This window comes from Podarcis erhardii, assembly GCF_964252035.2.
Source record: "Podarcis erhardii genome assembly, chromosome: 2".
In the NCBI taxonomy this organism is placed as follows: domain Eukaryota; kingdom Metazoa; phylum Chordata; class Lepidosauria; order Squamata; family Lacertidae; genus Podarcis; species Podarcis erhardii.
Genome location: NC_138498.1, coordinates 68,520,875 through 68,653,419, shown reverse-complemented (window position 1 = coordinate 68,653,419; position 132,545 = coordinate 68,520,875). Strand labels below are relative to the sequence as shown.

Genomic DNA, 132,545 nt, shown 5'->3' with positions numbered 1-132,545 from the left:
TGTTAGCTGTGTGTGCTTGGGCTTCACAATCTGCTTGTTTCTGAAGTCCTAGGTAACCAGGTAAACTAGGAATTTGGATGAGCCACAGGTGGGCTTCCATGCATGACTGGCAGACTGTTTTGGCAAGGTGGGCATAGGTGAAGAAGAAGATAAAGGTTAACTCCAAAGGTGCCTGAAATTCACTGCTCTCCATTTTTAAGAGAACCACCAGCATTATCAGATCCTTAGAGATGTTGTTTCCAGCGACCTCTTTTTTCCAGCCTGACTCCAGAAACCTCAGGCATAGCTTGCCCCTCTCCCCACTGGCCAAGAGGTTGGGGGTGGGGAGAAGATCTATTCTTTCTGCATTGCTGGCTTACTCACAAAGGTAGCATAGATAAATTAAATTTCTTCCTACATAATAAGCTGATAGGAATGATTTTTTCAATATTATTTTAAAGGTTTCTCCTCACAAAAACAAATGTGATCTATACTCTTCCTTGTCCCTGTAAATTTAGCTTCATTCCAAGGTGACTCTTGGAAGAACAAAGGTTTAACTGGTATTTGACAAATACATAATCTCATTTTATTTATACAGTTCATTAATGAAACATTTTGTAGACTTTGGCACCAGAGAGCTGGCATATGGACCGGTTGGTTCAGGTGTGCTTCCTTTGCGTGTTCCCATCATTGTATATGCTGTGTAATTCCTTTGTATTTCAGGCTCAGCTGCCTCTGTATCCTTAGAGCTATGTGCTTTTCAATTGGAGGAAAACATGACAGCTTCCAGAATCAATCACCATGCAGCAAATTCTTTCCCACACACGTTCACAAGCACACCCCTATGGTCAGCCACGTTTTTCCCCCAGCCTCCACCCAGTTCCATAAAGTCAACACTTTCTTACCCTCCCTCCTGCTCCTTCACATAAGAGCTTCTGCCAATATTGTTATGAGTTTGGAGTGTTAAGCTGGTTGCCAGACTCCTCGAATCCCTGAATCTAGCAAGTGCTAAAAACTAATCAAGCTAGCTTTTAATGAGCCATTAAAAGGGATCAAGGGGTTTGGTGGGAAATGGCAGGTGGGTGGGGCCTCTCCCTCAACTCACAAATAGTGAGAAGGAGAAAAGCTGGGGTTGAGAGTTTTGGGGGACTGTGAAACCAAGAAACCAAGCAGTTTTGCAATTACAGTGGATATAGAACTCTCGCCAACAAATTCGTTTTGAAACAAAACGAAAACAAAAAACAACCCCCTGGACTTCTTGCAGTATAGAAAATGATGAAAAATACATGAGAAAGTGTGAAATAACCAGTGCATTTTTTCTAGAAATGTAGTTAATTAAGAGTGCTGGGAACTGTATCTCTTTGAGGGATTAACTATGCTTTCCCAGGATTCCTTGGGGGAAGCCATGTATGGTACCATAGGAGCCAACTCCTAGGGGCTGATAAAATATTGGAGGGGCCAGGGCCCCCCCAATATTTCATTCAAGTTGACACCCCTTTATGGTGCAGATGTGACTTGTGCAGGATGAACGCTCAGCAAAAAAAAAGTCTCCTGGAAGTAACCTATCAATTGTTTTTCTTGAGAAACTGTTACAAGCTGTCTGGCCATTGTATGGGCCAGCCATTTGCTAACAAGCTGGGCACATCTGCCGTGTTAATAACAATCTCCTGGGGCAGTGCATATATGGACACTTTTAAAAACACCTACATCAAAATCTGAAGGTTTCCTAAGCCAATAGCAACATGAGGGAGAAGATTTGGTGTGCAAAACAAACCAATGCATATACGCATGTGTGCATGCATGTGACTAAAGTGTTTGAAACACTTGTGGTCAGTGGAGTACTCACAAGGATTCATCTGGAACCCAAATTCTCAACCTGATCAAGGCAAAAACACTGGGCTTTAGGCAGGATTCATCCAAGGGCTTGTGCTTGCAGAATGTGGCCTCCCGGTCCTCCTGCACACCCTCTGCACCTGTGAAACTTGCCAGGGGGTAGGTTGGGGGGCCTGCAAAGTGTGCAGGGGGAAAGAGAAGGGATCATTTTGTCTGTTAGGTTCACTAACAGGAAAACTTAAGAATGTGTGTGTGTGTGTGTGTGCACATATATATCAAAAGTAATCACCTTGATCCAGCAACAGCACCCACCATCTTTAGGATTTGCCCTCCAGATGAAGCTTCTTTGTGCACAAGAAAGAAAGAAAGAAAGAAAGAAAGAAAGAAAGAAAGAAAGAAAGAAGACAAACAGGTGCAATCTTGCAGATCTGGGATCCCACATGTAACACCACCTGATTGACCAAAGTTTCAGAAGCTATGCATACTTTTGCCATGTGCATCTTTTGTCAAGAATGTTGCAGCTCATGGTGCAATGATGACATTGCTGTTGCAAGTCACAAGAAAAGAGGTACAAACAAAATGGTTTTACAAATGATGAGACCCTTTTGACCACAGGGCAATACGAAAGAACAGCTTTCCCAACATCTTAGTACGGGGGGGGGGGGGGAGGAAGAGCCTTATTGGTTCAGCATGTAAGATATAAAATAGATATGGTAAAGGTTGTCCTAGGAAGCAATCCAAGCACATTATATACATCAAACAGACTTATTCTATCCAGTTTTGAAACCACAGGTGTGGAAAGCATGCACCGAGAAAGCAAGATCTAGTACAGTACATGGTAGCTGGAAGTGGGGCCTGTGGGTATGATCTCAATAGTTCCTCCATGCCTCCTTTTTTGATCCCATTTCAACATCTACACACAGCTACTTCATTTGTGGCATTGAAAATAAACACTTCTCAAGGAACCAAGTACCAAGTATCCAGCTCACTTTTTAAAGTGGAACAGTTGTGTGTGTTTTTTAATTTTAAAAAGTTCCAACAAACAAAAAGCAGAGTTGTTGATTGGCATGAAGAATGGGGCTCTATTTACTTCTGAAGCAGTGAAATTATATCATTCATCTCTGGAAACCAAAGCAATGGATTGTTATAAAGTGAACTAAGAATGTTATTGTATTTTAGCTCATTTTTATTCAATTTATTTCTGTGTTTAATATTTTACCTTTGCTATGTCTTATGGTTTAGAAAGTAAACTACCAAGCTGGTTACCAAATGTCTCTTGCATAAACCTGGATTGCGCACTGAAAGGAAAGTATGAAAGTTGGTACAGGACACCACAGTCCTTTGTAATAATACATTTCCAAATGTAAAAAATTCTTGAAACTGGGAGATTTCATCATCAAGGCCACTGATACTTCTTTATATGCACGGGAGAGAGGTTAGATCTCACATGAGAAGCCTCTGCTGCTTGGAAGAGAACTAAGAGGTCAACAGATCCAAACCCACCAGCACAACCATGAAGCCAGGCAGCTTTTTCCTCCTCACTTTGATGGTCTTCTTTTTGTACTCAGGTGAGTCATATTTCATATTGTAAAGGTTCCCCTTCTGGAGAGATTTGCATTTTGAGGCTCCCATTATATGTTCCATCTCAGAAAGAAACATAATGATGCATGGTTGTTTTTGAGGTTGCTTCCTCGTGCTACAACTACTACTACTACTACTACTACTAATTTATTTATACCCCACCCATCTGGCTGGGCTTCCCCAGCCACTCTGGGTGGCTTCCAACAAAATATTATAATACAGTAATGCATCAAACATTAAAAGCTTCCCTAAACAGGGCTGCCTTCAGATGTCTTCTAAAAGTCTGGTAGTTGTTCTCTTTGTCATCTGGTGGGAGGGTGTTCCACAGGGCAGGTGCCACTACCAAGAAGGCCTTCTGCCTGGTTCCCTGTAACTTGGCTTCTCACAGGGAGGGAACCACCAGAAGGCCCTCGGCGCTCGACCTCAGTTTCCGGGTAGAATGATGGGGGTGGAGCCGCTCCTTCAGATATACTGGACCAAGGCCGTTTAAGGCTTTAAAGGTCAGCACCAACACTTTGAATTGTGCTCAGAAACGTACTAGGAGCCAATGTAGGTCTTTCAAGACCGGTGTTATGTGGTCTCGGTGGCGGCTCCCAGTCACCAGTCTAGCTGCCGCATTCTGGATTAGTTGTAGTTTCCGGGTCACCTTCAAAGGTAGCCCCACATAGAGCACATTGCAGTAGTCCAAGCGAGAGATAATCAGAGCATGCACCACCTTGGCGAGACAGTCCGCGGGCAGATAGGGTCTCAACCTGCGTACCAGATGGAGCTGGTAGACAGCTGCCCTGGACACAGAATTGATTTCAGGAAAGGTGCCTGAAATCCCTAAACACAGTATTCTCAGTCATACAAACAAATAATAAATAAATATGGATTGACTTTATAATGTTTATGTGCTTGGTGTTTTGGTTCTAGGTGCTGCCTCTGAAGCAATAAATGAACGAGTGAGTACTAGTTATCTATTTTTATGCTATTTCTCTTTAGTTATTTAGAGTTAAGCTTTGTGATACTGCAGTCCTCATGGATTTTTATTTTATTTTGATAAAGAGTTTAAAAATACAGGTAATGCGCATACATAACACAAAGCAGTCACTAAAAGAATAAAGACACATTGCATTGGTCACAGCTTTTAAAACAAAGGAAGTGTTTAAGCGACTTGTGTTCTACTCTGTTATAATTTTTGCAGGTGGAGCTCAAGGCTGTTAACAAATAATTGAATAATAATTGGAGTTAAAGTGTATTAGCTAAAACAGGCTTCCTCAGCCTCGGCCCTCCAGATGTTTAGAGACTACAATTCCCATCATCCCTGACCACTGGTCCTGCTAGCTAGGGATCATGTGAGTTGTAGGCCAAAAACATCTGGAGGGCCAAGGTGGAGGAAGTCTGAGCTAAAACATGAAATAAAATGCAAAGAAACTTACAAATGTCACATTGGTCACTATGGAATTCCCCTTGCAGTCTAAATGTCAAGGAGGGAATAATTCAACAGTGTCATTTACCGGTACTTTTTCTGCAGGAATATTGTCGTGGGTATCCCAAAGGAGCATGCACCAAGGAGTTTAATCCCCACTGTGGCTCTGATGGCATCACCTATGACAACAAGTGTATTTTCTGCAATGCATATATGTGAGTATACATTTCACTTATAAAGTACAAATTGAAAAGAGTAAGCACAGCTACTTTGTAGGCAGCTCAAAATTTGTAAAATATTTGAAGGAAATGCTACAATTAATAAATCTCTGGTGTGGCAATAATACAGTTATTGCAAAGGTAATAATGACCTAATACAGGTGTTGCCCTAATTGTGGATTTTGGAAGTGTCAACTCAATTGGAAAAAAAATGACATAAAAGGACATTTTTAAAAGGAGAATATTTCACAAAGTGGTGCTGCAGCAAATATATACAGCAATAATTAACTTGCCTTATTTAGCTATCATGGTGCCAGGTGGGGGTGGTATTTCAGGTTCACATTTTAATGCAAAATTACCTAATTTACATTTCACAAACCAATACGCAAACAGAAACAAAGCTATCCTTTAAAATTAACGTCTGTAAATTTTGTGATGCAGGTTTCCAGCTTAAGAAAACTGCAAAAATGTGTAAATTGGAAAAACAATACAAAGTTTTGAGGGGGCAGGAGTTTGCACAAAAATGCTCTCAATTTTTATGAATGTCACAGATTGATTCAGTAACATGAGGCACTAGATTTAAGACTTCAGAAATAAGAAAATGAGAGAAACCCAAACTGACATATTGGTCCATCTCTACTCATCATTGTATTATTTCTGTTTACGGAGTAATGATGAAGCATGCATCTTTTGGATTATCTCACTGAGTTCCTGGTTTTGTCTTTCCTTCATCAGCGCAAGTGGAAGAGTACTGAGACTGAAGCACCTTGGAAAATGCTAAAGACTAAGGAACATCTATTGAGGGAAATGTCCCTTTCTCTTCATGCCGCACTCATACCATCACCACAAAGAAATATATTCTTCCTTCTGCTTATACTTTGCATTGCCAGCTAGGGAATATCTTGCAAGACCTTAATTTGATTAATCAGTAAATAAGCTAAGCAGCATTATAAGTCTTGTACTGTTCCCTTGGGACATCTCTCAGTATATTTATTTATGTTCTGTTTGTTTAGCCTATTATCTAATTTTTTTTTTTAAAAAAAAAATATAGCCCCCCCCCCCCCACTTTTCAGCACCACACAGAAAGGTAATATATTTATGGAATTTCGGGGACAATATAATATTTGGAAGTTTGTTAATAATTACACGCACACACACAAAGAGTAAAGCTAAATGCTCAGCTGAATTTACTCAACATGAACTATAACACTTCAGAGTGTTAGATTGCCTGTCGATGTGATTTATGCTCATGCAAGCATGCATGCATGCACATGCGTGCGTGCGCGCACGCACACACACACACAAACAAACACTACCTCCCTGCTGGTACACACACACACACACACACACACACACACACACACACTACCTCCCAGCTCATTAGGGAGACATCTAGGGTAGACCCCTTCTCCCTAGTATTCATTGACCACCGATTCATTAGGGCGAAAGGTGCCAACTTTAGCCTCCTTTCCCCTGCTGGATGGTTGTAAATAAGAAGCCCCTGTCTGGCTTCTTATTTACAACCATCCAGCAGATGGTTCCACTTGTGATTGGCTCCAGATCCATCAATTGTTGGTTTCCCTGTTTTCTGCCCCATCAGTTCCAATGGGAACCAGTTCCCACTGCTGGCATGCTGCTACACACCTATGAGCAAGAAGCATTCTTCATGGGAAGACACTGATGCTGATAGGCTTCCCCTTTGAATAGGGGTTGGACTCAATCACATATAAAGTTGGGACAGTAGTGTGTGCTCTTCTACCCTGTTCTGATTGGTGGATAACCCTCCAGGTGGACCTCACCCTGATTCAACTTGGAACTGGGAGGGGTGAGAGTAAATGTGTGCCCCTGTGCTACTTGCAGGAACAACATTTTTAGAACAGTCTTTCCATGTGCACCAGGGGGACTATCCATCTTTTATTGCTAATATTACTGCCTATCATTGTGTAGCCAAAATGGCAGCACACATATGCAACCAGCAGATTTGGGGGCATCCTGAGTTTTTCGGATGTACAGAACATCTGAGGTGAAGGGGAACCCCGTAAGGTGAAGACAAATGGCCCAAGCATCCCAGTGAGCAATGGAGGCTGGTCTGTTCAGGAAAGCAGGGCACGGCCTCACCAACCTCAGTCTGCACTCACAGCCCCCATCTTTCCACCTTCTTACTTACAGTCAGCCTAGGGTTGTTATTATTATTATTTATTCAACTTATACAGCGCCCTATACCCAGAGGTCTCAGGGTGGTTCACAACAAGACCACAACATATAAAATCAAACCAAAAGCAATAACCCAATTAACAACCCCCCCAAAAAAAACCACAGTCTGAAAGGGTGTTGGATGTCAATAAGCTCAAACAAAGGCCTGTTTAAAAAGGAACATTTTTGCCTGGCGCCTAAAGGTGTCTAAATGAAGGGGCCAGGCGAACTTCCCTGGAGAGAGCATTCCATGGATGGGGAGCCACCGCAGAGAAGACAGCTGCTCACGCCGCCATGAGCCTCCGCGGGGTGACTTCTTGTCACCCCTGCAGGCACGGAACCGGGGTGTACCGCCCTCACCCCCACCCTGTTGCGACGCCACTGGTCTGAAATGCACACACTTCAGCTTAACCACAAGTTACTTTTCAAATCAGGTGGAAGCCTATTTCAAGAGAAAGAGCCTTATGTCTCAAGATATTACAGGATACATATGAATTGGACTAATGTCATGCATACTCAGCTTCACGCACCAGTCATGAAACATACTGGAGCCATAGTGAACAGTAATGTGTACACAGCCTCAATTTCCTGGACAGAGAGAGACTTTCTGAGGTCTCTCTAAGAGCTGTATGGAATTGGGAATATAGAACTTCCTGTTACGTTGGTCTCAAGTTTTCCAGGCCAAATTGCCCACCCCAGTGCTATTTCTACCTCATGCTAGGCCTCATCCTACTATCCCAAATGCATCATCGTCTTGTTTCTCTGAAGAAACAGTCTCCCCAAAAGTATTTGTTCTATGTCTGTTGTCCACATTTGTTGTTCACATTTGCCTGGCAGTAACTCCTGAATTATTGTTCTCAACATCCATGTCCGTGTGTTATCTCTTTCTCTCCCTCTCTGCTTTCCCCCACTTGCTCAAATCTCCTGACATGTATGCTACTGTGAGTGACACTTTCTAAGAAAGAATAGAATATTACACTGGACAAAAATGCTTTTCTTCCTGAGGTTAAAGCCCTAAACCCTACACAGACCCTCAAATATACATGAGCCGGGTATTGAAAGAGAGAACAACCAAAATAGTAATACATTCCATAGCGCAAAACGAGACATTATAGGAGAGATCAGAACAATACATCGTTGCAGGTTAGAAATCTTTAATGGCAAATCAGACCTTATTTTGCAACATTTGCTATTAGAGTATAAGGCAAAGAGGTCTCTTGGAAATCTGTCAAGTTCTCAGCACGTTCCAAAATGTTGGAGCAACAGAGCCCCTTTGCTCTTCCTGGAAAGAAAAGGGTAACATATATTGAAATTATTATTGTGGATAACTAGAATCATAAAACAAAGTTATATAAGGTTTTGGGGTTTTTTTTAAGAACAGCTCTTAGTTTGAGAAATGCAATGACTTGCATTCCATCTTATCCCCTAGAACTGCTTCCCACTATGCAAAAAAGGAACATTTTGGTTCCTAATGTAAGCCACATTCACCACAGAAAATCAATCAGAATTCTGACTAGTAAAATCATCCCATTTAAATAAACACAACAGACATTGCAACTGGAACTGTCAATATGAGCAGCGTTTTTTTGGAATACCTTACTTCAGCAACATCTGCACTATGCAGAAGTGTACTTTGTTAAAGGTCCTGAGAAAACCCGAATTCCCTTCAGAGAGCTACAATTCCCAGTGAATTCCTTATTCCATGGAACTCTGTGAATTGTAGTTCTGTAAGGGGAATAGAGTTTCCTAACAACTCTCAGCTGCAAACAGCAGACTACACTTCCCAGGATTCCTTAGGAGAAACCACAGTTTAAAGTGGTATGGGTGATGTCATAGTTGCTTGACAGGAAAAAACTTCAAAGTATAGTCCTGATGGAAGCATGATTATGAGACCATATTTGTAACCCTTTCAACTGACAAAAGTGAATCAAGGAATCTGGATATGTGACTATATCCCAGCTCTGGAGAATTCTTGGCATTGTTGTTACCGTTGTTGTTACCTCGCACATCTGAGTTGGTTACCCCAGCCCCTCTGGGCAGCTTCCAACAAAATGCAAAAACACAGTAAGGATATATGTAGGATGGCTTACTTCTCATCCTACCAAAACATTCCCAGTGTCATCATAAGTAGATATGGAACAGCTTAGAGGTTTTGAATACAGTCATACCTTGGGTTACAGCCACTTCAGGTTGCCTTTTTTTGGGTTACAGACCGCTGAAACTCAGAAGTACCAGAACGGGTTACTTCCGGGTTTTGGCGGTTGCGCATGCACAGAAGCTCCAAATCACAACTCACGCGTGCGCAGACGCGGGTTGCGAATGCTGCGGGTTGCGAACGTGCATCCCACATGGATCACATTCACAACCTGAGTGGCACTGTATATCTTTCTCTTCTATCATGTTATCATCACTTTAGTTATTTTTCTATAAAAAAATAACTATTATTTCTATACGTACAGGGCATGAATGCAGAAATCACACTGGTTGCTATAGTCCTTTCCATTGGAACCACAGTGAGGCATATAATTCAATGGGCACATGAGATCATTTGGGCTAAAGTTCTTACAATAGTCCTGCAAAAAGAAAGGGATTCTTAATCTGTCACCTGTTAAATAAAACTAAGTTCCACTTTACAAAAGAAGTAGTGATATACCAATCAAACTTTTACATTTGCTCACCAGTTCAACATAACTTCTTTTTTAAAGTGCAATTTGTATTCAATTTTGTAAATTTGCAACAAAGAAACAAAAACAAAAAAAATGAAGAAATAGGAAACACAACAGTCATAATTTCATATGCATTATATTATCTCAAATAAATATTTTGGTTCAAATGAAGCATGTGCTTTGTTATTTCAGTATTCAATAAACTTTGCCCAATTCTGTCTAAACATACTAAGTTTATGCCTTCTTTCACTCTTGATACCTTATAAAAAATTCCACAACTGCAAAAATGAAGGTTTTTTTGCTTCCAATTCTGTTAAGAGAGGGATTGATACCTGCCACTCCCAATATCTAGAATAACACAGTCATGCTGCTTACCTGAATCTGAATACATTGACCTCCATACTTCACAGCCACATTCTTGTTGGATTCCCTGGGTAAGAAAGAGAGAAAAGTTGACAAATTCTTTCCTGTAGTTCACATTATTAAAACAAACTATGTTTAGCTCTTCAGAACTGCTACAGACAAAGCTTGACTGAGCTGGCTCTACAATTTGTATCCTTGAGCTCCCTGCTACACAAAGTTATTGGGACTCCTATGATTCCGCTAACCAGAAATAAAATAGACTTGAAATAAAAATAGACTCTGTAGGTACATAAGGAACCAGTTTCACTTTATCTACAGCATGCAGGACTGGTTTCACATCCCTGATCAGTGCTGATGCTTATTGGATTGCATTGCACCAATCATCATTTATCATTCTCTAGATAACCAATCATTGGACAGTGAGGTTGGTCTCATATAAGCCACTATGGAAGCTTGGAAAGAAGGTAGGGTGGCAAAGGACCAAATACAATAAGTATAATGAGATATCATTATAAAGAATGATAGTCATTATCCGTTGCCTGGGGGAAAATGTTCAGTATCCACATTACTTACTGGTTTTGACGACAAAGATCACATTTACTGACATAAGTGTTGTCATCTGTTCCGCAGACTGGTTTAGCCATTTTGTTGCAGAGCATGAGTCCTTTCGCTTTCATGAATTCACTGCAATCCATCTATAAAATAAACATGTAGCATTTTATTGTACCCAGCAATCTTCCATATAATTACCTCTGACATTCATTTTTCCAGTTTTGTTTTGTTTTTTTAAATTCTAAACATGAAAAAAGAAGCTATTTAGCTGTATTTTCTTCTCTGTATAAAGGCGGCTTGTGGTTGTCCCTAGAATCATAGGGGCAGGGGTTTTTTGGGGGGGGCAGGGGAAATCCAGGGCTAGAGCATCCTCAACCTGTCTGGCTTCTTCTTGAAGGCCTCCAGCCTTCCAGCCTTCTCAGTAATTCATTCATTGTTGCGCTGCCATTACCATCAAGTAGTTTCTTCCAATTTCCCACTAAAACCACCTACCTATCTTCCTGTAACTTGAGCACATTCAGTCTAGTGCTGCCCTAGTTCTCTGGGGCAGCAAATTGTAAATGAGGCTTGATCCCATTATTCCCAGAAGCTAATAGCCATTTATTCTCAGGCCCATTTCACGGTGCTGGTTTTAACCTATGAAGACTTATATAGCTCACGGCCCTAATATGGTACACATTATGGAACACCTTTCCCCATATTAGCCTGCCCATGCCCTGAGGTCAGCATCAAGACTCTTCTCTATGTGCCCCTCTGGCAGTTATCAGGAAGAGGGTGGCAACAGGGGTAAAACTAGGCTTTATTTCTCCCAAGTCAAAGACCCAGTTTGGCAAAAAAAAAAAAAAAAAAAAAAAAAACCCAACCCCCCCCCCAAAAAAAACCCATGCACATTTTGCACACCCACAGGCTGGGAGCCTCAGTGCTGCTCCTCTGGGGGCTTCACCCAGGGCAAAAAAAAATGGCTCCCCACACAAACACCGTAGCTATGGCTCTGGGTGGCAACAAGGGAGGCTCATGTTGCGCAAGTACATTTCCTTTCCTCAACGTGTTTGGAGTGTTGTTTTTCTTTGCAGACGTGTGTGTGTGTGTGTGTGTGTGTGTGTGTGTGTGTGTCTGTTTCTGTCTTTGGTGGTTAAGGACTGGAGGGGTTGTCTTTATAATCTGATTACCTTGTACAGTGGCACCTCAGTTTTTGAATGTCTCCAGTGACGAACGTTTTGGTTTTCGAATGCTGAAAACCTGGAAGTAAATGCTTCCGTTTCTGAACATGCCTCAGAAGTCGAACAAATTGCACTGCGGTACCATGTATTTTTCTCAATTTCCTCTATTAAATTTGGAGACCGCTCTCAGTTTTTGAACATTTCAAAACTCGAACTGTCTTCAGGAATGGATAACATTCGAAAAAGAGGTACCACTGTACCAGGAGTTGCTTTTAATTATTTTGTTTTGATATGTATTATATTTTGCAGTTATCTATAGATTATTTTGAGATGAAAAGTGATTCATAAGCTTAAGACATTTCAATTCCCTCCAAATCACACGACAATTTTGTCCGTTTGGTTCTGCAGGTTCAATTTCTCACCACAAAACTCTTTATACCTACCTTTGGACATTCTCCAACATGCTTCTTACCAACAAGTTTGTTTTTTTCCCTGAATAAGAGAAGAATTTAGGGAACGTTAGCAATCAATTTCCTGTATTCTGGGCTAATAATACTAATAATAAACATTGGTTGGCTCTAATAGACCTTGCAAGTCACAGGCAAATGCCCCATTGAGCTAGTTCTGCTATGTACCCTGCTGACAGTCAAAGCGATGAAGTAAAATATATGTGGCATATGGATGGATAAATCCAGTGCTTTCTTCTTCAGTTCCTCATCTTCCCAGTCTTATGCTTAATTCACCCCATTTCCACATCTGTTTGAGTTTTTAAAAAACTAACTAAATAAAAAATCTTATGGAATTCCTTTTTGCGTGCATTTTATCCCAATACATTTTTGTATGCCATGTTGTCCAATGTGCATTTGTATATGTTATTTTTAGCAATATTCATATTTTTATGTACATTATTTTTAATATACAGATTTTTGTACATATGTTTTGAACAATATCTGTGTTTTGGGTCACATATTTTTTGGGGATGTACAAATTAGCTGGAAGTACATTAAAATATGAAGTGAATTGCAGAGAGTAGAGAGTAAGTTTAATGTCATGTTGTAAGCACACTGGATTTACACAGAGATCAGTGAGGACTGAAGCCTAGCTTGTTACCTTGGCCCAGAAATAATATCTCAGTCTCTGGCTAACCATAGGGGAATAGTGGTAAAATGGGAATGGTCCCATGTAAGACATGTCCCCATCTTGGAAGTAGGGTGGGATGGGAAAGGGACAGATAAAACAAATTGGATGAGACATCATTATAGCTAATGATAGCCACGGTCTGTTGCCCAGCAAAGAATCTTCTGCATCTGCGCTACTTACTGGTTATGGCGACACAGTTCACATTCATTGGCATAAGTGTTGCCATCTGTACCACAGATTGGAAAATACATCCTGTTGCAGCTTATTGGTCCATTACCAGTTGCCTGGAGGTGTTGGCTGCAATCCAACTATAAAAAGAAAACAACAACAAACATTATATGTCTACACAACGGTCTTCCTTTATATAACTTTTCAATGCTTTCATCCTTTAAAGTTTATAACGGATACATAGGAGAAAAGAGGGTACCTTATGAATCTACTTTTCCTATTTACATTCCCCATTATTCACAAGGAAGAAGCATGCAGAAGACTGAACCAAGGAAAAATTGTTGAATAAATTTCTCAAGTATGGACTTGCCTAGGGCATCATTGTACAAAAGGCACCCTATAAAAACTGAAACTTGGAATATATAGAATAGCCAGACAATTCTGTGGTGGAATCTAGACACATGTTTAAAAAAACGCAGTGAAAATGCTTTTTTAAAAAATGTTTTGAAAAATATATTGAATTAGCCATAACTCTCCATCACCATCTAGTAACACATTTGCATAATGCACTTTACAACACACTTAAAACCTTTTGTTGGCAGCTGTATAGCCGAGTCCTGTGTGTAAATAAAATGTCTTCCCTGTTCCAAAAGCAGTGTGAATGGGGGAGAGCAATGGATTGGTCTTGCTAGTGGATTTGAAGGACCTGGACCTTCCTCCTGCCCCTCCCCAACCCCAGCAATCACAAAAATGAAGCATTATTCAAAGAGAAGGTCTCGCATCCCACTGAAATGAGTGGTCATATCGCTGCTAATAACTGTGCTCTTCCACAGCTCTCCTTCACTATAATGGCACTGGAGAACTGCTCTGTGTGTGTGTTTATGTGTCTGCTTTGTTGTTGACAAGGAGCAGTGAGAACACCATCATTTCCCACTTACACTTGAGGAACACAATTCAAATTCTTCTCCATCTGCCAACTTGCAATTACAGTTTTATCTGTATTACACAACCAACTGCAGAAGCTGTAAGGATAATACGGCATTACTCACCGTGTTTGCCTGAATGTCTTCGTCCCCGAAGACTCCTGAAAGGAGACCAAAAACACATGGATGCCATATCTGAGCTCTCAAAAATTCAGAAGGAAATCTCTAAGGAGATTAAGAGCTGCACAATGGCTTCAAAAGATTATAAACAGATGGGAGAATGATCAGCAGTTGGTATACTGAGCGCCAGCCATTTCATATGATTATAAATGTGTGCCTCTAATCAGGTCTATATTATTTTTCCTGTTCTGGGGATGGGTAGATTTGTCCATGTTGCTTCTATTAAGAAGTGTGAATTAAGTAGGTGCACTTCAAAATGCAAACCAAACCTTTCTTCCATCCTTACTTATGGCTATACCTAGGGGATCACATGACAGGCTCCCAGTACTTTTTATGGATTTGTAAGTAAGGGAATTTCAGTGGGACAGCTTAGCTTTCTTCTACCCTTTCATGGCAGGCTGCACCTGCCAAAATTCCCTCTTAAACTAAATATTTTCTTCCATATCAGGCCAGTCATCTGAGCAATATAGAAGACTTTTTCAGAATGTCAGCGGTAATACTCTCTGTCTGTCTGTCTGTCTGTCTCTCTCTCTCTCTCACTCTTTCTGCGTGACTCACCTGTGAAGCACCAAAGTGCCAGAGCAACAACCACAAATGCACCCATTCTTCACTGAGCACTGAATGCACCAATGTTCAGATGAGAAGATTGTCTTGTAGAGCAACTTTACCAGCAGGATATCAGATGAACACGTGCAAGTACCTCTATATATATGCACAGGAGTTTACTTTAGATTTTTTCATTGTGAAAGACTTGGCACTTTAAGGACAGTTTCATAACATAAGGAGTTGACATTCTGGGGGGATTCTTTCCACACCCAAAGGATCAGGACAGGATGAAGGCAGAAGCTAGAATGGTCTTCTCACCTAATTTACTGTTCATATTTGCTTTTCCTGCCACCAAGATAAGATGTACAGTTCCTTTATTTACTTTATCTTTTAAGAGAAAAGCAACTGGAGAGAGGCATTTGTTCTGAAGCCATTCATAAGTCTTTTCCCAATGAAATGAAATCTTCTGGGAGCAGGGAGAATTCACTGTTAGAAAAATGGTTTCTGAGGTAAATTTTTCTCTTTATCAGTGCAATGAGCACAACAGTGATAAGAACATATTGTCTGATCCTATTACAATCTTGGTTGCCAGGGCTGCTGATGCAAAGTATTACAGCTGACTAGAGGTTTTTATAAGGAGAAAGAAGAAAATTGTAATCGATGGTTAAAAGAACCAGGCTTTTGGTAAGAACTCATTGCTCAGTTTCACTGGAAGGTGGGTTGAAACACAGAAAAAAGTTTTTTGGATTTGGAGGTAATGGGAAAGGAGAGGAAATCCCGCAAACAGAAGTACTTGAGCTAATGGGACCACTTTGTTGGATACAACTCAGTCTCAATGATGGGCCATAGCTCCCTCATAGCAGAGGACTTGTTTTGAATGCCAGAAGTCCCCATTTCAATTCATGACATCTCCAAATCAAGACTCTAGATTTAAACACACAAGAGGCATTGCCACACAAAGAGCACAGTACTGAGCTAGATGGACCAGCAGTCTGACTGGATAAGGGAGCTTCTTAGCAAACGCAAGTAAGTGCTGCTTTTGTGAGGGAAAGACATTTTTCAAGGACTCAAAATGCATAGTAACACAGGAAGCTGCCTTACGCTCAGGGCCGGCCCACCCATGAGGCGAGCTGAGGTAGCTGCCTTGGGTGCAGGAAGCCTAAACAGTGGTGCTGCTAGTGGTGAAATGATGGCAATATGTCACAGATATCTCATGAGATCTCATGGAGCGCATTGTGAAATGTCCACAGCAGTTTTGGGACCACAGTAAGGGAGGCTTTGGTGAGGATGGCACTGCGGCGGCAGGGCAGGGTGACACCTTCCCACTTTGCCTCAGGTAGCAAAACCAGTCCACAGAGGGTCCATAGCCTGTCAACTTTCTCCTCCTTAGGCTCAGTGTCGCCCTTTTAGAACTCAGCAGGAAGGATCAGTGGACCAGACTTAGTTGGCTTTGGCTGTCATTGGCTCTTCCTCTGCCTACTGCTGGTCTTCCACCAAACACCTTTGCCCCTTCTCCTCTGCAAGGCTACACCACTGCAGCAAAACTAACAGTTGCTCTTTCACACGTTGCTATCCTGAAAAAGCAAACATGCAGTTTAGGCATGTGGTTTCACTCATTTTTCTCTGGGTCTATCTGCCATTTCATCAGTAGGACTTCAGTGAGTAGAAGTACCTGCCAGAGACATATAAAATACACTTAACCAACCATATTGACCAAAGCTCATTTTCTCATGTGAAGGAGTAGGAGAAAGGATAAGGAAGTGTTGGAACTACGGAAGTGAGTGGCGGCTGGAAAGAAGGTGTCTGACAATAGTGGTTTGTTTGAGAATATGTGGGAGAAAGGATTTGATATTTATGCTGATTGATTCTGGAAGCTGTTGTGTTTTATTTCAACAAAAAAGTAATGTAGCTCTAAGGATGCAGAGGCAGCCCAACCTGAAATACAAGGGAATTACACAGCATATACAATGATGGAAAAAAGGAGAGGAAACGTATCTGAACTAACCTGTCAGAGTGACAATTCTCTGGTGCCAAACAAAACAATATGATGCAAAGATCCTTACAAATGTCACATTTGTTACTTTTGAATTCCCTTTGCAGTCTAAATGTCAAGGAGGGAATAATTCAACAGTGTCATTTACTTTTTCTGCAGGAATATTGTCGTGGGTATCCCAAAGGAGCATGCACCAAGGAGCTTAATCCCCACTGTGGCTCTGATGGCATCACCTATGACAACAAGTGTCTTTTCTGCAATGCATATATGTGAGTATACATTTCACTTATAAAGTACAAATTGAAAAGGGTGAGCACAGCTACTCTGTAGGCAGCTCAAAATTAGTAAAATATTTGAAGGAAATGCTACAATGAATCCGTCTTCCATTTTCACAAATATTAACGGTAGCCATATTGGCCCATAAGAAAAATAAATAAATCCCTGGTGGGGCAATAATACAGTTATTGCAAAGGTAATAATGACCTAATACAGGTGTTGCCCTAATGTGAATTTTGGAATTGCTAAGTCTCAACTCAACTTAAAAAATAAATAAATCTGACATAAAATGACATTTTAAAAAGGAGAATATTTTACAAAGTCGTGCTGCAGCAAAGATATACAGCAATAATTAACTTACCTTATTCACCTATCATGGTGCCGGGTGGGGGTGGAATTTCAGGTTAGTTCACATTTTAATGCAAAATTACCTAATTCATACTTCACAAACCAATACCCAAACAAAGCTATCTTTCAAATTTCACGTCTTTAACTTTTGTGATGCAGTTTTGCATCACAAAATTAGAAGGATAGTAAGTATCCATAAGGATAGTAATTAGAAGGATAGTAAGTATCCATAATCTCTCTAGAGGGGGTTCTGGGACACTGCAAAAATGGCTGCAAGTGGAAAAATACTTATTGAGCTGAACAGGACTTTTTATCTCCTGGGAAAGCTTCAAGAACAGAGTGATATTTTGGCTACAGGGGTCATGGCACTGAATGAAACAGTAAATAACTTTACTGAAAATGGAAGGGACTTGACTCAAGTCATTGTTCCTGAACCAAAAGCCCTTGTAGCGGAAACAAAAGTCTTTGCAGCTGAGCAGGAAAAGAAACTTGATAAATCTGAGAAAGCGGAACAAGAGATACATGATGATCTGGAGGGAAAGGAAGGAGGAGTTACAATGCTGCAGAAGGCTAAGGAAGGCCAGAGGCCTGACAAGAAGGACATAAAGGAAAATAAGAACTGGATGATGAAGACTTGGCCTGAATTGGAAAATGAAGAACGGAGAGACCTACCTAGATGGAGACCTGAAGACCTATGGATTATAAATTTGATTAAGATGGAAGTTGGAGTTTTTGGGACACTTAGATTCAAAAGGATTAAGAAACAAGATTTGAACTCCACTTTCGAATATAGAGGTCTGGTTAGAAGAAAAATGGACATTATCGAGACAGGGTTTCTCCGAGATTTGAGGTTTTACATAAAGGACTACCAAAAAAACTGGCAAAGAGGAACTGAGAGAGAATTGAGAGCCTCTGACGTAAGGTCTCCAGGCTGAGAATAGATAGAATGATATATATTGGGGATTGAAACCGGGAAAGGGGGGGGGGGAGTTTGGGAATCCAAAGGGTGTATAAGAATATTTTGATTTCTTCTTTTTTCTATTTTGTTTTGTTATGAGGATAAAATGGGGAAACTGTGGAAGAGAACAGGGGTCGATCTTAGAAAAAGATTTTAAAGTATAAAGACTGAGGCGTATAAGGTAAAATTGGTCATATAATAAGGAACTAAATATAACAATGAACTAAATATAATAAGGTTAAAAATTGGGGATAAGAACCTGTTGAATCAAACATATGGAATTGGAATACAAGAAGGGGAGGTGTGGGGAAGTCATGGAAGTATGTCATTGAAAATAAGGTTTAATTGAAATTATACTTGTTTTTGTTTGTGTATGTGTGTATGTTTGTAATGTTGTTTGTGTTTATGTGTATTATTGGAAACTTTAATAAATATCATTTAAAAATAAAAAAAACTGTGCAAAAATGTTTATATTAGAAAAACAATACAATCAAAGTTGGGGGGGAGTCTGCAAAAAAAAAAGGTGTTTTTTTTAAATGAAAATGACAGATTGATTAAGTAATATGAGGCACTAGATTTAAGAGTGCAGAAATAAGAAAATAAGAGAAACCCAAACTGACATATTGGTCCATCTCTACTCATCTTTGTATTATTTCTGTTTACAGAGTAATGGTGAAGCATGCATCTTTTGAATTATCTCACTGAGTTCCTGGTTTTGTTTTTCCTTCATCAGCGCAAGTGGAAGAGTACTGAGACTGAGACACCTTGGGGAATGTGCTAAAGACTAAGGAACATCTATTGAGGGAAATGTCCCTTTCTCTTCATACCTCACTCATACCATGACCACAAAGAAATATATTCTTCCTTCTGCTTATACTTTGCATTGCCAGCTAGGGAATATCCGGCAAGATCTTCATTTGATTAATCAATAAATAAACTAAGCAGCATTATCAGTCTTGTATTGTTCCCTTGGGACAAACATCTCTCAGTATATTTATTTATGTTCTGTTTGTTTAGCCTATTATCTAATTTTTTAAAAAATAGCCCCCCACTTTTCAGCACCACGCAGAAAGGTAATATATTTATGGAATTTGGGGGACAACATAATATTTGGAAGTTTGTTAATAATTACACACCGAGAGAAAGAGTAAAGCTAAACACTCAGCAGAATTTACTCAAGATAAATTTACTTCAGACTGTTAGATTGCCTGTCAATATGATTTGCACTCATGCATACATGCACACACACACACACACACACACACACACACACACAACATCCCTGCTTGTAGAAAGGCAGCTTATTAGGGAGACATCTAAGGTAGACCCCTTCTAGTATGCATTGACGACGGATTCATTAGGGCAAATGGAGCCAACTTCAGCCTTCTTCGCCCTGACTGGCTTCTTACTTACAACCACCCAGCAGATGTGCTTGGCTCCAAATCCATCAATTGTTGGTTTCCCTGTTTTCTGCTCTACCAGTCCCAATGGGCACCAGTTCCTAATGCTGGCCTGCTACCTATGAGCAGGAAGCATTCTTCATGAGAAGACACTGATGATGGTAGGCTTTCCCCTTTGAATATAAAGTTGGGACAGTATAGTGTGTTTGTGTCTAATTTTAAGAGACCACACAGATAGAACCCATTTACACACACACACACACACACACACACACACACACACATTTGTTTAGCACACAAAATATTCCCCCTCATGTTACTATTGGATTAGGAAACCTTCAGATTTTGATGTAGGTGTTTAAAAACTATCCACATCAGCACAGCCCCAGGAGATTGCTATCAACATGGCAGATGTACCCAGCTTGTTAGCCAACAGACTTAGGGGAAAGGCTGGCTTATAAAGCGAAGCTCCCACTCTCTTCTGGTTGGTGGTTAACCCACCAGGTGGACCTCCCCTCTCCCCCTCTCCCTCCCTTCATGAGCTGCAAGCACTCCTGAGTCATCTTGGAACTGGGAGGGGTGAGATAAAATGTGTCCCCCTGAGCTACCTGCAGGAACAACATTTTTGGAACACTTCCCATGTGCACCAGGGGGACTATCCAACTTTATTGCTAAATTTACTGCCTATTATTGTGTAGCCAAAATGGCAACACACATACACAACCAGCAGATTTGGGGGCATCCTGAGGTTTTCAGAAGTACAGAACATCTGAGGTGAAGGGGAACCCCCTAAGGTGAAGACAAATGGCCCAAGCATCCCAGTGAGCAATGGAGGCTGGTCTATTGGGAAAGCAGGGCACGGCCTTGCCAACCTCAGTCTGCTCTCACAGCCCCCATCTTCCCACCTTCTTGCTTACAGTCAGCCCAGGTGTCAGGAGGTTGTGTAGGTGCCAGGCCCTGTGACTGGTAGGGTCTCACAGGACTGGGGCCTTCTTGAGTTTGGCCTGGAAGGGCAAGGCACGGATGCACAGGTGAGGCTTGACAGAAGACTCGTAGCACCTGGTGGCAAGGGCCAGGAGGGGTATATAAGACCAGCAGTTTCCTCTGGCTCTTTGCCACAGCAACACGCTTCCCACCTAGCTGTGCTTCGGCTTCCTGACTCCTGGTATCCTGACTCTTGGAGCCTTGGCTTCCTGACTCCTGGTTTCCTGACCCTCAGACTCTTGGCTTCCTTTCTCTTGGCCTCCGAACCCCTGGACTGCTGACCCTGGACTGCTGATTCCTGCTTCCCGACCTCTACCCCGGTCCCGACGTACCAAGACAGGTCACTGATTGCCTGTAACCCGGACCATAACACCAGGATAGTTATTATTATTATTTATTCAACTTATACACCACCCTATATCTGGAGGTCACAGGGCGGTTTACAACAAGACCACAACATATAAAATCAAACTAAAAGCAATAACCCAATAACCCCCCCCCACAAGTACCACATTCGAAAAGGGTGTTGGATGTCAATAAGATCAACCAAAGGCTTGGTTAAAAAGGAATGTTTTTCCCCATTGCCTAAAGGTGAGATGTGGACACCAATGGAAGCACCTCATGCATTGCTTTTATATGGGACTGGAATGCCCAGAGAGAACTTATGGGAAAGAGTAGAAGAAAGAGATAAGGCTGTTGATCTTCACACACACACACACACACACACACACACACACACACACACATATGGGGGAAGGGAGTGGAGACGGGGAACAGAAAATATGCATTTTATAACTTTTAGGCTAGGTATTAGTTAGTGGCTTGCAATGCAGTGAGGTTGTTTCCGCCTGTTGCATTTCAAGTCATAATTTTATGTTGCTGTACACACCAGAGAGGGGGAGGGGATACACATTAGTTGTTTGGTTTCCTCACAACAGAAACTCTCCCCTAAACTCCTATTCAGTGAAGCTGTCACCTGGACATGCAATGTATGTCTGAAATGCACACATTTCAGCTTAACCACAGCTTGCTTTTCAAATCAGGTGGAAGCCTATTTCAAGGGAAAGAGCCGTATGTCTCAAGATATTACAGGATACATATGGATTGGACTAATGTCATGCATACTCAGGTTCACGCACCAGTCATGAAACATACTGGAGCCATAGTAAACAGTAATGTGTACACAGCCTCAATTTCCTGGACAGAGAGAGACTTTCTGAGGTCTCTCTAAGAGCTGTATGGAATTGGGAATATAGAACTTCCTGTTACGTTGGCCTCATGTTTTCCAGGCCAAATTGCCCACCCCAGTGCTATGTCTACCTCAAGCTAGGCCTCATCCTACTATCTCAAATACATCATCTTCTTGTTTCTCTGAAGAAACAGTCTCCCAAAAAGTATTTGTTGTAAGTCTGTTGTCCAACATGCCTTCACATTTGCCTGGCAGTAACTCCTGACAGTAACTCCTGAGGAGTAACTCCTGAGTAACTCCTGAGGAGGAATTAAAGAACCTTTTAATGAGGGTGAAAGAGGAGAGTGCAAAATATGGTCTGAAGCTCAACATCAAAAAAACGAAGATCATGGCCATTGGTCCCATCACCTCCTGGCAAATAGAAGGGGAAGAAATGGAGGCAGTGAGAGATTTTACTTTTTTGGGCTCCATGATAACTGCAGATGGAGACAGCAGTCATGAAATTAAAAGACGCCTGCTCCTTGGCAGAAAGGTGATGGCAAACCTAGACAGCATCTTAAAAAGCAGAGACATCACCAGTTCAGGCATGTGGTTTCACTCATTGTTCTCTGGGTCTACCTGCCATTTCATCAATAGGACTACTTTAGTGAGTAGAAGCACTTGCCAGAGGCCTGATAAAAAAAATACACTGAATTTAATATTTATGCTGATTGATTCTGGAAGCTGTTATGTTTTCTTTCACCAAAAAAAGTACAGTAACTCTAAGGATACAGAAGCAGCCCAACCTGAAATACAAGGGAATTACACAGCATATACACTGATGGAAAAATGGATAGGAAACATATCTGAACTAACCTGTCAGAGTGCCAATTCCCCAGTGCCAAACAAAACTGTTCATTTCTGAACTCTATAAATAAAATAAGATTATTTATTTGTCATATCATAGTTAAACCTTTGTTCTTCCAAGAATCACACTGGAATGAAGGTACATTGCACAAAGCTTTATTTACAAGTATAAGTATAGATCACTTTTTTCTTTTCTTTTATGGTGAGGAGAAATGAATGAAAAAAATCATTCCTACATACTTATTACATAGGAAGAAATTTAATTTCTCATTGCCTGAATCAGAAGGTACAGGGATCAGAAGATATGGAACTGGATGTGAATTATTGAATATACAATAAGTAAATAATGATGGACTATTGTTGTAACACATGACTGCAGTGGAGAGGCTCTTGTGTGAACAAAGGCGAAAGGATTTATTCAACCCTTTTCTTTTACAAAGTCTTAAAAATTGATTTTTATTCCTTAAATCGTGTCATTCTTTGGAACTGAATTTTTAGAAGATGCTGTTTTTCAGCATACAACTGTCATTTGCCAATGCATTGTAAAAGGCTGAAAAGTCACATGGATGGGTTGATAGGAAATGATATTTTCAAAATATCAAGCTACTGTGCATTCTGAGGAACTTGAAGTGAATATTAATCTGTGTCTGGATTAACATGTATACTGCATAGGTATTTGGGGGGTGAGTGGGTGCTGCTGTGTATCTTCCTTATGCTTGTCTCCTTTAATACTATAATGAAGAAGGAGAAGAGTTAGTCTGAATGTTCTTTCAACGATTCCCACTTCTCAACCCTGTGAATGCATAGTTTGGTCAGATGTTCACACAAACATGATCCAGTATGACATTATGGTTCTCAGCTCAGCTGCTGCCTTTGTGAATGGGTCTGCAAGACAGAAAGATTGTATCCTTTTGTCCTCCCCTTGGCCAGGTGGGAGCAGGGCAAGCTATGCCTGAGCTTTTTTTGGAGTCAAGCTGACAGGAAGAGGAGGCTGAGGGCATCTTCTGGTGCTGGGGGTTCTCCTAAAAAATTCCCTACAAGTGGAGAGCATTGAATTTGGGAAACCTTTAGAGTTAACCTGTATTTTCTTTACCTATACTCACTTTGCCAACACAATCTGCCAGCCCTGCATGGAAGCCCACCAGTGGCTCATTAAAATCCCTAGTTTAGCTGCTTGGCTGGGACTTCAGAAACAAGCAGCCAGTGAAGCCCAAACCCACACAGTTAACAGGTAGTGTTCAGCTTGGTCAGGATCCCATGTGCCTGTGCCTGTTGCTCTGTCCCAGCTTCTGCCACCTTAGCAGTTTGAAAGCATGCCAGGTCAAGTAGATAAATATGTACTGTTGTGGTGGGAAAGTAAACAGCATTTCTCTGTGCTCTGGCTTCCATCATGGTATTCCGTTGTACCAGAAGCAGTTTAGTCCTGCTGGCCACATGACCTGGAAAGCTGTCTGTGGACAAACGCCAGCTCCCTCAACCTGAAGCAAAATGAGCTCCGCACACCATAGTCACCTTTGACTGGACTTAACTGTCTAGGAGTCCTTTACCTTTTTACCTTTACCTTTTTATATGTCTGTGCCACACTCACTAAGGCCTAAAATGTTTCACATTGCCTGCATGTGTTGAAAAGGCTAGAATTGGGAGGTCCAGTATGTAACAGAAAAGATTAATCCTATGATGGGATCACTGTGATCACCATGGGGAAAATTGGATTATATGGTACGTTTGGGGGTGAGAAGAGTCTGAGCCTGTAGCCTATCCAATGATTTCCTCCCCTCATTTTCAGGGGCTTTCAGGTGTCCTAGTTGAATAAATTCCACGGGTCCTTTCCTTAATTCATGTTGTTGACTTGATGGGGTTGCAAATCACCTTTCTTCATGAAGCTCAATATAATCAATTGTTATTGATCATAAGAACGGGATCATCTTGGGTAATCACTTCTGAACTCAGTGGTGGACTTTGGTCTTTAAAATTTCAGGCCAAAATTTGGCACCCCCACCCCCACCTCTCGCCTTCCATTCTGCTCAATTCAGTACAATATAGTTATGAACCTCTGCAGCTCCCTCTAGTCTCAGCATCCAGTGCAGTGGAACCACCTACACTGTCCAAAATCCGCCTCTAAATTAGGATGAAAAATCACGGACAATGGGAAATGGATTCAGAAGATATGGAGCTGAATGAAAATACAATACGTAAATAACTATGGAATATTGTTTTAACATATGACCACAGCGGAGAGGTTCTTGTGTGAACAAGGACAAAAGGATTTATTTTTCAACATGGCGGAATCGTCGATGACATTTATTGAAATTAATAATTGGAGAACCCCTTTTGAACTTTTTATGTGGAAGAGAAAATGAATGAATTTGAGATGTCTGGGTCTGAAGATGGGGAAAATGTAACTTGGCAGAAGGAGGAGCAGATGGATGTCACACGGGACTAAATACTTTGAATGTTCTCTTTAAATGTAACTAACAGAGAATCGGATGTCATTTTTTTACTTCTCTTTCTTTTTGTCATTCTTTTTTCCTTCCTTCTTTCACGCTTTTATTTTTAACTTTCTTTCTTCTCTTTCTTCTCTCTCTCCCCCCCCCCCATTTCCCCTTTATTCTTTTTATTTGATGTTCTCTACTCTAAGTCACTATTGGAATTATACACACATGAAGGTGATGGATGGTTGGTGAAGGCAGGGAAGGGTAGAGTTTTACTGTTCAGTCTACCAATGCTTGCAATCCCATTGAAATAACTGATATTTCAAATATTGTATTAACAGTGTGAAGTCCCATTGATTGCTCTCTCTTTTCCCCCCAGTTGATTAACAAGAGAGGGTTTTTTGCACCATTGAGCAGGTTAGAAATAAAACTTCTGATATACTGAAAGATGCTTATCTGAGAAGAAACAAAGAACCAGAGAGAACACCACAAATACACCTACGTATTATCTACATGGCAGAGGTAGGTATTCAACTGTAAATACAGCTCCAGACAGGCAAGCAGTTCTAATAGGGCTGTTGGGTATTTACAGTGGTACCTCGGGTTAAGTACTTAATTCGTTCTGGAGGTCCGTTCTTAACCTGAAACTGTTCTTAACCTGAGGTACCACTTTAGCTAATGGGCCCTCCCGCTGCTGCCGCACGATTTCTGTTCTCATCCTGAAGCAAAGTTCTTAACCCGAGGTACTATTTCTGGGTTAGCGGAGTCTGTAACCTGAAGCGTCTGTAACCTGAAGCGTCTGTAACCCGAGGTACCACTGTATATGTGGATGTGCAGATCCGTATCACAGGTCCTAATCTAAACATTCCTGTTGTTGCAAAGTAACCCACAGGTTGAAATTCTCTGTCAGCAAGAATGAAAAGGCATGAAAAAGAGAGAAAAACACTTGAGCTGCACCAATGGTTTTGCTGACCAGCTTCTGGTGTCAGTCTTTCTTCTAGGTCTTGGAAGCGACAACTCTGCAAGCAAAACCCCCAAGTGAGGATGAGGGAGACATTCCATTCAGTTGGCATGTAATGGCAAGCGGACCTGTTTGACGCTTTCCACAGCAAGATGTGAACCAAAAAAAAGCCATCTTTTGAAATTCACACTTCTCTGAATTTTTCAGCTCGGTTCTCCTGCCAAGTAATGTGTATTAAAAAAAATCGTATTTTAGAGTAAAGTACACATATAAATTCACATATTCATGAAAGTAACAGTAAAAATGCATTATAGCTGGAGCAACAGCATGCAAAAAATGGGCCTTTGGGGAGAAATTCACACTAAAATGCTGGTGAAATTTTGTGCAGATTTCTTTATTTCTTTATTTCTTTATTTGCAAACTGTCAGGGGTTCAGGAGCAGAGACACAGGAGAAGGAGCAAATGGAGAGTGAGGAGGAGGAATACGAGGGGGGTGTAGGCAGTGACAGTGGTCAGAGAGATTCCACGAGTCTCTCCAGCGAATCGGAAGATTCACAGAGAGGAGCGCCGATGGCCAGGGCAAGGGGGAAACCCCAGAAGGAAGGGGCCAGCGGGGACTCCCTGAGCAGCAGTTGGAAATCAGGACCAGCGTCCCCACCAGAGCGTAGTGGGGGGGAGGAGTCCCAGGCATCGGGACCAGTCTTCCCACCACCAGAGGGAGGAGATGAGTCAGGATTGGCCACGCCTCCATCGGAGAGCGGGGAAACGGTCAGGAGGAAAGTCACCGGCTGGGCGCGCGCGCCATGTTCAAATGTACAGGCGAGCGGCACAGCAGGTAGCCCGGATAGGGAGCCAGGTCCTAAAGCCCGCCGGAAGGAAGGGCAAGACTCAGGGGGGTCAGCGTCAGAAGAGTCCAGGAGGGAGGAAACCCCAGGGGGCAGAAGGACCCAGAGGAGGAAGGAACAGCGCAGGAGGTGGAGCCGGGCTAGGATCTTAAACTGGTGCGGAAGGGGCAGTGACTCAGAGGGGACTTCGCCTATCTAGAGTCTAGACGTAGGGTTGCACGCTCTGGCTTTAAAATGGAAATTATACTTCAATAAAGACTTTTGTACATAATAGCAGCCTGGCGTTGGTCCTCTGTGAGCTGGGACCTAGAGGCAGCCCTGACTTATGGGAAATGTGGGAAACTGATCTTAAGAGTGGAAAAACGAAGGTGAGGGCGCTGATGCCCCCTGCCAAATCCCTCTGCCTGCTGGATGAAGTGACCATCCCTGCACACCAGTCATCCTGCATGTATTGGTACATATATGCACCCTCTGCAAAATAACCATGCCTAGTACTAAGGGGATATTGGGGGGGAAAAACTGCTCCTGCTTTTTAAATGCATTTATTTTTCTAATTAAAATAAGTAACTTCAATGGAGCTCCAATGAGAATCAGAAATGGGCAGTGTGGTATTAGGTGCAGATTGCCCACTGTAGAAGCAACAGAAGCATTGACATAATTTTGATGCCATTTATTCTGACACCATCAACCGTGGTATTCTCCTGGTCCAGCTCCAGGCAGTGGAGGGCCTTGGAGTCCCAAATTTTGAGCCCCCGCCTACCTTTCACCTTCCATTCTATATCCTAGTTGCAGCGACTCCTGAGGCACCCCAGAGACTCCCTGCCCAGTGCGACCAAACTGGTCACGCTCCTCTAAGTCTGCCTCTGCTCCAGGCAATGGGAATTGGGGGCACTGTATTACAGTGGTCCTGATCCTATCTTCAGGACCAAGTCCTGAGAATAGCTTTGGGACACTGTTTGGGGGGCCATCTTGTGGCTACATTATGGAGTGCTTATTTCCAATGCTATTTAATATCTACATGATTCCATTGGGCGAGGTCAATAGGAGTTTCGGAGTGAGGTGCCATCAGTATGCTGACGACACTCAGTTCTACTTTGCCACAACATCTGAATCCAGAGAGGCTGTACAGTACCTGGGCCATTGCCTGGAAGCAGTGGTGAAATGGATGAATAAAATCAAGCTGAGCTTGAAACCTGGCAAGATGGATGCACTGTGGGTAAGTAGTCCCTGTGTCCAAGAAATTGGTCCATTGCCTATCCTGGATGAGGAACCAGGCAGAGTTCAAGGTGTTCCCATTAGCATATTAAGCCCTTAACAACTTGGGACCAGTTTACCTACAAGATCGCATAACCCCCAGAGTCAGCCCACCCAGATTGGAGAAATGAAACAGACATCACCCCCTACTGGCACCTCGCTTGCCCGACCACTGCCAGGCAACTTCATGATTGCAATGGTGGATTTGTCAGCCTCTTAGTGCTCTTCCAAGCAGTTCGATCTAACCTCTCTCCCATGCATATAAGGAAGTCTTTGTGACCTTGATGACGAACTCTCCCAGTTTCAAGAAATATTTGCATATGGAAATGGAATATTACAGAGGACTGCAGTGTCCTGTACTAATTTCAACAGTTTCCTTTTAGTGCACAATTCAATAAACATTTGGCAACCATCCAGTTAGCAAATAGTACATGGAACAGCTTATTGTCTCAAACATAAGTCATAGAAAAGATAACAGATATTTTCAAAGTGAATCAATAAAAATGAATTAAAAGACAGTAACATTCTCAGTTAACTTTATTGCAATGTATCACGTGAGTTTCTAGAGAAGGGTGATATCATTTCATTGCTGCTGAAGTAAATAGAGCTCCATATCTGCTGGACCCACTGCCAGCATCCAGAAGTGGCATACTGGGTGGGCCAGAGCTGTGGGGCTGCCTTCCTGCCACTGCAGCCACTGGAACTTACCTGAAGTAAGCATTATTATGTTCTGATGCAAAGATCGGACAAAATACCTGACACTTTGAAAAAGAAGGCAATGCAACCAGCACTCTCCAAAACCACCGAACTGTTGAGTCCCATTTACAATTGTGAGAGAGCCGAGAAATGTGACATTGGTCCTTAAAAGTATCAAGGATTTGCCTTACCACTGCGATCTCAGTAGAATGAATATGGCACTTCAAGGAGAATCTCCAAGGAAAAATGGGAAAGATATTGTTAGGGCAATACTCTGGGCATCGGAAGTGTGGTTTAATCAGAACATAAGAATACCCCTGCTGGATCATGGCCATGTCTCTTCTGTCCCAGGATCCTGTTCTCACAGCTGACAACCAGATACCTATGGGATGCCTGCAAGCAGGACCTGAGGGCAAAAACACTGGACCCACCTGCTGTTTTCCCAGTAACTTGTATTCAGAAGAAAATGGCCTCAAACAATGGAAATCCAAGATGCTCACGCCATACATTCATGGCTTGTTTTCTCCATTCATGGCTTGTTTTCTCACCAAATCTTGTTTTCTCCATGCTTGTTTTCCACTTCTGTGGTCTTAAACAATTAAAGATAATAAGTGAGTTTGACGTATATAATGTGTTTGTATTGCTTTCTGGGACAACAATACCTCTTTTATTTTATGGCTTACACGCTGAACGAGTAAGGCTCCTTTGTTTTTCTTTGTACTATGATCAAAAGAATCCCAGAACTTCTAAAACTGTTTTGTTTGTACCTCATTTCTTGTGACCTGCAACAGCAATGTCATCATCACACCAGAAGGCCGTATTTCTTAAGGAACCGGTTGCCAAATGTTTATTGCATGCACGTGGAATGTGCATTGAAAGGGAAACCATTAAAATTGGTACAAGACATTGCAGTCCTCTGCAATCACATTTGCATGTGTAAATATTTCTCAAAAATTGGGAGATTTCATCATCAAGGCTGCAGAAACTTCCATAAATACATGGAAGAGATACGAGACCTCATCCATAACCAGTGGAATCTGAAAAGCGTCTACTGCTTGAAAAAGCACTAAGAGGCCAACAGATCCAAACCCTCCAGCAAAATCATGAAGCCAAGCAGCTTTCTCCTCCTCACTCTGATGGTCTTCTTTTTGTACTCAGGTGAGTAATATTTCATATTGCAAAAGTTCTCTTTCTCGGAGAGGTGTGGGGACCAAAGAATCCATGGACTATTCGTGTCTTCAGATGAGTGTAGGAAGGCTCCACCTGTGTTGACTAAATCCAGTTAAAATCTCCTTGCAAACCATTCTGTTTGCTGGTTTAAACCTTACGGAAGGAGGGGACATTGTTGTTAAGCATAGGGACCCTGGGGGCAAGGGCACACATCTCCCCAAAACACATACACACTGGAGCCTTCCCACATTCTTTTGGGCACTGAAACATGTCTGTTCTCAAGGTTCCTCATATATGAAATGATACATGCCAGAAAGAACCAGTATGAATGTCTTGCTATGTTAAATTTACTCTATCTAATAAAGATGCTGTACATCAGGGCTCTACATTGCACACAGCGCCCACCACTATTCACACAATAGGAGCCTTTTTGAAAGCTGAGGCTCGAAACACTAATTCCCCTTGAAGCTACCATGTACCCTCCTATCTTCATGGTCTCCACATGGCTCTTGTGACATAAAAAGTGGACCTAGCCATGATTCTAAACATGCAAAGCACCACAGCCAGGCATTCAAGGGAAATCAACAGAACTGTGTCCCAGTTAGTTATGGACTAAACCAGTATATACAGTTATTTTTATTTAGTGTAGTTAATGGACTGAACCATTTCCCATTGATTTGATTGTCTTCCTATCCATGCTCAGTGGCATTTGAAGGAAATTGCATATTGCCAAGGCACTTTTTAGGATAACATAGGATGTACAAGAGACAATGCACCCCACTTTTCAGTTCCTAGAAATAAATGTTATCAAATGGACTATTATACAGCATATGGATTTGCAAAATAATTTTCACATTTTCTGTGTTTTGCATCTAGATGTTGTTGTTAAAGCATCATTTGAAAAGGTAAGTGGGAAATCATTTATTCTTATGATAGAACATGGAAGTAGCATGAAGTTAAGATAAGTGAATTTATACTTCTTTTGGAATTTTAAAATATTCTCTCTCTGTGTCTCTGTGTGTGCGTGTGTGTCAATTTTTAAAATAGAATTTAAAATACAGGGAACAAAAACACATCGACACAAATATAACATACAAGAGCTGGGTTTTTCCCAGGATTTCACATCTCTAATCCCACCCCTTAAAAATAAAATAAAAAAGTTGGTGGTATTATTATTAGTTCCAGTTGCTACCCACAATTTATAAGAGAGTCTCAGCTTGTGTTCAGTAGTAGCCTTGTGGGGTTATTCAGTTATTACTAAGCAGACCGCCCAACCTTGCAGGCATATTATTTGGCCACTGTCTTAAGAATCCAGGCACTCAGTGTGTGTGTTTTTAAAGTATTTTTTTTTGCAAAAACAACCGTTAAATGTGTCTAGCATGAAACCCCTAGAGCTGCTCACTCGCAATTTGGCAAGATTAATCTTCTCTGAGGGGACTACCATGTCTGAAAATTTTGTTTCACAGTATGAAAAATTTGTACCTGTTCTATCCCTGCAATATTTTAAACTTTAATATGTCTTGCATGAAATCCCTGGCAGTGACGATCTATAATTTGACAGGTGTAAGTGCCCACAATGGGTAGCCCAAAGGTTAAGCGGGGAGGACCTTTAAAACTGTTGTGTCCTTCGTCTTCAGAAATATTGCAAAGGGTATCCAAACCAAATATGCACCATGGAGTACCAGGCCCACTGCGGTTCTGATGGCAAGACCTATGGCAACAAGTGTTTCTTCTGCAATGCATATATGTAAGTATATCATGGAATCATAGAGTTGGAAGGGACCCTGAGAGTCATGTAGTCCAACCTCATGCAGTGCAGGAATCTTCCCCCCCCCTGACACCTTTGTTGGAAGTTTAAAAGTACATGATTATATTTGCAATAAGCATGGTGAGATGTAAATAATAATAATAAAAAAACGGAAAAGAAAAAGAGAATCAGCACCCATGTAGAAGGAAAGTCAAGCAGGGGGACACCCCTCCCCTGGGAAGTGCAGGAATCATTTTGCAGAATGTCAGGTTCTAAGCCATGGCTAATGAGGCCCAAAGGAACATGGTGAGCAGAGCTAATCTGTAGGTAGCCCTGAATTTGAAAATGGAGTGGATTGGGAGGGCTATTCACATGCACCACCCTCCTGACACTCTTGTTGCTCCTGCTAAGAGTGAGGGGGGCAGGGGGAATATGCCCAGAAGGGCTCTATCGCCATCCCACCAGGCCAGACCCAACGCAAAAGGTAGTAGGGATGGCCCAGAAGAAAAATAACCAAAAAAGCCATCAGGGAATTAGGGGATAAAGGTAAAGGGACCCCTGGCCATTAGGTCCAGTTGTGACCGACTCTGGGGTTGCAGCGTTCATTTTGCTTTATTGGCCGAGGGAGCCGGCGTACAGCTTCTGGGTCATGTGGCCAGCATGACAAAGCCGCTTTTGGTGAACCAGAGCAGTGCACGGAAACGCCGTTTACTTTCCCGCTGGAGCGGTACCTATTTACCTACTTGCACTGTGACGTGCTTTTGAACTGCTAGGTTGGCAGAAGCTGGGACTGAGCAACGGGAGCTCACCCCGTCGCGGGGATTTGAACCGCCGACCTTCTGATCGGCAAGTCCTAGGCTCTGTGGTTTAACCCACAGCACCACCCACGTCTCACAATTAGGGGATAGTAAGAACATTATTATGAAGGCCTACTTTACAAAGGCCTACACTAGGTGTTTCCTTAATGTGGATCTTGAAATTGCACTAGGTAAAAGTCTGAACATTTGCTCCTAGAGAAGTTTGACACAGATGTACAATGAAGGCGGGAGAAGGGGGATCTTCTACAAATGGTAGACCAGAAAAGAATATTGCTCTATATTGGCTAGGCTGACAGGAAGCTGTTTTCCAGGGTCTCAGACAGGATTCCTCCTCAGCCCTTTCCCATCCCAAAGACAAAGAGCAATGATGGCATAAGCTTTCCCACCTATATAGTATTTCTCTTTAAGGAGTTATAATGAAAGCTTCATATTATGAATTCTCATATTTATTTACTTCTTTTTTCTAATCAGTGAAAGTGGAAGAAAGCTGGAACTGAAATACTATGGAGAATGCAAAAAAGCTTAAGATGCACAAGACTATGAAACATCTACAAAAGAAGACCCATTTCTCTTTAAGCTTCACTCATCGCATCACCACAAAAAAATAAATCCATTCTTCTCTTTGCTTATCCTCTGTGAGCAAGTGAATACCTCGCAACATCTTAATTCGGTTTATCAATAAATAAGCTCAGCAACATTATCAAACGCTCCATACATTTATTTGTGTATTATCTATTCTTAAAAATATTATATGATTTGGGCAAGAGATTGGTCTTGAAGTTTGTTACTAATAACGCACAATCAGGGAACTGAGTCAAACAATCAGGAGAATCTTCTCCCTTTCGACTATTACATTTTTGAGTCCTGGCAATTGAGTTCTGCAGAGTAACCCCCCCCCCAAAAAAAACACACCTGTACACAGCCAGGTGATTAGTTAGACACTGAGACTAGGACCCACCCCCTGTCATAATACCTTTCTTTTCTTTTCTATTGATATTTAGTAGAAGAAAATAAAAGAGAGAGAGAGAAATAAGAGAAAAGTACACAGTGAAAATCAGTTGCCATCATATGAATTGATATAGGCCATTCAAGTGGGTACCCAGCTACATCATTGTGCCAGCGCAAGAATTAATGTTAATACAATGGGATTTCTCTCCTCCTTGTTTTCCCCACCTGGGTGTCTCACTATGTCACCTACGTTGCTCTGGTGGATTTGGGAAATCCCTAGGGCAGGTTAGGCTATGCAGAGGAGGAAGAGGATGAGAGAGAAGGGGAGCCGGTTCTGCTGCACAAGGGGAACGTAAGAAGCAGCTGTTGGATCAGGCCAATGGCCCACCAGATCCATCATCCTTTTCTGCATATGCCCAGTTGCCAAGTTCATTCAGGACTTCTCTGAGAGGCAGCAGCCATCTTGTTTTAGTGAGAGAGAAAAACAGAAGAGCTCCTCACTTTCACAGGTATTGTTCCACAAGGAAACCTCAACAGAGCAGAAAAAATAGTGTCCGCCCATCAGCCTTTTCCACTGGAAGGCAACTCAACTGCTCATCAGAATATCTGCTTATGGCAGGGAATGGCAGGAAGTACCCACATGTTGTGCAAACATATGATAAAGTGTCAGGCTTCAATCCTATTCGCTCTTCCTTGAAAGAGAATCCTTACTTCATAAGGCTTAATGCGTAGGATCAGGAGAAGTGCCTCTGAGGGACAAAGTGGGACATAGCTCTGCCAAGATTTGGAACCCTCAATACTCTCCAAACCCAAGGTCCAGATTTCTTCAGTATCGTGTAAAACACACCAAAACATATAAGGGAAATAGGCCAGAGAATGGCTAGTGTGGTGAATGGAGAGGTGATGTTGGTGTGGACTATACATGGGTGGCTAATAAGCAAAGGCATAAGGGTTGGAGAGAGATGCTGCGGTGATTAGGAAGGAGATGAAGCAGAATTCATGCCTCAAAATCGTAGGTGCGACTCATTAGTTCTATATTTTTGCTGAATGACGGTTGCATCATCCTTCTTTTTAGAAGTATCAAGATCTTTCCAAACCACTATGATCTCAATAGAATGAATATTGTTACCAAAGTCGAGTGTCCTACACTTGTACCCTACAGCAGCGAAGGCAGCCTTCAGACAGCCTTCCCAAGCTGGATCCCAGTTCTTCTTCCTGCTACTTCTTCCCCCCAGCATCCTTTGCTTCCAGACTCCCTTTTCCTGTCACCTCAAACATACACTCCATCACCTTGTTAACATCCCTATCGTGGATTCCTCCATGATGGCCCATCAAAGCCTTTTGTCATGTTAATAGGTTTGCTCTCTACTAAGCCAATCTGGCTGGTTTGGATAAGTCCAGGAATTCTCTGTCTGGCACATCCCTGCAGCTTGTATTTTAATCCATATCCCAATTAATCAAAATCCTAGCTGTCAAAGCTGCCCAAGGTCCCAGCTCACAGAGGACCAACGCCAGGTCGTCGTTATATACAAAAGTCTTTATTGAAGTTCAGTTTCCATTTCAAAGCCGTAGCGCGCAGCTCTACGTCTTAAACCCTAGACCGCCGAAGTTCCGTCTGAATCTCCTCCCCCCTGACACCAGTTTAAGACTCTAGCCCTGCTCCACCTCTTCCTCTGCTCTCTCCTCCTCTGGGTCCTCCTGTCCGCTGGGGCATTCCCCTTTCTGGACTCTTCTGACGCTGAGTCCCCTGACTCCTCCCCCTGCTTCCGGCGGGCTTTAGGACCTGGTTCCCAATCCTCGTTCCCTGCTGTCCCGCGCGCCTGTACATTTGAACTTGGCTCTCGCGCCAACCCAGTGACCTTCCTCCTGACCGTTACACTGCTTCTGTCACTGCTTCCCTCTTCCGGGATGCTAGCTGGACCTGACCTCCCCTCCGTTGCCTGACTCTCCGATGGAGGCGTGGTCAGCCCTGACTCATCTTCTCTCCCTGCTGGGGGAGACACGGGCCCCAATACCTGGGACTCTTCCCCCCCACTATGCTCTGGTGGGGAAGCTGGTCCTGATCTCCAACTGCTGCTCTGGGAGTCCCCGCTGGCCCCTTGCTTCTGGAGTGTCCCCCTTGGGACCCCCCTTGCCCTGGCCACCGGCGCCCCCTTCTGTGAATCTTCTGATTCGCTGGAGAGGCTCATGGAATCTCTCGGGCCACTGTCATCTTCTCCTAAGCTGCCCTCAGATTCTTCCCCTTCGCTCTCCATTTCCTCTCTTCCCTGTGCTTCTGCTCCTGAGCCCCTGACACTAGCATATATTCATTTCTAGGGTTTTTTGGGGGGTGTCCCCCTTTAAATCTATGGCAATATGCTATTTCAAAGAGAATCAGAAAAATGGGGAAGGTGACCTTGGGTGAATACTCTGAGCATCAGAAGAACATAAAAATAGTGCTGGTTTATCACGCCCATGTCTCTTCTGTCCCAGGATCCTGTTCTCACAGATGACGACCAGATACCCATGGGATGCCTGCAAGCAGGACCTGAGGGCAAAAACACTGGGCCCACCTGCTGTTTTCCCAGTAACTTGTATTCAGAAGAAAATGGCCTCAAACAATGGGAATCCAAGATGCTCACGCCAAACATTCAAGGGTTGTTTTCTCCTCTCACCAAATCTTGTTTTCTCTGCACTTGTTTTCCACTTCTGGGGTTTTCAAATAATTAAAGATAATAAGTGTGTTTGATTTATATAACATGTTTGTATTACTTCCTAGGACAACCTTTACAATACCTCTTTTATTTTATAGCTTACACGTTGAACGAGAAAGGCTCTTTCCATAGGTTTTCATGATAGCCACATCTAAACTCCCCACCCCCGGAAAATATATATATATATCTGAAATCAGTGTTGGCTAAGAGTACATGTAATAAATTGTTATTTTTTGTGTGAATGCTATACGACATGCAATTTATCACTGGAGCCACAAAGATGTCTATATATTTAGGGCAGGAGTCCAGACCTCACTGCAGCCAGTGAAATCTGAGAAGCATCTACTGCTTGGAAAAACACTAAGAGGCAGACAGAACTAAACCCACCAGCATCATCATGAAGCCAGGCAGCTTTTTCCTCCTCACTCTGATGATCTTCTTTTTGTACTCAGGTGAGTCGTATTTCATACTGCATACCTTCTCTTTCTCAGAAAGTTGTAGGGACCAAATAGTCCATGGACTATTCATTTCTTCAAATGAGTGTAGGAAGGCTCCACCTGTGGTGGCCAAATCCAGTTAAAATCTCCCTGCAAATGTTGGTGTTCACTGGCAGAAAGCTAATGGAAGGAGGGGACATTGTAGTCAAACATAGGGACACTAAGGACAGGGACACTTGGGCTAGTCATATTTCTCTGAAGTCTCTCAGCCCCACTCACCTCACAGAGTGTTTGTTGTGGGGGAGGAAGGGAAAGGAGATTGTTAGCCGCTTTGAGACTCCTTCAGGTAGTGATAAAGCGGGATATCAAATCCAAACTCTTCTTCTTCTTTGTATATAGTGGGAGAAATTATATTTACTTTGTATTTAATTGAACACCTAGAAGTGTATTATGTTGATTCTGATAAGATTCCGTTTGGATTATTATCAGTTAGCACTAATAGACACGTGGCACGAGACAACTGAAGAAGCCCAGAAAACTGTGCTCAGGGAGTGTGCTATCTGCCAACCCCAACAAATTGGCCCCACCAGGGGCAAAACAGCAGCCTCTCAACTGCATGGACTGCTAGGGCAAAACAGGGATAGAATGCTGGAACCCTGTTTTCTTTATTATATGCTGCTTCATCAGCACCTCGCAGCTACTGGGAACAATGTTGAACTTACCCTTTTCTTGAATCTTCTTGAACTTATTTGAAAAACAAGAAAAAATGAAAAACTGAGTCAAGAATTTGTAAGAACCTAGAAAATCTGATACTGCAAGTTCACTTTATTTTAGGTAGTTTGTAAGTTTTCATGGCACTTTGTAAGTAATTGTCTCTTTCTCACATATTTGATAAATGGTGTAAAATTATATTTGAACCCCTGTGTGAATATTTGTCGCCAACGTGCTGTACAAGTTGCACTACCACTGTGTTCTGTAGTAGCCTAGTGGGGTTATTTGGTTATTACTAGACAGACCACCCAACCTTGCAGGCATATTATTTAGCCACTGTCTTATGAATTCATGCACTCACTGTGTTTTTCTTTTAAAGAAGTATTTATTTGCAAACACCACTGTTAAATGTGTCAAGCATGAAACCCGTGGAGCTGCCAACTCGCAATTTGGCAGGATTATTTTTCTCTGTACGAAGTACCATGTTTGCAATTTTTGTTTCAATGCGTGAAAAACTTTTTACCTGTTCTAACCCTGCAATATTTTAAATATTAAGGTATATTGCATGAAATCCCTGGCACTGGCGATCTATAATTTGGCAGGTTTCAGCCCCCGCAATGGGGCCTTACCATGTCACCAAATCACATGCCCCAAGTGGGAACTTAGGATGAATAGAGAACAACTTTATCACACAATTCACTGCTTGCCAAAATGATAAATCAGCATTTCCTGTGCTTGAATGTATAATATAACCTTAATATAACACTTGGCGTACTGTCATTTGCAATCCTCATCTTTGCCTCATTCTTAATCATGTCATATTCAGAAAGCCCTTGAAGTCCAAAAGTTAAGTTGGGAGGACCATTAAAAGCATTGTGTCCTTCGTCTTCAGAAATATTGCGGAGATTATCCAAACCCAATATGCACCTTGGACTACCGTCCCCACTGCGATTCTGATGGCAAGACCTATGTCAGCAAGTGTCGCTTCTGCAATGCATATATGTGAGTATATCAAAGAATCATGCAGTTGGAAGGAACCCTGAGAGTCATGTAGTCCAACCTCATGCAGTGCAGGAATCCCCCCCCCCCCGACATCTTTGTTGGAAGTTAAAAAGTACATGATTATATTTGCAATAAGCATGGTGAGATGTAAATAAAAGAATGGAAATAAAAAGAGAACCAGCAACCATGTAGAAGGAAAGTCAAGTGGGGGGGGGACACCCCTCCCCTGTGAAGTGCAGGAATCATTTTGCACAATGTGGCATTCTAAGCCATGGCCCTGAGTTTTGTGTTGCTTATGAGGCCCAAAGGAACATGGTGAGCAGAGCTAATCTGTAGGTAGCCCTGAATTTGAAGATGGAGTGGCTTGGGAGGGCTATTCACATGCACCACCCTCCTGGCACTCTTGTTGCTCCTGCTAAGAGTGTTGGGGAGGCAGGGGATATATGCCGAAATGGGCTGTATCGCCATCCCACCAGGCCAGACTCAACACAAAAGGTAATAGGGTTGGCCCAGAAGAAAAATAACCAAAATTCAGGGAATTAGGGGATAGCAAGAACATTATAATGAAGGCCAGTATTACAAAGGCCTACACTAGGTGTTTCCTTAATGTGGATCTTGGAATTACTCTAGGTAAATGTCTGAACATTTACGCCTGGAGTAGTTTGACTCAGATGTACAATGAAGGCGGGCGAAGCGGGATCGGCAAATGGTAGACCTGAAAAGAATATTGGTCCCTCTTGCTCAATATTGGCTAGGTTGACAGGAAAGAGTTTTCCAGGCCCTCAGACAGGATTCTTCCTCAGCCCTTGCCTGCCACAAGACACAGAGCAATGATGGCATAAGCTTCCCCACCTATATAGTATTTATCTTTAAGGATTTATAATGAAAGTTGCATCTTATGAATTCTCATATTTATTTACTTCTTTTTTTCCTCATCAGCGAAAGTGGAAGAAAGCTGAAACTGGAAAACTTAGGAAACTGCATATGACTATGAAACATCTACAAAAGAAATCCCTTTTCTCATTGCATCACCACCAAAAAATTCCATTCTTCTCTTTGCTTATTCTCTGTGAGCCAGGGAATATCTCGCAACATCTTAATTCGGTTTATCAATAAATAAGCTCAGCAACATTATCAAACTCTCCATACATTTATTTGTGTATTATCTATTCTTAAAAATATTATATGATTTGGGCAAGAGATTGGTCTTGAAGTTTGTTACTAATAACGCACAATCAGGGAACTGAGTCAAACCATCAGGAGAATCTTCTCCCTTTCGAGTATGACATTTCTGAGTCCTGGCAATTGAGTTCTGCAGAGTAACCCCCCCCCCAAAAAAAAACACCTGTACACAGCCAGGTGATTAGTTAGACACTGAGACTAGGACCCACCCCCCTGTCATAATACCTTTCTTTTCTCTTCTATTGATTTTTAGTAGAAGAAAATAAAAAAGAGAGAGAGAAATAAGAGAAAAGTACACAGTGAAAATTCAGTTGCCATCATATGAATTGATATAGGCCATTCAAGTGGGTACCCAGCTACATCATTGTGCCAGCGCAAGAATTAATGTTAATGCAATGGGATTTCTCTCCTCCTTGTTTTCCCCACCTGGGTGTCTCACTATGTCACCTATGTTGCTCTGGTGGATTTGGGAAATCCCTAGGGCAGGTTAGGCTATGCAGAGGAGGAAGAGGAGGAGAGAGAAGGGGAGCCGGTTCTGCTGCACAAGGGGAACGTAAGAAGCAGCTGCTGGATCAGGCCAGTGGCCCACCAGATCCATCATCCTTTTCTGCATATCCCCAGTTGCCAAGTTCATTCAGGACTTCTCTGAGAGGCAGCAGCCATCTTGTTTTAGTGAGAGAGAAAAACAGAAGAGCTCCTCACTTTCACAGGTATTGTTCCACAAGGAAACCTCAACAGAGCAGAAAAAATAGTGTCCGCCCATCAGACTTTTCCACTGGAAGGCAACTCAACTGCTCATCAGAATATCTGCTTATGGCAGGGAATGGCAGGAAGTACCCACATGTTGTGCAAACATATGATAAAGTGTCAGGCTTCAATCCTATTCACTCTTCCTTGAAAGCAAATCCTTACTTCATAAGGCTTACTGCAGAGTAAAAATGCATAGGATCAGGAGAAGCACCTCTGAGGGACAAAGTGGGACATAGCTCTGCCAAGATTTGGAACCCTCTAAACTCTCTGAACCCAAGGTCCAGACTTTCTCCTGCGAGCTTCTTGTTTCCAATATTGGCCAAGATGTATCATGTAAAACACACCCAAACATATAAGGGAAATTGGGCAAAGAACTGCTGGTCTGGTGAATAGAGAGGGGATGTTGGTGTGGACTATACATGGGCGGCTAATAAGCAAAGGCATAAGGGTTGGAGAGAGATGCTGCGGTGGTTAGAAAGCAGATGAGACAGAATTAATGCCTCACAATTGTAGGTGCAACTCCTTAGTTCTATAGCTTTGCTGAATGATGGTTGCATCATCCTTCTTTTTAGAAGTATCAAGATCTTTCCAAACCACTATGATCTCAATAGAATGAATTTTGTTACCAAAGTCGAGTGTCTGCAAATCCTTACTTCATAAGTAAAAATGCATAGGATCAGGAGAAGCACCTCTGAGGGACAAAGTGGGACATAGCTTTGCCAAGATTTGGAACCCTCAATACTCTCTGAACCCAAGGTCCAGATTTCTTCAGTATCGTGTAAAACACACCCAAACATATAAGGGAAATAGGCCAGAGAACGGCTAGTGTGGTGAATGGAGAGGTGATGTTGGTGTGGACTATACATCGGTGGCTAATAAGCAAAGGCATAAGGGCTGGAGAGAGATGCTGCGGTGATTAGGAAGGAGATGAAGCAGAATTCACGCCTCAAAATTGTAGGTGCGACCCCTTAGTTCTATAGTTTTGCTGAATGATGGTTGCATCATCCTTCTTTTTAGAAGTATCAAGATCTTTCCAAACCACTATGATCTCAATAGAATGAATATTGTTACCAAAGTCGAGTGTCTGCCCCTTTCTCTGCCAAGTGGTAGCAACACTTCTGTGGTTTTCAAATGATTAAAGATAATAGGTGCGTTTGACGTATATAACGTATTTGTATTGCTTTCTTGGACAACCTTTACAATACCTCTTTTATTTTATAGCTTACATGTTGAACCAGTAAGGCTCTTTCCATGGGTTTTCCTGATAGCTACCTCCCCCATAATATTTATATCTGATATACCTGATAGCTACCTCCCCACCCCCGTAATATTTATATCTGAAATCAGTGTTGCCTTTTTTGGCAAATACTATATGACATGCAATTTATCACCAGAGTCTTTTTTTCAGCCTTTTTTTGGCTTATTGTCAAGACAAGCTACTTTGCATGCAACTTCCTAAGCTACTGGTTACCACATATCTCTTGCATGTCCCTAGTTTCTGCAGAGGAAGGGAGCTGTTATGCATGGTATATTACATTGCTGCCCTCTGTAATGTCCTATTTCCACATGTAAATATTTCTTGAGACTGGGAGATTGCATCATTGGTGCCACAATGACGTCTATATATTTAGGGCAGGAGTCCAGACCTCACTGCAGCCAGAGAAATCTGAGAAGCATCTACTGCTTGGAAAAACACTAAGGGGCAGACAGAACTAAACTCACCAGCATCATCATGAAACCAGGCAGCTTTTTCCTCCTCACTCTGATGGTCTTCTTTTTGTACTCAGGTGAGTCGTATTTCATATTGCAAAATTTCTCTTTCTCAGAGAGGTGTAGGGACCATACAATCCATGGACTATTCATGCCTTCAAATGAGTGTAGGAAGGCTCCACCTGTGGTGGCTAAATCCAGTTAAAATCTCCTTGCAAACCATGGTGTTCGCTGTCTGAAAGCGAAAGGAAGGAGGAGACATTGTGGTCAAACACAGGGACACAAAGGACAGGGACACACATCCCCCCAAAACACACACACACTTGTACGTTTCTCTCATTCTTTTGAACACTGAAACATGTCTGTTCTCAGGGTTCCTCCTATATGAAATTATACATGGCAGGAAGAGCCAGAATGAATGTCTTCCTATGTGAGATTTACTCTATCAAATAAAGATACTCTACATCAGGGCTCTACATTTCTCAAGGCACCCACCACTATTCACACAATAGGAGCCTTTTTGAAAACGGAGGCTTGAAATATTAATGCCCCCTGAAGCTACCATGTACCCTCCTATCTTCATGGTCTCCACGTGGCTCTTGTGACATAAAAAGTGGACCTAGCCATGATTCTAAACATGCAAAGCACCACAGCCAGGCATTCAAGGGAAATCAACAGAACTGGGTCCCAGTTAGATATGGACTAAACCAGTATATACAGTTATTTGTAATTATTATAGTTAACAGACTGAACCATTTCCCATTGATTTGATTGTCTTCCTATCCATGCTCAGTGTCATTTAAAGGAAATTGCATATTGCCAAGGCACTTTTAGGATAACATAGGATGTACAAGATACAATGCATCCCACTTTTCGGTTACTAGAAATAAATGCTATCAAATGGACTATTATGCAGCATATGGATTTGCTAAATCATTTTCACATTATCTATGTTTTGCATCTAGATGTTGTTGTGAAAGCAACATGGGAAGCGGTAAGTGGGAAATCATTTATTCTTATGATAGAACATGGAAGTAGCATGGAGTTAAGATAAGTGAATTTATATTTCTTGTGGAATTTTAAATTATTCTCTCTCTGTGTGTGTGTATATGTGTCAATTTTTAAAATAGAATTTATAATACAGGCAACAAAAACACATCAACACAAATATAACATACAAGTGCTGGATTTTCCCCATGATTTCACATCTTTAGTTCCATCCCTTTTTTAAAAAAAAAGGCAGTGGAATTATTATTAGTTCCAGTTGCTACCCACAATTTGTAAGAAAGTCTCAGCTTGTGTTCTGTAGTAGCCTACTGGGGTTATTCTGTTATTACTAGACAGACCGCCCAACCTTGCAGGCATATTATTTAGCCACTGTCTTATGAATTCAGGCACTCACTGTGTGTTTTTTAAAAGTATTTATTTGCAAAAACAACTGTTAAATGTGTCTAGCATGAAACCCCTGGAGCTGCCCACTCACAATCTGGCAGGATTACCATATTTTTCACCCTATAGGACGCAATTTTTCCCCTCCAAAAATGAAGGGGAAATCTGTGTGCGTCCTATGGGGCGAATGCAGGCTTTCACTGAATCTTGGAGTTCCCGCAGGGCTCCCTAGGCTGCGAATAGCAGCCTGCTGCACGGAGCACGGCGAGCGCTGAAGCAGAGCACCCCGCACTTCGGGCAGACATCAGGCAGCCCCACAAGCTCGGGGGACAGTAGGGAGGCGCAGCGCAGCCACCCCGCTGTTCCCCGACCTGGTTTGGATTCCCCAACCTGGTTTGGGGGGGGATAAAGGTTAATTTTATTTCCTTTATTTCCCCCCCAAAAAACTAGGTGCGTCCTATGGGCTGGTGTGTCCTATGGGACGAAAAATACGGTAATCTTCCCTGAAGGGACTACCATGTCTGCAAATTTTGTTTGGCAGTGTGAAAAACTTTGTACCTGTTCTAACCCTGTAATATTTTAAACTTTAAAGGTGTCTTGCATGAAATCCCTGGCACGACAATCTATAATTTGACAAGTTTAACCCCCCCCCCCAATGGGGCCTTACCATATCACTGAATCACATGCCCCAAGAGGGAACTTGGGATGAATAGAGAACAACATTATCACACAATTCCCTGTTTGCCAGGACGATGAATCTGCATTTCCTGTGCTTGAATGCATAACTGAATATAACACTTTGTGTATTCCTCATTTGTGCCTCATTATTAGGCATGTCATAATCAGAAAGGCCTTGCAGTCCAAAGGTTAAGTGGGGAGGACCTCTAAAAGTGTTGTATCCTTCATCTTCAGGAATATTGCAAAGGGCATCCAAACCCAGCATGCATCTTCGAGAAACGTCCCCACTGTGGTTCTGATGGCGAGACCTATGGCAACCAGTGTGACTTCTGCAATGCATATTTGTGAGTATATCATAGAATAATGCAGTTGGAAGGGACCCCGTGAGTCATATAGTCCAACCTCCTGGAGTGCAGGAATCTTTTTTTTCCTCTCAGACATCTTTGTTGGAAATTAAAAAGTACATGATTATATTTTCACTAAGCATGGTGAGATGTAAATAAACGAAATAAAAAGAAATTGAGAATCAGCACCCATGTAGAAGTCAAGCGGGGGGGGGACACACACACCCCAGGGCAGTGCTGGAATCATTTTGTACAATGTGGAGTTTTGTCTTGTTTATGAGGCCCAAAAGAACATGGTGAGCAGAGCTAATCTGTAGGTAGCCCTGAATTTGAAGATGGAGTGGCTTGGGAGGGCTATTCACATGCACCACCCTCCTGACACTCTTGTTGCTGCTGCTAAGAGCGATCCAGGGGGATGGGGAGGGGAAAGAGGCCCAAATGGGCTCCATCTGTTAGAACATTCCATTCCATCTTAAGAGGAACAGGCATGACTGTTGTGTGTCACATGCCTGTTTACACTCCAGCACAGCTTGCTGCGAACTTCCGTGTGCTGGTCCAGGGGGGAGGTTACCATGGGGCAAGGTCCAGGACCTGAGTTGAGGGTCTCCAGACAGTCTTCCTTGGGCAAAGCGGGGTCCACAGCGAGAAGCCGGGCAAGGACAGGAACTCTGGGGGAACAGGACTAGATGCTGGCCGAAACAGCTCATCAACGACATTGCTCCCGCAACCTGGGACCGGGCTGACTGGCCTTTATCTTCTCTGAGGCCAGGGGCGGTCCCGGCCCACAGGAGACCCGCCTCTCCTGGCCTTAAGGCGAGCACTCCTCCTGGGAGAAACCAGTTCCCTTCGCCTCTCTGCCCTGAGCCTCTGCAGTTCAGGAGAGGCTGAAGGGTTACTGGACCCAGGGGGAGACTCACCTGTAGGTACTGAGTCCTCAACCATCTCTGGAGCCAGAGTGGATTCACCTGGTGCCTGCTCTTGAGGATCCGGCACAGGTGCAGGCGCTTCAGAATCAAGGCCCTGCCCCAGTTCAGCCGGCCCTGGAGGCGGGGATTCCCTCCTGTGCAGGCTGGGATTCCTACGGTTCAGCCTCTGAATCGGATTCCCAGGCCATCACATTCTGTTTGTGTGTAGCTATCGCTTAAGCTGCTTGCTTTTGGACATGAAGGGGAGAAGACATGTTTTTTCCTTTTGTCCTGGTGTATGCTTACTAAACTGCTTGTAAATATGCTTTACAAAGCCTCCCCCTCCCGCTTCTGTTGTGCGTTTACTCTGCTGAGTTGCGTGCCCAGCTTCTGAACTTCTGAAGCTCTGGGTCACAGATTCATGCTGCACAAAGGACTGGAGTTCGACCAGCATGTTGGCCCATGGGCTAGGGCCAGCTGGGTGCTTGCCAATTGTCCCTGATTCCTTAGGAGCATCCCAACACTATCGCCATCCCACAAGGCCAGACACAACGCAAAAGGTAGTAGGGTTGGCCCAGAAGAAAAATAACAAAAATCCTCATCATTGGGTAGTAAGAACATTATTCTGAAGGTAACAAAGGCCTACACTAGGTGTTTCCTTAATGTGGATCTTGAAATTGCACTAGGTAAAAGTCTGAACATTTGCTGCTAGAGAGGTTTGACACAGATGTATGATGAAGGCGGGAGAAGGGGGATCTTCCATAAATGGTAGACCTGAAAAGAGCATTAGTCCCTCTTGCTCAATATTGGCTAGGCTGACGGGAAGTAGTTTTCCAGGGTCTCTGACAGGATTCTTCCTCAGCCCTTTCCCGTCCGCAAGACACATAGCAATTATGGCATAAGCTTACCCACCTATATAGTATTTCTCTTTAAGGAGTTATAATGAAAGTTGTACCTTATGAATTCTCATACTTATTTACTTCTTTTTCTCCTCATCAGCGAAAGTGGAAGAAAGCTGAAACTGAAATACTTCGGAAAATGCATAGCAGCTTAAGATGCACAAGACTATGAAACATCTACAAACGAAGACCCATTTCTCTTTAAGCTTCACTCATCGCATCACCACAAAAAAAAAAAAAAAAAAATCCATTCTTCTCTTTGCTTATCCTCTGTGAGCCAGTGAATAACTTGCAACATCTTAATTCGGTTTATCAATAAATGAGCTCAGCAACATTATCAAACTCTCCATACATTTATTTGTGTATTATCTATTCTTAAAAATATTATATGATTTGGGCAAGAGATTGGTCTTGAAGTTTGTTACTAATAACGCACAATCAGGGAACTGAGTCAAACCATCAGGAGAATCTTCTCCCTTTCGAGTATGACATTTCTGAGTCCTGGCAATTGAGTTCTGCAGAGTAACCCCCCCACAAAAAAACACCTGTACACAGCCAGGTGATTAGTTAGACACTGAGACTAGGACCCACCCCCCTGTCATAATACCTTTCTTTTCTTTTCTATTGATTTTTAATAGAAGAAAATAAAAAACAGAGAGAGAAATAAGAGAAAAGTACACAGTGAAAATTCAGAAAATATGAATTGATATAGGCCATTCAAGTGGGTACCCAGCTACATCATTGTGCCAGCGCAAGAATTAATGTTAATGCAATGGGATTTCTCTCCTCCTTGTTTTCCCCACCTGGGTGTCTCACTATGTCACCTACGTTGCTCTGGTGGATTTGGGAAATCCCTAGGGCAGGTTAGGCTATGCAGAGGAGGAAGAGGAGGAGAGAGAAGGGGAGCCGGTTCTGCTGCACAAGGGGAACGTAAGAAGCAGCTGCTGGATCAGGCCAGTGGCCCACCAGATCCATCATCCTTTTCTGCATATGCCCAGTTGCCAAGTTCATTCAGGACTTCTCTGAGAGGCAGCAGCCATCTTGTTTTAGTGAGAGAGAAAAACAGAAGAGCTCCTCACTTTCACAGGTATTGTTCCACAAGGAAACCTCAACAGAGCAGAAAAAATAGTGTCCGCCCATCAGCCTTTTCCACTGGAAGGCAACTCAACTGCTCATCAGAATATCTGCTTATGGCAGGGAATGGCAGGAAGTACCCACATGTTGTGCAAACATATGATAAAGTGTCAGGCTTCAATCCTATTCACTCTTCCTTGAAAGCAAATCCTTACTTCATAAGGCTTACTGCGGAGTAAAAATGCATAGGATCAGGAGAAGCGCCTCTGAGGGACAAAGTGGGACATAGCTCTGCCAAGATTTGGAACCCTCAATACTCTCCAAACCCAAGGTCCAGATTTCTTCAGTATCGTGTAAAACACACCCAAACATATAAGGGAAATAGGCCAGAGAACGGCTAGTGTGGTGAATGGAGAGGTGATGTTGGTGTGGACTATACATGGGTGGCTAATAAGCAAAGGCATAAGGGCTGGAGAGAGATGCTGCGGTGATTAGGAAGGAGATGAAGCAGAATTCACGCCTCAAAATTGTAGGTGCGACCCCTTAGTTCTATAGTTTTGCTGAATGATGGTTGCATCATCCTTCTTTTTAGAAGTATCAAGATCTTTCCAAACCACTATGATCTCAATAGAATGAATATTGTTACCAAAGTCGAGTGTCTGCCCCTTTCTCTGCCAAGTGGTAGCAACACTTCTGTGGTTTTCAAATGATTAAAGATAATAGGTGCGTTTGACGTATATAACGTATTTGTATTGCTTTCTTGGACAACCTTTACAATACCTCTTTTATTTTATAGCTTACATGTTGAACCAGTAAGGCTCTTTCCATGGGTTTTCCTGATAGCTACCTTTAAATTCCCCACCCCTGTAATATTTATATTTGAAATCAGTGTTGGCTAGGAGTACATGTAATAAATTATTTTTTGGCAAATACTATATGACATGCAATTTATCACCGGAGTCTTTTTTTCAGCCTTTTTTTGGCTTATTGTCAAGACAAGCTACTTTGCATGCAACTTCCTAAGCTACTGGTTACCACATATCTCTTGCATGTCCCTAGTTTCTGCAGAGGAAGGGAATTGTTATGCATGGTATATTACATTGCTGCTCTCTGTAATGTCCTATTTCCACATGTAAATATTTCTTGAGACTGGGAGATTGCATCATTGGTGCCACAATGATGTCTATATATTTAGGGCAGGAGTCCAGACCTCACTGCAGCCAGAGAAATCTGAGAAGCATCTACTGCTTGGAAAAACACTAAGGGGCAGACAGAACTAAACTCACCAGCAGCATCATGAAGCCAGGCAGCTTTTTCCTCCTCACTCTGATGGTCTTCTTTTTGTACTCAGGTGAGTTGTATTTCATATTGCAAAATTTCTCTTTCTCAGAGAGGTGTAGGGACCATACAATCCATGGACTATTCATGTCTTCAAATGAGTGTAGGAAGGCTCCACCTGTGGTGGCTAAATCCAGTTAAAATCTCCTTGCAAACCATGGTGTTCGCTGTCTGAAAGCGAAAGGAAGGAGGAGACATTGTGGTCAAACACAGGGACACAAAGGACAGGGACACACATCCCCCCAAAACACACACACACACTTGTACCTTTCTCTCATTCTTTTTTTTTTCCAAATACATTTTTATTAAGGTTATGCACATAACAAACATACAACCAAATACAGGTCGGACTTCCGGTCGGCGCCAGCGTTTGATGGCGGTCCTAGCCTCGAGCTCCGAGGCAGGACTGCTCCGTAAGTTCGGGTCTTACCCGCTACGGCAAGCGGGGGACCCCTAAAATCACAGGCGCTGAAGCCTGTGAGCAAGGAGATTCGGTGGGCACCTTTGCGCCCCCCCGGCATCGTGAAAGAGCCTTTTTAAAGGCTCCGGAGCGGCATCGGGGTGAGCGCGGTGCTGAGGATCGCTACCCAGCTTACGGAGTGAAGCCGCGTCGCCATTAACGGAGAGCGCCGATTCCTTTCTGAAATCAACGATTGGCAACAACAATACCCGTGAGTAAGATCGCAAAAGTAAAACGGGACTTAAAAAATTTAGAAGATTTGGCTGAAAACGGGAAGGCAAAATTAAGGAAGTCAGCCTCCCGGAACTGCATGACTAACGGAGCAATGAAAAGACTAAGCTGTGTTTAAATGGACTTTCCTTTTAACTCTTATTAAACCAGACATCGAAAGGATCTCCCCCCTGTTGTGCAGGAGAAGGGGGGGAGGAAACAGAATTAATTTAACCTGCAAAAGAAAGGGATAAGGAATAAAAAACCTCTGCTGCCGATACCTCTGGCCAGGCTGCCGGAGCAGCGATCGCCTGAAAAAAGGAACTGTCAAGTGAGCTGTCAAAGGACAGCGGCTACAAAATAAGACTTATTTTGAAACATACTCGGGACTTTGGTGGATTACAATTTTAACAGTAAAGTGCTACAAACTAAAGACTTTTAATGGGACTTTTGCCTTTGGACTTTCTGTTTCTTTGTTCTGGGTGCCTTTGGATGGTTACAATTTCCTCCTCTAGAGGGCTTTAGTTACATTACGGTGTATCCAGTGGGATTTTCCACTTACAACTTTCCTGTGTGAATGACCTTGAGTTATGAGCAACCCGCCAGAAGAGATTTCAACAAGAAGTAAAACAAAGCAGGCTCAAAAACAAGCTCAAAAAAGAGGCTCCTTATCAGGAGCAGTAGCTGCACAAGAAAAAATAACAGCAGCATCAATGGAGTCAATGACACAGGCCCTGCTTAAAATAAATCAGTCACTAGAAGTACTCACTAAGCAATCTGCAGAACTTACCAAACAGTCTACAGAGAACTCTAAAAAACTGACGGAGTTGACAACAAGACTAGACCTGAATACAACAACAATTTCATCTAATACAGATTCTATAAACCGTTTGGTTCAAGAATCTACGGAAACAAGGAGAATAGCTGAGAGTGCTAGGTCCACTGCTGAAGAAACCAAAGGAAAGTTTGCGCCTATTGTAAAAAAAGTACATGAACATGATTCAGCATTAGCCCTACTAGAACTGGAAAGGAAAAGTAAGAATCTGAAATTAAGACTGGTTCCAGAAGAGGAAGAGGACAAGCTTGGGGAATTCCTCACAGATAAATTTCAAGACTTCTGGAATGATGAGCTAGATGGAGAGGAAGATGAATTTATGATAACTTCAGCCTTTCGGATTGGCAGGAAGCAAGGGAAGAAGCCAAGAGATTGTTTAATTACCTTAGGATCAAAGGAACAAAGAGACAAAATATTGAACCTACACTTCCAGAAGGCCTTGGTCATTAAAAATTCTCAGATTCAAATCTTCAAGGATATTCCTAAATATTTTTTGGAGGTTAGATCTCAATTTAAAGAACTAGTTGATCTACTTAAGAAGAATAATATCCCATTCAGGTGGGAATTTCCACAAGGGCTGTCCTTTAGCTTCAAAGGGAAGAAAATTAAAATAAAAACAAACCAGGATAAAGAGTTCTTTTTGGAAAGAAATCAAGAGGATCTTCAGAAAGGAACTGTCAGTGAGGAGGAAGTACCGGACATCTCAAATCTATCTTTTGGACTGAACCGAGCACCGACCGAGGAGGAACAACAACTTGGTGCAGTCGGTGGAAGATCTACCCAGTAACCAAAATGTCTCTGCAACTCTTCAGTTGGAACTGCAATGGTTTGAACCACCCTCGAAAAAGGGGCCAAGTATTTCATTTATTAAAGAAGGAACATCTAGATGTAATCTGTTTACAAGAAACCCACATTGCCAGGATACATAGAAAACTTTTAACAAACAAGAGATTAGGACAAGAATTTATATCATCAGATAGAGTCAAGAAAAGAGGAGTTGTGATTTATGTCAAGGAAAAATTTGAACCAAAATTGATCTTTAAGGATGATCAAGGAAGATACCTGGCAGTGGAAATCCAAATTCATGGAGAAAAAATATTGATTGTTGGAGTCTATGCACCAAATGAGGGGAAGGCTGAATTCTTCAAGAAGTTGCATGAGACTTTAATGGACTTTTTGGACTTTAAAATTATAATGATGGGTGACATGAATGGAGTCGTCTCTACAAATATGGATAAGGCCCAAAGACAAACAATATCTAATGATGGAAGACTACCAAAGACTTTTTTTGACCTGACTGACACTATGGATCTGATTGATATTTGGAGAACTAGGAACCCTCTGGAAAGGGAGGGGACCTTCTTCTCTGAAGCAAAAATGACATGGACTAGAATTGATCAAATATGGATTTCTAGTAATCTGGCACCAAAGGTTAAAAAAACAGAAATCTGCCCAAAGACCTGCTCTGACCACAATGCTGTCAAGATGGAAATGAAACTGACAACAGCTGGAACCTTTAGATGGAGAATGAATGACACCCTCTTTGGAGATGAGGAAATTTGTAAAAAGGCCCAAAAAACACTTAAAGACTACTTCGAGATCAATTTGAGATCAGACACAGAAAAAAGAATCATTTGGGACGCAAGTAAAGCCGTGATGCGTGGCTTCCTAATACAACAGAATTCAATAAAGAGGAAAAAACAGAATGAGAAGAAAGAGAAAATTTGGAATCTAATAAAAGAAGGGGAGAAGAAACTGAGATCTAAGCCTAAATCCCAGGAGATATTAAGAGAAATAAAATTCTATCAAACACAATATATGGAATTGATGAACCAGGAAATAGAATGGAAAATTAAACAAATGAGACAAAAGACTTTTGAGTCTGCAGATAAATGCGGGAAGCTACTGTCTTGGCAACTGAAAAAGAGACAAAAACTGAATACAGTGACATCACTCGAAGTAGATGGGAAGTCTATTAATAAACCAAATGAGATAAGTAATTGTTTTCAAAGTTTCTTTAAGAAATTATACAAACAAGGGCCAAAAAATGAACAGGAGATAGAAGAATTTATTGGAAAATACGGACTATCAAAAATCTCTGAAAACAACAGAAGGAGTTTAAATGAGAAAATTACAGATCAAGAAATAGAGAGTGCCATCCAGGATATGAAGCTGGGAAAATCACCAGGACCAGATGGACTAACTGCGAGATATTATAAAGTATTGAAGGATTGGTTAATACAACCACTGAAAGAAGTTTGCAATCAAATTTTGGAGGGGAAAAAGGCTCCCGAATCGTGGAAGGAAGCATTCATTTCACTTATACCAAAGACAGAAACTGAGAAACATCAAGTTAAGAATTACCGCCCTATATCACTTTTGAATGTGGATTATAAATTTTTTGCAGACATTCTAGCAAAAAGATTCAAAAAAGTTTTGTTAGAGGAGATTCACAGGGACCAAACAGGCTTTCTACCAGGCAGGCAACTGTCAGACAATGTGAGGAATATTATAGATATTCTAGAACTTTTGGAAACTGATATAAATAGAAAAGCTGTTTTGATTTTTGTGGATGCAGAGAAAGCCTTTGACAATATTTGTTGGAGCTTTATGAAGAGGAATCTCCAAGGAATGGGGGTAGGCAAGAACTTTGAAAATGGTATAAGTGCAATTTATTCTGAGCAAAAGGCTAAACTTATTGTAAATGGTATGGTTATGGATGAAATTCCAATAGAGAAAGGGACACGACAGGGATGCCCAATTTCCCCTCTATTGTTTATATCGGTACTGGAGGTTTTCCTTAATATGATTAGAAGAGACCAGCTGGTTAAAGGTATACAAGTCGGAACTAAACATTATAAGCTAAGAGCATTTGCAGATGACTTAGTTTTGACATTACAACAGCCAGAAACTAGCACGAAAAGAGTTCTGGAACTTATTGAAATATTTGGTCAGGTAGCAGGTTTTAAATTGAATAAACACAAGACAAAGGTGTTGGAAAAAAATCTTACGGTGGGGGAAAAAGACAGTTTTCAAAGAGAAACTGGTTTGGAAATTACTAAAAAGGTAAAATATCTGGGGGTGAACTTAACATCTAAGAATGTGAACCTATTTAAAGATAATTATGAGAAATGCTGGGCTGAAGTGAAGAAAGATTTCGATATATGGTCAAGATTGAGACTTTCCTTGTTAGGCCGAATTGCTGTAATTAAGATGAATGTATTGCCGAGATTGTTGTTTTTGTTCCAGACATTGCAAATTTTAGATAAGATGGACTGTTTCAAGAAGTGGCAGAAAGATATATCTAAATTTGTCTGGCAGGGCAAAAAACCCAGAATTAAATTTAAGATTTTGACTGATGCAAAGGATAGAGGGGGCTTTGCCCTGCCGGACTTAAAACTTTATTATGAAGCAGCAGCTTTTTGCTGGCTGAAACCATGGCTACTTCTTGAGAATACAGACATTCTGGACTTGGAAGGTTATGATAATAGTTTTGGTTGGCATGCATATTTATGGTATGACAAGGTAAAGGTACATAGAAATTTTAAAAATCATATTATTAGGAAAGCATTGTATAATGTATGGAATCGATATAAAGATTTGTTTGAAAGTAAAACCCCCAGGTGGCTGTCACCAATGGAAGCTAAGGCGGTAAAAAGATTGAACATGGATACAGACTGGCCAAAATATTGTGAAATTACAGAATATGATGGTGAAAAGTTGAAACTACAGAGTTTTGAGAAATTGAAACCTAAAGTCCGAGATTGGTTACATTACTACCAGATTAATGAAACTTTTAAGCAGGACAGAAAACTAGGATTTCAGAAGGAGAGGTCAAAGTTAGAAACAGAATTGCTAGAACCCAATACTAAGAATTTGTCTAGAATGTATAATCTGCTGCTAAAATGGAACACACAAGATGAAACGGTTAAATCAGCCATGATTAAGTGGGCACAAGATATTGGTCATGATATTATGTTTGCTGACTGGGAGCAGTTATGGACCACAGGTATTAAATTTACGGCATGTAGTGCCCTGAAAGAGAACATAATGAAAATGATCTATAGGTGGTACATGACCCCAGTCAAGCTTGCAAAGATATATCATTTGCCCAATAACAATTGCTGGAAGTGTAATGAATGTGAAGGAACCTTTTATCACCTTTGGTGGACCTGCCCAAAGATTAAGGCCTACTGGGAAATGATCTATAATGAAATTAAGAAAATCCTTAAGTGGACATTTGTAAAGAAACCGGAGGCTTTTCTCCTGGGCATGGTCGGCCAATTGGTACCAAAGAAAGATAGGACCTTTTTTATGTACGCAACAACAGCAGCAAGAATCCTTTTGGCGAAGTATTGGAAGACTAAAGAATTACCTACTCTGGAAGAATGGCAGACCAAGGTGACTGAATTTATGGGACTGGCAGAGATGACCGGCAGAATCCGTGACCAGAGGAAAGAGACAGTGGAGGAGGACTGGAAAAAATTTAAAATCTATCTTAAAAATTGTTGTAAAATTTCGGAATGTTAAGATGTCAGGGGATTGGACACAAAGAATTACAGCTATAAAACGAAATTTATAAAGCAGAAACTCTTTTTAAAGAGAATTAAATATAAAAATGGGATGAAGAATTGCTAAAAATTTTGAAATTTGGATGCAGTGAAGGGGAGGTTTGGGGAAGTCGCATTATGTTTGTTTGTTTTTTGTTTATGTTGTAAAATCAATAAAAATTATTATAAAAAAAAAAAAAAAAACATACAACCAAATACAAAAGAAAAAATTGTAACAAAAAAAAGAGTCAAGATATACAAGCCAACTTTTTCCTCTCTCTAACTATACAAAGATAGATTAATCTGGCTATTTCACAAAACAGTAAAAGAAAAAAAAAAAAACACACCCACAGAAACCGCCTTCTGGACTTCCTTCCATCCTTTTGGTAAGTATCGAATATCTGCTTCCATTACGTATTTGATTTTTAATCTATAGACCTAAATTCACACGCTGGTAGTATTTGTTCTGACCCCGCCAATCACATTAAGCATTTATTCCAATATAGTTCCAGTATTTACTCCAATTTTTCAGAGATTTCTGTTCATCGTGGTCTCTTAGTTTACCTGTTAATTTATCAAGCTCAGCATATTTTATCATTTTAATTTGCCAATCATTTATATTGGGGATAGTTTCCACTTTCCAATATTGTGCCAATAAAATTCTCGCTGCTGTGGTGGCATAGAGGAATATCGTTCTATCTTCTTTCTTAATATCTTTACCCGTCATTCCCAGCAAAAAGGCTTCGGATCTTTTGGGAAAAGTGTGTTTAAATATTCTTTTAAGCTCATTGTAAACCGATTCCCAAAAGCCTTTCACCTTTTTGCATGTCCACCATAGATGATATAGGTCACCCTCCACCTCCCCACATTTCCAGCATTTCTTATCTTTTAGTCTATACATTTTGGCCAACTTCACAGGGGTGTGGTACCACCTATATAGCATCTTCCAAACATTTTCTCTCAGAGACATACATGCTGTAAACTTTATGTTACAATTCCACACTTCCAGCCACCTTTCAAAATCGATGTTATAACCAAAGTCAATTGCCCATTTAATTATTGCCTCCTTCACCTCCTCGTCCTTTGTATACCACTCTAAAAGTATGTCATAGATTCTAGATAGGGTTTTGTTTTTACCTTCTATTACTTCTACATTAAATTTTGATTTTTTGTCATCAAAACCCAACTTCTTCTTGTCCTCTTTTAGCAAATCATTCACCTGGTGGTATTGCAACCACCCAGTGAATAGATTTTTTATCTCTTCATAAGGTCTAAGTCTTGGCCCTTGGTCTGTTTTTCTTAACATTTCTTCATAGGTGGCGTTTTTCCCCTCCATGTTTGTTTTCTTCACCGTTAAAGCCTCAATTGGTGAGATCCACCATGGGTTCTTTCTTTCAAGGAGATTTTTATTCCTTTCCCATGATTGGTATAAAGGTCCTCTAAAAATATGATTTAGAAAGCTCTTGTGGACCTTCACTTTCCCATACCAAAGGTACGAATGCCATCCGTACCAATTATTAAAGCCTTCTAAATCCAGTAGATCTCTATTCTCCAGTTTTATCCAATCTTTTAACCAAAGTATGCAGGCCGCTTCATAGTATAGACTTAGATCCGGGAGAGAAAAGCCCCCTCTTTCTTTTTTATCTATCAAAATTTTCATTTTTATCCGTGGACTTTTCCCCTGCCAGATATATTTTGCCAAGACTCTCTGCCACTCTTTGCATTGTTTTAGGTCTTTAAGTATGGGGATGGTCTGGAATAGAAATAGCATTCTAGGCAGAATATTCATTTTGACAACAGCTATCCTCCCCAAAAAGGAGAGTTTCATCCTCCCCCAAAATTCCATGTCTTTCTTTATACTCCTCCAGGTGACATCATAGTTATCCTTATATAAATTTATGTTCTTAGCTGTGACCCATATCCCAAGATACTTCACTTTCTTAGCTACTGCAATTTCCGTCCTTCTCTCTAAATCTATTATTTCTTCCTTTGTTAAATTTTTAACCAACATTTTGGTTTTATTTTTATTTATCTTAAGTCCTGCCACGGCTCCAAATTCGTCAATCTTTAGTAAAGCTTCTTTTACACTCTTTTTTGGGTCTTCTAAAGTTAGTACGATGTCATCTGCAAAGGCCTTGATTTTATATTCCCTCTTTCCTACCTGCACTCCTTTTATTTCTGTTGCCCCCCTCAGTCTCTCATTCAATATTTCTAGTACCGTTATAAACAGTAAAGGAGACAGGGGGCAACCCTGTCTAGTTCCTTTATATATACCAAAATATTCTGTTGTGGTGTTGTTTATTACCAATTTTGCCTTCTGTTCCTTATATATTGCTTCTATCCCTCTTCTAAATTTCTCTCCTATTCCCATCGTTTCCAGACTTTTCTTCAAGAACTCCCATGAGATGTTATCAAACGCCTTTTCAGCGTCTATAAATACCAAAGCCGCTTGTCTGTCTATACTCATATCCAAATATTCAATAATATCTATCAGATTCCTTACATTTTCCCTTAATTGCCTCCCTGGAAGGAAACCCGTTTGATCTTTATGTATTTTGTTGTTCAAAACCTTTTTTAGTCTTTCTGCCATTATGTCTGTGAATAGTTTATAATCATTATTTAATAATGAAATTGGCCTATAGTTTTTCACTTCCAGGGTATCTGCATCTTTTTTAGGAATCAAGGTAATATATGCTTCCTTCCAGGTGTTCGGGATCCTTCCTTCCTTTAATATATTATTCATCACTTCTCCTAGCACTGGGGATATTTGGTTACTTAGTGTTTTATAGTATTTGGCCGAAAGGCCATCTGGCCCTGGGACTTTCCCACTTTTCATCCTTTTAATAGCCTTTTTTATCTCTTCTTGAGTAATTGTCTGGTCTAATATCTCATTTTCTTCTTTTGAAATTCGTTTTAGGTGATGCATTTGCAAAAAGTGGTCTATTTCTTGCTTTGTTTCCTTTCCTCTTTTATATAAATCCTTGTAATATTTTTGAAATATCTTTCTTATCTCTTTTGGCTCTTCCACAATCCTTTCTCCTTCCCTTATCCTACTAATCGTATTTTGTTTTCTTCTTTCTCTTATTTGCCACGCCAGGTATTTTCCTATCTTATTTGCTGACTCAAACGTTCTCTGATTCATCATTTTAATTTTCCATTCTACCTCTTGGTCGATTATTGTAGAAAATTTAGCTTGTAATATCTTTATATTCTGTTTTGCGATCTCCTCATTGGGGTTGATAGTCAACTTTCTTTCATTTTCCATAATCTGTGTTAGGATCTGTTCCTTCTTTATCTCTTTTTCTTTTCTTACTTGACTATTTTTCTGTATTAAGAAGCCCCTCATAACTGCCTTTCCTGCGTCCCACACAGTCTCTATAGCAGTTTCCCCATTTAAATTCCATTTAAAATAGTCTTCTATTGTCTCTATTGCCTTATTTACAATCTTCTGATCATTAAATAAAAATTCATTCATTCTCCATCTAACCGTTCGGATATCCCTACCTTTTAGCTCAATGGAGACCGCATTATGATCAGATATAGTTCTTGGAAGAATTTCCGATTTAGTTAGATTTTGAGTTAGTTCCTTCGAAATCCAAATGCTGTCTATTCTCCCCCAACTCTGATTTGGGTTTGAGAAGAAAGTATATTGTTTTGTAGTGGGGTTTTTAAGTCTCCACGCATCGATCAGTCCCAGATTGTTTACCATATCAAAGAAGGATCTCGGTAATTTACCTTCCTTCTTCTCATGTTTTTTTGTTGACTTATCTAGGTTTGGGGACACCACCCCATTAAAGTCACCCATCAATATCATTTTTTGGTCCGTCCATTCCATCAATTTGTCTCCTAATTCCAAATAAAAGGCTGATTTTTTATCATTTGGAGCATATATTCCCACAACAATTATTTTTTCTCCCTGAAACACCATTTGAACAATGACTACTCTCCCTTGGTCATCTTTGTATAATAATTGTGGATCATATTTTTCCTTTATGTATATTACCACCCCTCTTTTCTTCACTCTATCTGATGTCACAAAATCTATTCCCAATCTCTTATTGCTTAGTAATCTCTTATGCTTATTTATTATGTGCGTCTCTTGGAGACATATTAAATCACAGTTCTTTTTCAGTAATATGTGTGTAATCTGATTCCTTTTATTTTTATTGTTCAATCCATTCACATTCCAGTTTAGTATTTTTAATGCCATCTGTTATATACTATTTAATTAACTTATTAAACCTATATACAATTTAGTGTTCTTTGTCTCCTTCCTCTAGTTCTTCTCTTTCTCCTATTGAGCTCTCCTCTCTTTCTTCTTCTTCACTCCCTCCTTTTTCTTCTCCTTGCTGGTTCTCTACCTCCTCCTCCCCCATCATTTCCCCCAGGTCCTTCTCGTATCTCCTTGCAAATTTTTGAAGTTCTGAGATAGTGGACAGTTTAAACTTTTTTTCTTTGAAATAGAATGAAATACCTTCCGGAAACTCCCATCTATACAAGATCCCATTTTTCTTCAGTTGATTTGTTAATTTTTTATATGGGTCCCTCCTTCGAAGAAATCTCGAAGGAATCTCTTTGTAAATAATAATTGGGTTTTCTTCAATATATAACCTTTTGACATAGTTCTGTTTCAAAATTTTGTTTCTTATCTCCAATGAGTTAAACATGGCTATTACATCTCCTGGCAATTTTTTCCCTCTGGCCTTGGCCGATTTTGTTCTTATTCGAAATATGTTTACCAAGCAATGGTTTATCTCTTCTTCTTTTCTTTTTTTTTTTTATAAATATTTATTAAAGTTTTTAAATATAAATGCACAAATAATAAACAGTCTTACTTCTATCACAGACATAATTTCATCACTTCTTTGGGCTCCCTCACGTCTCCCGCTCCCATTTACATCGTTAAAAGTTTTTTCCAAACAAATTATCAACTTGTTTACAATCTCATGTCCACTCATTCAAATATAATCTAGCACTTCTTCCAAAAAATTTTATATTTTCTTTAGTCTCACTTATCATCAAATTTCAAATCTAATTTAGTGGTGGCCAGTTTTTTATAATCTAGCATCCTTCTTAGCATTCAACCAAATTACAATGTTTTTGTAGATACTTCTTGAATTTCTCCCAGTCTTCCTCCATCTTCTCTTCTCCCAGGTCACGGATTCTGCCAGTCATCTCGGCCAGTTGCATATAGTCCATCAGTTGCATCTGCCACTCTTCCAGTGTGGGTAGATCTTGAGTTTTCCAGTTTTTTGCGATGAGTATCCTTGCTGCCGTTGTTGCATACATGAAGAATGTTCGGTCCTTCTTTAACACCTTCTGGCCGACAATACCCAGAAGGAAGGCCTCTGGTTTCTTAGTAAAGGTATACTTAAATACCTTTTTCAGCTCATTATATATCATTTCCCAGAAGACCTTCACCTTAGGGCATGTCCACCAGAGGTGAAAGAATGTTCCTTCGTTTTCTTTACATTTCCAACATTTATCATCAGACGAATGGTATATTTTGGCAAGTTTAACTGGGGTCATGTACCATCTATATATCATTTTCATTACATTTTCCTTCAGAGCATTACATGCGGTGAAGTTCAGCCCAGTGGTCCACAACCTTTCCCAGTCCTCAAACATAATGTTATGCCCAATGTCCTGTGCCCATTTTATCATAGCCGATTTAACCATTTCGTCTTGTGTATTCCATTTTAACAGCAAGTTATACATTCTAGATAATACCTTAGTCTTTGGTTCTAACAATTCAGTTTCTAACTTCGATTTCTCCACCTGGAACCCTAACTTTTTATCATTTTTAAAAACTTCTTTAATCTGAGCATAGTGTAACCAGTCTCGCACCTTATCCTTCATTTTCTCTAAACTCTGCAATTTCCAATTGTCTCCATCTTTTTCTAATATTTCCCAATATTTTGGCCATTTAGCCTCCATATTGGGTCTTTTTAGGGCCTTAGCCTCCAGAGGTGAGAGCCACCTTGGAGTTTTATTTTCCAGTAAGTCTTTGTATTTTGTCCAGACATTAAACACTGCTTTCCTGACAATATGGTTCTTAAAGGCCTTATTGATCTTAACTTTATCATACCATAAGTATGCATGCCAACCAAAAGCATTGTTAAAACCTTCCAAGTCCAACACGTCAGTGTCTTCGAGAAGTAGCCAGTCTTTTAGCCAGCAAAAAGCTGCGGCTTCATAATACAACTTTAAGTCTGGCAGGGCAAAGCCCCCTCTTTCTTTCGTATCTCTTCTTCTTTTCTATCTAGCCATATTGCCAGCTCTTTCACCACTTTAACTCTAATATTCTCATTTAAATCCTCTGGTATTCCTCTAAGTTTTATGTTAGATTGGTTTTGTCGCAACTGCGTCATAGCCATGTTGTCCAACAACTCTTCCTGTGTTGCTCCTATTTCTTTAACTTCTAATCTAATCCTGTCCATCTCTTTCCTACTGTCTTTCATGTCCTTTTGAACCCTTTTCACTGAATCCTCCAAAACCTTAGCTTTTACCGAGAGATCCTTAACTTTCCCTTTCAGTTCCCCTACCACTTCCTCCAATTTTTTGTCTAGAGTATCTTGTACCTCCATCAATTTTCTCTCAATATACTGTTCATTATTTTTAAATTCCTTTCTTATTTCGGCCATCAAGCTATCATAATCTCTAATTTCTCTTGCCTCCTTCCCCTCTTCTTGTCTTGAAGGCCTCCTTTCCACTGGTGTTGCCACCCCCTTCTTAGAACCGTTCGGCATTTGTATATTTAAGTTTAGTTCTTCCTAGTATACTGTATAATGTAATATACTATGTGGGTAAGATATAGAGGTAACAAGGTTAACAAGGTTAACGTCTCTCAGATATTACAACAGGATTCCAAAATTGACTAAATTGGTACAGCACAGAAATTTACCCTTAATTAAGATCAGATATTAATAATACAGTTTTAACTGTACCTAAATTCAGACATGTATTTGAATCCTCAGAGTCTTATAATTAAATGTAGTAAACACCTGAACCTCCAGAAACACTTCCAGATTCAGGGGGTTCTCAAACTCATGAGCAAGGTCCTGCGAAAACGTATTCTTTAACTTTGCATCCCGGGGTGTATGTCTCTTTAAATCCCGAAGAATCAAGAGAATCACAGCTGTCTCTGAAGCTCAAGAACGTATCCGGTTGGGGATGAAGAAGGCGGGTCCCCTTTAACTCACTCAATATGGCAGTCCTTTCACAGTCTCACCATCTTTAAGCAAACTTTAAACAAACTTTAAACACAGTCTCACAGTCCCTGTCTTTAAACACAGAGTGCTGCTAAGGCACCTATATTCCACTCTGTTTAAGTCCCAATTCTCCCCAATCCTGAGGTTTAAAAGCAAAAGTCCTCCACCGAAACCCGTGCTGGCTAAAGCGCTCTCCGTCCCGATGAAACAGAAAAGTCTTTTCCCCCTCTCCCTAGTCAATATAGTAGTTCAACTGTTGCCTTGCCTCTGACACTTTATACTTTGTGTCTGAGGTCTTTCCACCACACACTCACTGGCAGCTTGTTTCCTCTTTTCCTCTTTTGTTTCCTCTCTGCCAGCGTCTTGCTATACTTTCTTTTCACCTTACCGCCAGGAATGGACTCCTCCTCCTTTTCACCAATTATTTCTTCTCTGCTGGGTTCTTATCAAAGTAATTTCCAATATTTCTTTTGTCCCCACTGCTTTTTCCACAGTGATTTATAGCTACTTCCCAGCTTCTCCGCTGTTGTTGGAGGTCCGCCGCTTTCCCTCGGAGCTTGAGGCTTCACAGCATGGAGTCTGTTGCCTCCCCTTTACACTGCAGCTCCAGCAACACAGGCGAGCACAGGTAGCGTCGCAGGGTACCTTGTCCCGCAGGATTCCCTCCTGTGGTCTCAGGGTTCATGTAACCTTCGCGACCCCTCTAAATCTCCATGCTGTTCGAGACTCCCCCGGAGGAGTTATCTCGCACTCCTTTTCTGCGGCCGCGGCGTCCCGGAAGGACACGAAGGACAGGGACACACATCCCCCCAAAACACACATCCCCCCAAAACACACACACACTTGTACCTTTCTCTCATTCTTTTGAACACTGAAACATGTCTGTTCTCAAGGTTCCTCCTATATGAAATTATACATGGCAGGAAGAGCCAGAATGAATGTCTTCCTATGTGAGATTTACTCTATCAAATAAAGATACTCTACATCAGGGCTCTACATTTCTCAAGGCACCCACCACTATTCACACAATAGGAGCCTTTTTGAAAACGGAGGCTTGAAATATTAATGCCTCCTGAAGCTACCATGTACCCTCCTTTCTTCATGGTCTCCACGTGGCTCTTGTGACATAAAAAGTGGACCTAGCCATGATTCTAAACACGCAAAGCACCACAGCCAGGCATTCAAGGGAAATCAACAGAACTGGGTCCCAGTTAGATATGGAGTAAACCAGTATATACAGTTATTTGTAATATTTATAGTTAACAGACTGAACCATTTCTCATTGATTTGATTGTCTTCCTATCCATGCTCAGTGACATTTAAAGTAAATTGCGTATTGCCAAGGCACTTTTAGGATAACATAGGATGTACAAGATACAATGCATCCCACTTTTCGGTTACTAGAAATAAATGTTATCAAACGGACTATTATGCAGCATATGGATTTGCTAAATCATTTTCACGTTATCTATGTTTTGCATCTAGGTGTTATTGTGAAAGCAACATGGGAAGAGGTAAGTGGGAAATCATTTATTCTTATGATAGAACATAGAAGTAGCATGGAGTTAAGATAAGTGAATTCATATTTCTTGTGCAATTTTAAATTATTCTCTTTCTCTCTGTGTGTGTATGTGTCAATTTTTAAAATAGAATTTATAATACAGGCAACAAAAACACATCAACACAAATATAACATACAAGTGCTGGATTTTCCCCATGATTTCACATCTCTAGTTCCATCCCTTTTTTAAGAAAAAGGCGGTGGAATTATTATTAGTTCCAGTTGCTACCCACAATTTGTAAGAAAGTCTCAGCTTGTGTTCTGTAGTAGCCTATTCTGTTATTACTAGACAGACCGCCCAACCTTGCAGGCATATTATTTAGCCACTGTCTTATGAATTCAGGCACTCACTGTGTGTTTTTTAAAAGTATTTATTTGCAAAAACAACTGCTAAATGTGTCTAGCATGAAACCCCTGGACCTGCCCACTCAAAATCTGGCAGGATTACCGTATTTTTCGCCCTATAGGACAGTGTGGTGTAGTGGTTAAGAGCAGTAGACTCGTAATCTGGTGAACCGGGTTCGCGACCCTGCTCCCCACATGCAGCTGCTGGGTGACCTTGGGTTAGTCACACTTCTCTGAAGTCTCTCAGCCCCACGCACCTCACAGAGTGTTTGTTGTTTGGGAGGAAGGGAAAGGAGAATGTTAGCCGCTTTGAGACTCCTGAAGGGGAGTGAAAGGCGGGATATCAAATCCAAACTCTTCTTCTTCTACTTCTACTTTATTGGAGTTTACACAGATGGCTTTTTGCACTGCCTCTCTCCTTGCCAGTCCTTCCAAGTAGATATAGCATAGTTGGTTGCAATGTTTGCAGGTCGCCTTTGAGTTCAGCAGATTTGCTTTGTGCAAAAATAAGACTGCGGCCCTGTCCCATTTTATCAGTACTCTTCATTTTGGGGGCGGGTGTGTTTGTGATTTCTTAAAACAAGAAAAACCTGATGTGCAACTAAGACCTGACTGGTAAAAGCAACCACATGAGATTTGCCAAAAAATGGGTAATACTGTAAAATTTACTCTCTCTGTAGAGATATTGTCAAGGATATCCAAAACCACAGTGCGCCATGAAACTCAATCCCCACTGTGGCTCTGATGGCGCGACATATGTCAACAAGTGTGCCTTCTGCATTGTGTATATGTGAGTACAGGTTTTGCTTATGAGGTGGAAATGTTAAGTCTGCAAGCCGTGCATATTCTGTCAACTTAAGTTGCCATTCTTCTTTGGTTGAGACGTTGCTTGTTTTCCATTTTTGGGCTAACAAAACACAGGCCGCAGTAGTATCATACATAAATAACCTTTTTTAACACCTGGGAATATTAGTCTGAATTATCCCCAACAGAAAGGACTCTGGGTTTTGGGGGGGGAGTACTTTTAAATATTTTTTTTCCAATTCATTATGGATCATTTCCCAATACTCTTTTACGCTTTCACAAGTCCACCAACCTCCTCACCACTCTCTTTCCCCACCCCCAAGGAGCAGAGATGCCCCTGTCAGGAGGGCAATCGTGTTGAAGTGCCCCACCATGCCTATCATGACACAAAAGGTAGTAAGGTTGGCCCAGAAGAAAAATAACACAAAGGTCCATCAGGAAATTAGGGGGTAACAAGAAAGTTAATGTGAAGGTAGGAAAGGCTTACACTAGGCGCTTCCCTAATGTGGATCTCAGAATTGCTCTGGTGAGAAGTCTTAACATATACTCATACAGAAGCTTCTGACATGGATGAACAGTGAGAGCTGGAAAATGGGGGTGTTTTACCAAGCAGTGGTGCTGGAAAGAACATATGAACATAAGAAGCTGCCTTATACAGAGTCAGGCCACTGGTCCATCCAGCTCAGTATTGTCTAGATTGATGGGTAGCGGCTATTGTGTTTATTAATATTGTTCTTTAGAAGCTAAAAGAACTTGTTCTAAAACCAGACACAAAACAATAATGACACACCCAATAGTCGCATAATATCATGCGCTTGTTTCAACACAGGCCTAACATCTTAGAAATATGAAATAACTTTTCCCAAAGCTGAAAACAAAGCTCTTTCTCTCCACACAGACTCCATTAGCCTGGAGGCTATTTTCTCCTGGACCTCCTATCTCTTCAGCCCTTTTTCAGAAAAACAAAGACCAACTCACACACCTAAAATGGAGAACTGCAATTGAATACCCCATGTGATCATGATGAGTAGCAGAGATACATTCTCGGTTAATCATTTAAATGTTAGACATTCTGTTGCTCTTTCTTAGCTTCCAATGCCATGTCTCGAGTGATACACATACAATTATTTTAAATGTCAATGTAGAATCAAGCAATTATACTTAACCCTATCTCTTCAGGTTATTGGACAGGATTCTTTCTCATCCATTTCCCTTCCCCAAGAAATAGAGCAATGATGAACTTACCTTTCTCACCAATACTATTTCTGTTTAATGAGTAATAATGAAGCTTGCATCTTCTGAATTCTCATCCTGAGTTCTTCGCATTGTCTTTCCCGCATCAGCCAAAGTGGAAGACGTCTTAGACTGAGCAACCTTGGAGAATGCAGAAAATTTGACGACTAAAGAACATCTACAAAAGAAGGTCGATTTCTCATCATACCCTGTTCATGCCATCTCCAGGAAGAAATTCATTATTATTCCCTCTGCTTATGCTCTGTTTTGCTAGCCAGTGAATATCTTGCAACATCTTCATTTGATTTATCAATAAATAACCTCAGCATTATAAACCTCTCCATACATTTATTTCTGTATTATCTACTTTTTAATTTATTATGTGATTTGGGTGAAAGAGAGATCTGCAATTTTGTTACTAATAACGCACAATGAAAGAACCAAGTCAAACAATCAGCAGAATCTACTGCCTTTGGACTGTAACACTTCTGACTTCAGGCAATTGATTTATGTAGATTAAAAAACCCCCCAAAAAACCACCTGTAGCCAGATGATTTAGTTAGACATTGAAGCTAGAACCCATCACCCTGCCATGTTACTTTTTAAAAACTTTTTTATTGATTTCCAATAGAAGAAAAGGAGAAAAAGAAACAGACAGAAATGAGAGAAATGAGACAAAAATACAGAAAACACCATTTAAATTGATATATAACAATATATATCTGTGTATTCAGCCACAGTCGTGCACTAGTACAAGAATAAATATTATTGCAATGGGATTCCCTTCCTCTCTGCTTTCCCTACCTGTGCATTCCACTCTGTCCCCTAATTTCCTCTGGAGGATTGGAGAAATCCTCAGGACTGGTTAGGCTGTGCAGAAAAGGAGGTGAGGGAGAGGCCATTTTGCATGCTGCACAAGGAGAAAATAAGAACATACAAATATAAGAAGTGCCCCAGCTTCTCAACAGAATATCTGCTTATTGCAGGGAAAGGCTGGAACTCTCCCCATCCTGCACCAACTTCAGATACCTGTATACCTGTGAAGAGATCCAAGATTTAGAACCTCAAAGCCAAAGTGAGAGCATTTGGGTCAAAATTAAGGGAGAGATGAATAACAGGGACCTCATTGTGGGAGTTTACTATAGATCCCCAAGCCAAACGGAGGACATAGATGATGCCTTCCTGGAACAGATGGCCAAGCATGCAAAAGGAAGGGAGATAGTAGTAATGGGGGACTTCAATTACCCGGATATTTGCTGGATGTCAAACTCAGCCAAGAGCATAAGGTCAAACAGATTCCTCACTGGCCTTGCAGACAACTTCATTGTCCAGAAAGTGGGAGAAGCAACAAGAGGAACAGCCATTTTAGATCTGGTCCTAACCAATGTTGATGACCTGGTTAGTGGGGTAGAAGTGGAAGGATCATTAGGCGCGAGTGATCATGCTCTTCTGAAGTTTACTATACAGCGGAAAGGAGCAGCCAAGCATACTAGGACTCAATTTCTTGACTTTAAGAAAGCCGACTTCATAAAACTTAGGGAAGTGCTGGGTGAGATCCCATGGACAGTAATACTAAAAGGAAAGGGAGTTCATGATGGCTGGGAGTTTGTTAAGAGGGAGATAGTAAAAGCACAACTTCAGGCAATACCAATGAGACGGAAACATGGAAGGTGCCTAAAGAAGCCAGGGTGGCTATCTAAAGAACTTTTAACTGAGTTAAGATTAAAAAAGGATGAGTACAAAAAATGGAAAAAGGGGGAATGTGTACAAAAAATGGAAAAGGGGGGAAACCACCAAAGAGGAATTCAAACAAATAGCCAGCACGTGTAGACACAAAGTCAGAAAAGCTAAAGCACAGAATGAACTCAGGCTTGCTAGAGATGTTAAAAGCAACAAAAAAGGCTTTTATGGGTATGTTCGTAGCAAAAGGAAGAACAAAGAAACCGTGGGGTCACTCAGAGGAGAAGATGGTGAAATGCAAACAGGGGACACAGAAAGGGCTGAACTCCTCAATGCCTTCTTTGCCTCAGTCTTCTCCGATAAAGAAAACAATGCCCGACCTGAAGAATTTGGAGCAAATGATTCAGCAGAGGAAACACAGCCCAGAATAACTAAGGAGATACTACAAGAATACTTGGCTAGTTTAGATGTATTCAAGTCTCCAGGGCCAGATGAACTGCATCCAAGAGTATTAAAAGAACTGGCAGATGTGATCTCAGAACCACTGGCAGTCATCTTTGAGAATTCCTGGAGAACAGGCGAAGTCCCGGCAGACTGGAGGAGGGCAAATGTTGTCCCTATTTTCAAAAAGGGGAAAAGAGAGGACCCAAATAATTACTGCCCAGTCAGTCTGACATCAATACCAGGGAAGATTCTGGAGCAGATCATTAAGCAAACAGTTTGTGAGCACCTAGAAAGGAATACTGTGATCACCAATAGTCAGCATGGATTTCTGAAAAATAAGTCGTGTCAGACTAACCTGATTTCGTTTTTTGACAGAATTACAAGCCTGGTAGATGAAGGGAACGCAGTGGATGTAGCCTACCTTGATTTCAGCAAGGCATTTGACAAGGTGCCCCATGATATTCTTGTAAAGAAGCTGGTAAAATGCGGTCTTTACTATGCTACCACTCAGTGGATTTGTAACTGGCTGACTGACCGACCCAAAGGGTGCTCATCAATGGTTCCTCTTCATCCTGGAGAAGAGTGACTAGTGGGGTGCCACAGGGTTCTGTCTTGGGCCCGGTCTTATTCAACATCTTTATCAACGACTTGGATGATGGACTCAAGGGCATCCTGATCAAATTTGCAGATGACACCAAACTGGGAGGGGTGGCTAACACCCCAGAGGACAGGATCACACTTCAAAATGACCTTGACAGATTAGAGAACTGGGCCAAAACAAACAAGATGAATTTTAATAGGGAGAAATGTAAAGTATTGCACTTGGGCAAAAAAAATGTGAGGCACAAATACAAGATGGGTGACACCTGGCTTGAGAGCAGTACATGTGAAAAGGATCTAGGAGTCTTGGTTGACCACAAACTTGACATGAGCCAACAGTGTGACGCGGCAGCTAAAAAAGCCAATGCAATTCTGGGCTGCATCAATAGGAGTATTGCATCTAGATCAAGGGAAGGAATAGTGCCACTGTATTCTGCTCTGGTCAGACCTCACCTGGAGTACTGTGTCCAGTTCTGGGCACCACAGTTCAAGAAGGACACTGACAAACTGGAACGTGTCCAGAGGAGGGCAACCAAAATGGTCAAAGGCCTGGAAACGATGCCTTATGAAGAACGGCTAAGGGAGCTGGGCATGTTTAGCCTGGAGAAGAGGAGGTCAAGGGGTGATATGATAGCCATGTTCAAATATATAAAAGGATGTCACATAGAGGAGGGAGAAAGGTTGTTTTCTGCTGCTCCAGAGAAGCGGACACGGAGCAATGGTTCCAAACTACAAGAAAAAAGATTCCACCTAAACATTAGGAAGAACTTCCTGACAGTAAGAGCTGTTTGACAGTGAAATTTGCTGCCAAGGAGTGTGGTGGAGTCTCCTTCTTTGGAGGTCTTTAAGCAGAGGCTTGACAACCATATGTCAGGAGTGCTCTGATGGTGTTTCCTGCTTGGCAAGGGGTTGGACTCGATGGCCCTTGTGGTCTCTTCCAACTCTATGATTCTATGATTCTATGATTCTATAAAAAGTATATTGACAAACTGGAATGTGTGCAGAGGAGGGCAACCATGATGACCAAGAGTTTGGGAACTAAGCCTTATGAGGAACGGATGAAGGAGCTGGCCTTGTTTAGCCTGGAAAAGAGGAGACTGAGAAGAGATATGATAGTCATCTTCAAATGTCTCAAGGGCTGTCACATGGAGGATGGAGCAAGCTTGTTTTCTCCTGCTCTGGAGGGTAGGACTTGAACCAGTGGTTTCAAGTTACAAGAAAGGAGATTCTGACTAAACATCAGGAAGAACTTTCTGACAGTAAGAGCTGTTCGACAGTAGAAATAACTCCAATGGAAGGTGACAGACTCTCCATCCTTGGAGGTTTTTAAGCAGAAGTTAGATGGCTATCTGTCGTGGATGCTGTAGCTGAGATTCCTGCATTGCAGGGGGTTGGACTAGATGACCCTTGGGGTCCATTCCAATTTTACAATTCTACGATTCTGTGATTCTAATTAGCTCTGCACCCCACACCCCTTATCATTATCAACACAATGTATTCTGGCTCACCTGGGTGGGGTTCAATGTTAGTTGCACTCAGAGTGAATCCACTGAAGCTAATTAACTTAGGTTCATAAATTCAATTTGGTTCGAAAAAATTGAATGGGATAGCTTGCCAATTCTATACATACCGTCAAAATTAGCTCCCCTCCACCCACCCTCAATTCTCTCCAAGGGCAGCTGGTAGGTCTCATACCCTCCAACATTTCTCTCATGAAAATAGGGACATCCTAAGGGAAAGTGGGACATTCTGGGATCAAATCAGAAACTGGAACTGCTTCTCTAAATCAGGGACATCCCTGGAAAATAGGGACACTTGGAGGGTCTGAGCTCTTGGACCTGGCTATCTTCTCTATCTCCCTACTCTCCATCTCTTACACATACACACAATCACATGCACGACAGGAAGAGAAGATGTGTGCGGTGGAAAAGATCAAACAGCCACACAGTGAAGCAGAGAGGCTGGTAACCAAACCACTGCCAGCTTATCTCCCAGTTTATGTTTGTGTCTTGCTCGATGGAGACACGGCACCTGAGAGAAAAAACAGCAGCACAAAAGGATTAGAATCTTCCCTCTCACCCTCCATAGCCCCTTCTATGTGAGATAGTTGATTGGGCCTTTTTTTAACTGTTTCCTCTCATTGGAGACAGGGCAGGAATCTGCTGCCAGTGCTTTTTATGACTGACTAAGCAAAGGAGATGCGCAGAAGCCCTCAGTTGTTAAAAATGCATTGGCATTATTGTGGTTGACTGGAGAAGACTGGACCTTGGGCATGGAGAGTTTGGAGGGTTCCAAATCTTGCCTGAGCCATGCCCCACTTTGCCCCTCAGAGGTAAGGGGCAGAAGTAAGAAGAGTGAATAGAATTGAAACCTGACACCTTTTTTGAAGTTTGCACAGCATGGGGGTACTTCCAGCCTTTCCTAACAAAAGCGGATATTCTGAGGAGCAGTTGAGTTGCCTTCCAATGCTTTCTCTCCATTCTTCTTCTCCTAGTCCTCCAGTAGAAAAGGCTGAAAGACCTTTTCTCTCTATTTTCTCTGCTCTGTTGAGATTTCCTTGTGGAACAATACCTGTGAAATTGAGGAGCTCTTCTGCTTTTCTCCCTTACTAAAACAAGGTGGCTGCTGCCTCTCAGAGATGGGCATATGCAGAACAGGATGATGGACCTGGTGGGTGATGGGTCTGATCCAGCAGCTGCTTCTTACGTTCTCCTTGTGCAGCAGAAGTCTCCCCTTCTCGCTTTCTCCTCCTCTGCATAAACTAACCTGCCCTGGTGATTCCTCAAATCCAGCAGAGTAACATAGGCAACACAGTGGGACACCCAGGTGGGGAAAGCAAGGAGGAGAGAAATCCCATTGCATTAACATTAATTCTTGTGCTGGTGCAATGATATACCTGGGTACCCACTTGAATGGCCTATATCAATCATATGATGGCAACTGAATTTTCAATGTGTACTTTTCTCTTATTTCTCTGTCTCTTTTTTATTTTCTTCTATTAAAAATCAATAGAAAAGAAAAGAAATGTATCATGGCAGGGGGATGGGTTTTAGCCTCAGTGTCTAACTAATCACCTGGCTGTGTACAGGTGGTTTTTTTTGGGGGGGGGGGTTTACTCTGCAGAACTCAATTGCCAGGACTCAGAAATGTCATACTTGAAAGGGAGAAGATTATCCTGATTGTTTGACTCAGTTCCCTGATTGTGCGTTATTAGTAACAAACTTCAAGACCAATCTCTTTCCCAAATCATATAATATTTTTAGGAATAGATAATACACAAATAAATGTATGGAGAGTTTGATAATATTGCTGAGCTTATTTATTGATAAACCGAATTAAGGTGTTGCGAGATATTCACTCGCTCACAGAGGATAAGCAAAGAGAAGAATGGATTTTTTTGGTGGTGATGCAATGAGTGGAGCTTAAAGAGAAATGGGTCTTCTTTTGCAGGTGTTTCATAGTCTTGTGCATCTTAAGCTTTTTTGCATTCTCCATAGTATTTCAGTTCCAGCTTTCTTCCACTTGCACTGATGAGGAAAAAAAGAAGTAAATAAATATGAGAATTCATAAGATGAAGCTTTCATTATAACTCCTTAAAGAGAAATACTATATAGGTGGGAACGCTTATGCCATCATTGTTCTTTGTCCTTGGGATGGGAAAAGGCTGAGGAGGAATCCTGTCTGAGACCCTGGAAAACAGCTTCCTGTCAGCCTAGCCAATATAGAGCAAGAGAGAACAATATTCTTTTCAGGTCTACCATTTGTAGAAGATCCCCCTTCTCCCGCCTTCATCGTACATCTGTGTCAAACTTCTCTAGGAGCAAATGCTCAGACTTTTACCTAGTGCAATTTCAAGATCCACATTAAGGAAACACCTAGTGTAGGCCTTTGTAAAGTAGGCCTTCATAATAATGTTCTTACTATCCCCTAATTGTGAGACGTGGGTGGTGCTGTGGGTTAAACCACAGAGCCTAGGACTTGCGAATCAGAAGGTCGGCAGTTCAAATCCCCGTGATGGGGTGAGCTCCCATTGCTCGGTCCCAGCTTCTGCCAACCTAGCAGTTCAAAAGCACGTCACAGTGCAAGTAGATAAATAGGTACCGCTCCAGCGGGAAAGTAAACGGCGTTTCCATGCACTGCTCTGGTTCACCAAAAGTGGCTTTGTCATGCTGGCCACATGACCCAGAAGCTGTACGCCGGCTCCCTCGGCCAATAAAGCAAAATGAACGCTGCAACCCCAGAGTCGGTCACAACTGGACCTAATGGCCAGGGGTCCCTTTACCTTTATCCCCTAATTCCCTGATGGCTTTTTTGGTTATTTTTCTTCTGGGCCATCCCTACTACCTTTTGCGTTGGGTCTGGCCTGGTGGGATGGCGATAGAGCCCTTCTGGGCATATTCCCCCTGCCCCCCTCACTCTTAGCAGGAGCAACAAGAGTGTCAGGAGGGTGGTGCATGTGAATAGCCCTCCCAATCCACTCCATTTTCAAATTCAGGGCTACCTACAGATTAGCTCTGCTCACCATGTTCCTTTGGGCCTCATTAGCCATGGCTTAGAACCTGACATTCTGCAAAATGATTCCTGCACTTCCCAGGGGAGGGGTGTCCCCCTGCTTGACTTTCCTTCTACATGGGTGCTGATTCTCTTTTTCTTTTCCGTTTTTTTATTTACATCTCACCGTGCTTATTGCAAATATAATCATGTACTTTTTAACTTCCAACAAAGATGTCGGGGGGGGGGGAGATTCCTGCACTGCATGAGGTTGGACTACATGACTCTCAGGGTCCCTTCCAACTCTATGATTCCATGATATACTCACATATATGCATTGCAGAAGAGACACTTGTTGCCATAGGTCTTGCCATCAGAACCGCAGTGGGCCTGGTACTCCATGGTGCATATTTGGTTTGGATACCCTTTGCAATATTTCTGAAGACGAAGGACACAACAGTTTTAAAGGTCCTCCCCGCTTAACCTTTGGACTACCCATTGTGGGCACTTACACCTGTCAAATTATAGATCGTCACTGCCAGGGATTTCATGCAAGACATATTAAAGTTTAAAATATTGCAGGGATAGAACAGGTACAAATTTTTCATACTGTGAAACAAAATTTTCAGACATGGTAGTCCCCTCAGAGAAGATTAATCTTGCCAAATTGCGAGTGAGCAGCTCTAGGGGTTTCATGCTAGACACATTTAACGGTTGTTTTTGCAAAAAAAAATACTTTAAAAACACACACACTGAGTGCCTGGATTCTTAAGACAGTGGCCAAATAATATGCCTGCAAGGTTGGGCGGTCTGCTTAGTAATAACTGAATAACCCCACAAAGCTACTACTGAACACAAGCTGAGACTCTCTTATAAATTGTGGGTAGCAACTGGAATAATAATACCACCAACTTATTTATTTATTTTTTAAGGGGTGGGATTAGAGATGTGAAATCCTGGGAAAAACCCAGCTCTTGTATGTTATATTTGTGTCGATGTGTTTTTGTTCCCTGTATTTTAAATTCTATTTTAAAAATTGACACACACGCACACACAGAGACACAGAGAGAGAATATTTTAAAATTCCAAAAGAAGTATAAATTCACTTATCTTAACTCCATGCTACTTCCATGTTCTATCATAAGAATAAATTATTTCCCACTTACCTTTTCAAATGATGCTTTAACAACAACATCTAGATGCAAAACACAGAAAATGTGAAAATTATTTTGCAAATCCATATGCTGTATAATAGTCCATTTGATAACATTTATTTCTAGGAACTGAAAAGTGGGGTGCATTGTATCTTGTACATCCTATGTTATCCTAAAAAGTGCCTTGGCAATATGCAATTTCCTTCAAATGCCACTGAGCATGGATAGGAAGACAATCAAATCAATGGGAAATGGTTCAGTCCGTTAACTACACTAAATAAAAATAACTGTATATACTGGTTTAGTCCATAACTAACTGGGACCCAGTTCTGTTGATTTCCCTTGAATGCCTGGCTGTGGTGCTTTGCATGTTTAGAATCATGGCTAGGTCCACTTTTTATGTCACAAGAGCCATGTGGAGACCACGAAGAAAGAAGTGTACATGGTAACTTCAAGGGGAATTAGTGTTTCGAGCCTCAGCTTTCAAAAAGGCTCCTATTGTGTGAATAGTGGTGGGCGCTGTGTGCAATGTAGAGCCCTGATGTACAGCATCTTTATTAGATAGAGTAAATTTAACATAGCAAGACATTCATACTGTTTCTTTCTGGCATGTATCATTTCATATATGAGGAACCTTGAGAACAGACATGTTTCAGTGCCCAAAAGAATGTGGGAAGGCTCAAGTGTGTATGTATTTTGGGGAGATGTGTGTCCCTGCCCCCAGGGTCCCTATGCTTAACAACAATGTCCCCTCCTTCCGTAAGGTTTAAACCAGCAAACAGAATGGTTTGCAAGGAGATTTTAACTGGATTTAGTCAACACAGGTGGAGCCTTCCTACACTCATTTGAAGACATGAATAGTCCATGGATTCTTTGGTCCCTACACCTCTCCGAGAAAGAGAACTTTTTCAATATGAAATATTACTCACCTGAGTACAAAAAGAAGACCATCAGAGTGAGGAGGAGAAAGCTGCTTGGCTTCATGATTTTGCTGGTGGGTTTGGATCTGTTGGCCTCTTAGTGCTTTTCCAAGCAGTAGACGCTTTTCAGATTCCACTGGTTATGGATGAGGTCTCGTATCTCTTCCATGTATTTATGGAAGTTTCTGCAGCCTTGATGATGAAATCTCCCAATTTTTGAGAAATATTTACACATGCAAATGTGATTGCAGAGGACTGCAATGTCTTGTACCAATTTTAATGGTTTCCCTTTCAATGCACATTCCACGTGCATGCAATAAACATTTGGCAACCGGTTCCTTAAGAAATACGGCCTTCTGGTGTGATGATGACATTGCTGTTGCAGGTCACAAGAAATGAGGTACAAACAAAACAGTTTTAGAAATGTTGGGATTCTTTTGATCATAGGCAATTGTTTTAGTGCAAAGAAAAACAAAGGAGCCTTACTCCTTCAGCATGTAAGCCATAAAATAAAAGAGGTATTGTTGTCCCAGAAAGTAATACAAACACGTTATATACGTCAAACACACTTATTATGTTTAATTGTTTGGAAACCACAAAGTGGAAAACAAGCATGGAGAAAACAAGATTTGGTGATAGGAGAAAACAAGCCATGAATGTATGGCGTGAGCATCTTGGATTTCCATTGTTTGAGGCCATTTTCTTCTGAATACAAGTTACTGGGAAAACAGCAGGTGGGTCCAGTGTTTTTGCCCTCAGGTCCTGCTTGCAGGCATCCCATAGGTATCGGGTTGTCAACTGTGAGAACAGGATCCTGGGACAGAAGAGACATGGGCACGATCCAGCAGGGGTATTCTTATGTTCTGATTAAACCACACTTCTGATGCTCAGAGTATTGCCCTAACAATATCTTTCCCATTTTTCCTTGGAGATTCTCCTTGAAGTGCCATATTCATTCTATTGAGATCGCAGTGGTAAGGCAAATCCTTGATACTTCTAAGGACAGAAGTCTCACAATTGTAAATGAGACTCAACGGTTCGGTGATTTTGGAGAGTGCTGGTTGCATTGCCTTCTTTTTAAAAGTGTCAGGTATTTTGTACTATCTTTGCATCAGAACATAATAATGCTTACTTCAGGTAAGCTCCAGTGGCTGCAGTGGCAGGAGGGCAGCCCCACAGCTCTGGCCCACCCAATGTGCCACTTCTGGATGCTGAACTTTGACTTGGACCCTCAGCCAGATCCAACAGGGCTTTTCTTCTCAAAATCTTCTCCAGTTTTGAAAAATACAACTGGAATGTCCATAGCATGTATATGTTATGGTGTGTGCAATTGAGCCCATGGGCAGAAGTGGAAAACAGTACATGTTGGCTGGCAGTGGGTCCAGTAGATATGGAGCTCTATTTACTTCAGCAGCAATGAAATGATATCACCCTTCTCTAGAAACCCACGTGATACATTGCAATAAAGTTAACTGAGAATGTTACTGTCTTTTAATTCATTTTTATTGATTTACTTTGAAAATATCTTTGCTATATTTGCTATGACTAATGCTTGAGACAGTAAGCTGTTCCACGTACTATTTGCTAACTGGCTGGTTGCCAAATGTGCACTAAAAGGAAACTGTTGAAATTGGTACAGGACACTGCAGTTCTCTGTAATATTCCATTTCCATTTCTAAGCACTAAGAGGCTGACAAATCCACCATTACAATCATGAAGTTGCCTGGGTTTGCTTCTCTGGCAGTGGTCAGGCAAGCGAGGTGCCAGTAGGGGATGCTGTCTGTTTCATTTCTCCAATCTGGGTGGGCTGACTCTGAGGGTTAGGCGATCTTGTAGGTAAACTGGTCCCAAGTTGTTAAGGGCTTTGTACGCTAATGGGAATACCGTGAACTCTGCCTGGTTCCTCATCCAGGATAGGCAATGGACCAATTTCTTGGACACAGGGACTACTTACCCACAGTGCATCCATCTTGCCAGGTTTCAACCTCAGCTTGATTTTATTCATCCATTTCACCACTGCTTCCAGGCAATGGCCCAGGTACTGTGCAGCCTCTCTGGATTCAGATGTTGTGGCAAAGTAGAACTGAGTGTCGTCAGCATACTGATGGCACCTCACTCCGAAACTCCTATTGACCTCTCCCAATGGATTCATGTAGATATTAAATAGCACTGGAAATAAGCACTCCATAATGTGGCCACAAGATGCCCCCCCCCAAACAGTGTCCCAAAGCTTTTGCAAAGTTTTTTGCAGGTACAGTCACTCTGATTCGGAAGGAGGTAGCCACAAGGCGGCCCCCCCAAACAGTGATCCACAACTATTCTCGGGACTTGCCATGATACATTTGTTTGCTTTTCTATTGATTTTTAGTCGAAGAAAATTAAAAAAAAAAAAACCAGACAGAGTTATAAGAGAAAAATACACATAGTAATTCAATTGCCATAATATAAATTGATATATGCCATTCAAGTGGGTACCCAGCTACATCATTGTGCCAGCAGAAGACTTAATGTTAATGCAATGGGATTTCTCTCCTCCTTGTTTTCCCCACCTGGGTGTCCCACTGTGTTGCCTATGTTGCTCCGGTGGATTTGGGAAATCCCTAGGGCAGGTTAGGCTATGCAGAGGAGGAGAGAGAGAAGGGGAGACAGTTCTGCTGCAAAAGGGGAATGTAAGAAGCAGCTGCTGGATCAGGCCAATGGCCTACCAGGTCCATCATCCTGTTCTGCATATGTCCTGCATTATCCTTCTTTTTAAAAGTATCAAGATTTTTCCAAACCACTGTGATCTCAATAGAATGAATATTGCTACAAAAGTCGAATGCCTGCCCCTCTCTCTGCCAAGCGGTGGCAAAAGCCCATGGGGTCCCAGGCACCCACACAGGGTCTGTGTTTCTTTGGAGAATTGAGGATGCAGCAGAGACTGTCGTGGCTTTAAGAAATATGGTTTATTAAGCTATGTACACCTTTGATCTGCATGACGGGAGTCTAGATATTACAATTATGGGCATTTCAAGAGGGACTTGTACCCCACAGCAGTGAAGGCAGCCTTCAGTCAACCTTCCCAAGATGGATCCCAGCTCTTCTTCCTGCTTCTTCTTCCCATCACCCTTTGCTTCCAGACAACCTTTTCCTGTCACCCCAAACATACACCCCATCACCTTGGTAACGTCCACATTGTGGATTCCAAGTTGGCCCATCAACACCTTTGTCATATTCATAGAAAATTCAATTACCTCAATATAAATTGATATATGCCACCCAGGTTGGTATTCAACTACACCCTTGAATTAGCTCAAGAATTAATAAAAATATCTGAAGAAGTGTGCATGCACACGAAGGTTTATACCAGAACAAACTTAGTTGGTCTATAAGTGCTACTGGACAATTTTTATATATATATATATTTATTTCAACTGCGTCAGACCAACACGCCTACCTACCTGAATCAAAAATTAATGTTATTCATGTTATTAATTAATGTTATTGCAATGGAATTTCTCTCCTCGTTTGTGATTCAAGGACCCACCACTCGCTTGGGGATAAGAAAGAGATATGGACACAGTATATTAGGTTAATGGGCTAAAAATGGCCACAGCTTTATTGATTACAGCATGTGAGAGGTATTGGCTTAGGCATTGGATAAAATTGGATCTGACGAAAACCAGCAGCGGAATGAAAGGGAAGTGCTGCCGCAGCCACGTTTGAGCAGCAAAACTCCACCCCCAAGCCTCCAGCTGGTTGGTTGGCTGCCTGGGGGCATGGCGCAGCAGCCAGGTCAGCTGGGCAGGGGGCTGGAACGCCCCTCTGCCAACGCGGGAAACGGCTCCTGCCCACAACTCCTCCCCTCTGTAAGGAGGAGAGGCTTTTCCCCACTTGGGTGTCCCACTGTGTATCCTTGATTTCTCTGGTGCATTTGGGAAATCCCCGAGGGAGGCAGGTTAGGCTGTGCAGAAGAGGACTGGACAATTTTTTTCAAGAAGAGTCCATTTTTATTCACCCTGTTGCTCTCATAAATGTAATATTAATAGCCTCAATAGCCCCTCCCTAATCTGATTTGAGACCAGTGACTTGCATTGTATCACAAACTGGCCTGTATATGATTCTCGTTTTGAGACTGTCGGAATTGGGAGTCTGAAATCTGGAGACAGCTGCTTCCGTAGGTTTTCATGCTAGCCACATCTAAATTCCCCCACCCTCACGCCAATATATATGAAATCAGTGTTGGCTAGGTCCATGTAATAAATTGTTATTTTTTGACAAATACTATATGACATGCAATTTATCACTGGAGTCTTTTTCAGCCTTGCTTTGACTTATGGTCAAGACAAGCTACTTTGCATGCAACTTCCTAAGCTACTGGTTACCACATATCTCTTGCATGCCCCTAGTTTCTGCACAGGAAAGGAACTGTTATGCTTGTACATCACACCATCGAGCAAGACACAAACATAAACTGGAAGATAAGCTGCCGGGGGGGGGGGGAGAGAGATTTGGTCACAAGCCTCTCTACCCCACCATGTGGCTGTTTGCTCCCATAGGAGGCAGTGATGGCTACCACCCTTGGTAGCTTTAAAGGAGGGTTAGACAAATTCATGAAGGAGAAGACTATCAATGTGATGGTTATGCTCTACCTCCAAGGTCAGAGGCAGCAATGCTTCTGAATGCCAGTTGCTGGAAACCACAAGAGGAAACTGTATTAACTTATGGTCTGTGCATGTGGTTTGGGAGCTGCACGGTCAGGGGAAAAAACAATGCTGTCCAGGGTTGTAAAGACTGCAAAGAGAATAATTGGATGCACTCTTCCCACCTTGGATCAAATCTATGCTTCCAGCTCCCATAAGAAAGCTGCAGAGATAGCGCAGGATAGTGCGCACCCCAGAAATGATTTCTTTCAGCTTCTGCCTTCTGGAAGAAGGTACAGGGTTATAAAGACTAGGACTAGCCACCTGAGAAACAGTTTCTACCCAAATGCGATTTTGGTTTTAAACGCATTGTAAGGAGTCTGTATGGGAGTATATTGTATTTAAAAATGGGGTATCAGAGTTTTTAGGGGGCTAACCAGGTTGGGATGGCTGGGATAGCAGGCTTGTTGGGTTTTGAATGTCTTATGTAGATTTTTCAATTTCGTTGTTCTGTATGGGACAATGACAATAAAGATTATCGTATTGTACTGCTGCACTCAGGTCCTCCTTTGGGGAGTCTCACATGAATTTGGCTGGCCACTGTGAAAACAGAATGCTGGACTAAATGGGCCATTGGCCTGATCCAGCAGGCTTTTCCTTATGTTCTTATACCATTCTAAACAGTCATGACTTTCCCCAAAAGAATCCTGGTAATTATAGCTTGTAAAGTAAGGGTGTTGAGAGATGTTAGGAAAGCCCTATTGTCAAAAAACATTGTCAAAAAGCAACAATATTATGGATAAAAAAATGAATAAACTCTTGTCCGACTCTTCGTGACCCCATGGACCAGAGCACGCCAGGCACTCCTGTCTTCCACTGCCTCCCGCAGTTTGGTCAAACTCATGCTGGTAGCTTCAAGAACACTGTCCAACCATCTCGCCCTCTGTCATCCCCTTCTCCTTGTGTCCTCCATCTTTCCCAACATCAGGGTCTTTTCCAGGGAGTCTTCTCTTCTCATGAGGTGGCCCAAGTATTGGAGCCTCAGCTTCAGGATCTGTTCTAGAGATTTGTAAAAAAACAAGTCTGGATCAGTCAGGGCCAGATAGATCCTGGTTCAGGTTGACTGTTTGAAGACACAAATAAATTGGACCAATACTATGTGATATGCAATTTGTTGTTATAGTTGTTGTTTTAATCATGGGTTTGGCTTATGGTCAAGACAAGCTACTTCGTATGCTACTTCCTAAGGTACTGGTTACCATATCTCTTGCAGGTGCCTGGGTTCTGCACAGGAAAGGAACCATTATGCTTGGTACATCGCATTGCAGCCCTTTGTAATATCCTATTTCCACATGCAAATATTTCTTGAGACTGGGAGTTTTCATCATCAGGGCCACAGAGACTTCTATATATTTAGGGCAGAGAGTCCAGACCTCACTGCAGCCAGTGAACTCTGAGAAGGATCTACTGCTTTGAAAAGCACTAAGAGGAAGACATAATTAAACCCATCATGAAGCCAAGCAGCTTTCTCCTCCTTACTCTGATGCTCTTCTTTTTGTGCTCAGGTGAGTCATATTTCACATTACAAATGTTCCATTAGATACTCCATCTCAGAAAGGAACCCAAAATCCATGAATTGTCCACGTGTTCCAAAGACTGTATGAAGGCTCTTATTAGGTTGTCAACTGAATCTGATAAAATCTCCCTGCAAACCTCAGTGCTTCATTTGTGAAAGCTTGTGGAAGAAGGAGGCATTGTTGTCCCACACAGGGACATGGGAACAGGGAAGCACATCTCACAAACACACACACAAACACACACACACACACACACGAGTTGAACCCTCACATATTCTTTTGAATGTTCAGATGTAGCTATTCTCAAGGAAGCTTCTATATGAAATTAGTCAGTAGGAACGAGAAAGAATATCTTGTCATGTGAGATTTGCTCTGTCACCCTACTGAAAGCAACAGAATGGGCTTCAGTTCAGCTAGGAGTTGAATGGGTATATACATGTTTTCTTTATTAGTATCGTCAACTGATTAGCTAGTTTGATTTGATTCTCTTACCATCAACTGATCAGGGACATTTAAATTCAGCTCCTATAAATGAACTTTTAAGAGAACAAAGGAAATGTAAGATAAAATGTATCTCATTTTTCTCTTCCTAGAAATAAATGTTTTCAAATGGAGAAATAAGTCGGGCATTGGGTAAGCCTTTGTTTGGTTGGAGGGGAGGTTGTAGCCTCCATCTTCCCCTCCTCATTAAGGGTATCTCGTTAAAGGAATCCAGGGGTGTGGGTCCTGTCCAATGCCTGGATGTGAGCTAGGCCATGCCACGATCCCAACAGGAAACCCTCAGGGTGCCCCTATTTTATGTAAGTCATAGGGCTCCCCCTTTTGGTGGTTTGGTTACTCCCTGCAGATGGGCAGAAGTCGAGATATAGTCTGTCTTCATCCAATGCCTAGGACAAACCACTCACATCTGTAACCAATAAAGTTGTGGCGTATTCAAACCCATAAACCAAAATCCACTGTCCGTGTGTTTATTTATCCACTAGGGAATTACGGGTCACAGGGCCTTGGCACGCAAAAAGGAAGTGTAAGATAAAATGCATCTCACTCTTACATTCCCAGAAATGAATGTTCTCAAATGGACTATTATTCAACATGTAGATTTGCTTTGGAATTTTTACATTTTTTATGTTTTCATTCTAGCCGTTGTCACTGAAGCAAGTTTTGAACGGGTGAGTGGCAGTCATTTATTCTTATTACAGAACATCAAAATAACTTGCTGTCAAGATGTGTAATATTGCTTTTTCCTGCAGCTCATGGTTAAACTATAGAACTCGCTCCCACAGGTGGCAGTGATAGCTACCCCCCTTGATGGCATTGAAAGGGATTAGACAAATTCATGGAGTAGAGGGCTACTTCATGAAACCCAGTGTGGTATAGTGGTTAAGAGCAGTAGACTCATAATCTGGTGAACCAGGTTTGCGTCCCTGCTCCCCACATGCAGCTGCTGGGTGACCTTGGGCTAGTCACACTTCTCTGAAGTCTCTCAGCCCCATGCACCTCACAGAGTGTTTGTTGTGGGGGAGGAAGGGAAAGGAGAATGTTAGCCGCTTTGAGACTCCTGAAGGGGAGTGAAAGGCGGGATATCAAATCCAAACTCTTCTTCTTCTACTTCTACTTTATTGGAGTTTACACAGATGGCTTTTTGCACTGCCTCTCTCCTTGCCAGTCCTTCCACATAGTTATAGCATAGTTGGTTTCAATGTTTGCAGGTCGCCTTTGAGTTCAGCAGATTTGCTTTGTGCAAAAATAAGACTGCGGCCCTGTCCCATTTTATCAGTACTCTTCATTTTGGGGGCGGGTGTGTTTGTGATTTCTTAAAACAAGAAAAACCTGATGTGCAACTAAGACCTGACTGGTAAAAGCAACCACATGAGATTTGCCAAAAAATGGGTAATACTGTAAAATTTACTCTCTCTGTAGAGATATTGTCAAGGATATCCAAAACCACAGTGCGCCATGAAACTCAATCCCCACTGTGGCTCTGATGGCGCGACATATGTCAACAAGTGTGCCTTCTGCATTGTGTATATGTGAGTACAGGTTTTGCTTATGAGGTGGAAATGTTAAGTCTGCAAGCCGTGCATATTCTGTCAACTTAAGTTGCCATTCGTCTTTGGTTGAGACGTTGCTTGTTTTCCATTTTTGGGCTAACAAAACACAGGCCGCAGTAGTATCATACATAAATAACCTTTTTTAACACCTGGGAATATTAGTCTGAATTATCCCCAACAGAAAGGACTCTGGGTTTTTTTTGGGGGGGGGGAGTACTTTTAAATATTTTTTTTCCAATTCATTATGGATCATTTCCCAATACTCTTTTACGCTTTCACAAGTCCACCAACCTCCTCACCACTCTCTTTCCCCACCCCCAAGGAGCAGAGATGCCCCTGTCAGGAGGGCAATCGTGTTGAAGTGCCCCACCATGCCTATCATGACACAAAAGGTAGTAAGGTTGGCCCAGAAGAAAAATAACACAAAGGTCCATCAGGAAATTAGGGGGTAACAAGAAAGTTATTGTGAAGGTAGGAAAGGCTTACACTAGGCTTACACTAGGCGCTTCCCTAATGTGGATCTCAGAATTGCTCTGGTGAGAAGTCTTAACATATACTCATACAGAAGCTTCTGACATGGATGAACAGTGAGAGCTGGAAAATGGGGGTGTTTTACCAAGCAGTGGTGCTGGAAAGAACATATGAACATAAGAAGCTGCCTTATACAGAGTCAGGCCACTGGTCCATCCAGCTCAGTATTGTCTAGATTGATGGGTAGCGGCTATTGTGTTTATTAATATTGCTCTTTAGAAGCTAAAAGAACTTGTTCTAAAACCAGACACAAAACAATAATGACACACCCAATAGTCGCATAATATCATGCGCTTGTTTCAACACAGGCCTAACATCTTAGAAATATGAAATAACTTTTCCCAAAGCTGAAAACAAAGCTCTTTCTCTCCACACAGACTCCATTAGCCTGGAGGCTATTTTCTCCTGGACCTCCTATCTCTTCAGCCCTTTTTCAGAAAAACAAAGACCAACTCACACACCTAAAATGGAGAACTGCAATTGAATACCCCATGTGATCATGATGAGTAGCAGAGATACATTCTCAGTTAATCATTTAAATGTTAGGCATTCTGTTGCTCTTTCTTAGCTTCCAATGCCATGTCTTGAGCGATACACATGCAGTTATTTTAAATGTCAATGTAGAATCAAGCAATTATACTTAACCCTATCTCTTCAGGTTATTGGACAGGATTCTTTCTCATTCATTTCCCTTCCCCAAGAAATAGAGCAATGATGAACTTACCTTTCTCACCAATACTATTTCTGTTTAATGAGTAATAATGAAGCTTGCATCTTCTGAATTCTCATCCTGAGTTCTCCGCATTGTCTTTCCCGCATCAGCCGAAGTGGAAGACGTCTTAGACTGAGGAACCTTGGAGACTGCAGAAAATTTGACGACTAAAGAACATCTACAAAAGAAGGTCGATTTCTCATCATACCCTGTTCATGCCATCTCCAGGAAGAAATTCATTATTATTCCCTCTGCTTATGCTCTGTTCTGCTAGCCAGTGAATATCTTGCAACATCTTCATTTGATTTATCAATAAATAAGCTCAGCATTATAAACCTCTCCATACATTTATTTCTGTGTTATCTACTTTTTAATTTATTATGTGATTTGGGTGAAAGAGAGATCTGGAATTTTCTTACTAATAACGCACAATGAAAGAACCAAGTCAAACAATCAGCAGAATCTATTCCCTTTGGACTGTAACACTTCTGACTTCAGGCAATTGATTTATGTAGATTAAAAAAAAAAAAACAAAAACACCTGTAGCCAAATGATTTAGTTAGACATTGAAACTAGAACCCATCACCCTGCCATGTTACTTTTTAAAAACTTTTTTATTGATTTCCAATAGAAGAAAAGGAGAAAAAGAAACAGACAGAAATGAGAGAAATGAGAGAAAAATACAAAAAACATCATTTAAATTGATATATAACAATATATATCTGTGTATTCAGCCACAGTCGTGCACTAGTGCAAGAATAAATATTATCGCAATGGGATTCCCTTCCTCTCTGCTTTCCCTACCTGTGCATCCCACTCTGTCCCCTAATTTCCTCTGGAGAATTGGAGAAATCCTCAGGACGGGTTAGGCTGTGCAGAAGAGGAGGCGAGGAGGCGGCCATTTTGCTTGCTGCACAAGGAGAAAATAAGAACATACGAATATAAGAAGCGCCCCAGCTTCTCAACAGAATATCTGCTTATTTCAGGGAAAGGCTGGAACTCTCCCCATCCTGCACCAACTTCAGATAAAGTGTCAGGCTGCGATCCTATGCAGAGTTGCTTGTGAGTGACTCTTTACTTCACAGGACTTACTGCTTAGTAAATATGCATAATGTGGCATCTGAATATAGACTGCATTTTTAATCAAGACTTATATTGGCTTATATCTTGATCAGGTTCCTAAATTAAATGGGCTTAGATTTTCAAATGTTTCATGCCAGGCAGAGAAAACCTTGGCCATTCTCCTAAGACAAGGGGGCCCCATTGATTTATAGTAGAAAAACAATTCTCAAAGTCATAAAAAGAGGAAATTAAAGGCTGAGAGCGAGGACACTGATCCTACATGATACAGAAGATAAAAAAGGCTGAGAAAACACCATTAGGAATGGGGAAAATAATACCATTTGCCTCCCAGTAAAATGAGCCATATCTTCTTCCTAAGGTTGAAAGGCCAAGAGCTAATGGGAGAAGCATCTAGCTGGCTGGGAAAGGAGGGGGAAAGGGGGAGGTGTACACTGAAGAGGTTTCTTTTTAAAAGCTGTGTTTTACTGAGTTCCTTCCTTTTTACTTTGAAAAGCTTTATTCTTTTAAGAGGCTACCTATGATAAATGTATGAAATATATTAGCTTAAATATATTGGCTTAAATGTAATTATGCAAAGGATTTAAGAAATGCTAGATTCTTATTTCATAGAGTCATATTGCAATAGGAGACCAGAGGGGCAAATGAGCCTAGCCCCCCTGCCAGACAGAAGACGCCATCCAAGCAGTCTTGATATATAGTTGTCAGACATTTGTTTAGAAACCTTAAATGAAGGAAATCTTTCAATGTTGATGTGAAACTCAAGATCCTTGACATCTGTTGAACATAAAAATGTAAGATTAACCATTTGTTTTAGAAGGCAATAGGGCAAGGAGGGCAAGAGGTGAGCTGGTAATTAAGATTCCATGTAAGATATATTATTACTTATATGTCATATATATAGCTCTTTGTCTCCCTTATAAGGGCAAGGAAGTGGGTGTATCTTTTGTGGGTGTATCTTTTGTGATTGGTTCTAGCAAACAGCCAATAGGAATTTCAACCAGGCTGATTGGACAGAGGCAGCCACAGGAGGAGCAAAGGGGGCTGGATTAAGGGAATATAAGTGCTGGCCAGAATGGCAGGAGGCCAGGCCAGAGCTTGGTAACCATGTACCACTGTGCCTCTTATTTATTTGTCTGACAAATAAATTATTATTTTAATTTCTCTATTGCTGCGTTGAATATTTCATTCCAGCTAAGCGTTAACCACAAGCAGGGTGCTACATTTTATGGTGCCGTGACTCGGATAAGTGGTCTGCTGGAACGCAGCCCCTTCGCCCTACTGGGCAGGGTACAAGAGAGAGGACAACTGCTTACCCAAAGCGCGCACTGGTAAATTTTTCCAGGGGGAACGCAGAAGACTCGTCTGTCTGATACCCTGCTCACTGGCGGCGACGGACCGGGGGAAACAGGGAACCAACCAAGGGTAAGTGCACAAAGGGATTTTTGGCCCTCCAATTAATTAGGAGGAAGAGAAGTCTTGATCAAACTTCTGCGTCTCAGTAAGGGGAAACTGAGTACGCTAGGTGGTTGGGTACATCAGATGTTGGTCTGGTGGAGGAAAAGGGAAAAATTGGGAGGTAGAGTGTGGTGAAGTATCCAGCGCATTGTATGTGTGAGAAAGTACAGAGCAATCTGTAGCTGACCTGAGTGTGGAGTGGGCAGTACTTCGGTTCCTAGTAAGGCCGACTTCACTAGGCAAGGAAACCCACAAAGCGCGTCTGTGAGTGACTGAGTGGATACTTCACAGGGCCATACAATGGGAGTTGGGGGTTCAAAGGGGGAAAATACACCTCTTGAATGTATGTTAAATAATTTTAAGAAAGCCTTCTCAGGGGCATATGGAGTCAAAATGACGCCAGAGCGCTTGAGAACGTTATGTGAACTAGAATGGCCAAAACAAATTACTGGATGGCCATCTCAGGGAACTTTTGATATAAATTTAGTAAGCAAACTTTGGACTGATATCGCCAAAGAAACTGGAGGGTGCCCAGAACAATTTCCATATATAGATTCCTGGCTGAGCACATTAAATAAAAATCCTCCATGGATAAGGGAATGCAAAGTCAAACGATGCAAATTATTGGCTGTAAAAGCCGAAGCTAGGAAAGGAATCTTGCCAAATAAACTCAAACCCATTTTTGAGGGGCCAGAGGAAGAGGTGCTTCCACCTCCACCCTATGCTCCACATCGAAGGGAGCTTAATCCAAACACTCCACCAGTTGTAACCCCAAGGCAAGAAACTGGAATGAATAATGGGAGTGGAGTCACAGAGCTTGATTCCTTGATAGATTATGATAAATATCTTCAGGAGGCATTGGAGTCCTATAATAAAGCCCAAGCAGAAGTGGTTATTCCACCTGTGACTCCTAATAGACCTCCATCTACAGTCTCCTTTAGTGGAACAACTGATTGCCCACCCCAAACCCCTGTACATCCAAGTCCCAGAGAAATGTTACAGAAGTTACAGGGAGACCTTGCTCGGTCAGCAAGCAATACAGCCAGGCGTATAAAGCTGCTAAAAGAACGCCTTGCGACAGATACCATCCCCTATGATTTGAGGCCCCTAGAGCAAAGTGAAGAGAAAGGTCACGTAGTAGCCCCTCTTAGAAGAGTATTTGATGCACTTGAGGAGCCTGCGCTGGTTAATGGGCAACCCGGACCACGGCCACCTCGAACTTCGACCCTGCAATATATTCCATTCACGACTACGGATCTGATGAATTGGAAAACACACACCCCTTCTTTCGCAGAAAAACCTCAGGCTATGATGGACTTGGTGACTTCAATAGTAAATACTCATAGCCCTACTTGGACAGATTGTCGCCAGCTCCTAAATACTCTGTTCACCACTGAGGAAAGGAGAGACATAATTGAAAAGGCACAGATATATTTGCGTGAGCAGGCCAGAGTGGGAAATATTTTTAATATTGACCGTCATCTCCAAGATAACTTTCCCTTGGAAGATCCTAATTGGGATCCAAACAATGCAATTCACCTGGCCAGACTCACCACCTACCGCCAGACACTTGTGCAAGGTATCCGCAGGGCATGCCAGAAGCCCACTAATATGTCTAAAGTCTCAGAAGGGTAGATGTGTTACCCATAACACTGTTTCGTGTTCGGTGTGCACCCACAAAAAGACTTAAGTTGTCACCTTTTGAGCTCCTGTATGGGAGACCGCCCTCCTTTGTTCAGGATATTCCAGCTGACCTTAAACAAATAGGAGATCATGTGACACAGGGACAAGTGCAATCTCTCTCCCGTGTTTTTGTTTCTCTTAACAGGTGGGCCCTCGAGCGCACACCGTGCAGCATTGCCGAGCCGATTCATCAGTTCCAGGCTGGCGATAGCGTATGGGTGAAAGAGTGGAAACGTGATCCACTTGCACCTAAGTGGCGTGGACCTTACACCGTCTTGCTCTCTACTCCAACAGCGGTGAAGGTAGCTGAGGTGACCCCCTGGATTCATCACTCTCGTTTGAAGAAGTCCGAAGGCAGTTGGACGTGCAAAGGTGACCCCTCTAATCCTTTAAAACTAACTCTCTCCAAAAACCCCTGTATCTAGCCCTACCGGGAACGGGCTAGGTCATGGGCAACATTTGACGACCGGCCTGCTGCAGCCACAACCTGGAAGCTGGCTGACCTGCGCACGCCTGAAGCTTGAGGAGCGTCTGAACCAGCGACTGTGAACGGAAAGATTCTCTAATACAATTGATTGACTGCCCCCCCCCTTGTGGAACAATTATCAGAGATATTACTCATTGGGGATCCTCGGGATATATGTTTTGGTCTTGGTGGTTCCCCATTTCTGTCACTGGGGGAATTATATTGGGGCTAATAATTATTTGCTATCACAATAAGGTAATCTTTTGTGGAAGGAATGCATATACTAGACATCAACATGATTTTATTATTAATCCTGATCCCTTGGGAAGGGGAAGGGTCCTTGAATCTGACCAAATTGGCTAAATATGGATTCAGCCATGACCACAATATGTGGGTAGGTTTAGCTGAAATGGTAGCTAATGTTGCAAATAGGACCAATTGCCTTGTTTGCTCTCTTGGGCCAGATGATTCAGAGGGAGGTATGCCCTTATTACCGATACCATTAGATGCCATTGGTATGGTAAGCGAAATGCCACACCAAACTGAAATACAGAATTTCCCCGGATGGAACTCAACTAAACCATTACGAGTTATACCTGTACAAGGGGAATTCTGTGTACATAAATCATCAGATGCAGCTGATTCTCCCATGATAGGCTCTTCTCATTGTCACTATACTTGGGATTATATTAAGAACAGTCATACCTGGGCACACGGTACTACCTATCGAACTCGGAATACCTTGCCCTGTGCACCTCCTTTTATTCACGCATGGAAAGTGGTGTGGAACATAACTGTGACAGAAAAAGGCAATCTAACATACTGCACTGTGAACTCTCTACCCCTTTTGGTATTTCGCCTTCTGTACTCCACGTACCAAAAACCTCAGACCCGATGGTTGTGGTGGATATGTGGAGAATGGGCGTACAAGAAACTCCCTTCCAAATGGAGTGGGACTTGTTTCTTGGGTTGGGTATTACCACCAATGTGGATTATGCCCACTAGTTCGGCCAGGCGAACACGAAGGAATGCTGATATTTCTCATATAGCAGGAGGAAGTACCCAAAGTTGGAGCGGTACTGATGATTGGCCGCCAGAGCGCATTATAGCCTATTATGATCCTGCCTCCTGGAATCCTGGTGAGCTCATACAAGGGGCACGGGATCCTATTTATAATCTAAACAGAATAATTCGATTGCAAGCAGTAGTGGAACTTGTAACTAATGCAACGGCCCAGAGTTTGAGACTTATTGCACAACAGTTGGATGAAAGTAGAGCCGCCATTTTGCAGCTGAAAATGGGAATGGATTATGTACTTGCCAGGCAGGGAGGCCTATGTGGAGTCTTGAACTTGACAGGGAATGCCTGTTGCTTTAACATTTCTGATAATGGTGAGGCAATCCGTGTGTTGGCCACAAAGATGGAGAATATAGCACATGTCCCAGTACAAACATGGGAAGGATGGGATATGGGATGGCTCACCAATTGGTTACCTAATGTCACAGGACTCAAAGGGATACTATTGTCTTGCTTGTTTTTCTTGACAGTAGTAGTATTGGTTTTATGTATGATGCCATGTATCATTTCATGTTTTAGAAGTACAATTAGCAAGATTGTTTCAAATGAAACTCTACCTCATATCATGGCCCTATACAGAGCTTTACCTCAGGAATATGATGAAGGTCAAGCTATCAAGGACACTTGGGATGAAGGTCCTTGAGCTTGAAAGGGGGGAATGTGGCATCTGAATATAGACTGCATTTTTAATCAAGACTTATATTGGCTTATATCTTGATCAGGTTCCTAAATTAAATGGGCTTAGATTTTCAAATGTTTCATGCCAGGCAGAGAAAACCTTGGCCATTCTCCTAAGACAAGGGGGCCCCATTGATTTATAGTAGAAAAACAATTCTCAAAGTCATAAAAAGAGGAAATTAAAGGCTGAGAGCGAGGACACTGATCCTACATGATACAGAAGATAAAAAAGGCTGAGAAAACACCATTAGGAATGGGGAAAATAATACCATTTGCCTCCCAGTAAAATGAGCCATATCTTCTTCCTAAGGTTGAAAGGCCAAGAGCTAATGGGAGAAGCATCTAGCTGGCTGGGAAAGGAGGGGGAAAGGGGGAGGTGTACACTGAAGAGGTTTCTTTTTAAAAGCTGTGTTTTACTGAGTTCCTTCCTTTTTACTTTGAAAAGCTTTATTCTTTTAAGAGGCTACCTATGATAAATGTATGAAATATATTAGCTTAAATATATTGGCTTAAATGTAATTATGCAAAGGATTTAAGAAATGCTAGATTCTTATTTCATAGAGTCATATTGCAATAGGAGACCAGAGGGGCAAATGAGCCTAGCCCCCCTGCCAGACAGAAGACGCCATCCAAGCAGTCTTGATATATAGTTGTCAGGCATTTGTTTAGAAACCTTAAATGAAGGAAATCTTTCAATGTTGATGTGAAACTCAAGATCCTTGACATCTGTTGAACATAAAAATGTAAGATTAACCATTTGTTTTAGAAGGCAATAGGGCAAGGAGGGCAAGAGGTGAGCTGGTAATTAAGATTCCATGTAAGATATATTATTACTTATATGTCATATATATAGCTCTTTGTCTCCCTTATAAGGGCAAGGAAGTGGGTGTATCTTTTGTGGGTGTATCTTTTGTGATTGGTTCTAGCAAACAGCCAATAGGAATTTCAACCAGGCTGATTGGACAGAGGCAGCCACAGGAGGAGCAAAGGGGGCTGGATTAAGGGAATATAAGTGCTGGCCAGAATGGCAGGAGGCCAGGCCAGAGCTTGGTAACCATGTACCACTGTGCCTCTTATTTATTTGTCTGACAAATAAATTATTATTTTAATTTCTCTATTGCTGCGTTGAATATTTCATTCCAGCTAAGCGTTAACCACAAGCAGGGTGCTACAATAGGGTCAGGGGAAGCTGCGCTGAAGGGCAGAGTGGAGCCCTGCCAAGATTTGCAAGCCTCCAAACTCTCAAAACGCAAGGTCCAGTCTTTCTCCTGTCACCCACAATAATACCAGTATATTGCCACCTCTGTAGATTCTCACCTCTGTCTCCAAGGAGAAGGAACAGTTGAAAAGAGGCCCAAGCAATTATTGTACATAGAAGGGGCTATGGAAGGAGAGGGTGGCAGTGAAGATGCTACTCCCCTTGTGGTGTTATCTTTCTCTCTCATAAGCAATGCTTCCACTGAGCAAGGCACAAGCATAAACTGGGAGATAAGCTGTAGAGAGATTTGGTCCCAAGCCTCTGTATCCCACCATGTGGCTGTTTGCTCCCACAGGAGGCAGTGATGGCTACCACCCTCGATGGCTTTAAAAGGAGGTTAGACAAATTCATGGAGGAGACTATCAATGTGATGGCTCTATGTTCTACCTCCAAAGTCAGAGGCAGCAATGCTTCTGAATACCAGTTGCTGGAAACCACAAGAGGGGAGGGTGCTTGCTGCTGCACTCAGGTCCTCCTTTGGGGATTCTCACACGCACCTGGTTGGCCACTGTGAAAACACAATGCGGGACTTACATGGGCCATTGGCTTGATTCATCAGGCTCCTCTCTACAATACGTAGCTTGTATATGAAATTAGTCAAAGGGAACCGGAATGGAACATCTTGCCGTGTGAAATTTATTCTATCAAACAGCTGGATATCCCACTGAAAGCAACAGAATGGGCTTCGGTTTAGCTAGGAGTTGAATCCGTTTATACCTGTTTTCTCATTTAGTGTTGTCAGCTGATTTTATTTTATTTTATTCTCTTCCCATCAACTGATCAGGAACATTTAAATTCAGCTGCATATTGCCAGACCTCACTATAAATGCATTTTTTAAAAGAAGTCCACTTTCTTTATCTGTTGGGTGGTGTTGCGGCCAGGCATTGGGCCCAGCTGGGGGTGAAAAGCGTTGCCGGCACTGGGTGGGGCCCCACCGAGAGATGGCCCCACTGTCTATTCAGCGCCGGCAGGAAGCGTGACCACAGGAAATTTAAACTGCAGCGTGGCTGGGGACCACCCTCTTGTGTCCTCTGTTGCATTTTCTGGAAACTGATTTTCTGGATCCATTTCAATTGAGGTTTAGGCCTGGTTTTGGTGCAGAAACTGTTTTGGTCGCCCTGTATGATGACCTCTGTCGAGAGAGAGACAAAGGGAACATGTGCCTGTTAATTTTTCTCAACCTCTCAGCGGCTTTCGATACCATCGGCCATGATATCCTTCCGGAGTGATTCTCCAAACTAGGGGTGGGTGGCACCGCTTTGCAGTTGTTCCAGTCCAACTTGGATGGTCGTTCCCAGAGGGTGTTACTTAGAGATTGCTCTTCAGCCCCATGGAATCTCCAATGAGGGGTTCCACAGGGCTCAATTCTATCCGCTATGTTGTTTAACATCTACATGAAACCGCTGGGTGGGGTTATCCGGAGGTTCAGGGTACATTATCAGCAGTATGCTGATGACACTCAGCTCTATTTCTCCTTTACATCTCCAGGTGAGGCAGTGGAATTGCTGGACCAGTGTCTTGCCTCGATAATGGACTGGATGAGAGCCAACAAACTGAAGCTCAATGCAGATAAGACTGAGGCACTGTTAGTGGGTGGTTCCCTAGACTGGATGGCTGGGAGGTCGCCTGCTCTTGATAGGGTTACACTTCCTCTGAAGGAGTAGGTTCATAGCTTAGAGGTACTCCTGGATCCTTTGCTGTTGCTCGAGGCTCAGGTGGCCTCAGTGACCCAGAGTGCCTTCCATCAGCTTTGGCTGGTGGCCCAGCTACACCCCTTTCTGGACAGGGATAGCCTAACTGGCCATACTGTTGTCTATGCTCTGATCCTGGTCCAACTGCACTGGCTGCCGGTTAGTTTCCAGGCCCAATTTAAAGCACTGATTTTGACCTATAAAGTCTTAAATACCTCAGGACCATAATACCTCAAGGACCACCTCTTTCCATATGAACCCATCCAGCCCCTGAGATCCTCTTCTGAGGCCCTTCTTTGGGTGCCTCTGCTCTGGTACCCCAGTTGAGGAACTCCTTCCCACTGAATATACTGATGTTCCCCACTTTTATCTGTTTTTAGGCATCAAGTTAAAACTTATTTCTCCCTTACAGTGTTGGCTGCTTTAAGAATTGGTTTATTCTGCTGGTAGACTGTTGTTTTGTTATCTTTGTTGAGTTTCTGGTTTTTGTTTGATACCATTGTCTTGTATTTTAATGAACTGTTTGTGTAGCACCTGGAAAACATTTGAGCTGAACAGCAGGCTATATAAATGCCATAAATCAAACTTTGATGTAATGAGAGGTTTGGCTTGAAGCCCTCACTTCAAACCTTTCTAACGTTGTAAGCTGCAACTAGTGGAATTCCCTCTTCTACATAACCATTTTTTATTACGGAAGCCCTAATAAAAGAAAGTTGCTGTGGATGATTTAACTATGCTATGATGATGAAACCTTGGCAGATGCACAGTATGAGAAACTTCAAGCTGAACTCAGCCCCAAACCATATTTACTTTGAGGAATAGACCCGCGGTATCTAGAATACGGCTGGGTTCAGCTTGAAGTTTCTTGTGCCTTGTAAATGGATACATAAATACAAAACCGCCACCATGCAAAAGATAAAAATAAATGCAGCAACATATGAGCAGGCAAGAAGTACTCTAATATGTAAAGAGACAAAAAGATCAAGCCTAAGAATCCCAATAGGCTTGAAGGGAAAAGCCCAAGAACCTAAACTTCCCCTTTTTAAAAGCTGCTAAGGAAGACAACTGTTTAAAATGTACAAGGTAAAGGCCGTAAGGATGTGGCTTATTCATTTATTCAGAGCCTGAGCAGGTTTTTCACCTTTAGAAGTCACACCTCTGATGGTTTTTCTGCCCCACCAGCTCTTTCTTTATTACGCACTGGGGAATTCTCCTTAGAAACAGCTACATATCTGATCTAATGAGATCCTTATATATGCAGTAGTTTTGTAGCATATTCAATACCCTTCAACGGGAGCACAGTGCTACCATTCCCCTCCTGCCTCTCTCGCTCTCTCTTTCACACACACACACACACACACACACACACATATATATATATCATACAATAGTCTAGCAAGATAAACAGTGCCTTGCTCACCCATTATAGCACGTGTGCCAGCTTTACAGAGTCAGTGGAGAGAAGTGAAAGCTGTAACAGTAATTGAGGTTTACAGAAGTTTGCTCTGCCTGGACTGATTATACGATAAATATTGCAAGGGGGCCATCTAGTGGCTATTACTGGTAGCATAAGGTAGTATATCTGTGGCAGTCTATGCGGTGTCAGAGGAGGAGGAGTACCTCTGGTGGGGAACACGCCATGCTCCTTCTGTTTGTCCACCTTTGGTCCCCGTCTTGCACTCAGCTCTCACTTGTGGCTCCTAGAAGCTGTCAGCATATGACAGTGGCCACACACTTTGACTGACCGGCTAAACCAGCTGAGAGTAGCCAGTGGGTCTCAAATCCTCAGTGTGTTCGAAACTTCTCCTGCATTTGAAGACAGGCTCTGGCAGATTGAGCAGATGGGACCCATAGTGGGTCCAACTCTCAAGAAAGAAGTTCCTGCACGTGTTGTAAAGGGAAGCAAGGGGCAACTTGGCCAGTTTCCCAGCTTCTCGATCTGGCTCAGGAAATGCATGTGTAGCCTCAGTTTCTTTGCACACCTTCCAGTGCAGTTCAATATACATGACTACGGCTTCAGTGTGCATTTTGCCCCTGTCTTGCCCTAGTTTCCACCAGAGACTGCTTCCATAATTATTGCACATAACCTCTTCAGTACTTAAATTGTGGTGCAGCTTCAGAGCCCAGCTCAGCAGAAAGTACTTTGAAGAGGTCATCCTGTCGAAGCCTAAGTGACATCTAAGGGCTATTGTCAAGCAACGTTAATATAAAACCTTGTACCTTTTCTGGTGCTCCTTTGAAGAAGGGGGGAAATACAACTATAAATGGTAACTTGAACTGCTCCCCCTGCTGTACTATTGATATTCTTATAATCATCTGTGGCATTCTGTGCTGGGTTTCATTACCTTAATGTTTGCCATGTGAAACATTAATGTTTGCCATGTAAAACATTAGCTTCCTATAATTCAGTTACTAACAGTAACTTCCCCAAACAATGTATGAGTAAGTGCATCTCAAGCATAACATGTCCCATAACAATTTTTCCTCCCCATGGGGTAAGCATTTGATGATACCAAAGAAGGGAAGAGATAAATTCACATTCCATTGTCATTATATGCTCAAATGGGTGCGATGCCATCGTTAATATTAGCAAAAAGGTTTCAGTACTTAGCTTGATGATAATGAGTTATTAACAGTTAATGGCCTTTTGGGCCATGTGAATAGTTCACTTTTTGAATAATAAGAATTATATGTCACGGGGGGGGCGGGGGTCAGGATTTTAGATATGCTTTGGTGGGGCATGGACAAAAAAGGTTGGGAACCACTGATCTAGACTAAGTTGGCTGGATTTAGTTCCCATTTACGTGAATAGAACTTAAGTCACTGCTCACTGTTTTCATTGGTTTCAGGGGACCATAAATCCAGTCAAAGGCAATTTGATGCTGGCTATTTTATTTTCAGCCCCTTTCCTGATAAACCCTAGAATTGCAAGTGCCTATTTCATTGCTGCTGCACCCTAAGCTGGCATTCTCGAATTGCCCCCCTTAAAAACCAAAATGCCCCTCTGAGGGGAACCACAGGTCTAGATCCAAGCAATGCTTTGTGTAAAATGCGTCACAACACTTCAAGGACGTAGAGTTGGGAAAGGTGGCAAAAAGGGCAACCAAAATGGAGCTCCTCCCCTTCACTTGTTGCTGCCTCTACACCTGTCCCCTCCTTGCAAACAAGCAATGGCAGCAGAAGGAGCAGCAGTCTCTGCTTGCCTTGTCTTCTCCCTCTAGGTGGCAGCACCGATTGGGCCCAGAGGAAGAGAAGGCAAGCAAGTGGGGAAGAAATGGAGAACAGGGACAGCAATTAGGAAATAGGGGGGGGGGTGTTGAGGCCTACTGATGGCATCTTGACCAAGCACCCCCCTGAACACAAAACAACTGGATCTGGCACTGATTTTGGCCACATCTGGACAATACATTTAAAGCAGCATTATACCACTTTCACCTGGGACGCGGGTGGCGCTGTGGGTTAAACCACAGAACCTAGGGCTTGCTGATCAGGTCGGCGGTTCGAATCCCCATGACGGGGTGAGCTCCCATTGCTTGGTCCCAGCTCCTGCCAACTTAACAGTTCAAAAACATACCAGTGCAAGTAGATAAATAGGTACTGCTCTAGCTGGAAGGTAAATGGTGTTTCCGTGTGCTGATCTGGTTCGCCAGAAGCAGCTTAGTCATGCTGGCCACATGACCCAGAAGCTGTATGCCAGCTCCCTCGGCCAATAAAGCGAGATGAGCGCCGCAACCCCAGAGTCGGTCACAACTGGACCTAATGGTCAGGGGTCCCTTTACCTTTACCTATACCAATTTCACAGTCATGGCTTCCCCCAAACAATCCTGGAAATGTAGTTTGTTCAGATTGCGGAGAGTTGTTCAGAGGGCCCTATTCATTTTACAGTCACATTTTCTAGCTGAAGCTGCATGGGACAGGATAACCCTAGGAGCGACAAGATAGAACAAAAATTATCCACTGTGAAGAGAAAGCAAACTGATTTTTCCCTCCCATCTCATAAAAGTCAGGTGACTCAGGGATGCAACTACAGTGGGAGATGAGGAATGGGGGAACCTTCTGGGTGCTGCATGCCAGGGGTGGGTCGGGCTGGATCCAGATTTTTTTTTGGGGGGGGGGAGGAACAATGTAGCTGCCCAAAAGCCAAAGGATTCTATACCCAATTCCAGTGCTTTTTTCTAAAAAAAAATAATGTTTAGGGTTACTCTCATTTTGACTCAAGAAAACCACCATTTTGTAGTCCAAATCGGGAAAGATAAATACAGTAAATGGACAAAAGTACAAAGATTTGCAAAATGTTTAGGGGTATGCGTACCCCTGCGTACCCCCCCCCCCAGCAAAAAGCACTGCTCCGTTCTATACCAGAAGATTCTATGATTCCAATTCCCTTCCAGCCCCTGCATTTCTACCAAGTTTTGCCATCTGCACAGGACTGTTAATTCGATGGGGTTTTGAGGCTGAAGTGTTGAAGAGGCTCCCTGCCCACAACCTTCTGTTTCATTGTTACGTTTCTATGGAACCGCAATCCAAATGCCTGGCTCACTCTTCAGTTTAATGAGACCACAGGCTGAAGCAACAGCAAAACAGTCTGTGCTTGCCAACATTGAAAGGAGAATAATGAGGGAGTGGGGAAGGGCTCTATTTGCTTTTGGAGTGAATTGGCATTGGTCTTATCTATTTCCCTTTATAGGGAAAGTTGCCAGAAATACAAGTAAGAATTTTATTGAGCATTCTTTTTATTGACTGCTTCTTTTGTGCGTGCAATCCTCATATGTAATTTGTCAGCAAGCCCTTTTATGTGTATGCTGTTCTTTGTTGTGGCATACGGCCAAGGCAATGCGATCATTTACTTGCTCTCTGATAAAAAGCTAGTTGCCCCTTCACAGATAAGGAACCTTTGAATTTGCTCCACCTGCCACTTCAGTATCAAATTTCCACATGTAGATATTGTTTGGAAAGGGGATATAGAGAGACCTCATATTCGATCTTTCCTTTGCCAGTGGAATCTGAGAAAAGTCTGCTTGGAGGTGTGAGATCAAGACTCATCATGAAGACATTGGGTTTTTTGCTTCTCGTTCTGACATTCTTCTTCCTGTACTCAGGTGAGTCACCTATCGTACTGCCAAGGTACCTTTTAGAGAGATGTTCCTCTTGAAATTTGTGTTGCATTATACACTCACATCTCAGAAAGGGACACACACCAATTCCATGATTCCATGAGCTGGATGTAAGAGCCACAGGGAATACAAATGCTTAACATGTAGAATTTACTCTGCCACATGGAGAGCCTCAGTGACAGCAAGCAAATTCCTGGTGGTACCTGGCACTGTTACCTAGTACTCTCCATGCCAATCTACATGATGAATAGCTTGCAAACATTAAGGACCCCAGGAGCCACCACACACACATTTTTGGTGGCCTCTACAGGGTTGCCATAACACACAAAAACAGAACTTATGTGGAGTTCTAAGCATCAACAAGAGGAAGTTTGACAGGATTGTGTTGCAAACCGATGGGATTTGAACAAATTTATGGGGGGAAAGCTTTCATTTGCGTTGTCAACCAGATAATGAATCTTAATTTATTTGCTCATTTTCACTTCAACTATTAATCAGCTATGTTATTTGGCATATTCCATGTCAAAATAGTAAAGGAAAGGCAAGAGAAAATGCACCTCATTTTTCAGAGGTGAATAAAATGTCCCCCAATGGACTGCTGTTCAACAGGTGGCTTGGCTTTGAAGCTTTTAAAATTGTTGTTTTGGTTCTAGATACTGAAGCAAGAAGACCCCAACTGCAGGTAAGAGCCAGCCATTTCTTCTGATTACACAATCAATATCGTGTAGCTGTAGAGGAGAATTAAAGCACGTAATAGTAAGTAAAGAACAATGAAAACAAAGTTTAGGATTAAACTAATTCTTGCACTGGTGTGCTGTTGAATCCGAGAGGTCCTGTCTCATCAGCATATTCATTTCCATGAAGGAAATGTGCTCCTGAACGGAACAGGGATAAATAATTCGCTTAGAAATGGGAATGAAATACATTAAGTAAGAATTGTGGCTCAAAAGCAGTCGGAACAACTCTACTATGAGCAAAGGATACAATATATGGAACTTTTTAGTTTGGCAAAATGGTGAGAAAGAGGGCACATGACAGAGGTGTATCAAATAACGCAGGGCATGGGAGAAGTGAATAGATAAATGTTTTCCCGCTATAACACTAGAATTTGGGGCATACAGTGAAGCTGAATTTTTGAAGATTCAGGAGAGACAAAAGAAAGGGCTTCTTCAGTGGATGAACTATGGAACTGAATCCAACAAATGATAGTTATAGCCACCAGCATAGGTGTTTTTACAAGAGCATTAAATAAAATTCATGAAAGATAAAGCTCCCAATGGCTACTACCTATAATAGCTATGCACTCCATGGGTGTAGCCAAGACGGGACAGGAGAGGGCAGCTACCCACCCCCTAAATAAAGTAAATAAATAAAAATATATAACTAACCAACCAATCACATTGCAGATAGTTTGTTCTCCCCTCACTAACATAGGTAAAAAGGTAAAGGGTAATGGACCCCTGGACGGTTAAGTCCCGTAAATGAAACGGTTAAGTCCCGTCAATGAAACACTGTGACAGAAACCAGAGAGCACTGGTGTGCTTTCAAACTGCTAGGTTGGCAGGAGCTGGGACAGAGAAATGGGAGCTCACCCCGTCGCAGGGATTTGAACACTGACCTTCTGATCGGCAAGCTCAAGAGGCTCATAAAGCCTGCGGCCACTAACATAAATCCTGGCTGTGTCCATGATGCACTAGTATGGGGTGTAAGTGGGTTTGCCATATTTCAAGAAGTAAAAGCCTGGGCAAAAAGTTGGGGGAACTGGTTGAGCTTCCCAAAGTTGTTGAGCTTTTTTGGGGAAAGGGCTAGGACACATTGTGCTGCTTCTGGGGCAGTTTGTCCACCTTTGGGGTCCCCACCCTGCACCCAGCTCTCATGACAGCAGACACACCCTGGAAATGGCTTCAACTACCTGCACACAGCTGTTGTTGCCACAGCAGCGGTGGGTGGTTTGTTCCTTGCAGGTTCCTTGGAGGCTGGATCTGCAGCCCCTGTGGAACCTGCCCCCTGAGGTGGTCACCTTGCCTTGACTCATGGGTGAGCTGGTCTTTATCACCCTGCCCCATCCAGCTAAGCTGTGGCAATGTTGGTATCACGCGGGAGCAGAGATGGGGAGAAATTCTATTCAGTTTGCATTTAAAGGCAAAACTGTCACATTGCAGTTTCTGATGCAATGTGGGAACTGAAGCAAAGCTATTATTCAAAATTCACAAATACCGTATTTTTCCATGTAAAAAGTATTTTAGGAATTGTGGGTCGCCTTATACATGGATAGTGCATGGGAGGGGCGTAGGATTGGTTGCTGCCACGAGCCGGAGATTGTCAACGGCATGTTATTGGTGGTTGCGGCAAGGGCTGGTGTTGATTGGCTGTCGCTGTGGCATTTGGGTGGGCAATTGGCAGCTTCTGCCAGCAAGGTGACAGACAAAAGGTGGCTTTTGCGACGCATGTGAGTGGCATTGTAGGTCATGCGGGTGAGCTATTTTCGGCAATACCACCTAAAAAAAAGCTCAACAACTATGGGCAATCCTTCCCCAAAAAAATGTCTACAATTTTGGGCAATCTACCCCCACTTTCTTAATTTTGAGTCCCCCAAAATAGGGGTTGTCTTATACACGGGAGCGTGTTATAAACGTAAAAATACAATATCCAAATTTTGCACTGCATTCCTCCAGCCATCAGACGTTTACAAAAATGCATATATTAAAAGGAAAGTGTGCATAAAAAATAATATATTAGAGCCAGTGTGGTGTAGTCTTTTGAGTGTTGGACTACTATCTGGGAGACCAGAATTCAATTCTGTGCTCAGCCATGAAGCTTACAGGGTGACCATGGTTGTTGTGAGGCTAAAATGAGGGGGGAAGAACTTGAGCTCTTTGGGCCAAAAAGGTGGGGTCTAAATATAATGAATAAATAATGAAATAACATACAAAAAACAAATTATACCGAGGGAAAGTGCTTGCAAAAATGTGTACAATAGTGTAAAAAAAAAATGATTGGAAGAAACCTGCCTCAAAATGGTAATAAACTTCCAGAAGAACATAAAGAGAGAGAAAACTCATGAATTGTAGCAGAAATATCTGAACTGATTTTAAGATTGGAAAGCAGAAAGCAGAAACGGAGAGAACTGAAATTAACAGACCCCCTCAATCCCTGGAAACAGATAAACAAAAAATAGATACAGATAAATAAAACAATCAATGTAAAGTTGATTCATTTATTTCATTTACTTAAGGCATTTATACAGTTCTTAATTGTTTGCATCTCTGAGCAGTGCTCATAAAACAAGCCCAAAAAATCATGGACCAATGAAACAATTTAAAAACTATAATAAAACCAAACACTAGCTTAAGCAGCAACAGAGCACAGTGATATATTATACATATCCTGTGGTGGGAAATAAAAGATAAGTATTTGGCTTGATGGCTTTAAACTAGTCAGGGTGTGCATCTGTGTGGGTGTGTAGGTATGGCCACATTTATTTATTTCGTTTCAACATTAAAAATTACATTGAGTTGGCTTTTCAAGTAAGCCTGAGAACATCCCTCGCTTTCTGAAAACGAGGACTACCTTACTAGATGTTTATCATACATCTGCACCTGAAATTCTCCTTCTCTCTTGGCAGAATGGTAAGGCACAGCATAACAATGCTTGGCGAATGATCATGGGTATTCACTCACTCTGTATTTATGTATGTGCTTATATTTATAACACTCAAAGAAGTCATTGTGTAGCTTAATGCTAAGTGGGCAAGGAAGCTTGAAAAGGTGCTATTGCTCTCTCGCTCTCTGCAGGTTGATTGCCAAGGCTATCCGAGAAACTTCTGCACCCTGGAGTTGCAACGAATGTGTGGTTCTGATGGCCAGACATACAGCAATAAGTGCTTCTTCTGCAATGCCTTTGTGTGAGTACAGATTTCCCATGATGAGCAATCTGAAAAGGATGTGCAGGATTTGTAGCCTATTTAAGAGAAACGCTGCCTTACAAAGGGCTGGATCCAATGTTTGTGCAAGTTTTCTGCTTGTGTAGTGGATCTTCCCCTCTCTCCTCTCTCTCCCACTCTGGCATGAGGAACCCCACACCTGTTGTAGGGGTTCCTCCAACCCTCTAAACCAAATTTGGAGCGGGTGGGAGGGCACAAGGAGAGGAAAGGGAAGTTCCATGGCACAAGTGGAAGTCCTTGCCTGAACAAAACAACCGCAAGATGCAATCCAAATAATTTTGTAACATGAAACTTGGAGAATGAAGAAATTTCATCCAGTGTTGTCACCAACAGGAAATGTAACTTAGGGCAGTAAGCAGTTGGGCTAGCACAAACACTTAGGGCTGCACAGTGGAATTTCTCATTCCCTTCTCCCACCTGAACATATTTAGGAGTTGCGCATGGTGTAGGGGGAGAGGATAAGGTGAAGTTTCATTGCACAGCTCCAAAGTCCTTATACTAGTAGACCTGTCCAGTTGGAGGCCACTCTATGGTTGCCAATTTCAAGTGACCTCTCTTTTTCAGTTGATCCTACTCACTGGTACATTTCTTCTGTTTAAAAATTTTGCATCTTGTGGATCCTCACACTCTTCTTTGTCTTTCTCTCACCAGCAAAAGTCGTGGAAGGCTCTCCCTGATTAGATATGGACCATGCTATGGAGCTAGGAATGTCTAAAGAACATTCCACTAAAGAATGTCACCTTCAGTTCATGCCTTGGTCACCTTTTAGCATCACCACAAACGAAGCCACCCACTGTTTCCTCCTTGCATTTTCTGCTTTCGTAGCTGAAGAAAACATTGCATCATCTTGATTGGATTTATCAATAAATAAGCTAAGCAGCATTATCTATCTCAGAGTCTTCTTTCCCATTCTTACACCTCGTATATATTTGGGATCTGTGAAGAGAGAAAAAGTAGATGTTGTCATACCCACTAAGAGTGGAGCTACACAAACAGTAATATCATGAGTTACAGTTTATGCTTGACACTGTGGATGGTGGGTTGCCACAAAATACACCTGCCTATACATAGGAAACCAGCATATCAGGCAGAAGCAAGTCTAAATTTGAATCCTTCTGTCTGATGTTCTACATTTCTAATTTCTCCACTCCACAAGGAAGCATTCAGTGATGTGATTCATGCACTAGCAACTTGAAGCGGTGCAGTCTAGCAAGAGCCACACCATTTAATTCTGCTGGCCACATAGCTAGTTCTTAACATCTCCTTTGAAGGACCTCATGGCTTTGCAACTAAACCTTTAACACAAAGTTTTACAATGTCTGTTTCTGGCCTGGTAGGCTGGATAGTTATCTGTTCCCATTTCCATGGTTCCAGTTACAGATAGGTAGCCGTGTTGGTCTGCCATAGTCAAAACAAAAAAAATTCCTTCCAGTAGCACCTTAAAGACCAACTAAGTTAGTTCTTGGTATGAGCTTTCGTGTGCATGCACACTTCTTCAGATACACTGAAACAGAAGTTTCCAGACCCTTCTATATAGTGAGAAGGTGGGGAGGGGTATTACTCAGAAGGGTGGTGGGAATGGGTGATTGGCAGATAGCTGTGATGAGCCTGTTGACGACTCTTAACGACTGCAATAGGTCTTACAGGAAAAAGCAAGGGGTGAGAAGGTGAAAAGTGGCTTTGTCATGTATAATGAGATAAGAATCCAATATCTTTGTTCAGACCAGGTCTCTCCATGGTTTTAAGTTTGCAACTTATCACCAAACTTAAAACCATGGAGAGACCTGGTCTGAACAAAGACATTGGATTCTTATCTCATTATCTCGTCAACAGGCTCATCACAGCTATCTGCCAATCACCCATTCCCACCACCCTTCTGAGTAATACCCCTCCCCACCTTCTCACTATATAGAAGGGTCTGGAAACTTCTGTTTCAGTGTATCTGAAGAAGTGTGCATGCACACGAAAGCTCATACCAAGAACTAACTTAGTTGGTCTTTAAGGTGCTACTGGAAGGATTTTTTTTTTGTTTTGTCCATTTCCATGGGTCATCTTTGGCAGGTAGATGGGACAACCCACCTGGCAATCACCTGACATCATGATTATCAGATCATGGAGGATGAGTTCATACCTGCTTTCTGCAGGGATCAGCTGAGCAATTGCATTCCCCATGGATGCTTTCAGAGTGTCCCTATTTTGGTGTAGGACTCGGTGGCCTACTAGCAAATTCAGGTTCCCTTCCCATAACAGAGCCTGGCTTCTAAGCAGTTGTCCCTATTTACTGAGGTGAGATTATACAGCATTGTGTCGCTCAGTTGTTATCTCACTCTTCCCAGTGCATTTCCCTGTCATTTTCCTTATTGTAGAAAGTCCCATTTTTGAGGTCCCCTGAAGGAAAGGGATACCTGGGGGGGGGGAGATATAGCCAGGCCATGACTGGATGGAAGGGACACCGCAAAACAGTAGGTGAATTCATGATTTATTGCAGCTGTAACAATATAACTTCTCTCCCTCAGTCTGACTGGGCAGTCCTGGGGGCAAGGGTGAAGGAGGGGCAGGAGTCAATGGGAAGAATGTTGTCTCATGCCTATATCACATTTCAGCTTGAGTGACAGGGGTGTCCCATGTGGGAACTGGAGGTGAAAGCACGGAACCTTAAAATATGCACATGGCAATTAATTTATGGTGGAACAATGCCAGTTGGTATATTCAGATTTCGGATAGTCTGGTTCCCTCCAAAAATCTTGCTTAGGTCAATGTGACAGGTACATAACTTTTGCTAACACAAAATAAAAAAAATTTAAAAATGTTGTTATTGTTGTCAGCAGCAGCAGCAGTATTCTCATGCACTATTTCCGCTTTCAATGTTGAAAAGCTTTGAAAATATGGAAGAGATTTCATAAAAACCAAAAGCAGTTTGTTTTGTGGGCCTTGTTCACATTTGTAGCATTCGTGCTGCCGTCATGTTTCACATTTATTCTATGAAATATCCCCAGAAATGGAAGGCACTTTGTGAAATGGATGGAGCCTATATCCCATGTATTACAATGCAAAGTGTGTCATTAAAAAAATAATAATAATCCAGGGCAGCTTTCTAATATAATACCTTTATTCTTCTGGGCTCAGGTGTGTCTCTGAAGCACCTCTGACCAAGGCATCCCTGTCCTCATAACAAGGAGGCATGGAGGTTATTTTACAGAAATTACAGGTCAGCAAAAATAGATGGTTTGTTCTTCGATGGCTGGGAAGAGAAGATATGGAAACTATGCATTAGCACTGCTTATTGTGGCAACATAGAACTAATCAGGCATTTTATTGTGGCAACATAGAACTAATCATTTTACATTTAGGAATATATCTATACCAGATCAATATATAGTATATCATCCTGGCCACTATTTCAGGTTTTGATTACTTTCCTCATCACAATTGCTTTCGGCAGGCACTGAGAGAATGATATTGGAACAGACATCTACACAGTTGGGTGTAGGGGTCATCTGGGTACACTTGCCCCAGACCTCCGAGGGGCACCTTGGGGTCAAAGGCAGGGGCCTTCTGGACTTAGACTGTCATGCCAAGAATGCCTTGTGCCTCCAAACTGACTGGGGACTCCTACCCCAGGACTCAGACTAGTTCTCCATGGGTCTGCACCTACACAGCCAAGCATCCTGGTCCTGCACAGCATTCCTTGGTAATATATGTTTCATCTGTTATATTTCTCTTGCATTGTGCTTCAATCAGGGGTCAGCAACCTTTTTCAGCCATGGGCCGGTCCTCAGACCATGTGGTGGGCCAGACTGTATTGGGGGGGGGGGAATGAACAAATTATTATGCCCCACAAATAACCCAGAGATGCATTTTGAATAAAAGGACACATTCTACTCATGTAAAAACACGCTGATTCCTGGACTGTCCGCGGGCCAGATTGAGAAGGCGTTTGGGCTGCATCTGGCCCCCGGGCCTTAGGTTGCCTATCCCTGAGCTTCATCATCTCTTCTCCTCTCCTGAGGGCTTCCTAAAGAAATCACAGCAAAATTATTTTGAGTTTTACAATCTACCCTGATTGGCTCAGATTTGATGGAATTTTTATCATAAAAGGCTTGGTCTTAAGTTTCTTCTGAGCATCACAGCATCTCACCAAATGTTTTAAGAGGCATTTGGCCCAGCAGTAATAATTACATTTCAGAAAGGACAGGACATTTCCCCACACTCATCCCTTGAAACCAGCTGGGTGTGTGTGTGTGTGTGTGTGTGTGTGTGTGTGTGTGTTTAATATATACACAAGCTGTACATACATACACATGATGACATTTAAATCAGCCTATAGCGCCTTTCTTTCATCTTTTCCAGTTTGGGAACATGTCACTCATGAAGTGCTTGTTGTACATCAAACTGAATGACTGGATGTCTATTGTTCTCTTCTAAGATCATTGTTTTGCTTCAAAGTACTTAAAAAGTAGCATCAAAGCCACACCCTTTCCCACACCTAACAACAGAAGGGTTAGAGTTTTATCCAAAAGTAAGCACGGCCATGTTGGGTGCCGAGATCTCACGCGACTTTGTGTTGATCTCCTCCGGTGCTTTTTCTGGGGCCGTGATTTTGGTGTCTTGGTGGACCACAAACTTAACATGAATCAACAGTGTGATGCAGCAGCAAAGAAAGCTAACACTATTCTAGGCTGCGTCAACAGAATTATAGTGTCCAGATCAAGGGAAGTAATAGTCAGACCACACTTGGAATACTGTGTCCAATTCTGGGCACCACAATTTAAGAAGGATGTTGACAAGCTGGAATGTGTACAGAGGAGGGCAACCAAGATGATCAATGGTCTGGAAACTAAGCCTTATGAGGAGCGCTTGAAGGAGCTGGGTATGTTTAGCCTGGAAAATAGGAGACTGAGAGGAGATATGACAGCCCTCTTCAAATATCTAAAGGCTGTCACATGGAAGAGGGAACATGCTTGTTTTCTCCTGCTCTGGAGGGTAGGACTTGAACCAATGTCTTCAAGCTGCAAGAAAGGAGATTCCGACTAAACATTTGAAAAAAACATTCTGACAGTAAGAACTGTTCAGCAGTGGAAGAGACTCCCTCAGGAGATTGTGGACTCTCCTTCCTTGGAGGTTGTAAGCAGAGGTTGGATGGCCATTTGTCATGGATGCTTTAGCCAAGATTCCTACATTACGGGGGGTTGGATTAGATGACCCTTGGGGTCCCTTCCAACTCTAAGATTCTATGATTCTATGATCTTGTGTGTTGCCCCCAAATGTGTGTTTTTGGGCAACATGTGAGCACAGCTCTGAAAAAGCGTGTCTTTTGGGCTCTGTGATCTCACGTGGGTCATGTGACACATGCGGGAATACAGGCAGGAAGTCGTGCGTCCCTGTTTTTGGGACTCAGGATGTTGGAGTGTTTGCAATGGCCAGCCAGATATATTCAGAAAGCCCACAGGTTCTCCTTTGGCTTGGGGAGTGTGTCCTGTGACAGAGCAAGTTCTCCTTTCACAAGTTAATAAAAAGTGGGGATAGAGTGGCTGAACACACTCTGGAATTTCCTTGTACATCTATGCAGAGTCCCTGGGTGAACAACTCTGAGATGATAAGAACTCAGCCTTACTCTTCTGAGCAAGCCATATTACCAACCATAACAGTACTGAGTTGAATTAATTAAGCCTTTGGAAGTCAGATTTGTTCATTTAGGTGGCCCTCTTCGGCTTCTAGGCTCCTTGAAACATTACCCTAATATCAAGAAGATATTTTACCTATGACTTAAAACTGGTGTGGACAATATGAGCACAACAGGCCAGTAGTTCAGTGAATCTGATATGGGACAATCCATTCTAGGTGACAGATCCTCCAAGGGTCCCTATCTTCCAGGGACAGTCCCATATTTAGAGAAGCCATTCCGGTTCCGGTTTCTGATTTGATCCCAGAATGTCCCGCTTTTCCTTAGGATGTCCCTATTTTCATTGGAGAAATGTTGGAAGGTATGAGGTAATGGTGGACACAGCAATGGTTTCCCTGCACAGTTCCAGCTGAAATGAATGGGAGATGAGGAAGGAGGCAGCAATGTTCTAGCACAGTTCCCATTCGCTGCAGTGGAACTCAAGCAAGAGAAACTCCCAGTGGATTGTCCTCAGTGCCGGATTACCAAATAAGCGAGTTACCTATGGCTCCCACACCTTTTAGGGGTCCTACGACAATGGATCAAAATAACATTGATTTGATCTCAAAAGAAAATTGCAAACACATATTAGGAGATAATTTGCAAAGGGCTCCCCAATATTTCAACCGCCTAGGGGCCGCCACAGGGTTTAATCCTGCACTGATGGTCCTGCTTATGTATATGTTTTGCAACCTAAATTGTTTGTACATTTGCTTTTGAGCTAGGTAAAGTGAGCCTTACTTTGCGTACTGATCTTGCCCTCTAAGAACCACATAAAACACCTTCAGTGTCCTTGCTGTAATCCAGCTTCATTCATTTCAGTGTCAGTATAATGTATGTTATATGCAAAGTGTGCACTGCTGGACATCTGAGTCACAGCATGAGTCTTCTGATCTGCCACAAGCATTACAATGGATATTCTTTGTTGAACAGGAAGGATCCATGTTAAAATTCACCCTGCCAATATTTATTCAAAGGTTCTATTTTAAACAACCCTTCAAAAATAGAAGTCACCTTCAAATATAGTAATCTCCCCCAAATATCTGCTGAAACCATCTTCCCAGGACTGAAGATGAATCAGCCTTCCAAGTGCAGGGCAGTCGTCCATAAAATAGGCCACCCTACACTTGACATAAGTCACACATCAAGACAACCAAAATGTGTGAGGGGAGTAAAGGGAGAGGTATTCCTTAAGTACCATTCTTCCCCAGCCTGGAGTCCTCCAGATGTTCTGGATTTCCCTCCCATCAGCCATGCTGCCTAGTGCTGATGAAAGTTGTAGTTTAGAACATTTGGAGAGCACCAGGCCGATGAAGGTTGCTGTGCCATTCTAGCCAGTGAGGATGCTGAGCTTCAGAATTTTATTTTATTTTAAGCAACCCTACATTTTGACCATCCAAAGCATGAGTAGCAAATCTGGGTCTACAACTCACCATTTGTGGTTCATTCTGAGGTTCCCTGCTGGACCACAGGGACTCCCTGTTTAGGAACAAACCTATAACATCCTTTCATCTCTTTGTAGAATTGAAAAAACAAAACTGACATTCATAGTCTAAATAGTCCAAAGGAGTGTCAGCAGCAGCAGCAGCAGCACATGTAACCTATGAGACTCCACAAGCAGCAATGAAGTCGTGCTCTTTTATATTGCCTTCTCCCAACACTTCTCGTGAACAAATTTAGACTCTGCTTCCAAAATAGAAAGCTGTGTTGGAGCCATTATGTTCTCCAAATCTCAATCCTTCTATTATTATCTTTCCTGTGCCCATTAAGAAACAGCTCGTAACACGTTGAATCTACACTGCAAGGACTTGGTAAGAATCCCATGTCACCAGTGCTGTTGCCCTGCTGGGTGACTGGCTGGGAAGTTCCAAGCTGTGAGAAGGCTGTGATTAGGGAGGAAATGGAAAGTAGCAATTGATGGATAAATTACAAGCTCCAAGGAGTGCCTCGCATAATTATTGTTGTAGTCTGGGCTTGTTGTGGATATAGCAGCATGCCTAAAGGATGCGACAACCCCATAAACATCTGCTGGTGTCTTGGGCCAATGGTTGCTCTTAAAAGAAGGTAAAGATGTTTTCTCACCAGGTGGGGCCTACTGTGCTGGGCATATAAATAAATGGAGAGTTTGATGGGTCAGAGCTTCCCCTGAGTTTCAGCACTGACAACCCATCCGCTTGACTTGAACCCAACTTATAGGAGCAGAATGAAAACTGCAGGTGTCTTTGTGCTGCTGAGCCTGGCTGTATTCTGCTTCTTCTCAGGTAAGTGAGAAAAAAGGAGGACTCCAGTGTTTAAAAAACAGCCTCAGTCTCCATAAAAGACTGCTCCCAAGAGGGAGAGGTGCTATCCCAGAGTGTATCAGAATATTTTCCTTCTACCGCTTGTTGTAAAATGAATTGTGCTTCTGTTGACAACACCAGTAGGGATATTAAAAGATAAGACAATTCTTGCTTGAAAGCATCATCACCTGAGCATTTCACCTATATAAGACTGTAAGCTGTGTAAACTTCAGCTATCCAGATTCTGGTGTCCATATCTGACATAACTGCTGTTCCTCATTGTTTTCTTTTACAATACCCAATGACTTGATCAGACAGATTGACATCAACCCACTCTTGGGAATACAAGTAAGATTTATGCAGATCTGTACAACTTGGCACACACCAAGCCAAGTAGGGTTTAGTGGTCACGTATGACAACATGATTAAACAGTTTTACTGATTGTACTTTTATATGGCTGTTTTAAATGGATTGTTGTTGTTTTTTTAATGTTTATACCACCCTGGGCTCCTTTGGAAGTAAGGAGAGGATAAAATCTTAACAAAGCAAATAAATACATTTTTGTATAATATTATGTGTACCTAATAATGACAGTCTTTCTAACTTGAGGGAAACTTTGAGCAACAATTGCAGTATTCTTTTCTTGCTCCTCTTGCAATTTTGTATGGTGTACACTGCCCTGTCATATTTTCATGAAAGTGAAGTTTATAAAGTGCAGTTTATAAATACATACAATATTCTGATTCTATTACTCCTTCGGTATTAGTTCTATAATATGTTAGTAAGCCTTGCTGTTCCTTTCTGTTACAGATGTTACCAGTCAACGTGAGGGAGAGGTCAGTGCAGCTGTTTTTATTTCCTCCTGGGATGTTGCTTGTATATGGCCCCATTTCACAGCTAGACTTACTATTAGGTTGCTGTGAAGAGAAGAGGTCCTATCTTGACCCTGAAAGGGATTGTTCGCCAGTCCCATGGTCCTACACACCTGTCCTCTCCCTTTGTGTTAGCATCTGGGGAAGGGGCAAATAGAACATAGCTCTGCCAAGTTTTCTAATCAAGGCAAGCAATTTTAAGGGGCATGGACAACATTGGTTAGGCTATCCTGATTCAAAATTGGCTGTTATAAAACTGTTTAAGCTGGTATGTGGAATGGCCCGTGTTTCTGTCATGAGTACAAAATGGCAGGACTAATAGGACCATGGGCACAGATTCCTAGGGATCAAGGCAGTTTCGGGGGGGGGGACTTTTTTTTTTTTTTTTAGGAAGCTGGCCCCCTCAGTGTTCAGATGGGAGTTGGCTCTGCCCCTAGCTCCTCGCGACATTACATACGCAGCATCAGGACATCATGCGACATCCTGTCAGGCCCCCTCAGTCATCTTGAGAATCTGGCACCTCTGAACTATAAAGAAAACTATCACTTAAAGGCTGTTTCTTATCCCTTTAGGCTATTGACTGCAGTGAGTTTGATAACAATGAACCATACTGCACCAGGGAATCTAACCCTCACTGCGGCACAGATGGCCAGACTTACGGAAACAAGTGTGCTTTTTGCAAGGCAGTTGAGTAAGTATATTGAAGAGAGCTCTATACACACAGCGGATGAAAGTATAACTGTTATGTTGCTTTCATGGTGAGCTCCAGGCTTGGGGACTGAAAAAATGTCCACTGACTGATGTATGTTCTCTGTTGTAAGTTGGCTACCCCTATGCTACAGTTAGTGAAACTTATTTTCAAGATTTGCATGTCCTCTCCTTTTATGGAAATTATGTTTCCACCAACTTTCTGTTTCTGCCCAGAGACCCCCAATGAATCCAGCCTTGCTAGGAATTAGTTTCTTGTTGAAGTCAGGAAGAAATTCACCTCTATACGATGTTGGAATAGGGTTTGCACATTTAAGCATTCAACAAGTGAATGTACTTGTGATCTTCTGAGACTATATTAGAGCCAAATCAGAGAGATTCCTACTGGTATTAAAAAAACAACCAACCAACCAACCTGGGTTTACAAGAGATTGCTGTTCTATGAGTTAAGACTTTACAAGGATGTATAACTATGCAAACAAGGTAGGGCAGTTTTCCCAGCATGATGCATCAGCTACAAGAGGATTAAAAGAGGGAGTTGTTTGGCTCCTTCCAAGCTGTTCGTGACAACTCTCCCTATCATAGCAGGATTGAGAGACAGTCAGTGTATGATGTGATACAGCTTTCTGGCCCTTGAATACACAGTCAAGATGAGGTAAAATGAGAGTCAAGAAGGCTTTCCAATCACGAGAAGGTGAGGCTCAGTGCCTTGCAGAGTTCTTTGCCCCTCACCAGAACTGGCAGACAAGAAATAAATGATAAAAAAATAATTCTGCATGCAAATAATGTCCATTTCTATTATTGGTATTCTTTTTGCACGAGTCAGAGTTTAGCTTTGGCACACAAAATGTGTTGCTTTGATGTAGAGAAAAAATAGATATGTGAAAGATGCATCTTTCAGATTGTGCACTGTTTGACTGGTGTCCCTAAAAATGTCGCTGCCCTTAACAGTTGCTTGAGTTGCCTGTGGTGTTGGGCCTGCACTGGCCCTTATTGGCAGTCAAGGGGGTCTCCTGCTGTTAAATGGACTGGTCTGTTTTTACTCACTGCTATTCCTCCCAATAAACATATAGCAATTAAATCAGGACATTCCATTTTTGGGTACCCTGCTCTCAGTAGGGCGCCCAAAAACGCACATTATTGTGATGTCACATGGACCGTGCGGGAGCGCACCTGGGAAGACGCCTGTCCCGGTTTTTGGCCTAAACATGTTGGAGGGTATGATATAGATACAAAATGACAAAGTAAGACTATTTCAGCATCTCAGAACCAGGATCCCTACAAATAAAAAATGAGAAGTGAAGGAAAATTAAGTCAGGAATTTTCTCTTCCTTAAAAGTTCTGAACTTGGCCTTCCATAAGTAGACTGGTATATCATTATTCATCAGTTCCTGCCATATATAATCCTGTGTCTTCACAGACCAATGGCTTTAATTTACATTTGTAAATCCTATTTTTCTAGGAAAAGTAACGGGAGTCTCGGTCTCCTGCACATGGGAAGATGCTCTTGAAGGTTTCACTGTTGCAGTTGAACACTAAGATGTCATATTCTACGCTGTACTGGTGAACGCTTAGAGAAGCTCTATGTAGGGGTGTGAGCTGTCATTGCTGCTGTGCTCCCCTCCCCACTTTGGGCTCCTGGTGATGCTACTGTCTTCAGCACACATCTTCAATAAAGCAAAACTCAGCAGAATGTTTTGGCTCTTCTTTGTACAATGAGAAGCCTCAGAATGATGCAAAGGATACGTTCCACTTAATATTCACTAGGGGGCTCCATTGACTGGTGAGTCCACATTCTTCCCTGTTTCCAATCCCTCTCACTCTCATAAAATGTCTGTTGGAAAGGAGCAAACACTCTCCATGCAAGAAGTTTCAGAGAGTATTATGTTGGGTGCAAGATAAAACTATGAATAGTTTCTGTGATTTGGAAATTCAGGAGCATGGGGTTAATTGGGAGTAGGGCATGTTGTTCAGGAGACCATGGCTCTACACAGGTCTGCACATAATTCAGCGTCTGTGTTGCCTCTTTTCCTTTTCCTAATACACAACCAGAATGATGATAGTGGCAGCAACATAGTTAAGACCCAAAAGAAAATGAGAGAGAGAGAGAGAGAGAGAGAGAGAGAGAGAGAGTGTTAGTTAGTTGTTGGAGCCAGGGGCCATCTTAATATCAGAGCTTGCTTTTTGAGCAGATCTGAAGATCCAAATCTGCCAGTCTAAACTAGTTTGAAGCTCCTTTTCCACTTCTTGTTGTTGTTGTTTAGTCGTGTCCAACTCTTCGTGACCCCAAGGACCAGAGCACACCAGACTCTCCTGTCTTCCACTGCCTCCCGCAGTTTGGTCAAACTCATGTTCATAGCTTCGAGTTTTCACTATATATTACACACACACACACACACACACTTTTCTGGATTCAAAGTGTGCTCACAGCCAAAACAAAACTATTTCTAAATAGCTTTTCTCTAGCACAAAAGTTCCTTTTCAGATTTTCAACATCAACTGAAAATTCCAAAGTCCTCAATTTTGCAATCTCACCCTGTAGGTGTGTTTCATATCTGTGGCATTAAACCCTCTTTGGTGACCCATTGAGCAAAGAAATTGCCCTATTAATCCTGCAGGCAAGATGACCCAGCACCATTGAACACAATCCTGATATTCAGATCTGAAAAGCAGATCGACAAGTCTTTCTCAGCAAATGTCAGAGACAGATTTATTATCTATTCGTTTAAAAGATTCACACACACCCTTTCCACAGCTGCTCAAGATGGTTCAGCTGAAATTATATGGAATTTTATGTGCTTCCAGCACATATAAAAACACAATAAAACCCCTTGTAAGCTTATATATATACAGCACCAGATTTTGCATTAATACATATCCCATGTCATGCATAGCTCAGCTATGCTGATAATACCAAGGTTGCAGGTTTGATCCCCATATGAGACAGCTTCACATTCCTGCATTGCAGGGGGTTGGATGATGATCCTCAGGGTCCCTTTCAACTCTGCAATTCTATGATTCTATGCATATGATTGTACATATGCATGTTTCTCAGATAGCCCTATTTTAATTTTTTTTAACTGACTTTGGGCTAGATTGGATAGCTCCCATTGAATCCAGACCACTCCATGGAAAGAGAGAGAGCTGACTCCAGCTCCCCTCTTCTCTTGCATATCTGCCCTACTCTAGATGTCTCTCCATGACCATGTGGGGTTGAAATATACCTTGTGCATGTAAAATCCAACACACACAGCAAAAAAAGTTGGTCTCCATAAAACAAATCCCAGTAACTGGTCATTGGATATTTGGCATGTTTGCTCTGAATTTTATATATACACAAACACACACTCAAGGATGTGTAAGGACAATTGTAGATCTGTTGGGTTGGCAAGGAGAGAAAGCACTCTCTTGCACACTTCCAAGCCTTTGGGGCTAGACTAGGGGACAAACTTCATCTAATCCAGCTCATAACTTGAAGGCAAAGAGAATAAAACCATTTAAACAAGGTTTTCAGTTGGAAGACTGGAGGTTGTGTTGTTTTAGTTGCCAGATGCACTGAAAACAGTGCATTGTTTGGGTTACAGGAAGAATCAATGTATGCAAAGCACTTGTTAAGGACAATTTTTGCCACAGGGTTCTGCAGTTCAGGTCCCACTGATATTAGCTACATCAAGGGGAAAAAGAAAAGAAGAAGAAGCAGATGGCTTGAAGTTCAAAAATCTTTTTGTGACTTTCCACTGCATCACTCTGCCAGAGAGGTGCCTTATTTATCATTTTCATCTCCCAGCTTCAGGCAACACTGGTTAGATTATTGTAATTACAAGGGCATTTAGAAGACATCCTGGTGCCACTGATCTGAAGCCATGAGCTCTGCTTCCATTCCCTTCTAATAAAAAAAGGAGCAGAAAAGACTTCAGACAGCAGTAACATTTTAAGGAATATTAGTAATATTTTTTCTCTCTCTAAAATGGGGACCACACCATGTGCAGCTGAATGTATGGTTTCATCCCAAATCTGAACACTTGAAGCATGAAGCTCTGCCACTGCCCCACTCATCTGGCTGGGTTCCCCCAGCCACTCTGGGTGTCTCCCACCAGAATATTAATAATATTTTTAAAAAAGCGATAAAACATCAAACATTAAAAACTTCCCTAAAAAGGGCTTCCTTCAGATATCTTCTAAAAGTCAGACAGTTGTTTATTTCCTTGGCATCCGACAGGAGAGCGTTCCACAGGGCAGGCACCACTACCGAGAAGGCCCTCTGCCTGGTCCCCTGTAACCTCACTTCTCGCAATGGGGGTATCGCCAGAAGGCCCTCGGAGCTGGACCTCAGTGCCTGGGCTGAACGATAGAGTCAGACACTGGACTGAAACACACCCAAATGTCACTGAAGGGAAGAGCATCTGCTTTGCATCAATCAGAATGTCCCAGCTTCAACCCCAGCATCTCCAGGGAGGGCTGGGAGAGAACCCCCTCTGAACCCCCTGGAAAGCTGCTGCTAGATGAATCAATGGTCTGATAAGGAAACTTCCTGTGCTAAATATGCTTACTGGGATGATGCCCCATTGAATAGAATGAGAGTGAATTTTGAGTTAGCATGTATTGACTGGGCTGTAAATATTCAAGGGGGGGAAACCATATGGTACTGCCCATGTAGGTATGAAATCTCATGTTTTAGAGCACTTACACAGAAAAGACTTTTGCTTGGTGCTTTTTCTCCTGCATTCCAAGCCCACAGGCAAGGGAGCATTTGTGATGAAGCACTCGATTTTTAAATTCCCCTCCTGCACTCTCAGCTGATTAGAGAAAGCTGTGCCTTCTTCTTTTCACGAACCACATGCTTTCTTGTTACTGCTAGTTTGCACACATGTTCAAAACACTACATATTTCTTAAGAAGTATGGAACCTGTTTTCTAGCAAGGTACACCATGCATGTTCTTTACCTAAACAGATTAGAAAATGTATGGGGAACTTTTGATCCACTAGATCAGAAGTTGTCAACCTTTTCAAGTCCACGGCTCCCATGACCAACTACGTTCTTTCTGCAGCACCACTGTGGGGCTCAGGAGCCCAGTTATGTCACCCCTTGCCTGCTGAGCTGGCAGCCTCTTACCCTGTTTCAAATACCCTCCCTTGTGGAGTGTTCCCTCAGCCTCCTCTCCTCTCTTCTTGGGAGTCCTCTGGCCAGCCACTGCTGCCGCTCCTGGTCTCTGAGCCCCCCCCCGCCAAAGAGATGGTCTTCCTCACACTGCCCAACAGGGGGCCTGGGAAGAGGATCCCCCCAACCTTAGTGGCCCAACGGAGACTGGCAGAGATGAACGTGAGGCCAGCAACTTACCTTGGGAGGCAGCAGTGGCAGCAGCGGGCACCACCAGGCCTGCATTGGGAAAGGCTCCGCTTTGGTCTGGTGGACTGGCTGGCTGGCTTGCTTACTCCAAGGCCGCCTCAGCTCCTGACAACCAGCATCCCACTGCCTCAGGGGCACCATTTGCCTGAGGAGCTTGTAGCCAGGGATGCTTCAATGAACAGCTGTGCAAGCCTTTGGGAAGCAGAGACACAAGAGGGCATCAGAGGAGGAATGGAAGGAAGGAAAGAGGGATGGATGCCAGTGTTGCCCATGGCACCCCTGACCATCATTCAAGGCACCCCAAGGTACCACGGCTCACTGGTTGAAAACCACTGCACTAGATTATGATGATGATATATTTATTTATGCTTCACCTTTCCTCTGATGGGACAGAGGAAAACAAGTATAGCTAAAAACATAGACTATAAATTCATTACAAAACAATTAAACATTAATACAATTAAAACTGTCTACAATACATTTAAAATATGCAAGTAATTACAATCAGTGCTTTTTTTTTCTAGAAAAATAGGTGCTGGTTACTCACCATAAAGTTGTTATAGTAAGTGCCACACTTTTTAACAACAAAAAAGAGGTGTCGGTACTGCATACCATTGAGTACCTCCTGGGAAAAGAGACTGAATTCACCTAATGTTTTGCAGTGGCCCTTCCATCCAGCCACTTCATGTTAGTGTGTTCTGACGTCCACACGTACCTTCTCCATGGGGGCAACAAGTCAGATGGTTTGTTTGCCCTGTGGGAACAGTACTCCCACAAGCAGGACAAAAGAAAGTGGCAGGCCTTCCCACCCCAACTTGGAAGAACAGGCATGTGCTTCACTCTCAGACTAGGTGAGGTGAGAGTTCATGTTTTTTCCCCACTTAGCAGATTGGTTATCCATCTCCATATATGGCTGAAGCCCTCAAAAACACCTATGGTGAGCTCATTGCATCTGACAGGTGATTGCAAAAGAATGACGTGCAAGCGAATGTGGAGCAAACCAACACACTTTCTTTGCAGCATTTCTATGAAAAGCAGAGCCACTGTATTGGTGCAGTGGGGTGTGTGTGTGTGTGTGTGTAACACAAAGTCCAGTGTCAGCATTAGGCCACTGTTCCAAGAGTGGACACAGCACCAGCCTTTAGAACTAATGCTCAGCTTGCTCTGCAACAGGCTTCCTAGGCGGGTTATGAGGTCGTTACTTTTCATTTATGGACAGAGCACTGGGGAGGTAACTCTGACGCATGCAGCTGAGAGGAATGCATCTGTATAGCTTTCAGTCTTAATCAGTGTGTGTGTTTATGGTTCCTGCAGTCAAATGCTGTTTTGACAGGCCACAGCCTACGTGGCTGTAACTACTGTCAAGCAGTTGTTTCTTTCTGGTCTCCCTGCTGCGCAACATGGGAAATGGCCAAGTTATCTCAGTTATGAGTTTCAGATGTTTACAAAGCAGCACATAATTGCCCCACTTGTTCCTACAAATTGGTCTGCAGCCAAACCTCTTTAGAAATATCTAAAAAGGCCGGGACCTTTGGAGTTCTACTATTTACTACAAATCATTAAGGCAGGGGGAGAAGATGTCATCATTGCAAGTGTGCACAGAATGAGACTTTTTGGATATATATAAATACAGGGATTCCATCGCTGGGGAGCATTGGGAGACTGGACACCACCAAAAGCATCAGCATCAAATCACACTGTCTGCATGATGAAGGCTGCAGCTGTGCTGTTTCTCCTTCTAGGACTCTATTGCTGCTTCTTTGCCTCAAGTGAGTATAATTTTTTTTTTTTTACTTCATGCTCAATGAAGATGTTGACCCAGTGTGCAGCAGCTATGAAAAGGGTGGTTGCTATATTATTTTCTTTATCATTATTAAGATTTCTTACCCACTTTTTGCCATAAGATCCCAGGGTAGGTTATAACAGCCTTTAAAAATACATTCTTAAAGTCAGTTAAAACAATTTAAAATCAGAAGAGTAGAGTGGGTTACATATATATTTATTTATTTATGCATGTATGTATGTACACACACACAGAGAACTAAATGTGCCTTTTGTCTGTTCCGGGACGATCAGGGAATAAATAGAGTTAAGCAGTCCAATGGGAATGCTTTTGCTCAGTGCCAGAGCACATGTGTTGCATGCGAAAGGTTTCAGGTTTAATCCTAAAACCCTGGAGAGACACTGCCTGTCAGTGCAGACAATACTAAACTAGATAGATCAGTGGTCTCTTTCAGTTTAAGGTAGCTTCCTATGTCTCTATGAATATCACCTGTCTTGTCACCTGTCTTGAAAAGAATGATTCATGTCATTTACGGATATATTTTAAAATGCAGATTAATGGCAGATTAAATTGATGGATTATGCCAAAATGGCAAAAATAACCAGAAGAATCAGAAATCAGGAAAACCAAAATTTTAATAAAGAATGGGCTAAATTTATAATTTATCTTAAAAACCATTGTAAACAGTTAAAACTGTTAGTAGGATTGGAATAACACTTGTAGTTTAATGGTGAATTTTGGATAAAATGGAGATGTAAAAGATCTGGATTATTATAAAAGATGCAGGAGGAAATGATTAACAATAGGACCCACAAAAGGGAGGAGGGAAGTTCAGGAGATTCTATGGAATCTTGTCTTTATGTTGTATGTTGGATATGTGATTGTAAAACTGTAATTTGAAAAACCAAATAAATAAATTAAAAAGAAAATGCAGCCCAAAAGGTAAAATTCATTTTTAGGTCTTGGGGCCAAAGGAGATAGCCTAGGGCTTCCTTTTTGCACAATGGGCCCATTGGGATGCAGGTGGCGCTGTGGTCTAAACCTAAAGCCTTGGGCTTACCAATTGGAAGGTTGGTGGTTTGAATCTCCGCAAGGGGTGAGCTCCCGTTTCTCTGTCCCAGCTCCTACCAACCTAACAGTTCGAAAGCACGTCAAAGTGCAAGTAGATAAATAGGTACCACTCTGGCGGGAAGGTAAACAGTGTTTCCGTGCGCTGCTCTGGTTCGCCAGAAGCGGCTTAGTCATGCTGGCCACATGACCACCAGCTCCCTCGGCCAGTAAAGCGAGATGAGCAACCCCAGAGTCGGCCACGACTGGACTTAACTGCCAGGGGTCCTTTACCTTTACCTTTAATGCACATAAGCAATGTGAGCGTGCTAAACTTTTCTCATTACAAGTGATGTGCATTTGCTTCTTATACCAATAGCCCCTTGAAAGGCCAGTGAGGGACGTCAGTATTCTCATCTCCATTTTGCAGATAAGGAACTGAGTATGACTGGTAGTGGCTACCCTAAGACCACCCAGTGAAGACATAACAAAAGTAAAATTTGAAACCTGGAATCCGCAGGTCATCATCTTAGCATCAACAAATCAAATGAACATAAAGAGAGTGGTGACCAGTGGCAAAGGGCTACCTGGACCACTCTGCAGCTGCCACCTGGGAGGGATCCTAGTTGTTTTAATTTTTGCAGCTAGGTGGCTATGGCCAAGAGAGTGTGACAACAGGAGTCTTTATAGAGCAGCAGAGGTATCAGCAAAGTTACACCATCTCTCTACACTGGCCTTCAAAGACTTCTACATAGGCTCCTCCACACACAGTGGCCTTTTTGTGCTCTCCAGCCCTTCCAGGCTTGCCACTGGCCAGGGTGACGTAAGGACCACACACACAAACAATCACGTAAGGCCAGTGTTGTGCAAATTCTGTGAATGCTGACTTTTAGCACAGTGCTCTGAGTGGTTTGCCAAAGGTGTGCCAAAGGTGAATGCGTGGGTAGTTCTGCTTATTCATATTATTATCATAAGAACCAGCATTTCATGTGTCTTGATGAATTTGTATGTGTATTCCCAAGGGCAATGAGGATCAGGTTGTTTTACACACTGTAAAAGAAAATATAAAATTGAGAAGCTTTTACACAATAAGCTTTAATTCAGTTTTTTAAAATGGTTTTCATCTCTGTTGTTTCTTTGCTTTCTCTTGCAGATGCTAATCATTCCTATGAGCCACAGGTGAGTCCATCTGTTGATTGTTTCTTGTGACTATCTAGATAGCAATAACATTTTTGAGCAAGATCCCTTGTGTGGAAACTAAATAAAAAGCCCGTCATTACACCACCATGAGAAATGGAGATCCTGAAACAAATCTTACCCTATTCTCTTAGTACAAGTCTCATAACGCATGTTCCAGGCATGTGATGATCCCTTGCCTGAATTCACATCCATTGGACCTCTGAGAACAGACAGGAGGAGCGGGGGCAGCTTTAAGTATCCTGGCCTCAAGTCCTGCACTTCACAATTTCTTTGTGAATCCGCAAAATATGCTTGTATGATTGCCTATCCATCCAGACACTGGTCACAGGAGACATACTGTCTCTCAAAACATAATGCAATTCTTTCTGCTGAGGGCATAGTTCTGGGAGTCTGAAAAGGCAAAGTTCTGTTCATTAGGAAATAAATGATATCAAAGATGAAACTTCCAATACCATAATGTCATACTCCTTAGAGTACTCCTCAGAATAGATCCATTGAAATGAATAAACATGACTAGCTTAGGTCCATTTATTTTATTTATTTATTTATTTTATAAATAATTTTTATTAATTTACAACAAAAACAAAAACACACAATAATTTCACATCCAATTTTTCACAAAGTATTTCTTTTCTGGACTTCCTTCAGCTTTTCCGTAAATCATTCATAGTCATTATTTAATTTACACATTTCTTAGGTTTGCATTGTCATTATTTGAGCCTTTCTTTTTCTATTCCCTTTTAACAATACTTCTCACATTTCACCGTGCTTCTTTAAATCCCTCTAGCGTTATCTGTCCCAGGTCCATTTATTTTAATGGCTCTACTGTACTTTGAGTTGAACTTCACTGGAGGCAACACATGACTATAACTTGGAATTCTGTGTTTATATGCTTGGCAAAAAAGGGGGGGCAGAGGCGTCCTGGGGGTGGGGAACTTTGACAACCACTAGTGCACCCAATGTGTTTTGATTATATATGACTTTGGCTTTATGTGCTATCCATGGAACACAACCCCTGCAGATGTTGCTGGTCTACTGTATAGTTCTGCCACTTCCACTTCTTAAACTGAATACTGAAAAAGGTGCAGAAGAGGGCAGCCGAAATGATCAAGGGTCTGATTTGACAAAATAGGACATTCTGGGGTTATGTGCTGTCTTTGCTCACAAACCTACTTGAGCTGATTCCATTTTCTGTAACCAGGAAAAGCACATATGCTTTGGAGTTTGCATAATTTCCCCAAAGCTAAAAAGGCGAAGAGAGCAATTCAGTCAAGATTTAAATTCAGCAGTGCCAAAGTGGTCGTGGTTTTAAGAAGAGTACCTTTCCCTTTTCCAGGTTGACTGCAGTGTTTATATGAAGCTTTCCGACAGGACCAAACCTAAAGGATGCACCCTGGAGTACTTCCCAGTATGTGGTTCCAATGGCCAAACGTACACCAACAAATGTCTCTTTTGCAGAGCAGCCATGTAAGTAGGAAAATATCACTCCTGAATAAGTGAAGCAGAGATAAGCTACTTTTGTGAAGGGGGCACATGTCTCCTATAATGTGATAGACTCATTCAGACATCAATGCTAGTGCTGTTGTATTTACAGCTGTACATAATAGTGCTCTCTCTTGCCCATATAAGTAAATGCACAGAGTACAATAACACATTTCAAGGCAGTCATCCTCTGAGCCAATGCCAGCAAGCCTTTCCTCATATCCTCAAGGTTAGTGGGTGGTGTCAAAACAAGGGATGAGAAATGATTTCAATTTTGCTTGCATTTTAATGAGAAATTACCTAATTTCTACCTCTTAAAGCAATATGTGAACTGAAACACAACAATCCTTTGAAATTCATGCTTCTCTGAATTTTGCAACATCATTAGAAACATAGGCAGCTGCCAGATGCAGAATCGGTCCACTGGCCCACCTAGCTCAGTATAGTCTAAACACCAACTGGCATCAGCTGTCCAGGATTTCAGGCAAAGGTCACTCCCAGGCCAGCCCTACCTGCAAATGCCAGGGATTGGAACTAGAATCTTCTGTATGCAAAGCAAGTTCTCTACCACTGAGCTGCACCAGTTCTCCTAGCAGGCAATGCATATATTTGGGTGAAGTGTACATTAAAATGTATACATTTATGTAAGTAACATACAGAAATGCATTCTGTTCAGGGAAATTGCTTGTAAAAAAAAGGAATGCACGTTATTCAAAACTGCATGCTAAATGCACACATTAGCGGAGATTCACACTAATATGCTGGCAAATTATCATGAGTTATGTGAGAAAATTCTAAAACCGCTGCAGAAATGTGGAAAACTGAAATTAAGATGGGGAAAATGAGAAACCAAAATGGACATCTTTGTCCATCTCTAAACCCACAGAAATTTCATTTCTGGAACATGGGGGATCAGCAGAGGCACTGAATCGAGATTTTTCTCTAAGGCTATGTACTTAGGGCACTAGAGCTAGTGCAGCTGAACTCCAAATCAAGGTTCCTGGTTTGAAGGTTGTCTCTACTGTGAACTCACTAGGTGGCAATAAGCAAGCTGCTCTCTGTCAGCTTCTGTTCCACCCCATCTGCAGCATTCGGCCTAATAATACTGACCTATCTGACAGCAAGGCTGGGGAACCTGTGGTCCTCCAGATCTTTTTGGACTCCCATCTGCCCCAGTCAGTATGGCCAAAGGTCAGGGGTGATGAGAGCTGTAGTCCAGCAACAGCTGGAGGGCCACAGGCTTCACATCTGTTAAAAACACTGTGCAAATGTTAAGTATTATTATTAGCTTTGTTTTATTTTCTTGTTTTCACCCTAGAGCAAGTCAAGGGAAGATCCATTTTAAGCATTATGGGAAATGCTGAGTCACTGCCGCACATGGTCTATGGAGGCGTGTTCCGTTCATCTCTGGCAGCTCTGCCTTGCTCTTTTCAACTCATCCTGCCGCATCCTAATCCACTCAAGCTTTTGTTCTTTTCCAGTTTCTCCTGATCTGTTGATTTAAAATAAAGACCTCCTAGTCTTATGTGGAATGATTAATTTTCAAGAAACATTTGCAGTAGCACACTAAACCAGGACCTAAGCTCAGTGTTAAGTGCTTTCACTGCTACTTGACACACCCAGAATCCCCAGGGTCATATGGAGAGGTTCTACACCAGCAGCAGATGCCTCCAGGAAATCTAGCACAGACATGGATACTCTTCACATAAACTGGGGAAGATCTATGTGACAAGCTATACTGAAGGTTGCATCTGTGGTGTAATGATCTCTGGCAGGCAACCAACCCCCAATAAGAAGTAATAACTCTCTGGCAGTTTTATGTATGTTTATTTACAAAAAAAGACACATCCAGAGCACGGCTTCTCACCTGCTCGCATTTACGATAGTTGGTCAGTCTGAAATTTTGCCCCTCCCACAACAGGAAGGATGCCAAACTCCCGCCTTTCCCCTCTTGCCCTTCCATTGCCATCTGATCTTTTCCCAACGCCTAGCATGAGGACTGAGAGGCTGGCCTGCCCCCTCAGACTCAGACCTCTGCTTATCTGCTGATTGCCTAGCAATGCTCTAGCTACCTTCCAGCTCTTCTTCATCTCGAGAGCTAACAGAGTTTTCCCCGGGAAGGAGGGTCGAACTGCCCTTTCTTGACTGACAGCTAGCTGTCATCTGCAGAGTCTGCCCCTCGTTCGTTTAGTTCAATTTCTGAGTCTAACTCTTCTCCTGCGCTCGGGGGGGGGGAGTTCCTGATATCTGGGAAGAATTCACACATCTACGTGCTTTTTGCCAAAGGGAAGGCTGACAGCTTAGGCTCACAAAACAGGAGCCGTATGATATATGATTTAGAGTCATGTAAGTTCAAATTCAGATCAAGCACCACTAATTAAACATGTGGCACTCCAGCATCAATCCACAAAACCCACAGCCACTTGCCCCATTTTTTGACATTGGAATTGTTCTCTGTTGCCTGACAGGGCAATATTTAATCGAATAGGCTGAACATTAGGAGAAACAACTTAGCTCTAGGAGCAGCTAGTTCCCTACATGAGCAGTGTTGGGTTCTCCTTAAGTGAAGGTCTTGAAGCAGAGGCTGAGATAGCCACCTCTGAGTTTCTTGCCTCAAGCAAGGGGTTGGAGTAGAGGGCCTACAATATCCATTTCAAGTCTGTGCCTTACCTAGGCTATCAGTGTGTCATTCAGATCAGTACACACACCTAATTCTAGTTTGTGCTGGATTTCCAAGAAATTACAAAATATGGATGTTTTTGTAGGGAGGGAAGAAATGTAATAGATATTAAAACTCATCCTTTTACATCTCTGTCCAATGAAATCCAGTTTTGCAGAAGGGGGGGCTTCACACCAAGTTGGGCAACACTTAGAAAATTGTATCACTGGGGGACAGCCGTGGAAAAAAACCCTTCCTGCTTCTAATCGCTCTTCAATATAATATTCAACATGGGTGGCAATTTTTTTAAAAATGGGGGGGGGTACTCTCAGTAATAGGACCTAGGGAAGGATACGGTCTGTGATATTTGTAGGGTCCATGTATTTCCAGGCTTTACATATCATAACCAGCACCTTGGGATTGAGCCTAAAAGATAATAGGGAGGCAGTATAAATACTAGAACAAAGGTATAATGAACTTATAAATATTATTGTTAATTGTTTATTTGTTGCTCACCACGGAAAAAAGTCTCTAAATTCTTTTTTTCAATAACTTTCTAAAAAATTTAAAACATAAAATCCAAGGTGCAGGAGGTTTAGCAAGGCATTACAATAAAATTCATACGATAAAATTCATACAAAAATCCAAAAATTCATACAGAGTCGGAAAAATTACAGCAAAATGTATCACTCATCAAAATCATCATAATCTGTCAAATGCTTACAGAACATTATCAAGCGCAACCCTGTGTAGAACACAGTAAAAGTCTCCAGCAATTGAGTAACAGTGGCCAGACACAAATTTGACAGAAGGGATCAGTCTTCTTAGCCTTTAGCTGCAGGTGTAACTTGGGCTTACTGGTGCAGCTTCAGATTCAGAAGCACCTCAAAGTTTTGATGCTGCACAAACAGCAGAGGATGAATCATATTGTTGATGGCAGCCCCTGTCATCTCTGTAGCTCACAAGACCTGCCAGATTACCTGCCCTTCCCCAGAAGGTCCCAGGGCAGGTCACAGGAATGCTTAATACAACATTAAAACAATTTAAAACAAGTTACAGTTGCAGCTAAAGTCGGTCCTAAAATATCTCTCTCTCAAGTGTCAAAAGGTAAAGAGGTCATCTTCAGTACACAATGAAAGCTGTATAATGAAGGTGCCAGACACACTCTGTGGGGAACGGAGTCCCACAATTTATGGGTTTCATGAAGAATGCCCTTTCCTAGGTTGTCCTCCCCCTCTGAATCTCTGAGGGTGATGGAACTACCACAAGGGCTTCCTCTGCTGATCTTAATAGCCAAGAAGGTCTGTAGGGAAGGAGATGGTGTTTCAGTTATTTAGGGCCTAAGTTGTTAAGGGCAATAAACACTAGAGTGAGCATCTAAAATTGAGCCCAGAAACCAACTGTCAACCATTGCAGCTGTTTTAAAACAGGAGTTGTATGAGTTCTAAATGGAACCCAGTCAGAAATCTGGCCACTGCATTTTGGACCAGCAAAAGTTTCCAAGTTGTCTTCAAGTCATCTTGGTCTACACCAGAACCAAATCCTACACTAAGCAAGACTGAAACCAAAGGAAACCCAATTTATTCCATCGCCCATGTACTCAGCACAACTGGAGGGTTCCCATGTCAGCTTTTTCTAAGGCAGTTTTTATTAGAGATAAACCTGCCTATCCCTCGTAGTTGAGATTTCCACTGTAAATTCAGGAGCAAAATATCATGAACAAATATTGTGACACTGACATTACATGTGTCCATCCTTTGGTTTAGCCATTACTTCATTATTCTGCCATCAGTTTAGCAGGGAAAGTTGAGCAACTAGTGTTTGCAGGAAGGGCTTTAGGGTAGCCTTTGCTTAACTCTAACTTGAAATCACGGGACAAATTGCTAATTATAAAGCACAGCTAGCAACCTTGCAGAAAAAGATGTAAAGGTGAACAGGACAAAAGGCAAGTCTGTTCCTCATTCTTCGGGCATCAGTACTTCTGCTTGGGTAACCTGCTTCTAGTGTTCGCTGAGGATGATTCTGAGAAGAGGGTATTTTTCCATCAGGGTGGAGCTGCTGCCCCCAAGCATGTTGTCAAAGGCCTTCCTCTTGTCAGATGACTTTAAAGGAAAACGTTCCTTAAGGCTGGACGGGGCAGTCTGGACAGCTTCCCCAAACATGAAGATGGCAGCAAGCCTCTCTCTGGTTCTTGTGGTGGCTGTTTCCTGCCACATTTCAGGTAAGCAGCTTTCGTCAAATTTCTCCATTGCAAGGCACGACTGCCTCCTCTGAAGAGATAGGAAAGAATTAATAGGCAGTCTAAAGCCATAAAAAGGATTAAGAACATGGCTGTCCAGGAACTTAATGGTCCTGGAACAATTTGGGCCACAACCTGGGCCTGTGGCCCTATTTAAGGAAGTTTTTAATGTTTGATGTTTTATTGTGTTTTTTATACTTTGTTGAGAGCTGCCCAGAGTGGCTGGGGCAACCCAGTCAGAAGGGCAGATGATGATGATGATGATGATGATGATGATGATGATGATGATGATTACCACCACACTGGGCATAAAAGCCTTTCTAAGCATGGTCCTTCTAATGTATAGTTTAAGTGAAGGAGTGCTAGCAATCTATCTATGTTGTCAAGTTTTCATTGCTGGAGAACAAGCCAAATATACAGTGGCACCTTGGTTTTCAAACATAATCCGTTCCAGAAGACTGTTCGACTTCTGAAACATTAGAAAACCGAGGCACAAAGGGCAGTCTGCAAATGCAATGGAGAAAATGGAAAGAAAGAAAAACTCAGTGGGAGCCATTTGACTTCCAAGGTGCATTCGAAAATGGAAGCATTTACTTCCGGGTTTTTGGCGTTTCTCAACGAAGACATTGGAAAACCGAGGTACCACTATACTAAAATCAATGAAACTAGTGAACTCTCCACTTGCCAAACCATACACACAGAGAGACACAAATAGATCTATAGATATACAACTCTAAAGATCTGTTCTCTAAAACATGATACACTGGTGATGAATCGGGCAGCAAAACTGCAAAAGATGCAATAAATTCCTCCCCCCAGCTCAGTATCAATTAGCAAAACTTACTCCTAGCCCAGTTCATAGAACAGAGTTGAAAGAGACTTCAGAAGGCAACCACTGAACCCAGCCCCACTGATGCAAGGAATGTGCAGCATCCCTGTCAGATGGCCATCCTGTCTCTACTTAAGAACCTCTGATGAAAGGGAGTCCAAGGCAGTCTGTTTCATGGTTAAACAGCTCATGCCATCAAAACATTTGCCCTAAAATGTAGTCAAAATCTCCTCTCCTGTAATTTGGGTCCATTGGTTCAGAACCCAGCTTCCGGAGCATGCATGATACCAATTTGCTCCATTTGTTACAGATAAGTGACCTGATATTAAGATGCCCCATTTGAGAGAAGTTTTCTCTCACCATACCTTGTATGTCTCCTTCTTATTCCAGGAGTCGCAGGACAGGGCAAACTGCCGGTAAGTTCTTCTTTCCTTTCTCTTGGCTTTCCCCCCACCCCTTATGTTGCCCCATTGTTGCCTATTGTGTTTCATGTTTAGGAACGTGTGTGTGTGTGTGTCATGCATGATTCCCTAAAATGCACAAGACGTGGGAACTCAGTAAAAAAATGAGCACTGTTCAGAAAATATGTTTTTAAAGTTTCATCATGCCATACCAAAGTTTCTTTGGACACTTGAAATTCTCATCCATTTATTCTTTTTTAAAAATATCAAGAAATTGATCATGAGTCATAAATTGGCTAATAGGATGCAGCATAAACATGAAACGACAGGTGCAATATTTGAACCCACTCTTATTCCTAGTCTAAAGAAGTAAGAGACCCTAATCTTCAACAGAAATGAAGTAGTGGAGTTATGAAACTCCTGGAAAATAGAGAGATTCCAAAGGTTTTGAATTGTATGCCTGAAGAAGCTCTTAAAGCTCTTAATGATATTATATATTGTATACAGGCGTAATGTTGGGCATAGTAGGGTAAGGTGCAAGTGTGTGTGTGTGTGAGAGAGAGAGAGAGAGAGAGAGAGAGAGAGACAGAGACAGAGACAGAGACAGAGACAGAGAGACAGAGAGAGAGAAAGTAATTGGTGGTTTTGTCAACATCAAAGGTTAGCATCAGGAGTTTCAATGCTCAAGCCTCCTCTTAAAACTCATCAGCTGTGCCAAAAACTGAGTTACTCTCAGGTTTTAGGATGGCAACCAAGGAGGAAAATTCAGCAACAGAAGTTCCTTACCTCAGAGCCCTTCAGTCTGGTGGGCACGGCTTGTAATAATAATGATGATTATAAAGATGATTGACTGAATGGACATCCCACATAACCATGAAGACCATCTGCAGCGTAGGCACATCTGGTAGAAAAGTTACATATTTTCATTTCAGAAGACCTTTCCTCGTTCTTTTTCATGTCAGCATTTGCCTGCTTTTTTCATACACACTAATGAGACTAAAATATTATAAAAGGGATAGTTTTTAAGATGCTTGGTGTAAATTCCAGCATTTAGAGCAAACAATCTGTAATTGTAATGTCTCATAAACTATCTTGGTTGACACCAGTGTCTGTCTGGAGGAAACAGAAAATTTAAAAATTACCAGTTTGTGAGCTTTCCCAGTATCGCCAATGGTTTATTAAGTGCTTGCCTTGCAATTTCTGGAGACAGGAAGCCTGTTGCTGCATTCTGTGTCACACGCTAAGGCTACAGACGGCGGCCTGTCATCTTTCAAAGGGAGGGCAACTCTGACAGATTTCCTCAGTAATTTTAATCTTTATGGCATTTCACATTCTCTGAGCTGAATATTTACATTGTGGTAAAGAGGATACAGTAGTAAGTGATAAATAGATATCTGGCTCCCTTTCTTCTGCTTTTTGATTGAACAAATAAATTGCATCTCACGTAAGAAGGGCTTGTCTTAAAAACGCAAGTGCTTGTTTTAAAAATGTAATAGGGGGAAATGATAAAATAAACAGTATTTTTACATAAATAATATAGTGAAAAGCAGTGTGATAGAGATCGACCATTTCACGTCCCTTGATGTTCAAATAGGCACAGCTTCACATTACTGAGCATATTCTTAGGAAAGTAAAATTATTTTTTAGGGGGAAAAGTTAGAAATGATCAAAGAGAAGGCTATATCAATCATGTGCTGTGTAAGTTGGGAGAGCATAGAAGCATGGCATGAAATGCACACCTGATTTTTCCTACATAAAATAAGCCGAGGAAGAAAAAGCAACTCCCGACACTGATTTAGAGCCTTGTTCTGTGACATCATTTCTTCCACAGGACTGTGCTGAGATTCAGAGAGAAGCTGTGGCCAATCCCTACACCTGCAGTGCAGAGACTGGTCCCATCTGTGGGACGGATGGCTGGCTATATCGCAACAAATGTGACTTGTGCACAGAAGCATCGTGAGTGGACTCAGCAAAAGATGTTTGAGATGGCAGTCTAATGATTAGGAGCTGGGAAATGTAAACCTTTGGAAGTTTGGAAAGCTTGGGACAGAAATGGATCCTAAAGCAGAAATGAACAACATCTGCCCATGTTGTTAAATTGTTTCTGTGGGATCTCTCCTGGATGGGTTCACATGAGCACCCACAAGTAATTAGTCAGCATAGACTTATTGAGGGATGTGAGTTGATGTTATACAAGGAGCAATGTACCGTATTTTTTCGTCTATAATACGCCCCCATGTATAAGATGCCCCCTGTGTTGGGGGACTGTAATTTAAGAAAAAATTGTGTATTTTACTATCCGTGTTTAAGACGCCTCCAAATTTTTAACATTTTTAAAGGGAAAAAACCTAGTCTTATACACAAAAAAATACGGTATATCATGCATGTTCCCTATCCAGAGGAAGAAATGTTGCTGAAAGTTATCAAGACACCTGCTGTAAACCCACCAGCATTAAGGGAAAATGCATATCACTGTAGCGCCCTGCTTGTGGTTAACGCTTAGCTGGAATGAAATATTCAACGCAGCAATAGAGAAATTAAAATAATAATTTATTTGTCAGACAAATAAATGAGAGGCTCAGTGGTATATGGTTACCAAGCTCTGGCCTGGCCTCCTGCCATTCTGGCCAGCACTTATATTTCCTTAATCCAGCCCCCTTGCTCCTCCTGTGGCTGCCTCTGTCCAATCAGCCTGGTTGAAATTCC

General features: G+C 42.1%; 7 protein-coding genes and 1 long non-coding RNA gene across 9 annotated transcripts; 6 read left to right on the top strand and 2 right to left on the bottom strand.

Moving 5' to 3' along the window:
- Positions 1–3,135: 3,135 nt before the first annotated feature.
- Positions 3,136–33,434, top strand: LOC309336293 (double-headed protease inhibitor, submandibular gland-like). Its single transcript, XM_081851918.1, has 8 exons — positions 3,136–3,380; positions 4,309–4,337; positions 4,910–5,019; positions 5,758–5,784; positions 30,177–30,253; positions 31,142–31,170; positions 31,903–32,012; positions 33,302–33,434. Exons 1-8 carry the CDS (start codon positions 3,326–3,328, stop codon positions 33,354–33,356), a joined length of 492 nt encoding a protein of 163 aa, XP_081708044.1. The 5' UTR covers positions 3,136–3,325; the 3' UTR covers positions 33,357–33,434.
- On the bottom strand, positions 8,353–15,053 carry LOC309336120 (double-headed protease inhibitor, submandibular gland-like). The gene is made up of 8 exons (XM_081851598.1): positions 14,926–15,053; positions 14,314–14,348; positions 13,277–13,404; positions 12,400–12,448; positions 10,818–10,939; positions 10,257–10,311; positions 9,673–9,788; positions 8,353–8,497 (listed from the first exon to the last, which is right to left on the bottom strand). The coding sequence occupies exons 1-8, from the start codon at positions 14,969–14,971 to the stop codon at positions 8,452–8,454; spliced, it is 597 nt and encodes a 198-aa protein (XP_081707724.1). The 5' UTR covers positions 14,972–15,053; the 3' UTR covers positions 8,353–8,451.
- Positions 33,435–36,806: 3,372 nt separating the features above from the next.
- Positions 36,807–46,803, top strand: LOC309336126 (ovomucoid-like). 2 transcript variants are annotated; one of them, XM_081851608.1, is made up of 4 exons: positions 36,807–36,923; positions 43,229–43,257; positions 44,565–44,674; positions 46,579–46,803. In XM_081851608.1, the coding sequence occupies exons 1-4, from the start codon at positions 36,869–36,871 to the stop codon at positions 46,631–46,633; spliced, it is 249 nt and encodes an 82-aa protein (XP_081707734.1). In that variant the 5' UTR covers positions 36,807–36,868; the 3' UTR covers positions 46,634–46,803. The 2 variants fall into 2 exon arrangements, with proteins under 2 accessions (XP_081707734.1, XP_081707733.1); XM_081851607.1 differs by lacking the exon at positions 36,807–36,923 and adding an exon at positions 42,221–42,340.
- Positions 46,804–48,781: 1,978 nt separating this feature from the next.
- On the top strand, positions 48,782–85,158 carry LOC309336123 (ovomucoid-like). Its single transcript, XM_081851604.1, has 4 exons — positions 48,782–48,903; positions 82,728–82,756; positions 83,508–83,617; positions 84,992–85,158. The coding sequence occupies exons 1-4, from the start codon at positions 48,849–48,851 to the stop codon at positions 85,050–85,052; spliced, it is 255 nt and encodes an 84-aa protein (XP_081707730.1). The 5' UTR covers positions 48,782–48,848; the 3' UTR covers positions 85,053–85,158.
- On the bottom strand, positions 72,177–75,525 carry LOC309336125 (ovomucoid-like). The gene is made up of 4 exons (XM_081851606.1): positions 75,398–75,525; positions 74,481–74,509; positions 73,643–73,752; positions 72,177–72,350 (listed from the first exon to the last, which is right to left on the bottom strand). The coding sequence occupies exons 1-4, from the start codon at positions 75,450–75,452 to the stop codon at positions 72,296–72,298; spliced, it is 249 nt and encodes an 82-aa protein (XP_081707732.1). The 5' UTR covers positions 75,453–75,525; the 3' UTR covers positions 72,177–72,295.
- Positions 85,159–99,923: 14,765 nt separating the features above from the next.
- LOC309334804 lies at positions 99,924–104,212 on the top strand. Its single transcript, XR_014153276.1, has 3 exons — positions 99,924–100,069; positions 103,182–103,291; positions 103,982–104,212. It is a non-coding gene; the product is annotated as an uncharacterized lncRNA (long non-coding RNA).
- A 6,630-nt stretch (positions 104,213–110,842) lies between these two features.
- On the top strand, positions 110,843–114,545 carry LOC309334820 (serine protease inhibitor Kazal-type 6-like). Its single transcript, XM_081849409.1, has 4 exons — positions 110,843–111,253; positions 112,083–112,108; positions 112,717–112,835; positions 114,315–114,545. The coding sequence occupies exons 1-4, from the start codon at positions 111,196–111,198 to the stop codon at positions 114,361–114,363; spliced, it is 252 nt and encodes an 83-aa protein (XP_081705535.1). The 5' UTR covers positions 110,843–111,195; the 3' UTR covers positions 114,364–114,545.
- Positions 114,546–119,660: 5,115 nt separating this feature from the next.
- Positions 119,661–125,211, top strand: LOC309336141 (ovomucoid-like). Its single transcript, XM_081851616.1, has 4 exons — positions 119,661–119,968; positions 122,183–122,208; positions 123,566–123,696; positions 125,030–125,211. The coding sequence occupies exons 1-4, from the start codon at positions 119,905–119,907 to the stop codon at positions 125,073–125,075; spliced, it is 267 nt and encodes an 88-aa protein (XP_081707742.1). The 5' UTR covers positions 119,661–119,904; the 3' UTR covers positions 125,076–125,211.
- The last annotated feature ends 7,334 nt before the right edge of the window (positions 125,212–132,545 follow it).

Excerpts from the sequence above, each read along its gene's own strand:
- LOC309336293 (XM_081851918.1), top strand. The coding sequence starts at position 3,326 with ATGAAGCCAGGCAGCTTTTTCCTCCTCACTTTGATGGTCTTCTTTTTG. Across the intron at positions 31,171-31,902 it reads TTAAAGCATCATTTGAAAAG|AAATATTGCAAAGGGTATCC; the intron begins GTAAGTGGGAAA and ends CTTCGTCTTCAG. Across the intron at positions 32,013-33,301 it reads TTCTTCTGCAATGCATATAT|TGAAAGTGGAAGAAAGCTGG; the intron begins GTAAGTATATCA and ends TTTTCTAATCAG.
- LOC309336120 (XM_081851598.1), bottom strand. The coding sequence starts at position 14,971 with ATGGGTGCATTTGTGGTTGTTGCTCTGGCACTTTGGTGCTTCACAG. Across the intron at positions 13,405-14,313 it reads AAGACATTCAGGCAAACACG|TTGGATTGCAGCCAACACCT; the intron begins GTGAGTAATGCC and ends TTCTTTTTATAG. Across the intron at positions 10,312-10,817 it reads GATCTTTGTCGTCAAAACCA|GGAATCCAACAAGAATGTGG; the intron begins GTAAGTAATGTG and ends TTTCTTACCCAG.
- LOC309336126 (XM_081851608.1), top strand. The coding sequence starts at position 36,869 with ATGAAGCCAGGCAGCTTTTTCCTCCTCACTCTGATGATCTTCTTTTTG. Across the intron at positions 36,924-43,228 it reads GATCTTCTTTTTGTACTCAG|ATGTTGTTGTGAAAGCAACA; the intron begins GTGAGTCGTATT and ends TTTTGCATCTAG. Across the intron at positions 43,258-44,564 it reads TGAAAGCAACATGGGAAGCG|GAATATTGCAAAGGGCATCC; the intron begins GTAAGTGGGAAA and ends CTTCATCTTCAG.
- LOC309336123 (XM_081851604.1), top strand. The coding sequence starts at position 48,849 with ATGAAGCCAGGCAGCTTTTTCCTCCTCACTCTGATGGTCTTCTTTTTG. Across the intron at positions 82,757-83,507 it reads CTGAAGCAAGTTTTGAACGG|AGATATTGTCAAGGATATCC; the intron begins GTGAGTGGCAGT and ends CTCTCTCTGTAG. Across the intron at positions 83,618-84,991 it reads GCCTTCTGCATTGTGTATAT|CCGAAGTGGAAGACGTCTTA; the intron begins GTGAGTACAGGT and ends TTCCCGCATCAG.
- LOC309336125 (XM_081851606.1), bottom strand. The coding sequence starts at position 75,452 with ATGAAGCCAAGCAGCTTTCTCCTCCTCACTCTGATGGTCTTCTTTTTG. Across the intron at positions 74,510-75,397 it reads GGTCTTCTTTTTGTACTCAG|ATGTTGTTGTTAAAGCATCA; the intron begins GTGAGTAATATT and ends TTTTGCATCTAG. Across the intron at positions 73,753-74,480 it reads TTAAAGCATCATTTGAAAAG|AAATATTGCAAAGGGTATCC; the intron begins GTAAGTGGGAAA and ends CTTCGTCTTCAG.
- LOC309334820 (XM_081849409.1), top strand. The coding sequence starts at position 111,196 with ATGAAAACTGCAGGTGTCTTTGTGCTGCTGAGCCTGGCTGTATTCTGC. Across the intron at positions 111,254-112,082 it reads TGTATTCTGCTTCTTCTCAG|ATGTTACCAGTCAACGTGAG; the intron begins GTAAGTGAGAAA and ends TTTCTGTTACAG. Across the intron at positions 112,836-114,314 it reads GCTTTTTGCAAGGCAGTTGA|GAAAAGTAACGGGAGTCTCG; the intron begins GTAAGTATATTG and ends CTATTTTTCTAG.
- LOC309336141 (XM_081851616.1), top strand. The coding sequence starts at position 119,905 with ATGATGAAGGCTGCAGCTGTGCTGTTTCTCCTTCTAGGACTCTATTGC. Across the intron at positions 119,969-122,182 it reads TTGCTGCTTCTTTGCCTCAA|ATGCTAATCATTCCTATGAG; the intron begins GTGAGTATAATT and ends TTTCTCTTGCAG. Across the intron at positions 123,697-125,029 it reads CTCTTTTGCAGAGCAGCCAT|AGCAAGTCAAGGGAAGATCC; the intron begins GTAAGTAGGAAA and ends TTTTCACCCTAG.